Source organism: Lampetra planeri, chromosome 7, assembly GCF_965212315.1.
Source record: "Lampetra planeri chromosome 7, kcLamPlan1.2.h2, whole genome shotgun sequence".
NCBI lineage: Eukaryota > Metazoa > Chordata > Hyperoartia > Petromyzontiformes > Petromyzontidae > Lampetra > Lampetra planeri.
The window spans coordinates 3,286,476-3,415,860 of record NC_136113.1 but is presented as its reverse complement, the minus strand read 5'-3'; the positions used below and the strand labels follow the sequence as shown (position 1 = coordinate 3,415,860).

Sequence of the window (129,385 nt, the reverse complement as noted above, 5' to 3'; positions counted from 1 at the left end):
TGCATCTTTCTCAAGCAAATGTTTATCGGTGAGTAATGACTCCCTTGGGGTGGCTGAGGATTTTTACCGAGGATGGTATGGGATGCCGTTTAGATTTGTGTAAATTTTTTAAGCAGCTCTTGCCACGGAGAAGTGTTTTCAACTATGTCAACAAATGCATTGGTGGCTTTTTTATAGAATGTGTGCGTCTCCGTTTCGAAGTAGTTTGACACCTTTTTGAATTATTCCTTTTGGCGTTGTGTTAAATTGATTTTTAAATTGACCCGAAGTCTGTTCACTCTGATGCATGTCTCAACCTTTCCTCTCCACTACAGCCCCACTAATTGCAACTTCCTATTCCCAGGGGGCATGGGAACAGTTTTGAAGATGGAGCAAGCAGCTGAGAGAGAGAGGCCCTCCCTCCCCCAGAGGAATATTGATTTGGAGTCCGCCGAGGCGTGAGCCTCGTGCCCTCTTCCCATGCTTTGTGTGTATTTAATGTGGTGGATATGGCAAGTTGTGGTAGTAGATCTGGTGATTGTGGTTGTGGTTTTCACTGGTAGTGCTGCAGATGGAAGTAGCGGTAATTTGTGATAGTGGTGGTTGTGATGGTGGCGTTGTTTTGAATTTTGCAGATGAGTAATCCTAGAAACCCGTGTCTAATTGCCATTTGGGGCTCTAACAAGTAAACCCGTAAAAACAAAGTTTTTCACTATAAATCCTTTATATGCGTGGCGGCTAGAGTCCTCTCGTCCTCTGGCTTGAGATGGCTGCCACCTATGCGTCAGATGATTGTCTGCCACCATTAAGCAATTGGTAATTAAATATTTTATTTGTTTTCCCTAAACAGTGTAAAATTTTGGATTTTTTTTTCACGAAAATTAATTGTCACACAACACGTCTGTGTGGAAAATGTCAGCTCGATTGGATCACGGGAAGTGGGTTAAAAAACGACCGAAAGATTTGCACGGTCCTAAGCAAGCACGCAAGCAAGCAAGCACGCGAACTTAATATAAAGGATTTAAAAAGTACCTCGCTTTTAGGGGAGGGGAACTGTGGGTATTGTGCCCCGTTTGCATCCACGCTGATTAAGTCTACAATAATTTCCTGCCACATTGTATTTCAAACTTCCATGACTGCTATGAAGCCAAACATTGGCATGCTACCGTGATGTAATGGTTAGGACAATGGGCTTAGAATTTAGAGGTCGCTTGTGTTAATTACCGATAGTGCACTTGAAACCAAGGGCAGGTTTTTGTATTAATCCCACCGCTGGTGTCCATCCAACAGCAGTATAAATTGGGTAAAACACTTCATTCGCAGGTTCCGTGTGGTGGGGTAAGGTGTGGGTACGTCTCCCGCTTCCAATGTCTGTCCAATTTGGAAGAGCAGGCCACAGTAGCCTTGGAGGGCCTTCCTGAGCTCCCTCAAGTTGAAGCCCTTCTGTCAGCAGTGGCATGAGCAAGTCATTGCCAGGCTACACGTTTTTACGTTAGTATCCTCCACATGCATTTAAGGCTCAGGTTCTTCTAATTTCATTGTTAGCCCAACTGACCTAAAAGTAACCAACATTACTTTGACGCAGACCTCTCGATCCATTCAAAATGGCAAAATGCTGTCTTAAGCTGCACCTTGCGAATTCAATACATCCGTTGACCTCCAATTTGGGACGACATCCACATTCTCACGTTTTGTTTACTGCCACCTGTGGCAAAGCGCAAGAACCCCGTCCCGAAGCACTGCCATCAACTTGGTCTTTGGAAATCTCCCCTTCAGGCACCAGCGCCTTAATCTACCCAAATCTGCCAAGCCGCAACTCCGGTTTCTCGCTAAGAAGCCGACATCGTCCGTTTAATTCCCAAGCATCTCTTGCAAATCACCCATTGTTTAAATGCGAGTATTCTATCCTCTTCTGTTGTTTTAATGGATGTGTGCACAAGAACCCACTGCAAGGTTGGACCCGTCCTATAATTTCACGATGCAGGCTATAACAACCTCCAAGCATGCGAGATCGTCATTGAAACGGGAGCGAGCTGCAACTGTACAAATCAAGATGGGAGAGATGTGCTGTAATGCTCTGTCCACTTGAGTTGTGTGCAAGGTCTGCATGAGAGGAGAGTGTCGTAAGGCTCGTGCATTAAATCGTCCCCTGAACGACTACACTCGCAAGCTACGCATCCGAATTGTTACGTCTAGTATGGATGGGACTTATATCCTATTTGGGAAAGCCATCGCAACAAATCGAACCAGGATGCAAGCCAGAAATATCTGAACGCTCATCCATCAAAGTGATGGAAGAATCCAACACCAGAATTGACACGTACAGTTTTGAACCCAAAATTGGTTAATACGAGTAACAATAAGAACCAGCTATACTCTCAACCAATACAACTCGTACAATCGTGGGTTTTGGAGAGAGAAAAAAAACGTGCATGCAAGCATTGCCTCATCTGATTACGGCACGCATGACATGTTCCGGCGTTACGAGGCCATGCTACTTGGGAGATTCTAGGCTTTTCTCCTTCAGACCCCCAGGTGAAGGGTGCAGGACTCCGTGTCCTGGGCACACGAGAGAGTATCCATCGCCAAGGTAACACCCGTTGGGGAGTTTCGCGGGCCGCGTGCAGCAGGAATGAATGTTCAGAGTGTGGAGTGCGCCCGAGTGTTTGCGCGCATCTTGTACAGACGGCTCAGTTGCCCCACGTGCCTCTTGCCCATGTTTGTCGCGATTCCGTCTCCTTGGCCCTCCGTGCTCAAGGTCGGCAAACAACGCGACGAACACTATGATGATGGCTTTGCGGTTTGACGTGATCGGTGACATAGCCACGGTGAGGGCCACCCACACATTCCATCAACGAATCGACATTGGCAAACAATAAAACAAAAATTAAACGTACTGAGAGCTGGTCTACAGTCCCAATTTGTTTCAGAAGTTATTTCAGACGATGGGTGATTATTTTGCCGGTTTCCTGGCGTGGCAGTTGAATCGATGGGGAAAGTGAAATCTCCTTCTCACCGCCTCTGTCCACCCGACAGTATCAAATGGGTAACACGACCGTCGATTGCCAGTTTGCGTGTGGTGGGGTAAAGCGTGGGTCCTCTCACCTCTTCCCAAATGACAGGCAAGCGTCGAAGAGTAGGCCAAAATACCATATAGAGCTCCTCGTAGGCGCCCTTGGTTTTAGCAACGATGTTGGCAGGAAATTGCAGGGTTGCACCTTTACCTGTTACATCACAGCATAGTTAAGACATTGTTAGGAATAACAAAATGCCAATTCAGAAGGTTTTACACCAGGTGTGATCCAACAGGTATCCTTTTGCAAAGGAGACCGGGAAATCTGCAATCATTGAGCTTGGCTCCGCGCCTCTGAGTTGCGGCCACTACGTCTGCAAATTTGCGCGCGTTACAAATTGAACTATTATTATTATTGCCATCTAAAATTCTCATTCGCGCAGTGTTCATGTTTTTGTTTGTTGCGATTGCACCCGAGTCAAGAGCCACATGGCTCACAGGGCTCTACCTAATAAATGAAACTGAAAACTGAGTCTAACGAAGAGACAAACTAGCCCCTCGGTGTTTATTTGACAACGTTCTTGCAATCCTGCAAGTTACATGATCTCCCCTTACATGGAAAATCGCATTAAAGTAGAAATATGTATCATCTAAAATTACATGACCTACACAAGCAGTGACGTTAACAAGCACTAGAGTTCAGGTCCCCTGTGCGCATCTGGTGTTCAAGGCAATCACGTCGTGTTGGGGCAGATGCCCAAGCAGATGTGAACGTGGCAATATATCCATAGCCGGAGAGGGCCGTTTTAAAGATTAGGGGACCGTGACAGATCAGGTGGACCTGGGAGCAAACAGTGGCTCTTCGTCGTCAGCTATTTGCGCTCGTAAACTCAAGCAGACAACCTTCGGATGCTTCAACGAGCAACATCTATTGAAATAATTTCAACGAAATGGTACAGATGAACGATGCCTCACGCATACACAGCCTTGGGGGTGGTGTTGATAATGCACTCCCTTCATATTGTTGGCAATAAAACAGTTGTTTACTTCAAAGGCGCTCGTGCACGAGCCAGACTGTAACTGGGTTTTTTTTCTTCTTCTTCCGATATTTCTCCGCCTAAACATTTATTGGCAGCTCGTCGTCGCTGTGAATACTGGCGTGAGATTTCTGCGTTTCACGTCACTCAAAGCCACTTCCTCACGCCCAGGCCTGTTCCCAGGGTGTGGCTAGGATTACAATGACAATGCTGCAAAGTGACTTCATTGGGGACGAGCCTCACAAAAGGTGATCCGATGCAAAGGACACCGCACACCTCCCTGAGAACGTCGCGGAGTGAACCCCCCTTTCTAGCGAGGTAACCGGGTCTTTTCCCGCTTGAATATAAACGTCTGTCACAATTGCACCACCACGGCAAGCATTTGAAACCAATTACATATGAACACATTATGGGGTTTTCTTTTTCTCTCAAAAATATTCTACTGACAAGACGATTCAGGTACACAACACACATGATATGAAAGGGGGTTGACACCAGCACAACACACATTACGGATTAGAGTGCAATGGAAACCTGTCTAAACCGCAAGTTTCATTAAACTGTTTCAATAAATTCTACAACCTCCCCTGGTGTCTTCCGAAGCGTCGATACCCCTGTAGGAGAAACAAGGGGAGGGGGGAGGAAAGGGGGGGGCCTAAATGCCCGAATGAATGCTCTGAAGAAGCAATGCCCACTGGAGGAGAGGTTTCTTTTTTTTTTACATGTCAGCAAACTTATTTAGTGAACATTTTTATTTTCTTGATCCTTTCGGTAAAGTCACGTAGATAGAAAATAAAATAGAGATAGCAGATAATTGAATTTTTTAAAAATTCAAATAATACATTGAAAATAATAAAAGCAAAAAACCCACGACGTTTCGATCGCAACACAAGCGGTCTTCATCAGGCAGAGAGAAAAGATACAGGTAATGTCCACTCCTGAGTGGCCAATGGCAATGATGATTATGACGTTGTATCCTTTGCACATGTGTCATGTGATAATTTCAGTATTGACTGTGCAAACGTAGATTATTGATTCGTTTCTTGAGAAAAAGTGATGATGATGGTGGAACAAACAAAAGTGGAAAGATCACTGCAATGAGATATCGGTGAAGGAAACGGTCATGCCCCATTGGCCCAAGAGGCTAAGGGACCAGAAGGAGACCTTGATTGGAAACCCAGTAACGCAATCTCTTTTTCAAGAGGGACCTGGGAAACAGATGCGAGTGCAATAAACTGCATTCACAATAAAAATTCAAGTGCAAATATTCGATGCCTCACAAGCAAAAAACCCAAATATTTAAAAACAGACACGACAATAATAAAACAGGATACAAGTGAGAGTAAAATGAGGTAGGAACAATGATACCACAACGAAAAGCTATTTACTTTCTCAGCAAAATTTCCAATTTGTCGCAGAAGCACAAGGTGCAGGCGTGAACAACTGCAGAAGGGTTATTCTTGGAGCGAGCTTCCTTTTTCAGTTGGGCATTATCCTGCCTTTTCCGTCAATGATGTTCTTTCGCCTGTATGTCAATGGCCTGACACTGTTTTAAGAATACAGCAACAAAAAACACCACACACACACACGTGGGAAAAATGTGCACTCCTCTGCATTCCTTCGTAATGAGTGCGGCAGTAAGGGGAAATAAAGCTTTGTGACCGCTGCAGCAGAGGGAAGCACACCGAATTACCACAACCTCACGGGCACCATCGCCCACCCTGTCGCACCGTCACCCTCTCGCTTATGGGCAAAGAAGGCAGACCCCCGCAACTTGTGTCCAACCTGTAAATTAACAGGAAGAGACGACGGCCCCTGATATGAATGTGGGTCGATTAGTGTAAAGCAAAGCATTGGCCAAGAATACCACACGTTTATGGCAATCTAGGGCATAAAACGTGGTTGTAAAAATGTCATGCCGGCTTATTGGATTCATTACGGTGGATGTGGTACTGTCTTACCCTCCTCGGATACAAGGTTGAAAAAGCCCTTTTTTCCCCTGCTCTCTCTCTCACGGCTATTAGTGACCGCTGCTGTTTAAGCCTGGGAAAAATTCCTTTCTACTGAGCTGTGCCCGGTCCGCTGGATGCCCGCTCCCCCGGCTGGCGTGGCCCACGCGCTCGCTCCACCAGCCATGCAGCCTCGGCGTGCCAATCCCAACGTGCCAAACTCAACGTGCCACTCCCAAAAGTGACAATCTCGGCGTGCTAAACCCGAGCACAGCCAGCCACCGCATGCCCTGCCCATAGGAGCATTGCCACGGCCACCATAAACTTACTCTCACGCGGTACATTTGACACAAGACCACCTCGAAGCACTGTCCAGTAGATGGGTTTGGAAAATGTATCACCAATAATGTCAATTACATACACGCTATTAATGCAGTGATATACACCCATCATCAATAGCCATGTTCTATCCACTGTCGGAGGCCCCACAATGTATTTGCCATCCCTCACAGCCTTGTGATACCACAATTAATTTCACTCTTGTGCATGAACTCCTTGCTCCATCTCCACAGTGATGGTACACTTGACCAAATTTGCTCCTTTGGCTACATTTCTGTCACTGGTCTCATCTGTCTGCGACAGTAATCATAATATTTTCATCTAAATTGCAACCGTAATGTAACAAAATATCTCAGCGCAGCTTGTTTGTATTTAAACCTAGGGGAACCCCTGATGACAGCAGTCGCTGTGCATCACAATATGACTCAGCACTGGACTGCAATTAAGCATTCGTATGCTAATAGTTAAGTCAAGTTTACCGTATTTGTTTAATCAGGCAAGATAGCCTCAGTAGGGGTAGGGGGGGGCAATGATTGTGATGTTTAATCCAAAGTGGATAATTTTTGGGTGATTTTTCAACTTTGGCACATTTTGACCACAACACCAGCACACAGTGACCTATCATTTTAGAATGACAGCACAGGATCTTTAACATCTACTCCATAGCAGATGGCGCATTTGTATGGTTAACACCAGTCGTATTAACAATGGCGACCTGCAGGATTAGTAGTATTAACCAGAGCGACCTGCCGCATTAGTAGTATTAACCAGAGCGACCTGCCGGATTAACCCAGCTGGTGTTGTGTCCTCCCCAAGCCTTCTTACTTTTCTTGGTCAATTTAGAGGCCAGCTAACCATGAGAGATAGGACGGTTTAGAGTATGTCCTTCTACCAATGGCCACATTCTGTTAAACTGATTCTAGAAGATTTAAAGCTTTCGTGACTGCAGGGATTCATCTTCTTGGTTCTTTGGGTAAAGTCACGTAGAAGGTAAATAATAAAATAATAAAAATAAAACATTATTAAATAAAATTCTCACATGTTTACTTTTTATTATTTTATTATTTCCCTTCTACGTGACTTTACCGAAAGAACCAAGAAGATGATTCTAGAAGAGACAAATTCACGTTAAATGCCATAATGGTTGGCTTTTGTGAATTGGGAAATTACATTTTATTCAGACTCTAGCTTTTCTTGGGGAATTTCCAGGCTTTCCCAGGCCAGCTGAGCGACATCGTCCCGCCAGTAGCGTGGTCCTGGGCCGGCCCCGGGGTCTTCGCCCAGTACTGCCCGGTAGAGTTCCAGGGGGAGTCTACCTGGGGGCATCCTTACCAGGTGCCCGACACACCTCAACTGGCTACTCTCGGTCCGGAGGAGCATCGGCTCGACTCTGAGACTCGGAAATATAAAAGTACAACGATAACTTATGAAGGCATTAACCATCTCATATTTGTTGATGACATAACTACCATGATCGAGGGTAAATGATAGACAACTCAACAACCACGGCTTTGTGTCGCTGTGTGCTAACACACCACCACCTGCTGGTCGCTGCACAAAACTGCACACGCCACTGGGCTCAAGGCACACAACTCATTGTCTTTTCCTTGAAATCAGCACCTGCTCTCCAATAAAATAAAATGCTCCAAACTGTGCCCCTCTCTCCTACACAGAGGCAGCACGGCACGAAGGGAGTGTTCATTATGCAGGGTAGACATTACGAACCTAAAAGCAGCATGCAATTTGTGTGCCCTAAAGATAATTGGGTCCACAGGGCCCAATGCCGAAGCCAAGCCTTGTTACCCATTTTTCATGCGTCAGATGGGCGGCCCCATCATGCAATGTGCACTTCGATGCCAACAGCTGACTCATGGGGCTCCTGGGAAAGTACGAGCGAGAGCAACATTTCCCATTTTGCGGTGGCCTCTGTCTTGCCACAAGCCTCTAATTACTGCTCTGAATGCAAATAAAAAGATGAAGTCTCTTTTGGGTCATTGCAATCTCATATGTAATTTGTGTTGCAAAACGGGCATTAGGGGGGAGGAAAGCTGCGACGAAATATGCACACGTGAATTCTGTACAAAAATTCTACGCGACAATTATAAATGTTGCTAACTCATTCAATTTAATCAATCACACGATATCATTTTTACATCACGTATGCAACAACAAAAACTCCAGTGTTTTACCCAGGTGCGTAAACGTAATGCTCATCGTGCCCTTCAGTAAGAGGGCTGGTGCCACGAGTTTACTCTCGACTTAATGCATTTGCCTCCAGTGCGTGCGATCATTATTGCAGGTTAATTATGTGGGTGTGGGTTTGGCAGCTTACAGGAGAGACGTTAAAAGAGAAAGGAGCGCAACGACGTCACACAGCCCCAGCCCGGCTGACGAGCATCATTGGTAAGTCCGCTCCTTCCTGCGTTGTTTGTGAGTATCTCTCTAAAGCACTTTTGTTCCCTGAGGTCATCTCCAAACGCCACTCTACATGCAATGGAAAAGACAACTACTTAAACACAAGTAAGCTGCATGTGTCCTGGTAGATGTCACTCCCATCTTCTATCAGAATTACTTATACCTGAATCGGGTTCCACACATCAAAGGTGCAGGATGTCATCGTGCCTATAGCCATTTACGTCACCACGCCTCATTCCGCCTTCTGCCAGGTCCCGAATCTGCCTGAACAGCAGGCACACAACTTCCCAAGAACTATCCCACGATCTGGTCTTAGGTCTTTCCCCATGGTCGCCGGACTCGTGAAGACCACTGCTCTGTCTGTCTTGGAAACCGGCCTATGCTCCATCCTGCTCCCCCTAATCCGAGCTACATTAAGGTACTGTAAAAAAAAAGATATCTTTCAGACACATCATAGCACGAGTGAACTCCTCCTAGATGAGTTGGGAGGGGAAAAGCCCCGCACAATAAACGTGCCTGTGCTGCAGACAAATTGCCGATACTTTTTCCAAGGGTGGTGTGTGGAGCGGTCGATCCTTGTCCCGGAGGAAGCGGCGCGTCCCATGGGCTGCTGATCACAAGCGGCACAGAGCACACTGCTGCGACAGAGCCTGGCCCAGCAGGTGAGCCCATCAAAGCCTTCAAATAGAAAGCAGGCAAAGAGAGAATATAAAAAAGGCACGTCGCTCCTTCCCCTCCCTGTTATTATCCAGGAGCTCTAAAGAATGCATGGGAAGGACCCAGAAGCTTGACCCTTTTTTTCTCATCCCCTTTTGAAAACCACAGCACTCTGGAGTAACAGCTGATCCTAGCCCCAGGGCAGGGGAGTTGGGCGAGGTGAAGGAGGTGGGGGGATATGTATGTTACTGGCCTGAAACTTGAGAAAAGCCAAAATCCAACAGATTGGATACAAAAGGATGAGGATTGTGAGCAGCTGTCCTATGCTCCAGCCACTTCCGCAGATAAATTAAGAGGTTATTGTGTCAAAATGTCAACTATTTTTTCGTATGGTAATACACATAATTGTTTGTTAAACACTTATATTTCTGTAACTTTGCCAAGAAATTAGAAGCAACTGAATGTATGGAGTGATTGTAAAATATGTATTTGTTTTAACAAAGGGTCTGATTTGTAACTAAACTAATTTTCGTTAAAATAAGTTGGCTTAAACTAAGATTGTATTCATTGTAGCATAGCAATCTGTAATGCAATTCAACGGAAACGTGAATATTAAGTCTGCTAACGCAGAGCATGCCCTCGGCTTTTTTTACACTAGAATTTCAGCGGCCCGTGGCCGCCTCATTCTAACTCCTACCTACAAAATAAATCTGGACTTTATTGTATGTAGGGTGTGCAGGCATATATGCCTACAAAAGAAAAACAAATGGGGGGGGGTCAACAATTTTTGTATAGATTTGAAGCTTTCGTGACTGCAAGGATTCAAACTCTTAGGTTTTTTCGGTAAAGTCACGTAGGTAAAAAATTAAATTAAAATTAATAAAAGTAAAATAAAAAAATCACGACGTTTCGGAGGCAACACAAGCTTCCGTCTTCAGGTGGAATTTTAATTTTATTTTTTACCTACGTGACTTTACCGAAAAACCTAAGAGTATACTTCTGAAAGGTTGTCATAATTTAGTTAACGATAAATGGACAAACGGAACACCAGGCTTTTATAATAGATGACAGACGAATCAATTGCACGACTCCGTGCCCTATGGACATGCTCCAAATTAGACCCGACTGTTCCTCACGAGGAATGGGACACTTATATTTAAGGCTTTCTGAGTTCATATGAAGGGGTGGCGGCTGCTGAGATTGTAACGTAAGTGTTTATCACTCCCATACAGCAACCGAGGCAGTAAGGCAAGATTTAAAGCACATGCCCCCAGGGTGAGATTTAGGGGTAGCAGGGCTATAAAAAAAATGAAATCACAATCGCCAGGCTCTGCTCCCTGGGACAGGCGTGCTATCAGTTAACCGACCCAGTAAGATGTGCAACCCTATAACCCCTGAATAGCTGAGTTCTCAGGCTAGTTTTTTGTCATATTTCACAGTGTTGCGAAATGTGCATGTGTCCATCGTGTGTGGCATGCGATGAACGTTAAATACTTTACTTCGTTTGCATCTTTAAGGAAGCTGCACAATTTGGACTGGGCAAGCAGTGGGTAGCTGCAAGTTTCTTTTTTCCATAACTGTCCCCTCCTTCGGATTTCAGTACCATAGTACAGCTGAAGAGGTATCCATCCTCGTGTATCATTCCTCTCAAAGTAAATTGCTCATGCAGCACACTAAAGACGTTTTTTTTTACGAGAATATCCATTGGAACAATGCATGGACACTGCCGTTTTGCCTGACATACGGAGGAAAACCGATATGGTGGCTTGTGGTACATCCTAACGCCAGGTGACTTACGCAACTAAACAAAGAAAACGAATCGCTGTGACACCTGTGAAGGCGTTCTTAATGTGTTTGTCTATACCGTTTCCAGCAAGTTTAGCTCCCATTGTAAAGTTTATGTGAGCATCGAATGGTTGTTGCAACTGCACTGGAAGAATCTGTGCCTCTCGTTATATTTAGACAACTTACACGGTATTAAACCTTGACTTAAAGCTTTCGTGACTGCAGGAATTCATATTCTTTGGGTCTTTCGGTAAAGCCACGTAGATAGAACAAATAATAAAAATAATAAAAAATATCACGACGTTTCGATCGCAACACAAGCAAGATTATTACACGGTATTGTTTTATCTCTCAAATGCAGCGCATATCTTCCCCTGCCCATCTTATCTGGAACAGGACATGAGCCAAAGTCCAGTATAAATATAGAAATCATAAAAATCAGTGATAGGTATAAACGAGGACTATATGAGAGGAATATACAGTAAAAATAATCTAAGTCGGGAGGCTTTGAAGCCTGTTGGGCCACATTCTACCCAGCCCAAGGTTATACACCGTCATCATTCAACTTTTAATTTATTTTCAATGTACATGTGCACAGAAATTAAATATCTATACTGTACTCAGGATAGTATCAACTACAGTCCAATACATTTTCCAATGATGCCAAATGAATGAGGAACCAAGATGTATTGATTTTGTGTGATGGAGTTAAAAGCTGCGCCTGTTGCATTTGTGAATCTTTTGGACGATTTTAACATCCTCTGTTAGTCTTCGCTTCGAAATCGTGTTCGGTTTTTTCAAAGCCCTTTTAAACATTGCTCATGGGGTAATGGAGAAAGTGGTCAAATGATAAGCCCTGATTTCATTGCTATGACTGGTATGCACACCATTCTTAGAGGTCAGCATGCATGTGCTGTCACGGACAAACGCGTGCCACCACTTGCAACTGACAAGGCGACAGCACCACTTTCACCAACAATCTCCAGCGTCAAAAGAACAGGCTCAGCATTTCACCCCAAGCCCTTCCCACTCGACACTTATGCCAACACCTGCTGTGTGCAGCAACTCCTACGATTCAAGTCGCAAATGCTCTCCATTAAGCAAGAATAAAGTTGAAAATACATTTGTACCTAAAGCATATTTGCTAGAAACTTTACATCTTAGCTAGTAAATTTACCAAGGTATAATGGTGTTTTAGTGAAAAAGAGTATGTTACAGTTTGATGAGCTGTAGAATCTAGTTTTTTTTAAACGATAAGTATCAAGGTCGTCCGGAATGTACGAGTGGTAGATAGCATCACAGTAGTATCACACTACCCGGTATTTACGGGTACTGTGATGCATCGTTCAGTATCTTGATACTGGTGAAAAGGGTCCCAAAGTGAGAGAGCACAACCTTTTCCTTGTGAGAGCAAGTGCATCTGGCATGTGACAATCCTTCAGTAAAATGCAAAAAGACGTGACAGATGGGCGTATAAACCCTATTTTGTAGTATGACGCTGTGTAAATTGCTGGTGCGACCACTCCTGTACTTTTTACCCAACATAATACATTTGCATAGCCCTTTCATCTACCGCACATAATACATTTGGCTCATTTTATTTTATTTTTTTCATTACACCTCAGGCATGTGATTAAAAACAACGCATACTGATTAATATGAATGACTAATGACATATTTGAACTGAACAAGTATTACTACATTAATTGTCAGAGCACATTCCAACAAATTAACAGAGGATAATATTGCACGCACATAATTTGACAAGAACAACAAAAACTCACGGCTCCAAGGTAAAGCTATACCTTCCTTCCTGAACTCGAGCAAAAGATATGAACTTGCACCCGTGATTTCTGACTGCTGTTTGAAAGAGGCTCTCGTCAGAGCTGTATCACATCCGTGCACTGTCAAACTCTTCTTCTGCCTCCGTATGGCCGACGAGTTGAATCGCAATATCTATAGCTTCAGGTCCAAGTTGAGTATCCAATCGGTCGTTTTGACGGAAGCAATGGTCAAATTCCTCCTATAAACGCGCGTATGGGGGCAGTTGTTTACGACATGCTCATTCACTGCGTAGGTTTTCGCAATTGTGCTGCACAACTCTCCGATGTGTTTGCCGGCTGTACCACACCAGTTGTTCGGCATACGTCCGACGGTTCGCTCCGCGTGCTGAGCAGCTCACAGTGCGTGGATTTAAATGTTCGACGTCGTGACGAACCAACTCAAAGGACAATCCGAAAACACGTCATAAAGTGAGATTCAGCACCTTCATTGTATTGGAGCCTGGCAATCACAGTTGGAGTGGGAGATGACAACTCTCTTATTAACACACACCGAATGTCATCCACTGGCTTAAAGATTGTTAACCAACTGTGTTCACCGCACACAAGCGTACGCTTTGGTCACATCAGATCACAGGCGATGGTCGCAGTTGGAGTGGGAGATGACAACTCTCTTATTAACACACACCGAATGTCATCAACTGGCTTAAAGATTGATAACCAACTGTGTTCACCGCACACAAGCGTACTCTTTGGTCACATCAGATCACAGGTGATGATCGCAGCACATTGACGAAGGGCGAGCAGACCCCACATCTCATTTGAGCAGCACTTAACCCCACAGTACATGTGCTTATTGCCAATTCAATTGTGGTTAGTGTATAGCACTCATTATTGTAATGACCATACATCCCAATGCAGGATCCTCTTGAAATAGTTGTAAGACTGGGTGAAATTATACTAGACCACTACCAGGCACTATTACTATTGTTATCATCATATCATTATTAGTAGTTAGTCTAGTAATTGTTATACTAGACAGAAATTGAGTGGTTCAGTTAAACCCCATCTATTATGAAATAGTAAATTACCATGAGCTTTCACAGTATAAAATATATAGGAATTTTTAAAAGTCACTAAACATTGTAATTAATTCCCTACTGCAACGAGGCAGCAGAGTGTTCGGTCGTGTGTACATTGTGGAGGAAAGTTATTAACACGATGCTTTTTCAGGTCTATAGGCCTTTCTTGGGAGCCCCTGACCTCCTCCATCGCCTGCGGTGTGCATGATGAGCTTGGAGCTGCTTCCGTGATTTCACACCGGCACTCACCCGCTCGGTACCCGAGTCAATCACCAGTGATAGGATCTCCTGCCCGGGACACGGGCAGACGGTGGGGTTCTCTTACAGGAGGGCAGAGATAACAACAATAATATGAAAATGGCTCTCAAACAAACACAAGACCGGTTTTAGCAGATTATGTCTCCATTTTTTTTTTGTAAATAACACAATACTGTATATAGCAAAGTACATAATGTATGCACATTGCATACTGGGAAAACTCCTCAAATACATTTTATTTATATTATTTGTAATTATCTTCAAATTTTCCATTCCCTTAGAGGAAGAGCATCCGATTTTTCATGTTTTGAGAAAAAATTTGTTTATTGGAAAATTCATCAGATTTTTGATTATCCGCGATATTTTTCCATGGAGATAAGAGGAGTAAAATCATGGATATACCACTGCAGAAAATAGGATCTGTGAAATTTATCCGCCACATCACCATGGATAAGTCGACTTTTTTCTGTATGAATAAAAATTCACGGGTGTGCAGAACAGTGTAGTTGTCGTTGAGGTTCCAATCGTGTAGTTGCCATTCATTTAAAAGCATGCGATTATTTAACTCTTGTGAATCCATTTGTTTTATGAACATTTAAAAAAAAAATCATCAAAATTTGGCAATGGATTTCAAAAAAGCACTCTCACACTTGCATTGTATTATGTATGTTGAACTTATTTTGCATCGTACACAGCCAACCGCACAAATCGGAGGTATGGGATTAGTTTCGCATAATAATTATTCGAGTCACAATGTGCTCGATTAGAGTCCCACTGTGTTAGGAAACACACTTACATGGTGCTAAAAACAAAAAGGGTATGTGCATGAAACGAATGAAAATGCTTTAGAGCTACAATTTCCCATTTGAAAAAAGGTTTCTGGTTTAAAAAAAACTGCTAAGAAATAGACGCAAACGTACATTTTAGTTTGTAATATAAAACCTTATGAGTTAAGGTACACATACGAAGTTGCTTGTATTTTTTAAAGAAAGTTTCAAAACATAAATCAATCATTTTACTACAGTGATGCAGGTGAGTCAACAAAACCCCTTTCCATCAAGGAAGCTATTGCCAAATAACTTTCCAAGGAACACAATTCTAAAAACTCATCTTTCATCACACAACCTCCACCAATCATAAAAAAACCTACAAATACTTTCTAGAGCAAGTTTAAGATGTAGAGATTGCAGGCCCCTATTAAAACTGCTATTGCCAGCCCACGGCTGTGAAAACATTAGACACCTGATGATGCCATCCAAGTGGCTGCACGCCGCATGGGCTATCGCGCCCATCGGCCAGCTGTCATCACCCACGCTCACTGCTACCCGCTCCATCGCATGAGTAGCCAGGAATATGCATTTGAACTGCCGTTACGAAATGAGGAAGTCAAATAAAAACGATTTAGAACTTTGTAATTTTACCAAGTAAGGCCCACTGAGCTTACCAGCTCTTTTTCAGGAACGACCTGGCCACAAATTATCGCTCAACTAAGTGGCTTATCATGTGGACATGTATTGCAGCCAAATATTGTAAATGCATGATTCTACATGTGGAGAGAAAAACCGGAGGACCAGGAGAAAAATTCACATGACCACGAGAAGACCATGCAAAATCCAAATATACAGCAGGCGTCAGGGTCGGAATCGAACTCACGACTTCCTGTATACCAGGCGAGGTATTTAACATCTCGCCACCGTAGCCGCCACGATCTGCACAGAGACAAACAAAAAATGACGTTGAATAAAACATTACCTTTGATGACTTTAATTAATTTCACACTTTTCAACCTTGGCGTCACAGTGATGTCGGATATTAATTAACACAATGGGCCCAACTTGCGTTTTGGCGAATGTTCATCTTTGTTGATTTTGTTACAAAAACGTCAGATGATTTTTATCCCAACAATCGGGCAAATGTCCAAGGCAATGTGTTTCAGCCCTTTTATTCAGATGTGAAATCTGTAGCAATATGTAACTGCACAATCCAATTTAAGTCTTAAGTCTTGCAGTAAAGTTTGTGATTGCGGTTGATGTAATTTATGGAAATAATAACAAGTAGTGTAGTGTTGAGACCAATAAACTTACAAAAGTATAGTGATTCATGAACCAAAAAGGATTTGGGGTGCCACTTAAGTGTATTATTTTATGGGTTTATGTACAATGTTGAAGACGTGCCAGACCTGATCATTATAAATATTATATCCAAACGTACCACACCTATTATGATACATATAGTACTGTATCTGTAAAACAAAATCGGAAATTTTACCCGAGGCACAATTTCAGAAGACATTATTTAGCTATATATAGACCGAGTTGTAGTCTGGCCTAAACTGTATCTGCTTCAGCACATTCTAATAAATCCAGATTTAAAACGAATTTGTGCTGAAAGCAATGATCTGAAAGCCTCAAATAATGTTTACATTTAAATAATCCTTGAAAGACCCCTGTATGTGTTGTATGCTTACAAACTTCTCAATAACCATCTATAATGAGGTGGCCAGTTGGCTGAGTGGGAAACTGTATTTCTGCCACCCATTAACTAAAGAAGGTTCTCAAAGATAACTAATTGATGATTCAGCCTAATCACCAATGAATGTAAACCAAAAAATATATATCTTATGACATTCTGTTTCAGTTAATTTGGAATAATTATTTAATTATTCCAGCTCTTGACGCCCATTTTTTTATTTGCCATACCATGAACACACATATAGTAGGGCATTTGAGAAGGAATTTAAATGAGCTCAGAAGCAGTTTTGTGATAGCATCTTATTTAGAAGTGGTTCTCTAATATGGGGAGATGTCACAACACTCACTATGAAAGCTCCCAATATAAATCACATCACCTCATGACAACAGGACTTTACCAGCACAATCTAAATCGGGAAAAAAAATCGAGAAAATTTCATATTTAATGAGATTCCATGGGTTGCATAATCTGCGGTTTTGTCTTATTCCTGAGTAGGTATGTAATGGTGAATCAACGTGTTGCTTAGATATATGCTTCCACTGCCAAAACATGCATTGAATCGTGCTTGAAATAATCAATTATTAAAAATTCGTAAAGCCTCCAGATACTCGGGGAGCTACAATGGCAAACATCAATTGATTCCTGATTGAAATCACAAACCCGAATCCTGACGAATCCATCATCCACAAAGTGGGTGAATAGTTACACGCCCACCCATGATCTGCCCTTTCAAGACGTCTGCCCAGCATCGATGAATAGGTAAAAAACATTTCCGTGGATGCCTTCCTGTCAGCAGTGGTGTGAGTGACGAATTGCAGGTCTGCCACCACCTCTAACCCCTGATCTACCTACGCCACCTGGCGTTACATGTCGGAGGTGCAACCGTTTCCTCGGCAAATCAATCGGAACCTTAATCAGAATCTTTTATTTATACTGACTAGCTTTACTACCCGGCTTCGCCCTGGACTTGGATTCACCACACCCGGTTGCCTTTGTCTCCCCAGTGGCGATGTTCACACACCATACCAGTTACTCGTTTGAGGCTGAGTCGACCTAGGGGAGACCCAGGAGCGGTTAAAATAATCGTCATCGGTGGTGGCTGTGAGCGGGAATCGAATTCGATGAGTTGCTAATATCTTTGTTTTTTAACAGATGTCCAGTAAATGAGCAAATTGGCGAAGGCATAAGATCTGTATTACATTATTGCGTGTGATGGCAGAAATATGTTCACACACCTATCAACCCATACGGGTTACCCGTATTCTCGTACAAAGAAATTGAGTAAAAAAATTATTTGTTTGTGTTTCTTCCTTTTGATGGGACTTTGCAGGATGGACGTTGAGATTTATAAGGGCACGGGGTGACCAATAAGGTCTGAATTGGTCTGTAATACGGAAGGGCACTGATAAGGGGTTGACAGGTTTGTGTTCACGAGCTAAATGCCAAGAATGTCGTGGTCTGCAAGCCACGACGAGTCGGATTCAGGAGGCGTTCGTGTAGTATTTCTATTCCTCGTCCGTTGAAGAAGCGCAGACCACAGGGTGGTTCAGATGTCTTGTGACCCCCACTTAAGTCCCTAAAACTTAATGCATATTTTAAAGTAAGGGCTTTTAAAACAGAAACGAATATGCAAAGGATAAAAAGTGCTAGGGGTCAATTAATTGGAGGGGGGGTCACAAGACATCTGGACCACCATGTATAGTGGTTTACTACATGGCCCAGAGTTTGGGGTGTGCGTGGCCACAATCCCACTGCGTGTGAAGGGAGACAGGAACGAATATGCAAAGGATAAAAGGTCATAGGGGTCATACTCTTGGGTTTTTTCGGTAAAGTCACGTAGGTAAAAAATAAAATTAAAATTAATAAAAGTAAAATAAAAAATCACGACGTTTTGGAGGCAACACAAGCTTCCGTCTTCAGGTGGAACCGTCACAGCACGATTGCAGTATCAAGTAAAGAGAAATTCTAAGAGACCCGTCCTTGTATATATATACTGGTTGAGGGGGGGGTGGAGCCAAGGTAGGCACCTGGATCGGAGTTTTGTATTATTATTGTGAGGTTGGTGCGGCTGAGGCTGCTGCTAGGAATGAGCTTTTGTTGTGTACGACTGGTTGAACTGGGAGGTGCCAGAGTTGTTCAGCCTCAGCCGCACCAACATCACAATAATAATACAAAACTCCGATCCAGGTGCCTTACCTTGGCTCCCCCCCCCCCCCCCCCCTCAACCAGTATATATACAAGGACGGGTCTCTTAGAATGTCTCTTTACTTGATACAGAAATCGTGCTGTGACGGTTCCACCTGAAGACGGAAGCTTGTGTTGCCTCCGAAACGTCGTGATTTTTATTTTACTTTTATTAATTTTAATTTTATTTTTTACCTACGTGACTTTACCGAAAAAACCTAAGAGTATGAATCCTTGCAGTCAGGAAAGCTTCAAATCTAGAAGTCCTAGAGGTCAATTAATTGGAGGGAGGTCACAAGACATCTGGACCACCATGTATAGTGCCACGGCGATCCTACCTATCCGTGAATAAGTATAACCCGTAAAAACAAAGTTTTTCACTTTAAATCCTTTATATGCGTGGCAGCGAACTTAATATAAAGGATTTAAATATATATTCGCCTGTGGAAGACGCGGGGATCGATCCCGCGACCTTTGGCATGGGAAGCGAGGGCGCTACCAACTGCGCTACTCCGCCACGGCCTATGGAGGGGTTACGCTCTGGGCTCTTATACTGTGACGTTCAGCCAAAGCGATGAATTAATTCTATTTGAATATATGTAAAATATTTTTTTTCTGCCTAAAAAGTGTAAAATTTTGGGAATTTTTTTCACGAACATTAATTGTCTGTCACAACGAGTCTGTGTGGAAAATGTCAGCTCGATTGGATCACGGGAAGTTGGTTAAAAAACGAGCGAAAGATTTGCACGGTCCTAAGCAAGCAAGCAAGCACGCAAGCAAGCAAGCAAGCGAACTTAATATAAAGGATTTAAAAATAGCTTCGTAGCGCATCGGATTCATCCTACAGTCTACTTAACATCTCGCCACGGTGGCAAGGAGATGTTAACTACTTCGCCTGGAATGCAGGAGGTCGCGGGTTCGATCCCGAACCAGACGCCTGTTGTATATTTGGAGTTTGTGGCGACGTTCGTTTCGACTATTTGCCTGCGACACATTTCCACGCGATAAGGGGCCGTCCATAAATGACGTCACGCGATTTTGGACGATTTTTGACCCCCCCCGCCCCCTTCGTCACACGACGTCACAAAAAGTCAAACCCCCCCCCCCTCAAATATGACGTCACAAAGCTCTGCCCCCCCCCAAAAGTAAAACATACTTCAAATCGCTTTAAACTATTGTCATTGCAGTGTGTATTTAATGTGGCGCTGCACTCTGATGTTGAAGGAGAAAACGTTTATTTAAATGTCTATTTAATTAAGTAAAACGTTTACACTATGAGATCTCTTTTACCAGTGGCAAAATATGATAGTAGGTTTTTACCCTTTTAACTGGTACAAAACTGACACCTTTATTCAAGGCATCATGTTTGCAATGACCACAACACAAGTAGTCAAAAAAGCAAACAAAAAGAAGCAACTCTGATAAGGATGATAATATGCACTGTCCTTGAAGTTGATTGGCCCACACCCGAGACGGCTTTCTTTAGAGCCTAGTCCCCATTGGTGTAGGGCCAGATGACACCAGAAGGTGTACAACTCAAACACAGTGCAATATCAGAGTATTGAGAGCTCGGGGTAAGCATTTACACTATGAGATCTCTTTTACCAGTGGCAAAATATGATAGTAGGTTTTTACCCTTTTAACTGGTACAAAACTGACACCTTTATTCAAGGCATCATGTTTGCAATGACCACAACACAAGTAGTCAAAAAAGCAAACAAAAAGAAGCAACTCTGATAAGGATGATAATATGCACTGTCCTTGAAGTTGATTGGCCCACACCCGAGACGGCTTTCTTTAGAGCCTAGTCCCCATTGGTGTAGGGCCAGATGACACCAGAAGGTGTACAACTCAAACACAGTGCAATATCAGAGTATTGAGAGCTCGGGGTAAGCATTTACACTATGAGATCTCTTTTACCAGTGGCAAAATATGATAGTAGGTTTTTACCCTTTTAACTGGTACAAAACTGACACCTTTATTCAAGGCATCATGTTTGCAATGACCACAACACAAGTAGTCAAAAAAGCAAACAAAAAGAAGCAACTCTGATAAGGATGATAATATGCACTGTCCTTGAAGTTGATTGGCCCACACCCGAGACGGCTTTCTTTAGAGCCTAGTCCCCATTGGTGTAGGGCCAGATGACACCAGAAGGTGTACAACTCAAACACAGTGCAATATCAGAGTATTGAGAGCTCGGGGTAAGCATTTACACTATGAGATCTCTTTTACCAGTGGCAAAATATGATAGTAGGTTTTTACCCTTTTAACTGGTACAAAACTGACACCTTTATTCAAGGCATCATGTTTGCAATGACCACAACACAAGTAGTCAAAAAAGCAAACAAAAAGAAGCAACTCTGATAAGGATGATAATATGCACTGTCCTTGAAGTTGATTGGCCCACACCCGAGACGGCTTTCTTTAGAGCCTAGTCCCCATTGGTGTAGGGCCAGATGACACCAGAAGGTGTACAACTCAAACACAGTGCAATATCAGAGTATTGAGAGCTCGGGGTAAGCATTTACACTATGAGATCTCTTTTACCAGTGGCAAAATATGATAGTAGGTTTTTACCCTTTTAACTGGTACAAAACTGACACCTTTATTCAAGGCATCATGTTCAAGGACAGTGCATATTATCATCCTTATCAGAGTTGCTTCTTTTTGTTTGCTTTTTTGACTACTTGTGTTGTGGTCATTGCAAACATGATGCCTTGAATAAAGGTGTCAGTTTTGTACCAGTTAAAAGGGTAAAAACCTACTATCATATTTTGCCACTGGTAAAAGAGATCTCATAGTGTAAATGCTTACCCCGAGCTCTCAATACTCTGATATTGCACTGTGTTTGAGTTGTACACCTTCTGGTGTCATCTGGCCCTACACCAATGGGGACTAGGCTCTAAAGAAAGCCGTCTCGGGTGTGGGCCAATCAACTTCAAGGACAGTGCATATTATCATCCTTATCAGAGTTGCTTCTTTTTGTTTGCTTTTTTGACTACTTGTGTTGTGGTCATTGCAAACATGATGCCTTGAATAAAGGTGTCAGTTTTGTACCAGTTAAAAGGGTAAAAACCTACTATCATAAGTAAAACGTGTTGTCTATATTTATTGAATGTTGCGCATTTTGGTGTGACGTCACATTTCTCAAACCCCCCCCCCCTCGTCACACATCGTCACAAATGTCTGACCCCCCTCCCCCCCCCTAGGTGCGTGACGTCATTTATGGACGGCCCCAAAGCCACTCCGTTGAGTGATCATTCGTGGCCAGGTCGATTCCGAGAAAGAGCAGCAACAGCTCCAGAGTGGGGGAGCCCTCCCATCCCTTACCTGGTGTGTAGAACAAAAAAAAGTTCCAATTTGTTAAAGTATATATTCTTGGGTCTTCCGGTAAAGTAACGTAGATAGGTTAAAAGAAAATAACAAAAAAAATAACAACAAAAAACTACGACGTTTCAATCGCAACACAAGCGGCCGTCTTCAAGCGGTTGCGATCAAAACGTCGTTGTTTTTGTTGTTGTTTTTTTGTTATTTTCTTTGAACCTATCTACTATGTGACTGTACCGAAATACCCAAGGATATGAATTCCTGCAGTCACGAAAGCTTTAAGTCAAGATTTGTTAAAATAGTTTTTAAAATCTTGATTTGAAGCTTCCGTTATTGCAGGAATCCATACTCCTCGGCTCTTTCGGTAAAGTCACGTAGTTCGAAAAATAATCGATCACGACGTTTCGATCGCAACACAAGCAATCGTGGGACAACCTCAGCAAGCTGCCGTTTTTTCCCGGCTGTGGTTGTCCCACCTGATGACGATTGCTTCTGTTGCGATCTAAACATCGTGATCGATTATTTTTGTAGACAAATAATCGATCACGATGTTTAGATCGCAACAGAAGCAATCGTGGGACAACCTCAGCAAGCTGCCGTTTTTTCCCGGCTGTGGTTGTCCCACCTGATGACGATTGCTTCTGTTGCGATCTAAACATCGTGATCGATTATTTTTCTACCTACGTGACTTTACCGAAAGAACCAAGGAGTATAGTGTTTTTTAAAGATTCTTTTATTTTATACCGACTGACTTTTCCGAAAGAATCAAATAGTATGGATCACTGCAGTCACGAAAACTTCTAATATATTTTTTATAAAGATTCTCATTCTCGTCCGTTAGGCGGCGCTAATCGGCCCATCCACACGGGTCACCTTTGACCTCTGTCATCCGTAGTGGCTGGAGGGCCTCAATTGTGGTGAGTCTCAAGGCCACCGCCGCCCTCGCGTGTGTTGCTGTTGCTGTGCCGGACCTACAGGCGACGTGAGCCCCGTGTCTGGCGAGTGGTGGTTACGTGTGGAAAGTTGTGACGACTGTGTTGTGTGTTTGTGTGCACGGTACGGGTGAGTTTCGACAGACCCGGCCGCACCGAATGGCCACTGTGTGTGTATTAGAAGTGGCTGTGATGTGGTGTTCTGTGGTGTGCTGGCCTTTATACTATAGTGTACTGTCGTGTGTACGCTCATGTTGCCTGTATCGTGTTGTATTGCTTTCATTGTGTGTGTATCACACGTGTGTGTGTCACGTGTGACTTGTGTGTTGAGTGTATAGTATGAGCCCTAGTCTGGATGTGTTCCTTTCTGTACAGTAGTTCTGCCTGTAGCGTGTGGTTAATGTTGCCCGTGATTGTTGTATATGATGGTTACTGGAATATGTGCGGTGTGTACTGCAGTGGCTCGCTCATGGCTCTGGCTTTTAATGGACATCTGGACCAAAGTGAATAAAATTTGGAACGTTTAGAATAAATCACGGCAATTTTTAACACGTCCTCCCATTGTTCATCCCCATCTCTACAGTTGTTCACACCCGTAACTGAAATGTGTTTCATCAACACGCGCACATGCAAACTGTAACTTGGTTTCAGTGTAAATGTACATTTCAATAGCTATTTCTACGATATAACACACACAAAAACCCTGGACGTTTAGACGGATATTGGTTGGTTACGAAACACTCATTTACCCACCTTGCAAAGCGCCACAGTATTGTGTTTTTATTACAGTGCAATGCACGCAGTAATTGTGGCCATGCGATAAACACTTCGGTGTAAATGCACACATCTCTTTTGCCACTACAGTACGTAATACAGAGATTAGGTGACAATTGCCGAGGAAAGGCTCGGGGAATGTTTTCCGTGTGTTTTGACAGCAGATCCTGGAATTTTCTACAATGGCCCTGAATACATCCTGGCTGAGGCGAAACTGGCTCCTGGCAGCAGGAGTTGCCTTTGCGGGGTTGCATGGCACACTCTACGCCCTGCAGAAAATTGCAAAGAGCAGCACGAAATCCGTCCTTGCCTCACGAGACTAGGCCTGCACCTCCCAACTAACGAGGTGACACGAATGGATCTCCAGGAATTTGGTTCCTTTATTTTGTACCGTTAATTTGTGGAACAATAAAGTATCTGTAATGACATTCCGTAGATATACTGGACAGTAGTTATTGGGCAATAAGTAAAGGGGACATTTTGCTCTAATGTGATTGTTACATTTAAACGTCTAATATTTACAGCTCGTAATATTTTAGGTGCCGAGCAGTGGTGCCGCACGCCTGTAATCCCACCACTGTGGAGGCGAGAGTTGGTGGATCAGAAAAAATGTTGTGCAGCTCCATTCCCGTGGGCGTCGAGGTGCCATACCCAGGCTCACGAGGAGAAGATAACAGCAAGTTGACGCATTGCCATCTGTTTCCATCTCTACGGGGATTGAGTGTTACCCCCTCATGCACGTAGGCTTTTTCTGGGTGCTCTGGTTTTTTTTTTTCCACTTGTATAAACACTCATTAATTGGCTGAAAACATTTAAAAAACAAATCCAGGATCCTCCTGAAAATGAGTCCGACTTCCTGGATAAATAATTTGGCAAGTCAATAAAACCATGGTCACCCATACACGTGTCTTTCGCAGTACTTCTCAATTACAAGGTACAGCCGATAGAGAAGACATGTTTTAATTTACTAAGCTTGATATTGTTGAATTCTAAGAACAAATACATATTTTGCTGCGCTGAACTAAAATATGATTGTGTAACCGAACGACGTGTAATGTTATTAACCACCAGGTGGCAGTAGGTATACGGTTGATTTGAAGCTTTCGTGACTGCAGGAATCCATACCCCTTGGTTCTTTCGGTAAAGTCACGTGGGTAGAAAAATAATAGATCACGACGTTTCGCCTACTTCAGCAGTTTTTTTTCTTGCTGTGGTTGTCCCACCTGACGACGATTGCTTGTGTTGCGATCGAAACGTCGTGATCTATTGTTTTTCTACCTACGTGACTTTACCGAAAGAACCAAAGAGAATAGGTATAAGGTTGTATGATTCCACTTCTGAGCAATTGGATGGCTGTGTAGAGATAAAAGTCTGCCGGTATGTTTGTGTCATGCTAAAGGCAGCGATTACGCACTAATTTGTATGTAGGATGAAGGCCATATATGTGTCGGGTAGTGTAGACTCAAAGGTCAGGTCAGAATCGTCACAATAGTAGATATGTCTGTATTCTAATAACTGATGTACAATTCGTTCTTCATGAGCATACACTACAATATAGGTTACAGATAGGACTACATTTCTAATGTACAACATAAAATGCACTGACGGAATGAACACAGAGTTGTTCTGGGGTACATATCGATTCCTGCTTGCCAGGGTTGGTAATATTCATGCATGTGTACAGGTAATCTTGAGTCTGGAACGGCACGAGACTCCTGCAAGTGGGAATAACGGAGGCACACAGAAGCTGTGAGATCCTGAGTGGAACAGGGAGCAAGATCTTGGTGCTGGCTACTTTTTCTATCTTCCCTGATTTGCGCTCATCTCCACATACATGAACGTCCATCACATTGTCATGATAAGATCAATCCTCATCTCGTAACCGTCTATGCACTGCACTGTATTAGTGCACGTTATGCCAGTGGTATTTATGATATTGTGCTGATGAGTGATTGTTAAATTATCTATCATAAATACTTAACGATGCATTTATTTAAATGTGGAAGGTCCTGTTGCAGATTTAAACATGAATGTTGGAATACTTGAATCGCATAAATGTTTTGTTTTACTATTATTCAATGCCGTGGTGTACACATTGATGCATATTAAATAATTTCTGTACCAGTTTATGACATGAAATTATTTTGCTCATTTCGGAAGCTTGAATTGTGATGGCTTGTTCACGATTGCACTATTTGATGTAGGGTTTTACAAACGAAGCTTTTTTTTATCACATTAAATTGTAAATATTATAAATTGGAGGCTGCGTGTCAATGAAAAACACAACATGAATATATCTTTTGGCTTTCACTAGGTGGCAACATGTTCCAAATAAAATTACGACATTCTGCACAGGCATCTTGTACGCTCAAGGTTTTGCACGTAAACACATGGGTGGATTACAACTACAGTATTGATTATGAAAAATATGTTTAATCTCAAAAAGGATTTCTGAAGTGTAAAAGTAATGCTTTGGATATAATTCCTGAAAAGTAAAAAAAAATCCACTTTATAAGCACACAACAAATACATTTTAAATATGGTCATTTTACAATGGCATGTGTAGCGTGTGTACAATTGGACTGGCAGTTTGGGCTGCGCTGAGTTGGAGCCTGCTGTGTGCACGAGGTCTGGCAGATAATTGCCTGGTCTGCCTTGCATCCTGCTGAGAAAGAATGAGAAATCATATCAACATCTTGCACTCGCATTTCATCTTGTAAGGAGGCAAAAGTTAAAACTAGTTAACAGCAATGAATGTTGCTAAATATATTGTTGAGTAAAAGTGTTAGAGATACATAACTAAAGAAAGACATCGCCGATGAGTAACGTGTGAATGGTGGGAGTATTAAACTATGTTATTTAATAGGTGCGACGCTTTGTGTAACATTCCAGAATAATGGCGAATTCAATTGTGTATTTAAAGGCATATTTGTATAAATATTTATTTAACCAAAAGTTCAAAAAATTAATGTTCTGATTACACTTTCTGTTGCCACACTAAAACTACGGGTTGGATTTTGTAAAAGTTTTTAACACTAAATTTATTGCACTTTTAAAAAGAAAAGTATTTTCCCATTACAAAGGTAATGGAAAAAAAGATACAATTAAAGTTACGGGAGTGGTTGTGACAGATCAGAGAAGTTAGCGTGGTTAGGGTCAAGATCCCAACGACTTTACGAGCGCAGTCCTGCCAACACGCATAAAGCAACAGAAAAGGCTCTGCTCATGATAGAGCTGAGATTTCCACAATTTGAATTAATAATTTCTCCTTTAAAAAAATTATGTTAAAGTTTTGCCTGATTTTACAGTGAAAGTGCATTGTTCCTAAGCTCGAATTCAAATACATTAGATGTATAACACACTTTTTTGGGAAACGTTAGTTTATTCACTGCAACATTAAATGATTAAATGCATTACAAGCACAAGCAACCAAAATGTATAAATACAATTCAAAGTTAAATATTTAAAAATAAATGCAATGCAGTTGATATATGAGCCTGTTAACACGGTATTTGACATAAAAGGTTCCTTGCGCACATTGCTAGAAATGACCTTTCCACCCTTCAAGCATTTTGCATTCAACCCATCCCTTTGTGCTGCTGCTTCTCTTCCAAGATTTTTAATAGAAGATGCCACGCTTGTGGTAATTGGGAACCTTTGATACCACATATCCTTAACAAGACCCAAGTACACCCATTGATTGCAAGATATTCAAATGTGCTCGTGTACGATGACGTTTGACAAAAAAAGATAATTTGCTTATGTAATTGATAACGTAATATTGCTAAAATATCGATATGAATTCGAGGTTTTTTTCTGTTATAGCATTAGACAACTTAAACCCTGCATCAATGTTGCACGATAAAATGTTGTTTTTCCAAAAATGGTGTAATTCTAAGCATATTGGATGCAGAAATTGCTATGTAATACATCATTCGCAGACAGCACATTTTACGTGTAATCTTTGGCCAAGGTGAATTATGTTTTAGGTGGATGTCTGGGAAACGGTGAGCTAGGATTTTTTTAAATTCGTACCGCAACCCTCAAAGGGGCTTGAAAGGGTAATGTAGACTTTGCAGCTTCAGCATACACGTGTGTTACTGAACTTTATTTTAAAGCTGTGGGTTCAAAGACTGATGTTGCAGAAGGATTATGAATATAGGCTAATACAGTATTGTACTTTGAATGATAACACAAGGTCATGTCTGCGCCTGCTACATGGAATTTTTGGCAAGGGTGGACCATAATATTGCCATGACTAAATCCACGTTGAGCATTCTCAATAAAAATGTGCAGGATTTGTAGCAAATAAACACATTAAATTAGACCAGTTATTTAAAGAACATTTTTAGTAATCAACTGTATGGTAATTATATGTAATGTTCATAGTTTTAATTGTGTAACTGACGGCATGGACGTTACAAAAGTATAATTGATTGTAAACTTGAAATGATTATATGACTTATGGCAGGCTCATGTTGATTGTACTGCAGTTTACCTTAAAACAATATATGAATATTCTTTGGGTCTTTCGGTAAAGCCACGTAGATAGATCAAATAATACAACTATAATAACAATATCACGACGTTTCGATCGGAACACAATCAATCGTCATCAGGTGAGAAATATCGCGGGAGCGCTGCTGAGAATAAATGGTGGGAGCGCTGCTAAGATAAGGAGTTATAAAGGTTTTGGATGGGTGTAGCCCAAGGGTCAGTGGGAGGGGCTAGAGATGAAATTTGCATGTAAATGTAAGATTCGGTAAATCTTGACAAACGAAGCTGTGGGGTTGCCATTGTATTGTGAGAGATTAGCATGTCAATGTAAGAAATTTGCTTGTAAATGTAAGCTCGGAGAGAGATCGCCAGAGGTGTGGACTCGAGTCATGTGACTTGGACTCGAGTCAGACTAGAGTCATGAATTTGATGACTTGCGACTCGACTTGGACTTGCATAACAATGACTTTGTCCCACCTATGAGATGTGGACTCGAGTCATGTGACTTGGACTCGAGTCAGACTAGAGTCATGAATTTGATGACTTGCGACTCGACTTGGACTTGCATAACAATGACTTTGTCCCACCTCTGGAGATCGCCACATGGAGTTGGAAGAGGATGGCAAGCCGCCATTTACGAACACAGCTAACGGTGGCTGTGTTAGTGAATGTAACTAAGAGATTTGAAAATAACTGCTAACATAGGTAGGTAGGGAGGGAACATCACAGCCAGTTATGACCTAAACTGGTTAATAACGTCCTTCCAATGATTGTTCAGTTTGTACCCATCTCGGTTGAAATTGTGTCCGTGTTTATATATCTGGATGGCTTCATTTTCCACCTCCATGTGGCGATGCTTTTGCCGAGCTCTCTCCGAGCTTACATTTACATGCAAATCTCTTACATTGACATGCTAATCCCTCACAATACAATGGCCACCCCCACAACTTCGTTTGTTAAGATTTACCGGATCTTACATTTACATGCAAATTTCATCTCTAGCCCCTCCCACTGACCCTTGGACTACACCCATCCCAAACCTTTATAACTCCTTACCTTAGCAGCGCTCCCACTATTTATTCTCAGCAGCTTTCCCGCGATATTTCTCACCCGATGATGATTGCTTGTGTTGTGATCGAAACGTCGTGATATTGTTTTTTTTTATTATTTGATCTATCTACGCGGCTTTACCGAAATACCCAAAGAATATGAATTCCTGCAATCACGAAAGCTTTAAGTCAATAATATATTAATAATTGACAGCAAAGAAAAATTACGATAAACGTGAAACATTTACAAAGTTACGGTGATATTATAGCGACACTCCTATAATTACAACAGATTATTTTTTTTATCTGTTGCTGGGATGTCAAGGCTGCAATTGGGCTCCCATGAAAGTGCTCGCTTCCCAGGTCTCCCATGGCCAATCCTCACTTCTGCTCCTCATGGGGATTCCCAGGCCTGCTGGGAATAATTTGTCTGCATGCATTGAGGGTCTTCTCAATGGTTTGTTCTGCCGCAAGACCCATGGCTTATTTGCCCCACGAGGGTCACCACTTGCTCACAAATCCATTCTGATCAAAGCTCAGACGTAAACTGCTCACAAGAGGGGCCGCGTTGATGGAGGCAGGGTTTGAACTCGGGTCACCTGGTTACCCGAGGCTCGACATGAGTTACAAGGGTTCGCCCTAACGGGAGGCATAAGATGAACCTTCAGCCAGGGTTGTCATATTTTAAAATAGTGCTTAAACATCTGTACTGAAGAGCTGAAACGTGCTTAATTTTCTGGAGCAGGACACCAGAAGATGGCACCAACTTTTGAAAGCTGTTTGCTGAAACACATTTCATAACAGCTTAAAAAATACACCACAATCACGCAAACTGGACCCACAGAGCCTGAAAAAAAGCGTTAAATTAGGAAAACCCAATTAACATTAACTTGCAAAACATTACTAAACGTTACCTTATTTCATTTGAATGTACTTATACAAATGGGGAACATTTGAGCATGGGAAAACAGCTAATAGAATAGCATTGCATATAAACACCTTGAACAAACCATGTCAAGTTGAAGAAAGAGGCCTCCCAAGCTATGCTCGGAAAAAGGTCTCCCGACTCGATTGAGAGGTACCGGCTTGCCAAGAGGGCGGCAGCTGCAGCAGTGGCTGAAGCGAAGGCCCGGGGATGGGAGGATTTAGGAGAGGCCATGGAGAGGGTCTACCGGGCAGCTTCAAAGATGTTCTGGCAAACCATCCGATGCCTTAGGAGGGGTCGACGGGACGTGGCCCAGGCTGTTTTCAATAAGGGTGGCGTAACATTGACCTCGACTAAAGGAGATAGTCAAGAGGTGTAAGAAACACTTTGAGGAGCTCCTCAACCCGGTGGACATACCCTCCTTTCAGGAGGCAGCCCTGGAAACAGCTGGGGGGTCAGATCCATCACGGCTGCTGAAGTTGCTGCGGCGGTCGAGGGCCTTTGTAGAGACAAAGCTGCTTGGGTTGACGAGATTCAGTCAGAGTTGTTGAAAGCGCTGGACAGTGTGGGAAGGTGGGAACAGTACCTCTGGATTGGCAAACTTGGGTCGTGGTTCCCATTTTTAAAAAAGGGGGACCAGAAGGTGTGCTCCAACTACAAAGGAATCAAACTCCTCAGTGTCCCAGGTGAAGCTGATGCCAGAGTGCTGGAGAGGAGGCTCCGCCCGGTGGTCGATCCTCAGATTCACGAGGTACAACGCGGATTCAGTCGTGGAACAATGGACCAGCTCTTTTTCCCTCTCACAGATATTTGAGGGGTCATGGGAGTATGCTTCTCCAGTCTACCTCTGCTTTGTAGACTTGAAGAAAGCATATGACCGTGTTCCCCGCAATGTCTTGTCGGAGGTGCTGTGGAAATACGATGTACCGGTGCCGCTTTTGTGCACTATCCGGTCCCTCTATTCCCGGAGTGAGAGCTGTGTCCGTATTCTTGGTGTTAAATCAAAGTCGTTTACTGTGGGTTTTGGACTCTGCCAAGGGTGCGTCTTGTCCGTTTGTGATTTTCATGGACAATATATCAAGGTGCAGCCGAGGTATGGAGAGTATCGAGTACGGGGGCATGGAGGTGGCGTCGCTGCTTTTTTCAGATGACGTCCTCCTTGCCTCATCAGTCTGTGATCTGCAGCACTTGGACGGTTTGATGCCGAGTGTGAAGCGGCTGCGATGAGCATCAGCACCTCAACATCTGAGGTCATGGTTCACACCCGGGAGACGGTGGATTGCTCTCTCCAGGTGAGGGGGTAACAGCTGCCCTTAGTGGAGGAGTTTAAAGTACCTCGGGGTCTCTTTCGCGAGTGATGGTAAATGGGAGCAGGAGATCGGCCGGCGGATCGGTGCGGCGCCTGCAGTGTTGCGGGCACTGTACCGTTCCGTGGTAGTGGAGCAGGAGTTGAGTTCTCGAACAAAGCTCTCGGTTTACAGGTCGATCTACGTTCCCACCCTTACCTATGGTCATGAGCTTTGAGTAATGACCGAAAGGATGAGATCACGGTTACACGGAGCCGAAATTAGGTTTCTCTGCAGCGTTGCTGGGCTCACTCTCTGTGATCGGGTGAGGAGCTTGGTAATCCAGGAGAGTCTCAGAGTCGAGCCGCTGCTCCTCCGGATTGAGAGGAGCCAGTTGAGGTGGTTTGGGCACCTGGTAAGGATGCCCCCCTGGAACTGTACCGGGTAAATCCCACTAGGCGAAGACCCCGGGACCGGCCCAGGACACGCTGGAGAAACTATGTCACTCAGCTGACCTGGGAACATCTGGGAAGGTGCTGCAGGAGTCTGTCGCCACCTAAAGGGAGTCCTGGACCGTCCACCTTAAAATGCTGCCACCGTGACCCTCACCAGGACGAGCGGACTAAGAAACGAACGAATCAACACAACGCCCCTCGGCTCTGCGCGCTGGTGGAGAGACATCCCCCTGTCTGGCTCCAATCTCTATCCTCTGGCTCAAATCTCTCCCCTCAGGCTCCAATCTCTCCCCTCAGGCTCCAATATCTCCCCTTAGGCTCCAATCTCTCCCCTTTCTCTCTCTTTTGACACTGTGAATTATAGCGGCGCGCCTTCCTCACGCGGGTAGATATCCTCCTAGCCCTCAATAAAAAAAGCAAAAATTGAGAACCACAGCCTTTTCTTTCCCTTGCTCCCAAGGTACACAGCTGCCCACTTCGGCGCTCTGTGAATAAGTCCACCCTGTCGTTGAGGTCGCCCTCTAGTGATCCACGAGACACTAAGGCTTTCGGGACCAGGGCAGAGGAGTTGAATTCCAGACACAGCGCAAGAATCAACACTTAGGCACCGCGGTGAAATACAGCAGGTAGACATTTCACAGAAATTGCTTCATATATACAGTGTCTATATAACTATATTACGTCACACTCCCCGGGGTGAAATTACTTGGTGCACTGATCACACTATGTAACGTGATTTTTGTTCCTGGGTAGTGTTATTTTCTAATTGCTTATGCCTTAAAAGTACAGAAAATGGCTATTAATCCCCACAAACTTTGCTTTTGTGACCAGGACTTTATGTGAAGGAATGACACAAATGCACACGTTTTCTCATTGCAAATAGGTAAATTTCAAAATATCACTGTCCTGCTCACAAAAGCAAAGTTTGTGGGGAATAATAGCCATTTTATGTACCTTTGAGGCATAGGCAATTATAAAATAACACTTACTACCCAGGAACAATTCGTTTTGTGTTACACTGTGTATAATGGGTAGTAGTGCTTATCACGCCATGCTCACCTCAGAGTGCCCATCTCCAGGTGAATGGTCCTGGGTTGCCCAGGTGGGCCCAGGTGGGCCCAGAGGCCCCTCGCGTCCACCCCCCGCCCACCTTCCACCCAGCTGTGTGGGATTGGAGGCTGACGTGCCCTCGGGACGCTGAAACACGGAGTCCAACAGAATATGGGAGACTCCCCAGTTGCTTAGGAAACATTCACCGTGGCCTGGAGTCAAACCGATGTTTCACCTGTGGGGTCGTCCATAAATGACGTCACGCACCTAGGGGCGGGGGGGGTCAGACATTTGTGACGTTGTGTGACGAGGGGGGGGGGGGTTTGAGCAATGTGACGTCACATCAAAATGCGCAACTTTAAATAAATATAGTCAACACGTTCTACTTAATTAAATAGACTTTTTAATAAATGTTTTCTCCTACAACATCAGAAAACAGCGCCACATTAAATACGCACTACAATGACAATAGTTTAAAGCGATTTGAAGCATGTTTTATTGGGGGGGGCAGAGTTTTGTGACGTCATATTTGAGGGGGGGGTCTGACTTTTTGTGACGCCATGTGACGAGGGGGGGGGTCAAAAATCGTCCAAAATCGCGTGACGTCATTTATGGACGGCCCCTGTGTTGTGAGCGCCCTCAACTGGGTGGTTTGCGCCTGTTTCCGATGCGGTCGTGTATTTACGGAGGAGCCACGTGTCTCCTTGCACACCTATACATGACACACACAGCACGTACCTGTGTGCAATATCACATCCTTTGTTATAGGCAGCCTGTGAAGAAGAATAGGTTGTTAATGTGATCACCATCACGATAGCCCACTGCACATTTCGTCATTTGTGTCCACATTCCTCTTGTCTTGTGCCAATATTCTCGACCAGTGCCACATCCTTCTGATGTCGTGGTCGGGTTCCTTCAAATTTTTTCTGAACAACACACTTTTAACGTTCCCGTTTGTTGTCCATCCCACTAAATATGTGTCCAAATAGTGCCCCGATTCCTTCTCATCGCTGGCTGCATCGTCAGGTCTTCCTGAACGTGCAACCTTTTGTGCCGCCGAGTTTCATTTCACGTGTGTCACTTCGGTAAGAACCGAGGCTGCATTGTGGCTTCATTTAACTCAATTAGTCACGCATGGCTTGGACGATAATGCACATAAGCACAGACAACAATGCCTGTGGGGGGGGGGAGGGCTGCATTCGCACTCCGCCAATGGTGATGATGAGACTGAGCAAAGGTGACGAGGAGGAATTGCAGCCCAATCGTGCAGCCATAACTCCACACTAATCAAGGTGAGAACTCTGGAAACCCTGACAATTATTCTCAATTTATAATGGGTTAGATCGCGTTAATTATAAATGTGTCGTAACCCTCCACCACCCGACACGGCCAATCAGCAAAAAAGTGTCACGTTGACAAAAGACAAATAGTTCACTGCTATGGCCCACTGGTGTGTTGAAGCGTGAAACCACAACATTTACAATTTTTGAGTACGACGTTTCGCTGGTAATTGCATTCAGCGAAATGCTGGTGGAGGGTTACGACACATTTATAAATAACGCGATCTAACCCAAAAACGTTGATTATGAATGATATTGATCGCGAAAGCCTACGTGTTAAATTACTCTCAAACCCATACAGATTTCCTCACTCGTGCGATTACCATTTTGGATAGAATGCTCGCAAAGCGTTGAGTCTACAGTATATATAATGCATCTGAGTGCACTGGCAGTGTCCTTGTTAGTGGCTGTTTTTTTGCCGAGCTTGCATATTTGCACGGCTGGATGCGAATGGTGAAGCACTGCCATGAATTAAGCACTTTGCAGCAGTATCCCCTTTTCTCTTTGCCTGCCAGGAAGAAGTTAATGCACCACGACTTGGTAATAGGAGCGGACAAGTCCCAGTGGCGGTTTGCAGTGACCTTCACAACACTGCTTTTTTGTTCGCCACACAAATTAGTTTCTTTGTTTCTCGCAGGGGTTCTGTTAATGCGATTCATGTTGACATTGAACATTTTAAAATTCTGGTCCCGCTATTGTGGAGATCAAAGGATTATGAAATCAGTAGGTTTGCATCTCCCTCTCTGGGATATTTGACTAATTCAAGGCACTACCACTCGTGAATCGAACCACAGCAACGGCTCGCTAGTAACATACAGAACTAAAATACTATACCGCGGCTTGGCGTTTATTGCCAGTGGTCGATAACTATCAACAACTTTACGTATTCGTGACTAGGCGACGTTCCAGAGCAATGTCCTCTGTTGGCCTCCTCTCTGGAGAATGACGTTTTGGAAAAGCGTCTTTCTTTCTGCAATGAAGGCGTGGTGTTTTCCCGAAATGTCGCTTATTATGCGTGTTTATTTTAAGTCCAATATTATGAACGCATGTGTTGAGTGTTATCTACGGTAGTTTACATTTTCAGTGTGCAGAAATACTACCTACTACACAACACCATCTCATACACTCAGCCAGACGACAAAGACCCTCCTTGTAGCCTATACAGGCTGTTGGGGGCAAGTGCTATCTGTTAACGAGCACATACGAAGGTCAGCACGGCACACGAGGCTGCCGCCTTTGTATCCCTAGTGGTGGCGATGTTGAGAACACAGCACAACGCATGGGATACTCATCCATACAACAAAGGAAAAGATCTGCGTTTAGCCTCAACAGATTGTTGGGGCAAGTGCTGTTTAACACTCACTCATGCGCACAGCATTAGCAAAGCAGGGATATATAAATACATCTCCCTCTGATAATATGTCGACGAGGATGCCTGCCAATTTCCACACAACGTGATTTTGGGGACGGTGTGGTGATATGTTCTCTCCGCGGGGTCTCATAACACGAGCTGTTGGTTGTTTGGACGCTTCTCTCTCTCTCTCTGGCTCTTCGCCCACCAATCAGGCAACAAAAAAAACCCACAAAGCTCAGCTGACAGAGAGGGGAAGTCGACCGTTTCGCCGTCGCCTATCATCGGCGTTGCCAGAAAAGCAAAGAGTAATTACCGCTGTCGCAGCCATGCAGAGTGTAAACAAAATGCAAAGCCGCATCCAGCATTGGCAACTGGCGGCTTATTGGATGGAGCTGTTACTTTCTTTGGAGCTCCTCCGGTCAGTAGCTCTGGGTGTCATTTGCACCGTTGCTGTTGGGGGGCGGGGGGGGGAATAATAAAAAAGAATGGCTCACCGTTGGCTCGCCACCAAGGGTCAGGTGAACGTTCATGCACAGCGGCATTCTGGCAGGGACGTTGCCAATGAATGTCCACATCACCCAGAATGGTTGCGAGGTCGAGTGACAAAAAGGTTAAATGAAATAACACCCGATGATTTGTTGGGGCAATCGGTGGTATTTTTTGTTAAACAGTACAATGTTAGAAACAATGTTTCGATTTAAAGCTTTCGTGACTGCAGGGATTCATCTTCTTGGTTCTTTCGGTAAAGTCACGTAGAAGGGAAGTAATACAATAATAAAAATAAAACATAATAAAACAATTCTCACGACGTTTCGGCCACAACGCAAGTAGCCGTCCTCAGGCGAAGAATGAAACACCACCAAGCTCTAACCCAGCTTAAATATACGCTCCAAGCTTGGTGGTGTTTCATTCTTCGCCTGAGGACGGCTACTTGCGTTGTGGCCGAAACGTCGTGAGAATTGTTTTATTATGTTTTATTTTTATTATTTTATTACTTCCCTTCTACGTGACTTTACCGAAAGAACCAAGAAGATGAAACAATGTTGTTACCTTCCACCTCTCGTAGGAATGTGCCAGAATCCGTCGGAGCTCGGGGTCTAATCTGGTTTGAGTCTGTGTAATGCTTGGATGGGTGATGACCAAGCATCGACAACACGTGTAGCTGCCACTGTGTGCTGTAAAGGGCAGTCCAGCAAAAATCCATTCTTGCTCTGAACTTCTCACACCTTCACAAACATGCACCAACCAGCGTGGTGAAGTATGGTCCAGTTAACCTAACTACTTGCTTGCACAAATAGGCTGTACTGCACATGGTTATCCATGTGTTATGTTACACAGTATTTGTAGTCATTACATTTACTGCAGTGTACAAAGTCCTGTATATCGCCAAACGTTTTGAAATTGGGTTATATAAAGTAAGCAAGATTTGTTTTTGGATTATGCCACGTGGTTAATTTTACGTCTAAATTATTGTCATTAAAGTCTCCACGACCCGACCAAATTGCCACATTCACAAAGAAAAAAATGTATGTGCCAATAGAGCTCCTAGCTGGTGGATAAAGATTATTCATGACTGAATTTGATACCAGGTAGTGAAATCAAGATGTTGGCTCATTCTACAATTGATCAGGATGTGGTTCAAGATGTGCTTTTGTGGTTCTGTGGGGTCTTTCACTGGGAAACCTTTGAGCAGATGTTCCTCTGTCAGGAGGTAATTACTTTTCTAAGTGACTTGACTGACAACATAATTGGGATATAATTGGTGACAAATCTAAAATAGGGGCCTGACATGAGGTGAGTGAGATACGTTTTCAGTGTTGTACCCACCAAATAGATCCTTGTTGTTGGTTTCAGCGTGGAACTTCCCACTTCGGGTCCAGGCCTCCCCATTTACTTCCATTCCTTCTTTTAGTTGCTTCTGTCCAGTAGCAGCCTCCAAAATCTTTGATCTCATCTCACCATATTTTTCTCTGGCTTTCTCTGATTTTTTTCCCCTCTATTGGTATCCACTTTGTAGTCACTGTTGTCCATATCTCATCAGTTGTTATCATGGCATGGCCTGCTCATTACCACTTGATTTCTTTTGCAGTATCTATCCACAGGCCTTGAAACCTTAGTTGGGTAACTATATCGGTAGGTTAGGGATAATGAAGGGGGTCTGTAAAGTCACCATCACATGTCATTCACGTGGCTGAAGCACAGCTCCAAAATCACTGCGGTTTGTTTTTAAGCTGCAATAAAAGCAAAAGTTAAATATTGACAGAATTATAATTGTAGCGCGTTTCAAAAAGGTTTCCACAATTTAAGTGGTCGTTAAATAAATATTGTGGAAAAGGCACGTGTCAGGCTCACGCATGAATTATTAATGCAACTGAGGCGAGGTTCCAGTGACCATCTGAAATGGGAGTCTAGAGGTCAGGCAGGGGCCCCAGCTGATGTATAATTCCGGCTGCTGCACAGCTACGCAATAGAGGCACTGGGGTCGCGCACTGCTGCAGAGCAATCTGCCATGGAGGGACGAACCCTCTTCAACCCACGCTTCGGGATGGACCACCTGGCTCACCAGTCGGCCTGACTCAACACATCCTCTTCACGTGGATTTATTACCGAGCACCACAACCTGTTCCCGCCAAATGACATCGTTATGGGCTGTTTCATTTCCTTGCAAGATGTGCCAATGTAAGGCAATACATTTATTTTAGTGTGATAGCATTGGTGGTTATAACACATAGGCTCGAGCAAAATATATCATGCTGGGATGAACATGTCTAGTATTAATAAATGGTTTCAGCTTTTAGAAATAGCACCCACTTTTATGCTGGAGACTCAAAATACAAGATAAAGTAAAAAAAAAATCTCAAAATTCAAATATGAGGATATCGGCTTCAACAGCATTGTATCTACAATCCTCTACTACATGTCCAACGGGCTGAAATACCCTAAACATATATCTGCCTTGCCTGCATTCTATACAAGCTTGGATGTGGTTGAATATGGGTGATGCTCTCCTTCTTAGTTCTTTCGGTAAAGTCACGTAGAAGGGAAATAATGACGTTTCGGCCACAACGCAAGCAGCCGTCCTCAGGTGAAGAACAGCCTTGTCACTGCCGACAGACCTGTTCTTCACCTGTTCTTCACCTGAGGACGGCGGTTTGCATTGTGGCCGAAACGTCATTATTTCCTTTCTACGTGACTTTACCGAAAGAACCAAGAAGATGAATCTCTGCAGTCACGAAAACTTTAAATCGAAAAATGGGTGATGCTGTGCAGAGTCAATTGTGAAGCATGGCAGGTTGAGTGGAACACGGTAGGAAGCAGAGGTCTCTGACGGTGGTATCAGGAATATGGGGCATCTTGGCGCGATCTGCACGTACCTGTATATTGATTCTGCTGCAGCAGCGGTGAGTGCATGAGCCGAGCAGTACCGATGCTTTTACCTTTTGGTGGTGCCCCCACATTGAGGAATGTCCCCTGTGTGACCCATTTGCTAACTTTAATGGGCCCATGGCCTCAAACTCGGCCAGCTGCCTTTACGGCATTAATAATTTACAGTGGGGGATTTTATTATTTTATAAAGGCTGAGGTTTTTACTCTACATAGTTAGATTTTAAGATTATAAAATATCAGGAGAAGTGTGACCTCCTCAGGCTTGATGAGAAGCAATTCATTGATGGACATTTCAAGGAATATATTATATTTGCAGTTACTATAAGAAGTATATGAGGGATTAGGTTTCAGTCCTCAAACAATTCTAGCCTTGTCACTGCCTACCTCTAAATGATACATGTTAATTAAGTGAAAAATGTTCTATGGGACGGCTGGTCACAACATTGTAAATATTTAGCAAATCAGAACAAATTTCATTAAAATTTCCGGTTTAGTCAAAGACAATTTCCTGGCGGTGCAAGAGTAAGACAGTTTCAGACAGTTTCAAGGTTGCTAGGCTAAACCTGACAATGATACGTTGGCTGTGCATCCCGTGCACGATCATTGCAGATTGCTTAAGTGGCGACAACCTCTGCATGCCAGCGACCCCAGCGCTGCAGCGGAGAAGAGATACAGTAATCAGTCTGGCTTCAAATAGAGAGACTGTGGAAATATGGAAATGTGGAGCACTGAGGAGGTGAAAATTCACCAATCATAGCCACTTGCTCATTGCCGCAAGACCTGGCCCTGGCAGGGCATCGAGAAGCAATTACGCACTGCCTGTTCCGACTACCCTCACGACACGCGCCTGTTGAACATCTTCACATTTATCGCATAAAATCGACATTTTTTTCTGAACCACTTTCTGCAAAAGCATTCCCATTTAATGAAGGTGAGACGCTCTACTCTTTCACTTAAAGAAACAAAAACTTGCTGAAGTTTCCAGAATGGAAACCTCAGGAGCAAGACTTTAGTGTCCTTTAGAGTTGTGCTGAATACGCATTTTTTTCTTTCCTTATTCTATAAGGCCACAACCACTTTTGGAAATGACATGCGGCCTCCACAAGCTGATGAACAATGGAGGCTCAAGGACTGCTGTGCATTTCCCTTCCAAAATCTTCTGCAAGCCAGGCACTGTTCAATCAAATATATATATATAACTACCTTGAACCATTCAATGTCACGTGGAAAAACAACAAAGATATTTATATGGCATGCGGTTCGGCATGATGTCCGACGTTTTCCTCTCCGTGCTAGGAGCTTTTTCAGACTTCTTCAGGAACTAAAATTAACTTCCCGAGGAAGTTCCTAGCACGTGGACCGAAACTATAGACATCGTCTCAACGACTCGTGGCACAACACAGCAGAAAGCCTGGCTTATGATCAATGTTGTCTTTTTGCATCGCTCCTGTATATGTCACTGCACTGCGCATTGCTCCGTCGTTAAAAGCGCCTCAAGATGACCAGGTGGATTAGGGCACTTTGATGTGGTCTGTGATGTTTGCACGCACGACAAAACCTTGAGGAAACCGTTCACACATAGCACCGGCATGAATCACACATCATCAAGGTACACTAAACGCGTGCAAAAAACAACTCTCCCATAAATAGATGGAACCTTTGTTTAGACAATGGATCATTCAAACCCTTTATTGGTCCTCTGCATTCAAAAACGTGATCAAAGGATATGCTGTTTCATGTACAATTGTATATGTATGTAAATTCCATATGTTATAACTCTGCATATACTGTATATTTTGTATTTATAACAAATGTCTGTCCACGTTCCTTTGTTTTTGTTAATTATATTTTTGTCCATTTAAGTTCATGTGCTTGCTCGCTCTAAACGCTCATGGTCGCTCTCCTGCCTTGCTCCTCTTTCTATTGCCAAACTTGACCAAGCATCCTCACATCTCTGCTTCGCTTAGCGATGTGTGCACTGAAGTCTCCCGTTGTGGTGGTTTAGTGAGGGGAAAAGAAACGCTGCTAAACAAGACAAAGCTCAGCCAGGGCATTAAGGCCATTATCTCTGCTTCATGTCTCTTTCCATCTCACATTTGCCCTTTGCAGCAACGTTGAAACAGCCCTTAATTAATAATAGGTTAATAAAATGCCTCATCGGTATTCTTTAATTCATATTGCTGCTTAAAATAAGTAATATAAAAAAAATTTAAACACGCTTTTATGAAATTTACTAATAATTGCAGAACTCCACGACTCCAGGAAATGGCCCCGAAGCTTTCCATAACATAAAGGACCGTGGTCAATTACAGCCAACGTCAGTTTACCGTGGACAATTAGACCCAAGCAGAAACATAATATATAAAAAATTATGTTTAAAAATATATATTTTTATGATAGAATATAGTATTGTCATCAGTATGACATAAGTATACCAAGTTTACAGTCGATGCCACATTGGGAAGTGGATTAAAATTGAGTTACAATATTTGAGGATACTACGACGACAACTAACAGAGTGAGTTAATAAAAAGCATGTAATAAAAATCGGACACATTCGACCACTTTTGAGTCGTGACATAGTCAACACGGTGGCATATAGCATAGTATCGACAAGGCTCGAGTATTGCAACTCACTACTCTACGGAACGTCTGGCAAAAAAACCCATTACCAAGCTGCAGCGTGTACAACAACACTCTCTGGCACGTGTCGTGACGGGTATTGCAAGATCCGACCCATGTGCGTCCAGTGCTCGCTGAGCTGCGTTGGCTTCCGGTTGCCAAACGAACACGTTGTGAGGTCGCACTCGTTGCTACAAACGAAGCACAGTCACCTTGCTACTGGTAGGAACCTCCTGGTTACACCAGCCCACAGGGGATTATTGTGTCCCTCCGTCCGTCGTGCATCCAAAAATGGGAGGGGTGGGGCTGGGTGGAGAGGGGTGGGGAAGGGTGGGGAGGGGAGGGGCTGGTCACCCCGTGTTGCCCTTATAAAACTCAAAGTTTAACCTACTCACGCCGGCTTGTGCCCACCCTCACAGTCGGGCATATTTGCGGAATACACCACGCCGCCGTTGACCCTGGCCATTGACCGAGCAACCCAACGTTCCTACCAGCTTCCTTTTGCAGGAATGTGTTAATCTCGTCAAGGAACATCAACCATCCGGTCATCCTCGCAGCGGCTTTTGCTAGCCATCGAATGATGGTTCGCTGCATCGTGCGGTTTCAGATGCGCTTCTTTAGAACTGATTCGTGTGTTTATCCAGTTGTCCTTTCCCGCACCTCCCGGTTAGCACGGTTGGCTACGTACGGTGCGAAAGAAGACATACATGCAAGCAAAGCGTTTCACAATAAAATGTAGAAATTTGTTTTTTTGTACGATTCTAAAAACCATTATAACTAGCATCCAGGACATACCTCGCTTCACACACAAATAACCTGGGACGGGGACGTTAGTCTGTGAAAATAAGAACCCCAAGGTGACGACTGTGTATGTGTCATTACGTCTGTGTCCTCTGCACTATTGAATGACATTAATCCTCCGGTCAAACCTCAGCCAATAATCCTATGATGCTGTTCAAGCTTATCTGCCAGAAGTGCTTCCCATAACACATTGCAAGTCTCCAGCCTGGCTCCCCTGAACAATTAAATAAGTCCTTCTGGCTGCTCATTCTCAGTTGTCACGCCCAATTGTCAAGTCAAAGGACTGCTTGAGGCTAAGCCTAAACATCAACTACGTTGTTGTTACATCTTTTAAACATGTTGTTTTGTTTCTAAATGTGAATGATGTAGATTCAATGGTTATTAATTTCAATGACAATTTTTTCAAAAGCCAAATCACTAATCCATTTTGAAAGCGCATTATGCCACGTTTCTGCACCGAAAGCATTTGTTTACTTTGCAACTGCAGAGGCGGAAACGCGTTCACGAGGCTTACTTCGTGAGATGTTGGCACGCTACGTTGTTGTTTTTATTATTTTATACGCTTTTTTTAACTCACTCTGTCTGTTGTTGTCGTTGTTGTATCCTCAAATCTTGTATCTCAATTTTAACCCACTTCCCAATGTGGTATCGACTGTAAACTTGGTATACTTATGTCATACTGATGACAATACTATATTATATCATACAAAATAAAAACACATATTGTTTTAAACATAATTTTTTATATGCTATGTTTCGGCTTGGGTCTAATTGTCCACGGTCAACTGACGTTGGCTGTAATTGCCCACGGTCCCCAACGTTATGGCAAGCTTCGGGGTCACTTCCTGGAGTTCTGCCATTACTAGTACATTTCATAAAAGCGTGTTTTTTTTAAGTGTTTCTAAATATAACTTTTTTATTATAGGAAACAGTTGTGGACCAAACTCGACTGGAGAGGTGAATGATGTCTGCACAGTTTGAGCGCTCTATTACAGATGTGATTGACATCACCCAACAGCAGGGGCTGCAGATGAGGGATGGGACCTCAGCAAGTTCTAAGCAGCAAGTGAGCACACACCTCTCTGGGTTGACACACCATCCAGCCTTCAGTCACCCTCCAAGCCAAAAAAAATCCCATGACAATTCTGCAAGTCCTAAAGGTCAAGTATAAACACCTGCTTCGGATATAGACCCAATGCTTTCAGGGTCACTGATCAATTTGATTGCTTTCACCTCATTCAAGTTTTATGGTGCTGCACTGTTTGCTTGACTTTTGTCGGGTAAGGATATGGTGACGTGTTGCAATAAGCCCCCACTCTAAAGTACCGTCATGCACTGACCTGAAACATTGAGAAACAATCTGAAATAGTGGAGAAAAATATGTTTGGTGGTGTTATGCTCTTGGCAAATCTTTGAATCGGAGTGCCATTCGTTAGTGGCAGTGCGCCCAACTCATCTCCAAATGGGGCATCATTATGTTTGCTGTTTGAAATCACAAAAGTGAACTGTGGAACTCGCGGAAGGAGCTGACAGCAATTTCTGCTGGAATTCCAAAGTGGAATTTAAATGTGCTTTTTTTTTGTCTGTTTTCATTTGTGCGTCATGAATAATGGAAGGCGTTGGGCAGTGGTGGCCGGCAGGAGTTTGCAGCACGTGATTGGGTGCCGTGGCAGCTGTGGGGACGAGGCACCACCGCCTGCACCTCGGCTCGCAAAATTAAATTTCCCTTCACAGGCAAGACCGAAGAAAACGAATTCAGCTGCCACGGCAATCTGTCTCGTCACTTAATGTCAAGCACTTCAAAGCCTGCTAATGAGATGTAAGCCTCGTTTTTACATTAGATTTCAATTCTGCAATAAAATAATTTTCAGCATGAAACCCATCTCTGCAAAATATGAGAAATTTAACAAGGCTTGCATACAACCAATTATATTTTAGCTTTCAAAATGTTTCAGCAGCGCACACATGCACAGACATACGCCGCATACTGTACACAGAGGCAAGGCGTGCGATGTACTCACATCGCGGACATCACCTATGTGGCAGCATTGTGCATGTCACCGAGTAATAATGCCGGCTCTAGCAAGGCACGCGTGCGATGGCACCGTCATCGCGGACACCCTGTAGGTGGGTGTAGTACCAGCCCTAGTGAGGGCTTGGTGAGCGCTGGGATAGCGCTCAGTGGCACCACGCGTGGCGTGCAGTGCCGACTCCTACCAGAGGGAGAGTGTCAGCCCAGGGACAGGGTTACCCTGGCCCATGGCACTCTGGTTGACCCCGACGGCACGTGATCGGTAAAGTCTACAGGGGGGCCCCCAGATGGGGGCTTTGGGGTGGTCACGTGTTCGGGGAAAAAGTGGGCGGGGCCAAGGGCGGAGCCGGCCCTGACGCGGGAGCATATAAGCCGGGTCCACGCAGGGACCCCGGTCGTCGTTGCTACCGTCATCTGAAGATCTACGTTTTACGTCAAGCAAGGCCGTAGCCATGGAGTCATTGGGGGGGACCAAATCTTCCAGGGTGTCTGAGGGTTCCAAACCTGAAAAAAAAATCTAAATTTGTAAAATAATTTCCTGCCTAAAATATAAAAAAATTCACTAACACATTGGATGGACTTTTTATTTATTTACAATAATGTCGAATAGTACATTGTATTACATTGCTCTGTTTTTACTTTTTTCACCATTTTTTGTTTCATTGTAGGCAATAGCAGAGATTATGGATTAATCATATAAACAGAAATCTATGCATTGATTTATATGAAGACAAGTCCAGATATTGTGGCCAAGGTTTAGCAAATTGTTGTTTTTATTTACATAGCATAGCAATACATTTTTTTATCCCAAAATATTGGGGGGGACATTTTGAGCCTATTTGAATATTTACGGCCTTGATGTCAAGAAGAAGCCTCCAACACGTGGTTCAGGACCCGAGCCGGGGTCCGGTCCGTTGTAGCTATCTCCCAGTGTGTTAGTGTAGTTAGCCGCGTGGTCCAACACCCTATGCTGTTATCTGGTAAAGGGGCAACTACCCCTTTGTGCATTCGTGTTGGTGTAATAAATGTGTTGCCTCTAAGAAGTACGTCTGCGACTCTGTTGGGCCCTATACACTTGTGTGCGGAATGAAGAGAGTTACACTAAAGGCAACATTCAAAATAAAAGCATGAGATTGGACGTCAAAGCCTGTGATGTGGCATAAAGGATCAGGCATGTACAGAAGAAGAGGATCTGGTGAAAATAGCAGGGCAGGAGAAATGTGGTGTGGTAAATACCTCCGGGAAGCCAGAACATGTCTTTATTGATTACATTATAGAAGACGGAGAGCGGGTAGTAGACCGTATTGCCACCTTAGTCAAATATGGTGGATCCACGCACGGTGATCCAACCCCCAGATGTTCTGTTTGTCCAGGTGGCACAATCCCCTTGTCAATAAACATGTTTAATGTTTAAATTAATATTAATGTTAATGTTGACATGCAGGCAAAAATGGTATTGGTTGTGTCTGGTGAGGCTTGCATGTTACTTTTACGAGTTCTTCCATGATAATAGGTTTTTTTCCGGAAACAAAACAGGTGTTAAGATGTTTAAACACCAAACTTAAATATTTGACAAGGAATCATGTCTGCATTAACCACAATGAAACACCGTTTGAGACGAGGCTCAAAAGAAAGCTGGCTTTGGTGTGGACCAATCAGTTTCCAAGGACAATGCACATCTTATCAAAGTATGTTTTTTGTTTGCATTTTGACCACAATCATTGTGGTTAATGCAGACATGATTCCTTGCAAAAGGTTTAAGTTTGGTGTTTTAACATCCTATCACCTGTTTTGTTGCCGGAAAAAAGGGGGAAAACCTATTCTCATATTTTGGTACTAGCAAAGAAGATCTCATGATGAATTCTCCAATTGTAACATATCCAGTATTCTTTACTGCACTTCGATGATACATTTACGGTGCATGACTTACATGCGGGAAAGACACCGGAAAATAACATCTGTGTTCAGGCGACAAGCGTAGTGAATGTGAACAAATGTTCGCGTTGGGCCGTGATTAAAGTGATCGTTCTCGTGTGGGTTTTCAGTCACAGCCACGGCACCATCGTGATCAAAGAAGCTCATACAAAACGTGGCTGTAGCGTATCAATAGCCCGGTAAAGCGTGATGGAATCGTATATCATCATTGACCTTTATTCCTTTTTCATATATCGCGCACGAGAGTGACGGTTAACTTTGTTACCCATCACACAACACAAACCGCAACATACAATTTTACTAACGTCCAGATTACTATTTCACAATAACACATGACATGTCATTATTTGACGTTCTGGCAGTATTTTGGCGAGTCTAACAGGAACACTGGGAATCGGAGTCGAGATGTTATGTGTGGGTGCAGTGTGCAATTGTATCGGCTGCTGAGACCAAAGCCCTATTGATTTTTTGTTGTTGGTTAAGCACACACCCCCGGTGTCCTAAGAAGCAAGCCAGCTGACGTCAACCCACTAAGCATCGTCGTTATTAGGCAGTGACGGCAGAATCACGGAAACAGCATCCAGAGCGTTAACAACACAGCTTAGGTAATCCATGAAGCACGGACCTTAATAACGGGTGACGCGCTTCTTCGTCTGAGCCCTCCCTTGCTTTTAATGACGGTTGCTTCAGAAAAGGTCAGAATAGTTTTAACCCCAATCAGTACTCTTTTACACCACAATGCCCAGAGGAATCGTATCTCTTCATTAGAGATAGAGAGAGCGAAAGGAAACCCAGTACACATTTCATCCAATCCTCGATAACACAAAGAGTAATATGGGCATACTCGTCATGGAACCAGGACATACGTAGTGTTAATGGTGAACCTTTCCACGGAATTCATGCCCCATGTGAAATATGAACAAGAAAAAAAACACGGTCTCAACATAGGTTTCAACATTTCTTTGCAGTTATTTATAACTCCTTGGCTACTTGATTGGAGGACTGATTGGTGATGCACAGGAACAGCGCTGAAATCGCCTGCTAGGTCTGAAGAGCCTCTCAATGTCAGCACTATCCAGGAGGAATAAGTGTTTAGGTTTTGAAAGCCGCTGGGCCAATCTCATAGGATCAAAGCACACATCTCAGGCCTGAAGTAGTCCTATTCAAATGAAAAAACTTAACACGAAGATAATTTGGCATCAACTCAAAGCACACAGCAAAGATGCGTCTGTTGGGGACGCATGGAGTGGAGGCTGTGTTGATTTACAAACCCAGAGCAGAAGGCAATGCCATCAGTGGTTCGTTATCGATTAATTTGGTATTTGCTGAAAATGCAAAACACATCCTCACAAGTTGGCTCTCATCGAGCATTTTGTTACAGCTCATCAAAGTCCTCGAGATCAATTGCCTGTTTTCATAATACATGTGAAGCAGAGGAGTGTTTAGAAATCTACTCTGGCTTTGGGAAAATCACCCGGTCATTAAGTGAGTCCTCGGCTTAACACGCAACTCTGTACCAAGCCACGTTCGACTCTCGATGACGACCGTCTAAACACAAGAGCTCCCTTTCAAGATAACACAATGTGTTTCTACACAAACTGAAGTCTGTTAACTCTGCTCTCCCATAACCAATAGCAATTCTGTTTTAAATGGCCGGAAAGGTCTCTTTTCAATGCCCGCCTAGCGTACGGGTAGGTGGGTACAAAAGCCACGGTGTTTTTTTCTCAGCAACCATTAACGATGACAAACGTGAGGGAGGCTGGATCCATAAACAAACACGAGACGGAGGCTCTCTGGCGAGCGAGTGGCTGTACAGTGCTCGCAGCACTGCACGGTTTGTTGTTCGCTTGCAATCCCCCGAAGCAGTGCCACCGCTGCCGATCCCTCCGGAATGTGACTGACACCTTGTAATTGCTCCTTTATCATGCAGCAAGAGCAGCCTCATTATCACTTTCCGTGCCTTGTTCACAAGCGTTCGCCAGACGCCTTATTTCAGGCAAGAGCCATTTGGCGAGCTCTCTAAAGCCTCTAAGGGGTTGAACAAAATGACACTGGCAATAGCTGCTAGATCATTGGTGGCGTAAGAGGTGCACTTCCGTTAGGTGCCCCCTTCCACACATGCAGGGCCCTCAATGGTATTCGATGCACTCAGAATATGTAACTGCAAAAAAAGTAATTTTCGGAAACTTTCCAAAGTGATAAAATGTGTTCGCTGTGCATTCAGTACAGTTCTGAGATGTGTTCTCTTGTGCAAGAAGCAATTATTTTTTGTTCACGTATATATTTATTAGGTGCTAATTACGCACCCTACATGACTATATTGTCTTACTCTGTAAAAATGGCTGTGAAAACATGGCAATTGGATAAATTATCAGCTCTGAAGCAAAGCAGAACTTGGAGATATAATAAAGCATAAACTTCACACACATGCATTCAATGATCCTCATATAGCCATAACAATTGGTACAAAGAAATTACACCCCATTACATTTTCCACTTAAGATATTCAACGTACAGGATCCACTTAAAAATATAACGCCAAACTACTTGCGTCCATAATTTATGGAACATGTTCTACAATAAGCACATTCCACGACTAGATTCTACTGAATTTTTCAGTTATGGAAAATTAGCACGCATTACCAAATCAACCAAAACGTAACTCGTACTGACAAGGAGAGTTTGCCAGGAGATGCATCCTAAAATAAATCACATCTGGCACTGGCCATGCAGCCTATTAAGCACTGGAGGAGCGATGAGACGCCGAGGCTGTGCAGAGTGTTGATTAAACAAATGATGGCATCGCCCGCATGGCACTTGCCAATTCTTGGAACTCTTCTCCCGCCCGGCCACATCGCATGCCGAGAATGAAACGGTGACGGAGCCCGGATACGAATCGGATGGAGACCTCTCCCCCCCCGCCACCCCCGTCCAGAAATATAGTATCCGCAAGTGGGGATGGAATTGCTTTGGAAAATGATGTGCTCAAACAAACAAACCTACGTTTGTAAAAGGTAAATCAGAAGAATGAATACATAAAGCACAACGGTAACATTGAAAGCATTCACAGGACAGCAAGCCTCACTATGTCGCCTTGAGAATGGAGCAGGGAACTAGCGTTGGTTAATATCGAACAAAGACAAAGATCCAGCAGTGTAGCCTTCAAAGACTGTAGGGGCAAGTGCTGTTAGCGAGCACCTATGAAGGCTGCCACGACACGCGAGGGGGTGGGTGGCCAGCACAACGCCCGGCCGCATTTGTCTCCCCAGTGGCGATGTTTACACACCGCACCAGGGACTCATTTGAGGCTGAGTCGACCTAGGGGAGGCCCAGGGCCGGTTCAGATAATCGTCACTGGTGTTGACCGTGAGCAGAAATCGAACCCGGGTCGCCGGGATCGTAGCGCAGCGCGCTAACCGCTACTAACACTACCGCTCCCCACACACGCACTCAATGAATACACACGCTTCGTGCACACAATGTGTACAAACCCACATATACACGTACATCCGCACGCTGGGTTTGCAATCCATCAAAGCCCTGTTGGGTGGTGCCTGTACCGCGAGGACACAATTCGTCCGCCTCCTCCATCACCGGCAACGTCGCTTGCTGTGGCTTCTTTGGCAGCCTCTGGGGCAGGCTTCCCACACACGAAGGCATAATATACCAGCCCACCTTTTAAAACGTTAATGCGTGTCTACATCAACTGTGTCTCGTGCTTCGTTTACAAAGATTGCGAGAAGGGGGAGGGGGGGGGCAATTCTACTCTATTTAGGATTTATATAGCGTCCTTTCCAGGGCGCTCTAAGATGCAATCCGACGGCGTTCAGTGAGGAAGGTGATGGAATGGATGGAGGGACAGGGGATGGGAATGGAGCTGATGTTGCTGGGGTAGGAAAGGCAGAATAAGGTGGAATGTGATAGTGAGTGAGGGTGTCTGATGGGTGCAACGTGGATGAGAGGCAGTGGGGCACATGCGTCAAGTGGTGAAATGGGCATGGATGAGGATAGATGGAGGGTGGTAATGGGCAGAGGTCTGGTGGCCGGACAGTTGAGCCGATGTAGGAGCACAGTGTCGGGCTGGGGGAGAGATGTGGCCAGGTACACATACCTGGTCAGGAATTAGGGTCGGAGGAGGAGGAAGATGACAACGATGGCCTGTTTGATTCATTAGGTTTTGTCTTCTCCACGTTGTTTTTTGGGCGGTAGCTGGTACGCATATTTGATGGATGTACAAGGTTTAAGACTTGAGAAATACTGATCGAATCTTGTAGATTGTATTTATTACTTCATTTTAAAAAGCTGTAATGACTTCAGCAGAACTGAGTCCCTTAGCTTGACTGGTTTTGCTGTAAACTGAGAGCCCAACAGACTCCGAGGGTGAGAAACCTGCAACCTTTTTGCTTCAAGTTCGAGCCATTACTTGACCTCACGAGACATTTGGGGCCGTCCATAAATGACGTCACGCGATTTTGGACGATTTTTGACCCCCCCCGCCCGTCGTCACACGGCGTCACAAAAAGTCAGACCCCCCCCCCCCCCCTCAAATATGACGTCACAAAGCTTTGCCCCCCCCCCCCCCCCCCCCGTAGGTGCGTGACGTTATTTATGGACGGCCCCTTTACATCAATACGATGTGAAATCTGCCAGCACACGTGACCTCTTTAAACCTTCCAGTGAAATCTCTGCAAACGCAGTTGGTTCTCCAAGGATGCATTGTTCAATAAGCCTCACATGAACACCCATCAATATGAATGTAATCTTTGTTTAAGGAATTGCACAGTCCACCGAATTTATAAATAACGATTTACTTCCTTGATGGTTACAAGTTCACAAGAAAGTACATTGCTCAGTAAGACAGGTGGAGTAGCAGTTGTATTTAGATGCACTGAAACGGCATGATATTTCTTCCATGAGAAAAAAGATTCAGTCCAGTATGCCTATATCTAAACAAACAACATTCCCCCTATACAATGATCAAACATTTTAAAGGCCATGACAACAACACAGACTGTAAGATGCACTTCATCCCCTGTATTTTAAAGCAAACGTTGGTGCTGGCCACCCACCCACCCTTCACAGGTGCTCGCTAACAGCACCTCCGATTGGCATGTTTCGCTACGTACGGTGCGAGATAAGTTCAACATAAATACATACATACTGGCTCCTATAATTTGTTAAGGCTACACGGGAGCTCTTTGTCTTTGTGGAAGGCCAGACGCGTATTACTTCATTGACACGAGACATGTTTTGGCTGCGTATTACCTTACGGAGCATATTATAACCCAGAGAACACCGTACGGTTTTCCAATTTTATTAGCCTCCACTACACATTGGCTCACAACAGCCCAAGATCTCTCCATCCTTGACAACCAAAACATTATAACAGTCGCCGCATCACATTCCAACTCGTAATGTATAATTTTTCCCAGTTCCCCATGAGTGAAGATGGAATCCCATCGTGCCTTCTTCAAAATCAGAAAGCCCAATCAACTCAGTCCAATGTGAGTGGTTATGCTCTGGGAAAGCTCCATGTTATAACAGAGGCGAACAAGGCCCCAGCAAGCTGAAACTGAATGCATGTGTAGTTTCCTGCGAGAACAATAACATTTATAAATGCAAATACCAAATGTATTATTCTCTAGTGTACAAATGATTGCCCAGTACCGTAAGCTAGACCATTCGCCGTGTGTTAAAGTTTATTTTCGCTTAATTAAAATTATTGTTACATCATCATTTGTGCATGAATTAGCATTTAACGTGAACAAAATAATCTACAAACTTTACAGGCACACACTGCAAGTCTCTCCCCGGATAGCTCTTGTAAACGTTTTAACACAATCATTGCATTTTATGCGCTGTATATCCTCAGCGGACATAGGCGCATGCAAAATGGTAGCGTACGCAATGCTGCTTCACATGAATATATTAGCGCAGCTCATCCCAAATGCCTCGGCACATGGAGGTGCAAAGAGGCCGTTGGAGCCCCTGCAGAGCCTCGGTGCGGGCGGGCGTGCGCTGGGATGATCTTGGCTCACGTAGCGGCCATCCGCCGCCTCCCAAAGCCTTCAAACTTGCACAGCAATCTCTCTCGTCGCAACCTAGCTCACCCGGAGCACTCTTTCTTTATGATTATTAGTATGGATTTTTACAAGCAAACGCTGCCAATGACTGCTGCAAATATCCATTACCGTGGGTGAAATCTCCGAGTTGAAATAATGCCTCTCTGAAACCCGGCTAAAACTTTCGGTGGGAGCAAATTGCAATAGGAAGACACTTTGCGGGAGACTAAATTGATTGCACATAATTCAGTGTTTTTTTAATATGATTATGAAATGAATCTAAAATAAAATATACGTGAATAATTACGTGTTAATCATGACAATATTACTTCTGAGGCACAATGGTCTATGACTTATACGGGCCGTCTAAAGTTTATTTGGGGGGGGGGGGGCCTGCGGAGGAGGTACACAACTGATCGTGTCTTCTATACTTTCAGTGCTTCTCTGATGCCACGATTGTTGGCACTGGGTTAGACCTAAGAGTTTTGCATTCCCACGGAGAGTCCGGCCCCGCTGAACTTATTCCATCGAATTTCCAGATTCCAGCCCTTGGGCACACTTCTCAAACCGCGTCTGGCGTGTAGCGCTCGGCGGATGCAAGAAGCAGTCTTGAGGTCACAGGGTCAAGGTGAAAGCGAGACGCACGTGCTATGTGATGTCGCTCCCTTTGCATCTCGCTTGCAGCCACGCCTGTGTTAAACAAAATACGATGTTGATATCTAAACAATTATGGGTAAGGAAATAGTTTACCAAAGATGATGTTTGTTCAACCGTAGTAATTCCGTCTCGGGACGTTTCGGCAGCCAAACATTAAACCTAATTTCTGCCAGTGCACACGTTCGTTTTCTTGGGTTAACTGCTCAGTCAACATCATATTGGCAAGATCTTTCATTACACACCATTTCTTAGATATTAAGTCAACATATAAACCGCTGGAAATACTATTTTTAAACACACCCGGAGAACGTATAAATACTAGATTAAAAAAGCATATTTTAGCTTAAAGTCGTCTAATCTAACACATGTCTTTAATACACTCGTATCAGTAGCTTTTTCAATATAACTTCGTGCCTAAATCCTCCAGCCACATGCAGCAGGCCGGAGGAAAGTGAACGCACAGCTCCTTGGCTCGCGAGGCAGCGCACAGTATCTCAGTCCGTTCTGTTTTTCTTGCTGCTGTTCTCATGGAAACAAGACACCACCGTTTCCAAGCATCATGGAAATATCGCCGTAATAGGCTGGTTGAAAACATCCCTGCATATTAAGGGACACAATTACTGGGGGAGGGACGGCAATTAATCCCCGTCGCTCGTAAGAAGTCAAGGGGGCACCACGCAGAATGCATCTGACCCTCGCCAAGGTGCTCCTGTGCAGTGGGATGAAACGTGCACATTTATTTCAGTGCTTCTAATATGAAATGGGGAATGTTTCTTGCATTCTCACAATCGCAGGCCAGTCAAAGTGCCCATGAAGAGACCAGCTGAAACATTCGGTTGGGGTGTGTCGTAGCCCTGAAGCATTGTAATACTTCTAGATTTAAAGTTTTCGTGACTGCAAGGGTCCATACTCTTTGGTTCTTTCGGTAAAGTCACGTAGATGAAAAATAAAAGTAAGAATAAAAATAATAAAATAAGTAAATTCAATCACGACGTTTCGGAGGCAACACAAGCTTCTGTCATCAGGTGGAACAGTCACAGATGTTCCACCTGATGACGGAAGCTTGTGGCTGTTCCACCTGATGACGGAAGCTTGTGTTGCCTCCGAAACGTCGTGTTATAATTTAGTTATTTTCATTTTTTTTTCATTTACGTGACTTTACCGAAAGAACCCAAGAGTATTGTAATACTGTCACACAGACGCCACCAAATGTACACTCTCTGCATTCCCTTGTCGTTTTGAGAGATGAATATTCAAATATGGGCTGGCTTGAATTTTTTCTTACAGCTTTTCACATGGTAGATGAGTCCAATCCTGGACTTACAAATGCGGTTAGAGATCTTGCAAATGTTATTGTTGGGGGGGGGGGGGGTTAAAGCAACCAGCCTTTAAGATCTGCAGTCTTCTCCGTCAGAGGCCTCACACGCCACTCCTCAAAAGTGGACACAGCGTGATGGCACAGGTCTCTCTCCACGTGAGCCTGTCCAGTGCAGCGAGCCCCCAGGTTTGAATGTCTATATTGCATGCTTTGAGTTTATAGCCTTCAACGTGCCCTTATAACGGAGGAATAACGATATCTATTTCGCCGAGATGAAGGTACTGTGTTCGTTTGTATTTAAGAGAACATGGCAACACGTAACAGGTAGGCCACGGGAAAGACCACCATCTCCCATCCGGAGGATGGGTCGGGCCATGGAAACAGGTTTCTGTGCTTCGTTGGCTGTAGAGTACTGCCGTCAGAATACTAACTTCACATTACACGCGGTGTACAAAAATCACTCACACGACCGACTGGCTATACCATATTCAACAAAGGGCCCGATGGTTATATAAGCAACTGCAAAATCGTTGTGGCAGCGTTGACTTAGGTAATTAGTGAGCCGTAACCAACCCCAAGTACACCAGCCAAAAGGGAATTGACTTTATTATACTGTGAAAAATAAAGTGCAATAGTTTGAAAAGTAGACGCAGTATACATACATATATATTTGGGAAACACAAGGCAAATTAAATTGCACCACGTACATTTTTGTAAGTATAAAAATGCAGATAAAAAAAACCTCTCCTAATTGAGCAAAGTAGTATGGCTGAACAGCATGGCTGTTGGCTGACTAATGAGCATATTCCTCACAGATTTCATGTGACAGTATGAAGTGTTGTGTGGTGTTAACATAACGGATGTACAAAATGGTTTAGCACAACAAATTATAAATTTAAATCAACAGTGCACACGCTGGCGTAATATTTATTGAATGTTAGGCACGTGCTGCACTTTGGCTGGCACGGTGTATGTACGATATTCGAACATTATTTGCATTCCTTGAATAAGGGACTGCACCTATCACACTAAGTTGGAAAACATACGGCTCGTTTCATGATAGTTCCCATTGACAAGCGACATTGGAAGTGTCCGTTGATGCCACCATAATTAAACACGGCACAGAGATTAATGACTGCACGTTTGATCGGAAGATAAGGGTAATTATACTGCTGCCGCTTCTGCATGAAGCAGGTGCAATTATTTACTGCCCGGTCTCCGGTATTAATGCGTTCTTATCAGGGCGGAAAATGTATTAATCCTTAAAAAGGATTATACAAGTCATCGACACGTGGTGACACCGTTTACGGCTATGAGCACAATTGCTGCACTGGCATTATCCTTCCGTGCACAATGGGACCGTGGCTTGTTTTGTTTATAGCCCCAGATGTCTCGGAATATTTAATTCATGACCTCTTCTAATCAATGCTAACAGCTGTAAATCAATGTTCTTGAGAATCAGTTTGGAAAGTGATGTTGTTGGTGAGTGTAGTGAGAAAGTATTAAACGTTTTTGAAGAGTTATAAATTCTAATAACATCTACGATGTTTAAAATTGCCAATTTACATCTGATTGCATTTATTTTAATGGGTGTTATTTGGTCATGCATTTGCATAATTATTTGTGGGATGCTAATTATTGAACGCTTCAAATGGCCGAAAGCATCAGCCTAAGAGTAAGGATGCAACTGAAAATGTGCACTAATTAAGTCTGAAAATTACATTTGCAGACAGCATATATTCATTAAACTAGACATCAGTGATGTTCCATTGCTTTGCGTCAAAATAATTAATCCACAACAGAGCCAATGACAGTATGAGGTTTGGAAGTGCATTGTGTTTATATTTAAAAAACGAAGGGCGAACTACCATTCGTAAAATAATTCTAGATTTGAAGCTTTCGTGACTGCAAGGAATCATCTTCTTAGGTTCTTTCGGTAAAGCTGATTCGTAAAATAGCCTGCTTTGGAAGAGATTTGTTAAGATGAATAAGTCGTTTTTAAATAAAAAAAATACCAAGTAAATTCTCAACATTCAATTGTGAACACTAAATAAAACATGCTCCTGTATAAATACTTCACTTCCACAGCCTGAAAATCCATTCAACCGTCATTCACCACTAAGTGGCGGGTGACGTCACCACGGTTGCTTGTGCCAGACTAGGTACACATTGAGGCCAGGTGAACTGTCGAAGGCTCGCTGACAGGTCACGGGACAGACCCAGACTGACTGCAAAATCCATCCACAAACTTCCATCTTACGCAGCAGCACAACACGCAACCAAATCAGCCTCTACTCTACTCTGTCTCGTTAAGACTATTTTCTTTACATATTTAGAAACCATTTCTTCAAGCTGGAATGACACAATGCAATGTGTAACAGTGATATTATCATATGAATGTCTCCAATATGCCACTTCATGTATCATAAATATGCAGTGTCCTTTATAGACCACGATTTATCTTCTCTCCAAAGCCTTGAAACCCACTTCATGCACTCTCCCGTCTTCATGTTTTAACCCGGATCGCCCCCATTAGACACGGGACGATTCAACCCCTCTATTATTCGATTAATTTTCACCATTCGGTGTCACGTTTCAAGGACTCCTTTCATCTCGTTTGTGTTGTGCACTTGCATGGTATGTTTTCTGCACTGTAGTCCCTTTCATCAGCCTAGAATACATGTATTTTCAACGCAAGATGCAATTTTAATGGACACATAAATTAATCTTATCCTTTATATACATTTTTATATCGGATATTTCCATTGTACTCTGCAGTTTTTACAAGGTTTTAATAGTCACATTTCTGCAAGTACTTCAGTTGGCTATGGTACTAAATAACATGCCCTACATTTGTACGGGGCATATCATGACACTAACAAGGTTATGATGATGCTAGAAATTACAAATGCTGGTTTCACGTGCACCAAATTAACAAATATGATGAGTAGACGAAAATATAGAAATTTGTGGTGTTACAAGTAGCACAGTTTGGCATCACCGATTTATACCACCTTGCCTCCTTACAGTAGACACTCTCAAGAGTTAAATTTCGACTTAAAGCTTTCGTGACTGCAGGGATTCATATTATTGGTTCTTTCGGTAAAGTCACGTAGAAGGGAAATAATAAAGTAATAAAAATAAAACATAAGATTTTTTAAATTATTGCATTATTTTCCCTTCTACGTGACTTTACCGAAAAAACCAAGAATAGTCTCCGAGTTGTTGATGATGCAAACAATAGCAAACAACAAAATATAATTAATTTATTTTAAATTATGTATGTAAAGCATGTCTCTAAAATGTTTTATTAACACGTTGCTAAGCATTCGCAAACTCACACAATCTATAAACAGCAGATCTCCAGTCCACGCATGCGAAATCCACTGTGGCACTTATATCTCTCCTTCCTCACGAAGTCTGCATATTATATTTGTGTGCAATGGAGTGCTCTACACCAATTTACATTACAGAGCTGCCATTAAACTATAAGTGGCATTGAGCTTCATTGCGGAACAGCAGGCGTGATGACCGGTTCTCATCTTCAACCGCTTAATGCTGCGTTAGGCACGAAAGCATTACCATTGTACAAGGGATTTAAAAGCTGATGGCATTTAGCAAATCGTTTGCAACAGTCAGTAAACCCTTGCACAGTACCTGCCATCAACTGCATTAACAAAGTTGTTCATTTTGGATTTACGCTTTGCAGTAATGAAACAGAATTACATTTCAAATAAAGGACTCGCCTGCTCCTTCGGACTTGTTTTGGCCCTGCCATTATCAGAATCCTGCACATGTCAATATTCAACCGTACAAAGGACAGCACTTGGAAGTAATATTTAACTCAATGAACACAGAATCGTTATGGTGGCAAAGATTTTTTTAGATTGAGTACACGTTTGCATATAAAATATATTGGTGCGTCGCAGGTGTCCTTTAGAAACCAGTGCATTACAGCCTCGGCATCTCTGATTGTGCCACCCATCGCCTCTCAAAAGCAAGGCACAAATGTGCTAACCTAGTTAACGACTGAACTAGCTTGTTACGTGCGCGAGCCATGCACAAAGATACAGAAAATAGGCACCTGTTGGAGGCGTTCTATATTTATATTTATCTACAGAATTTGTGAAATGCAGCCATGTGTGGAGGGCCACGCACCTGTCCCCTGCTGCCCAGCATTCCACTCAAGCAGGAATGGGCAACTTGAGGCCTCCAGGGCTCTGAACATTCCCTCTGCACATCATCCAACCAACAAATGCATCTCCCGCATTCTTAAACTTTCAAACAGATGGCAAAGATTGGTTGACTAGGAGAGGTGGGCTGTGGTGGCCAAGAGGCTCTCATTGATTCATAATCATTTTCAAGGCTGGTTATTTCCATGCTCTGTAAAATTGCTCGATGTCTTAGAAAGACGCTTATTTTATTTGCCATTTTGTCCGACCATACTTAACCACACTGGTTAGTGTGGGCTGAAGGAGGTGCCCAAGACCATATCAAAATCATTAGTGTTAGCTGTGGCCGCCGTTCTACCCAAACATTTCTTAATTGCCTCAACATTTTTCTCAAAAATTCGTTGACGTTTTAAAACCAGTTAATAGTAGCTCTTGAGAAGACCGAATATAATGGTATTGGTTTGTTACATGTAATCGATGTTTAAAAAAACTCAAATGTACAATAAACACACCCATCAAAGGTGACATGTGTTTTATTTATTTAGTCAATGCGTGGCAAACAGAGCGATGGTGCACACGCTACAAGGCTACCACTCGGCGAGATACAACGGAAACGAATGGTGCACATTACACAACTGCACAATATGGGTAGACAGCCGCTTTCCGAAGGGGGGAGTCAACAACTGCAAATACTCACGTGTGCACGCAAGTTATTTTACATACTTGTTCTAACACTGCCAAATACAGTACTTCAAGCCAGCCATGTGGGCAGATATCTCCAGATTTACCACTCTTGCAAACAACCAGTTCACACATTCAGTACATGTAAACCATTTGTATTACACAAAATGCACCTACAATACAATAATATACAATCATTAAGCGTTCTACAAACAGGGTATGGATATATATACTGTATAGCTCTCTGATGAGTATACTCCAAATACATCAATGACTTTATACAGAAGCTTGATAGACTAAAGCCCTAACCACCAAGTGCTTAGAGATGTAACTGCCGAAGATGGTCACCCGCCGCATCAGGCGAAAAAGATCAGTTCTGGGATCTGGCCTCCCTGCACGCCAGTGCCGTTGGTGCTGTCCGACGAGCACTGGAAGAGGAAGGTGACCTTGCCGCACTGCACCTCCGTCATGCCCTCTTGCCCAAAGTAGCTCAGTTCGTTCCCGTCCAGCACGGCGCTTGCCGTGTAGAACGTGTCCGGCTCCACTTGCACAGGGTGCTCGAACCACACGGGGAATGTGTTACTGGAGCCATCTGACACGAACTTGGTCAGGTTCTGTCCCAGGATCACGCCCTGCCGCTTCAGCTCAATCTTGACGGCATACTCGGCTGAGCCACAGCTGGAGCCGTACAGGCCGAAGCCTGCGATGAACACGCGCTTGTCCACGGCAAACTGAATGGAGTCGCAGCGGCCACGGTAGCGCCACTGGTTGCTGCGGTACGCCGACGACTGGAAGCGATGGCACCGCTGGGGGACCAAGCCCTTCCTGGGTATCGTGGGGAACTCAAGCATGGGCTTGTTGCTGGCTGTGTACCACAGGAATATGCCATTGGTTTCCTCCAGCGTCAGGATGCCTGATTGGGCAGCACCATTAGCAAACTCTTCCACGGGCATGGCTGGGATACGGATGAGGTAGAGAGCTTTGTCCAGCACGCGCCGCCTGTTTTCCAGCGTGGACACTATTCCCCCGCGCTGGCACTCTGCCTCGGCCCAGCTGAGGGCAGCCTCGAACACGCTGGACTCCCTCACCTTCAGAGTCTCCCTCTTCAAGATGGTCTCCAGCGTGTTGAAGTCAATGTCACAGAAGCCATCCGACTTGAGCGCAAGCTCAGCCTGAGCGTCTATGACCTCCCAGCAGCGCTGCATCAGGTCCGGCTCCTCAAAGAGTCTGCTTTGTGACAGCAGCACGCAGGCATTCTTGGCGCTTAGACTCGTCTCCAAGAAGTTGACGCACGCGCGCGCCAGGTGAGGGACCATATACTTCTTTGCTGCGTAAAGGGTCGCCAGCACCGTATCCGCTTCCAGTTCAATCTCGTCACAGTAGATGTACCTATGCACAGGCAGCATGTAAAAGTTAAATCGCAAAAAAAAGTAAACCGTGTACATAGGACATAGTATGTATTAAACATTCAATAAATGTGAATCTCGCCAGTGTACAAAGTTGCGAAATAATGTAAATTACAAATTGTTTGACGTACCTCATCATTGTCAAGAATGCTGCAGGATCCACATCTGGGATATGTATTTCTTCTGTATTTTCAGCCAGCTCTCCAAAGAACATTGCATGAAAGACTGAGCTGCCAACAGCCAGCACATACTGTTGAAAATACACAGGAAAGCCAGGTTCTTAAGAGAAAGCAATAAGCAGACGCTTTGTGTTTATTTCAGATTTTCTACAGACTTGTTTTGCTCAATGCATCCCTCAGGAGGTGACGCATCAATCCCTGCATGACATTTTTACTAAGAGGCTGGGTGAAAAACAAATTGTCAAAAAATTTATTTTACTTTACGACTGGTATTTATCAACGCAATCTTCTGTCAGCAGTTCCTTTCACGGCGAAGTAAAAGTGCTAGACTGTATAGAAATGTTACACAATGTCTCAGAGCAAACGTTCTTCACGATTGGGCGTTCTTGTCAAATGTTTACCTTGTGTCCAGGTACTCTGCGGGTCTCCTCTTGAGAACCCACCACAAAGTGCACATCAGCCATCAGCTCATTGTTAAACATGACAGCATTTCTGCAATACCAGACACACACGTGGCACACAATCAACATTAATGTGTACAGGAAGGCCTGCATGTTGCTTTCTGTTAACTTGAAGTCGTTGTTTGGAAAAAATGAAACATTTAAATATGCATAAAGTAATAAAGCAAGAAAAATAATGCAAATGCATACATGTTTTTAAAAATAGTTTATCAAGTTTTATGGATGTGGGATACAGTAAAATCATAATGTAACATTTGCTATTAATGAACGTAAGTCTCCAACAATTATACTAACCTGAAAAATACAGTACTGTACTAAATACATTCAGCTCGTCAATCACACAGATAAATTAAAACAGTTTCAGAATATCAACACTGGTGCTTCCAGTTTTGATCACACATGCTGTTCCCATAGCCACAACCAGCATCCCACCCACCCCCATGATTATCAAAGCAACCTCGGTCACAAACTGGCAGGACATCACAATAGCATGACATCAAAAGACCAGGACATCAAAACATGAGAATATCAAGCCAGCAGTTCACCAGGCCACCAGTGGCTGATTGCACAGAACGCCCAAGTGACCCTTAGCCTACACCGATCTAAATAGGAAACTATTGGAAAATATCAATTTAAGCAATCCGTCAAAGAATATCACATCAGCACACATTAAAACCATGGGACACCAAAACGCAAGGGCCAACAGGGCATCAGGACACCAGATCATCAGGACATCGGGCCACCAGGACATGAGGACGCCAAGTAATAAACCCATTAACCAATGCAGAATCCAGGTGCAGCATTGGCACAGAGGTCAGTCACTGCTGTCCCCACACGTCTGGCCGAGACGACGCCCGCGTCTAGCCGTACCGTTCCCTGATGGTGGCGTAGAGGCCCTGCCAGTTGGAGCTCTGCACGTGGTTGTTGTTTACGTTGAGGTTGCTCTGCTGCTGCTGCTGCTGCCCCAAGCCCTGCACGCCCATGTCCTTGGTAGATGAGCCGTACAGCTCTGCTGCCATCCTCTTCTTCAGGCTCAGGGACACGAACTCATAGCACACGGGCGGCAGCTTCTTGGCCTTGCCGGTGACCTTTTTGGATTTCTTGAGCGCCTCTGGAAGCAAGAGGAAGAACGTGAGGCACTTCATGCTCTCCCCATTCATTCGGCCGGGCATGAGGGCCCCACCGGCTCCTCCCCGCGGCGCGGCGCTCGGGCACGTGGCTGCTGCTGCTGCTGCTGATGTTGCAGCGTCGGCGTCGGACGGGCGACTGCGCTTAACTCAATCATTCGCTCGCGCACTCGTTAGCTGACAGGGGCGACGAGGCGGCTGCGCTCTCCATCACCCCCCCTCCCGCCTGCCTGCCTGCCTGCCCTGCTCTACCTGCGTGTGCGTGCGGCTCTCGCGCTCACTGCTCTCTCTCCCCGCTCGGCTCGGTACCGCGGGCTCGAACGGAGCCGCTCCACAGGGAGGCGGGCCCACGGCGCGAGGCCCCGCCCACAATAAAACCTAGTCCTGCCCACAATTGGATCAACTCCGCCCACAACTGACCGAGTCACCGCCCACAATCGCCTAAGCCCCACCCATAACGGGACAAGCCCCGCCCATAACGGGACAAGCCCCGCCCACAAACGGCTCAAGTCCCGCCCATCGCGGGATAATCCCTGCCTACTGTGCGACAAAGCCTCGCTGCCCCCCCCCACTTTAAAATTCTATATAATCATTAGCGTAGTTGTGAATATAAAAAAAAATATTGTAGATAAGTAACATAAACAAAAAAAACTAAACTATGTTTTGTTTTACAGAGTGAGGCCACTGGAGCTATATAGCTCTTTCTCAGAAGTGACCTGGCCACAAATGATAGTTCAACGAAGTGGCTTATCATGTAGAAATGTATAGCAGCCCAATACTGTAAACGCACGTTTCTAAATGTAGAGGGAAACGCCGGAGGAACCCGGAGGAAAATCCACACAACCACGGGGAGAACATGCAAAGTTCAAATATACAGCAGGCGTCAGATTCGGCATCGAACCCACGACCTCCTGCGTACCAGGCGAGGTAGTTAACATCTCCTATCCACCGTGACGACCTGTCCTCCATATGTCTCTCTACAATAAAGTTGTTGTTGTTTTGTTTTTTAACAAAAATGTTATTCACACAACACATCAGCCCCAACGTCCTTCCGGGAATGCGTAATTTCAGCAGCAGTGATTCAATGCGAGCAACGTCTGGACCGGTTTCGACAATCAGTGTCTTCATCAGCAGTCAGGCTTACATGAATCAATGCCAGATGGCAAGGTTCCCTCTCTCGGTTCGATTCCCGCGGCTCTCCCCCTTATTAATACTGCGCGTGGATTGTATTTAAATATACATTGCACAGAGTAAGAGCCCTATGTTGCCGGCTTCATGGTCTAAATTTGGCAAAAATCATACCAAAAAAACCCATCCTTAAATGAATAAATTTGGATTACACACAGGCAGGAACCGTCGCCGCCCTGCTGCAAAAAAAAACTTGGCAGGACCCTCCTGAAAAAAAAGTCTTGAGACTCGGTGATGCTTTGCTGGAATAAAAAAGCGGAATAATACTGTGATAATAAACACATAGAAGGTAATCTTGAATTGAAATCGCGAGTAATCAGCTGGGTGGAGGAGGGTGGAGTTCGACTCCATGGGGAGCACCCCCCTCCCCAAGGCCCCCCCCCTCCCCAAGGCCCCCCCCCCCTCCCCAAGGCCCCCCCCCACTACTCAACAGTGGTGCAAACACTCAACACCTTTGTCAACAGCAGTTCCTTTCAATTGCTTAACATAAATAAGTAGTTTAACACGTAGGCCTTCGCGACTAAAGTCATCCATAATATAGGGGGTTTTTTGGGGTTAGATCGCATAAATATACAAATGTGTCGTTAAACCCGCCACCACCCGACACAGCCAACTAGTAAGGGTTGTCACGTAAACAGAACATGCCAATTCGTCACTAGTACAGCACTAACCGGTGTGTTGGAGAGCAAAGCCACAAACATTTACAATCCGAGTACGACGTTTCGCCAGTAATTACAACTAGCAAATCTGTCTGTCCGCCTGATGATGCTAGCTGTTTTAAATTCATATATTCATTCTATCTCTCTGGCCACACACTCTGTGGGTGCTATGAAGATGGGCAAAATCGTAATTGATTGATGTATTTTTGGCGACTCTGTCGCCTATTATAAATATTTAGTCTCTACATACTTGGTCTCTCCATTTAAGTCCATTGTTACCGACACAATGAGTTCAATTGTTGTTGTTAATCCAAGGACACTGGGACTCGAAACAAATCACCCCTCACGTGACCCCCCCCCCAAGCAACCCCCCCCCCCACGCAAAACCCCGCCCCGCACACTCCCCCAAAAACTCCGCCCCCCATCCCCCACACACAACCCCCCCCCACCCCCACAAAACCTTGCACTCCACCCCCACACAAAACCACGCCCCCCCCCACCCAAAACAACCCCCGCCCCTCCACCAGAACAAGCCCCCCCCCCCCCCGCGGTACGGATGCCATGCGGCAGGAGGATCCACAATTCCAGACGCACCAACAAATTAACCTCATGGCGAATAAACGAAAGTCAAAATCGTAATTGATTAATGTCTTTTTGGCGACTCCGTCCCACCGGGCACATGAACGCCGCGACCCGCCTTGGTGCGAATCATTATGTTGTCGTGTCATGTCCAAGCGCAGCAGCGAGGACGAATGTGCAGAAGAACCAAAACTTTGAAACTTTGATGAGCGCATCATGTAGAGCTCGTCGAGAGGAATAGATGACCGTATCGTTCACTTTCAACAGACATAAAACGACGTCGCAACGCAGTTTATGCGAGAGCCGGGGGCTTATGGGATCCTGGGGTCCCGCCATGAGGTTCAATTCTAGTTTATTCTAAATGCCAACTTCGAAATCTGCTCGCCAAGACCAGAGAGAGATGGCTTTAGAAGTGGAGAGTTGGGGTGGTGTTGCTATTCCTTCTTCCATCGACGCAGACTACTGTGGTTTAACGTAGTCCGTAGTTTGGCTTGCACGGCCACAATCAAACTTGTCGATTGTCTTCAATTGTCTATTCATGGAGGAGGTGTTGCGCATCGGCCTGTTGATGTTCTCATGCGGTCGATGGTTCCACCGGTGTCTTCCAGGAGGAGGAATGTCAAAGCCAATGGGGGAGTGGCGATGTTGGGTCTCGAATGAGGTGTTCAGTCTGAACGTCCACGGTTTTTCATCCATTCTGTTCGCCAGCGAATAATAACACCAGCACGTCTCGTGACAGCCTCAACATGCGTGTTGTAGTTACGAGTGTACACAAGGGCCACTACAAATACTATAGTATAGTACTGCATTGACCAAAGATACATAAAGACACTGACAGTTCAGTGTTCTGGTTATTATATTTTACTCTAATTCAACGGCACTGCAGTGGCTTCATTAAATGGCTAAATTGGTACACCACAGGTCTTGATTTTATATGGTTGTTTGGTCCTTCCCCGTAATGTAGCTTCAACCCCATGTCGGGCTCTGCGCGACACACACTTGACGTGGATATCTACAAGGCAAGGGATATGTATCAAATGAGTTGCATATTTAAAAGTCACACAAGTAATGCCGATACCAGCACCGAGTCTGAGAACCAGCATAGAGACCCTTGCAAATGACCCCTCTTGCAAGGTGAAGAGGACAACTCGCAGACCCTCAGTGTTCATATAGACGTGCCTAATGCGTTCCATGCACTTATTTGCATGAATTAAACGTGGATTTACATAATACGCCTACAGTATTAGGTCGTTGTGATGTGTTTTTTTCTTTTATTTTCAAAACACAGTACTGTATTCAATCACCCCTATGATGCTTCAGTGAACCATACTCTAAAAGTTGTTAAACGAAAATCCTGTTAATTGGTGCGGTCCTTTGTGTATCTCATCTGCCACTGGGCCCCCCAAGGGAAACAAGATAATTATGGGGAGGATGATGTCACCAATTTGGACATTCAGTTATCATACATATCATCATTACTCAATACGCTCTCCAAGTCCATGTGTTTCTTGAAGTATGGATTGTGTTCCATCTCATGTTGTTTCCCTTAGCTATATTCCAGCAATGTATAATATGAAATGAAGCGACCACTGTAGGTATTGTCTGAGCTCTAAATTCTTATGGTTATATTATTTGATCAGGACATCGATGCCAAAACCTTGGAACACGTGCAAGAATGCATGTTTGCATTTAAGTAGTATGCAGAAATATAAATCTGCAACAAGTATAGAAACTAGGAAACACAAGCAAAATGAACCAGCAGAAGCAAATGCCTCTATTTACTGCATTGCGTCAACAGACTACACAGTTGATTATTTGTTGGTTGCAAGCATCTGAGCTCAGCAAAAGCTGTGATGCTTTGTGCATTCGACCATCACAGCATGATCACAAGATTTCATCGCAGGCTGTAATCCCATCTGTTCATTCCACGTGCCGGAGAAGGCCAATATGAGAAGGTGAATTAACGTCATGCCCCATCAATCTCTATTCTGCCTCTGATCCAAATTTCACATATTGCAACAAACAAGCACATCGACCAATGCAGGGTAAACACAGACTCGAGCGTGCAATACAATACGTTTACGCCGGAATACGAGAAGGGCAAGCCGCACGAGCAAGAGGTGATTGAAGATGTCCAGAAACGCAAGCCCTAAAGCACTCTAAAGCTAGTCCCAATGCCTAGGCAGTGGCTGCTTTATCTATTGACTCGTGCCAATCAGCACATATGGACATTTCTGAAGATAAACACTGATGTATCCAGTGGGTATATTTAAGCAATATGCAGTAAGTAGTCAATTACATGAAGTATGTTAGCTCATGATTAGCATTGCTTAATACGCTTCTGTAAGCTATTTATTTCACAACAAGTGGAAATACACGTTTAGTCATGCATTTTACACACTTCATGCAGAAATGTTAGATGTGTGTATGTGTATGCATATACAGCAGTGCTGTAATTTCCTTCAGCAAATGCATTACATGTTCACTTATGAATTGCACGTACTGTTGAGAACCATTGCTGATAATATTAATTTGCCCCATTAAGTGCATTGGAAGATAAGAATGCACGTTATGTCTACATTTTTTGTAGCGATCTATTTTTTTCAAATATAATTTAAGCACCTAACAAAAGCAATTATAAAACCTACGTGGCATTAAAAAAAAACTACTCACATGTCAATAGAAAAGGCCTGAGGTGTGCGTGAGATCCAGTGTCTCTGCCACACAGCAGTAGTAGCAGCAAGTGAGAGCAGGTGCAACACAGGACCACCACCTAGAGCATGGACATTTTTATTTTACTCAATACATACGGCGAGAGCAGTGGCGCGCAGTGGTCAGCGCACTACGCGAAGAACCCATTAAAAACCTGAGTTTAATTCCCGACGAGAGCTACCTATAATCAGTGGCGAGTGATATCTGAAGTGGTCCTGGCACACTCAAAATTCACGAACCGACACAAGCCAGCGTGGTTTTCTTCTTCTTTCGTATGGCATTGTGAAAAGAAACAGTTTTTATTTTTTATCAATGGTCGTCATAAATGAATGCACAGGTTCCTCATCCAGTCCAATGATGTGGTAGATGCAGTGTGGATTTCAGCGATATCGCCAGGATGTGCATGGATGGAGCATTCATCGGCGATGTGCTTGATGGTTTGGACTTCTCCACAGTCGTAGTTGGGCAATTCTTTGATCTTCCATTCACGAAACATGTACGCGCATCTGCCGTGTTGTGTTTGAGGGCGGTTCACAGCGTGGTCCATAGTCGTGGAAGAGAGAATCCTGGTACTTCCACCGTCGGATCGTGAATGATGATTTTCGCCTTGGTCGTGGGGGTTCCTTTAGATCTTGATGGAGCGGCAGGGTGAAGTTTTTCATGATCTTGTTGTACTCCCGTGTCGTCGCATCATCGCAGCATGGTAAAGTATGATATTAAAAATCCCTATGAAAAACAGCACGCAAGGTGGTCTTCATCCAGCAAAAGATTGACAAACGGCTGTGCATTATTATCGAGCTCTTGTTGAAAATGATCGCATTTTGCCCTGTTTGGGTTATTTTTCATAAACGGACACTGATAAACTGCCATCATGGCATACGAAAGTATTACATTTGGAATGGGTTGTAACCCGGACCCAGGCAAAACCACAATAGCTAGATTTGCCCTCGAGAGTGACCCATGACTTCAGACTTATCTCCATAATTGTTGTGAACTCATGATCACACCAAGACTGGGCCAAGCTGAATCAAGTCTATCTAATGTGTTGTTTTTTTTCGGGGTTTGCCTCGTGTCCGTCGTTTAGCTCCACATGGTGGCTATGGGGTTCCTGAAAAAATTTCCGAGCACGTGGAGCTGGACATTAAATATCTCAAAGAAGCTTCAAGTATATAAAATCGGACAGAATTCCCAACACCATGCGGTACAACCTAGAAAAACACATCGGAGAAACTTGACAGTTACCTACGGACAGGCAGGGGGCGTTGGGGGGGGGAGCTCAACCAGCAAACGTAGGGGGCCTAAAAGTCTTGGCATAGAGCCCAGCGCAATTTTAATCCAATCCTGTCAGCACTTCTTCTGCTTGTACACTTTTTTGTTCATATCGACTTTGTTGAGGTCTGCAGGGAGCTCAGACTAGCATGTCTCTGGAGATGACATGCTACAATCATTGTCACTCTCAGGAGCTTAGATCCTGCACAGTACTTAATATACGCTGTAGACGTATAAAAATGTAAATCTGTTAAGCATCTGAATTATGGTGCAGCATAGGCATACCATTTGGCGAGTAAGATAGTCTGAAGCCATTCTGCAGAATTAATTGCACCAATCACCAACAGTACACTCTATACACAACGCGGGTCCTTTCAAGTGGCGTCATTTCCAAAATTGAGTTTTGATGAAGGCCCCCTCGACATAAAAAGACACGCGTTATGGAAAGTGCTTATAATTGTGCATTGAACAATCGCCGCGTCATTACCACGACTGCCATTTCTGATTCTTTCTGGTTCTGTTCCACGAGTGTAGGTTGTGACGGCACCGTTGTGCGGCTTTTAACAATAGTGAGGGCCAGGCAGGAAGGGCCAGGCTTTCCTCCGAGATTAGAGTTATCTGAAGGCAGCTTGCTGTCCTTGCATGCGTGCCCGCCCGCCCGCCCGCGCGCGTAGTCTTTGTTTTATTGCTGCTTGCACCACAGCATTCATTCTGAAGGCCCAGCGGGGCTCTGCGTGAGCTTGGAAGATGTTGTGGCCTTGCAGGGCCGATTGCAACGAAAGAGTGCCAACAGTAACCCCCCCCCCCCCACATTTGCATTCCTCACTTTGCTGATATTGCCCCACGTGCACACAGGGTGCGCAATTTAATAAATTTACCAACTGACAAGTGATGATTTGCACCTTAATAGTGTGTGCATTCCCATCTCATTACTTTAACATGTTCAAAGATAATGCATTATGCAAACAAACAAAAACAATTATACAAAAAATTAAATTGGTGTGCTGTCTGTGTGCATGTTTATCATATTTGTTTGATGGGATTGTTTGTATATCTTCTCGAGATTTACAGTAATTAAAGACTCTGCAACCTTTCTGTTGGGTAGTGCTCTGTGACAGTAGTATTTGTGCAAACAGTGCTTAAATGTCTGCGCATGAGACTGAGGCAAGGTCATTAAGGCCGAATGCTTTGTTGTGATTTTGGTTATTGTTTGATTCGTGCACTGCTGCGTCCTAGCTTTGGTCTCTACCTGTCCTCGCATTGGGCAAGATATTCATCTCCAAGGGAGAGCAGCAGTATGCTGCCCACCACTTTAGACGAAAGTGGCCAAATTATGCACACGCAAACCTCCACCAATTGGACAATGTCCATGCAATGGCTATTCAACATGTAAGGACACACGTGCACAAACTTTCTCGGTCAATATAAAAAAGCGCGATGTTATATATTTTTTACAGCCATTTCTTAAAACAGCACTGCATACTGGACTACTGGATGAAAGCCTCCCCACACCTTACAGTTATGCGTGGTTGTTTAATCATAATTCACGACGTTAGTCATCACAAGCTCGGGAAGAGAGGACCCAGGACCTGTCCAGATATCACTTGCAAATGTCTTATTATACATGTGGCTGGGACTCAAAACTCATGTAGCCAGGTTTATAGTGCAGTGTGCTTAACCACTGTGCCACAAACCATCAATCATTAATTATTGTAATGTGTAAAAATGTATGTTGCAATTATGTAGACTTTTGTATGGCTACTTTTGTGGCTCGATTTATATAAATTTGTGATCTAGAGATAATGTATCCCTTTTTCTCGGATATACAATTTTTTGTGAAAGATGTACAATGTGGACAAGCAGATTATATCCAAATTTGCTATTCGGGTACTAAATGTTGGTCCCTTAAATGCTATATGCTATGCGACAGCCAAGATCAAAATTCATTCACAATGCATCTAAGTTCTCTAATGTATAACAAAAACCCATGTTTTCTAATCTAAAAAAAACCCCATTTATTTGCAAACTAAGTGAGATTGCATATTCTATCGTGAGCACAGTAAAATAATCTTGAACGTTTGTGAGCAATGTAATTTAGTATTTTCCCATTCGTTCTCTACAAACTCCAAATAAATTTTCTGATAGAGTAGTAAGGAGTGTTATTAACAACAATAACGAGGCACGTCCGTAACATTCGCTTGCAATATAGAATCCATTTACTCTGCAGGGAAAAATTTAGTTAATACAGCACTGTATATGCTTACATGATGTTCGGCTTGTGACTCGGTGTAGTTGCTGCACATTTATCATTGGAAAGCTGTTGCTTTGCGTATAAATTAGTAAACTAGCACAAGGATCTTTTCAGCGCAAGCGCAGAGTTCACTATCTGCAGGGAACATGCAGGCTGCTGCAGTAATGTGTTGTAGACAGATAACATTCATAATGGACAAAGGATCCAAGCAGTGACGGCCAAGCCAGATGGGCACTTACTTGTCTGAGCTCAGATCTTCACAGTCTGATTTGAGTATCTATGGAAACTTTGCACAGGAGCAAGGCCACCACCACTGCTTGTTGATTGTGGCTAATGGAGCGCTGTCGAGAGCCACTGACGTGCTCATGTGCCTATTTTGGGCACTCACGCCAGACAAGATGAACCACGTAATCACGTGGCACTCAGGTAAATCCTTTCTGTCGAAAGCTAAACAAATCCTAGCACTACAAATGTATACGTACCGTACTCCGTACAACCTATCTGGACCCAAGACTCTCGAACAACCCTCAAAAAACATCTTTGTAAGGCCAAAATTACGTCCAAAAAAAGGTTTTTTCGGTAAAGTCACGTAGGTAAAACATCAAAATGAATGAAAATAAAATAAAATAAAATAAAAAATCACGACGTTTCGGAGGCAACACAAGTCTCCGTCCCACCTGATGACGGAGACTTGTGTTGCCTCCGAAACGTCGTGATTTTTTATTTTATTTTATTTTCATTCGGTAAAGTCACCTACGTGACTTTGACTTTACCGAAAAAACCTAAGAAGATGATTCCTTGCAGTCACGAAAGCTTCAAATCTAGAACCAAAAAAAGGTGTTTTATGAAAAACTGTATTTGCAAAAGTTCCATGGACCACTTCCCACAGCACAACACAGGCCGGGTAGCCCTGGTCTATAATATACTCCAGCGAAACACAATCGAGTACTCGACTGTATATTGAAATACGTTCCCAATCTACGTTTGTTTCATATTCTTTGTTCTTTCGGTAAAGTCACGTAGAAGGGACTTTACCGATAGAACCAAGAATATGAATCCCTGCAGTCACGAAAGCTTTAAATCTAAATTTACTTTTGTTTCATCTGCCTTGTTCCTTAGCATTTCGCACGCGAGTACCATTGTTGGGACTATTTCCACGCGCAACCAGAAGATAGCAGATTACTGTGCACGTTTTAAAACCACGCCGCCACGACTAAGGCTGGAAGTGCGGGTTTACATACGATTCATGTCACCAAGATGTTGCAAGTCAACTTGGCGAAAGATAATGTTTCAGGGCACTTTGGAGCTGGTTAGAAAGCAACACTTCCTTTGACAAGGCAAACCACTGCAGGTTCTCACCTGAAATGTAGTTGTTTTGCAAAATAGTGAGAGACTGGCCATTCACTCAAGAATGTTTTCGATGAAATGCAGAGACATGATTCAGCAGCCGCACAATGCACGCATGCCCATGTGTTTTGACTGCACACTTGTTTTTCTTCCATAAACTCCGATTTGTAATTACTCTCTTTGAAAGCATGTTCTTTTTCAAGATGTTTGTAAAGCACGTTAGCTCTCTTTCCATGTTTTCCTTTTCAAGTGCGTCAGAATGCGAGGCAGACAATGCCCTTTCAGGCTTTACCACGTGATAATAGCCTGACATTTTTAGCTTCATTGAAGTCCTTATGCAGCAAGAGGTTTGCTTTGTTCCTAGATTATGTTTCACCGAATTGGAGATGTGAGATTACACTGTTGTGGGTGCGCTCAGAAGGAACCATGTCGACAGCCTTTCTTTTTCCATCATTTTGTAAAAGCTTGCCAAACCATGCCATTTTAAAAATATATATTCATCACCTGAGAATAATTGGCTAATACTGATCCAATTTTGAAAAAAAATATTTGAATGTAGCTGTACATAACTTGTCCCTTTTGATGTGTACAGATTATTGTTCCTTTATTCATGCAATCTCAGTATCCATGTAAAGGGTTTTCATCATTGATAAATGGTTAATTTAGGCCTCGGATTGTGACAACTTGGATGATTGCATACATTTTTACGGATTCAATTGCCTTTTCAGAGTCTCCAAAACATTTGATATTCATTCGTCTTTTCAATAATCTGCTTTTATCGTACAGGTTGCATTTGGTAGATGATAAAACATTTTTTCTACATCCAGCTTGCTTACGTTGTTAGTTAGCCTCTAAATTGTCAATTACTCTGTTTATAATGATCTTACTTTAAAAAAACGTGTATACACGTCATCGGAGGCTAATGAGTTTATAACCATATAATTTGCCGACTGTGTTTTCAGGACATAAGCATACTATACTGAATTTATAATAAAATTATATAAATATTTAAATTATAGTACACAAACATATCTGTACATATTAAAACATGACTTTATGCATTCTACATTTAAAGTTAATTAAATTTTTTTGCCAGGATGACCCAATTTATTCAGTTTCCCGGCTATTTTACAGGGGAGATCTGTGGTGAATGAGCACAACAACAGCGAAACAAAGACGAAAATATCAAGGTTACAGAGAAAGAGTAGATGGTCCGCAAGGAATATTGGCAAACTAACAAACGATGTATTTAGCGGTCGTAAACGAAACACACGCAAATCCAAAACAATGACAATGTAATTTTTTAAGTTAGGTACATGTGCAAGTAAGCTCTATATTTTCGTGTATCAGTGACAAACACACACATAGAAAAAGAGAGTGCAAACAATGTGGGAGCAAGAGGCATCATAAAGAGTTAGGTACCTGTTCAAGTATGCTCCGTGTTGTGGTTCAATAGGGAAATAAAGAGGGGGAGTGGAAGGATGGAACCAAGCTGTAGATGAGTGGCAAGGGTATACCAGAAGCATGAAAGACTTTTTTTTTTACTAGAAAAGTTTGAGCAAATGTACTTTTTTTTATTGGAGTAAGGAAACACTTAGGAGGCTCTGGGAGGGAGTTAGAGGAACCAAATCGTCCTTTTGTTAATTGGTGGATTTGTTTAAGAGGTCCTACAGAATGAAGACAGCCCCGTCGTTGTTTCTCCGGATATACAGGGAGGAGAGATTCGAGTGAATATCCAGGTTGCAATGATGAGTTATGTGCGGTGGTGTCAAGTGCAAACCGGAGAGCAGACACAGGTATCATGGAATGAGACGTTTTCAGGAAGATTCAGAATCTAGGTCGTAGATGGTGTCACAATAATCAAATATGGGCATGATGGTGGCTTTAACTATACAATATTCAGAGTCGAGGTGGAATACAGCATTTGTTTCTGTAAAGCCATCCAATATTTTTCGATTTAAATTTCTATTTAAAGCTTTCGTGACTGCAGGGATTCATATGCTTGGTTCACGTAGAAGGGAAATAATAAAATAATAAAAATAAAACTATGAAATCCTCAATCCAATATTGATTTTTTATTGTATGTTGAACTTCTTTCACATTGTACGTAGCCAACCGCACTAATCGGAGGTGCCCGCGGGGGAAGGACAACAAACAACACAAAAACCAGATCTAAAGAAATGAGTTTTCAATCTAGATTTAAAAATACATAATATCGGAAGATCATTCCAGACGGCCACAGAAGCGCATCTGAAAGCACGCGAAGCAGCGACCATCTTTGTTCGATGGCAAGCCAAAATCCGCTGCGAGGATGACGAGTTCGCAAGATGGTTTATGTTCCTTAATGAGGTTAGCAAGGTATTGTGGTTTGTTTGTGGCAAGCACTTTGTGTGTAATGGATGCGGCCGTATAATGTATTCATTCAGCAATCGGAATCCAATGCAGCTCAGCGAGTACTGGACTGACAATGGCGGAGCCAGGATTTTCAGGTAGGGGGGCCATCCCTCCAGCAATGAAAAATTATCGGAGTTGTTAGTAATAAGTAAGGACTTGTCCCTTGCATTTTATTCGACGCGTGTGCGGCGATAGCGCAGCCATCGATCGAGGGTCGAATTCGAATCGCGTTGTGTGATCGGCATCGCGCTCGCTGAAGGTGTTTGCCTTCAGGGAAGTCGTGTGCTGTATAAATAACTGCGCACAATTCTGAGTCACTTATAACTGCTTTGCCGTTACTTATTGACAATTATGGACTCAGACTCTTGTCTGAGTATTGTCTGAGTCCATATCATATTTGTGAGTGTCGTCACAAATTACAAATCAAATGAAATGGAGAAGCATCTGCATCTGTGCGTGTCTTTAAATATCTTGCACACACAAGCCAACAACTTTAAGATTTTCAGAAAAGGCACCTGCTGAATCTCCACGATGCAGCAACATTGACATAATTGCATATTCTCCCCCCACACAGGCCAGAGAAAACCTTTTGAGTACCACAGGTGTATTTTCACTGCAGCCCTCTAACCTGGCGTAGCATTGTTGTTACGCTACACTCGTGTGCGCCTGCAAACTAGGGTGTGCAGCTCTCACTATGTACGAGTGCCATGGTGCACGTGCTATTATTAACGGGTATATTTTACTGGTAGGAACCACCTGGTTCCACCAGCCCACAGGGGATTATTGTGTCCGTCCGTCGTGCATACAAAAATGGGAGGGGTGGGGCTGGGTGGAGAAGGGAGGGTGGGGAGGGGCTGGGTGGGGAGGGCCTGGGTGGGGAGGGGAGGGTGGGGAGGGGCTGGGTGGGGAGGGCTGGGTGTGGAGGGGCTGGGTGGGGAGGGGCTGGGTGGGGCGGGTGGGGCTGGGGCTGGGTGGGGAGGGGCTTGTCACCCCGTGGTGCCCTTATAAAACTCAATGTTTAACCTACTCACGACGGCCTGTGCCCGCCCTCACAGTCGGCCATATTTGCGGAATACACCACGCCGCCGTTGACCCTGGCCATTGACCGAGCAACCCAACGTTCCTACCAGCTCCCTCTGCAGGAATGTGTTCCTTAGGACCATTATCTTACAGTTTCATCAAATGTCTTCATGGACAGAATGAGATGCCAATAATAAAGATAATTAGTGTCTATTACAGACAAAGTGGATTTGAGATGACGCTACTGCATTTTATTTTAAAAACTTTATTTAGTTTTTTTACTCCTGTGGAATTTGACCAAAAACGTATTCAAGACAACTCGCAACGCATAAAACCAGAATGTCTCAAGAGCTGCGACACGTTTGGCACTTGCAACATCACGTAAAAAATGTTTTCTCTCCTTTGTTCGGAGACACAATTTGATGTGAAAAGAACAACCGCAGAGCCCCTTTAGAGTTCTCAGTGTAAGACGTGACCTTAGGATGAAAGCTTGGCAGACAACCTGGGCCCACTGGAGGAAACCGGGGAGGCACGATTGATTTATGGGGCACGTGTATAATGCGCCTGCCACCGTGAGTGTGCCGAGAAGAGCCGCTTCAAGCAACCCTTGGCATCTCCGATAAAGTAGTGTGTCTCCTAAGTCCAGGTGGGCTCAGTGCTACCCTGCCGGGAACAAAAGATAATCGAGTTCCACGGGGCCCTCGATGTTATAGTTTTGAACGTAGTCAGAGATCAACGTGGACTACCTCGATAGGGATTTCATAGACTGGAGCGGATGGGAACCAGTGATGCTGTTACAGATCTGCGATCGGAAATGAGGAAAACAAGTATTAAGATTTCAACTATCCGCACAGAGCACTGCAGTTACCTTGCTGAGTGAAATCACACAGCTACATCTTACAAAACTGTACATTGTTGCTATAAAAGGGTCCATTCTGAAAGTGAAATGAAGGGAAATGCTAATAAGCTGACTCTTCCTAAGGTTCCTGTGTGGTTAACCCAAAATTAAAGTTTAATAGTGGACTGCAATTAATACAGCCCTGGGTAATTAGGCAACACTGGATACTGTGAGAAGAAATCAAACTGCAAACTTAAAATATGAACTCCGATCATGATCCCAACTTAGCAGATACTCCCTACAGGGAAAATTTAAATTTAAAACAGATGCCAGGTAAGCTTAAATTATATATTCGCTCAGCATCTACTTTAACATTACTAACCCTTTATAACCTCTGAAGACAACCACGGGAAACTTTCATTTCCATCCTGGTCAGTATAAAACAACGTTTGTCAGACACTCAAATACTGCTGGATTGCACTGAGCTATAAAGAAAATGTTAACAGATTTGACACTTCGTGAGCAATTATTGAACTGTGCTCTCCTTTTTTTCCCTCTTGCTTCCAAAACGTGTCTCGTGGCAAATGAAGGTCACCCTGTAACAGTGAAGACAAAAGCCTCCTTGCGGCCTTGAGGAGGGCTCCCATTTAACGGTCAAAGGCAATATCATTGCTCTTATTATTGATCAAACATCGCGTCCTTTTCTGCAGTAAAACGACCTCATCACTTTAGTTGCCAAATGTGTGATTGTATTGAAATGGTGTGGATTAGCTGAAGAGAATACATATAATTGCAGACATGGACTGTGTGAGCACATGTCACCACACTGCTCAGAGTGGGTCTGTGAAGGTGGCGCAACGGTTCTGGAGGACGTGGCCAGGAATCAAATTCACTGGATTCATCACACAGTGCGATAAACCACTGGGTCACTTTGCCACCCCTGACGAGAATATATGGAAGGAATTATACCGGACCGCCCACCACATGCTATTACCATGCAGGATAATAAGTAGCCAAGCTACTTCCAGCTGCACAAACGCCCTTTTATGTGGCTCACAAAGTGCCTCTATAGGTACAATTTGTGTATTGTTTACATTGGTCATTTGCTTAATAATAAAAGCATTTTGTGAAGGTAATGAGAACTGTATATCAAAAGCCACATTCACATTGGCACACTGTTATAAAACTGTAATGTAGACTGCTGGTATAATAATGTCGAATGAGCAGAAGAGGGCAACATGGATTTTTAAATGTACAGTATATTTTTGTTAATGGAGGAGATGGAATGGTGGAGCAGTGGTTGCGCATGAATAGCAACAGAGGTGAGTGGTAACTGAACCAGTCTCGGTCTCGCCAACCCAGGCTAACCAGCGTGGTAGAGTACGGTGCAAACAATCCCAATGACTGACAGTGTGGGGAAGCCTTAATCCAGCAGTGCGTTGACAAAGGGGTGGAAATTAAAAACGTTTAAACATTGAAAATGAATAAAAGTGAACGCTTAATGATGAAAGTGGCCTTTTGGTAACGTGTGACAATCATACTTTATATGTACGAAAGTATATTATGTGTATGCTGTACATGCACGTGTATTCACACGATAGATCTGTACACATACTTGACCTTTAATGTGGAAGTGAGCCTTTGCCAAGTACAGCAATGGCAAAGGGGATTTGGTTTGGATGCACTTGTGTGCTCCAGTAAAGGCAGTGACACTCGCACAACAAACGAGTGGTATGAGTGCTAAGTAGAGAAGCAACAAATCCCTATTCAAGTGAAGTACATTTCACCTTCTCATTTGGATTACACCTACATACCGATTACAATTCCACCCTCTGCCTACTCCACAAAGATGCTGTTCCCTGATCAGGCTAAGTGTTACAAGGGCTCTATTTATAGCGGCCATACTCAGCTGTGACAATGCACACTGTGTAAGCTTGGGACCCTGAGATGTCCAACGGCAGGGCAGGCGTATAAGCAGCTGAGACAGTCAAGCTGTGGCAGATGGAGCCCTCTTTCACAGCCCAGCAGTGGAGCTTGTCTTGCGCAGTGGGGCGTTCACAAGGCCAGGTCCACAATGGCCAACAACACAGGCGCCCTTCATTGAAGGGTCCCAAACCCTAGTGGTAAAAGTCTTAGATAATTGGGTTTCCCTTACGCATGGTCACACCTACAAAATGAAGTCATTTTTTTCTCCACTTTTTATTTGCAACCTATTCTTACTTTTCAGAGGTCTGCTTGCCCATTTTCTATGGCACGGAATGTAATTTATTAGTGGCTACAGTGGTGTAATGTAGCACAGTTTCATGTGGCAGGTTGCTGTAATAGGGACATCATTTTATCCCAGCAGCAATGAAAGTAATGGGCACTGTATAAGCTCAAGAGAGCTGGGAATTATTTTCTTTGGATTTATTTAAGTGCACGTATTTACACTTAAAAATGAAGAACACATTTTAAAACTAACTCTGTAACGCAATCACTATAATTAAGAACTCAGTACAAATGTCTTTGTTAACGAAAAGTTAATAAACTATCAAAAAGTACAAAGAGTAACGTTTTAAAACGTTTAAAATTTCACGCAAAATTACACTGGCTAAAAAAATCTTGCTGGCCGTATGCTGATCCTGGGGATTGAGAGAAACACCAAAGAGTTAGAAAACGAGGAGGCAGTGAGACGGAAAGGACATGGTGCAGAGATTCACCCGTCAGCAATGTCGAAAACACCACCACATGCGTCTTCAGCACGGAGGAAGGGGGTTCTGCCAGATCGTACTCCAGCGGGCTGCAAACGGCAGTCTACCGGGAGGGGAAAACCCATTATGTTAGCAATGGACAAACCAATATGTGCTCCGCACAAGATGGAGAATTGGATGTTTTCAAATGTAAGGCTGGAATATGTCGGGAGCAAAGGAGATCCTGGCTTGTGGTGTTGCAGCCCCAGTAACTGATTGAGTTACACCTCTGCAGTGCTTCTTAGGGCGACACCTAACAAACGTTGCACATCGGAGGCATACTCAATAGTTAATGCTCGTCTTCCCAGGGTACACAATCTAAAAATACCCCGAAGAGTTGGTCAATCTAAAAGCCAGCTGTGCTACGAGTGGAAATCTGGTATGAACCTGCAAATAGCTAATGCTGTACATGATTGAGGGTTTGGGTTTTCAGATAAGCCGAAATGTACCGAGGCTTGGTTAGGTAAGTTTAAAGGGAACAGTGCTGCAGCAAAATGGACCCTGGAGATCCCTAACATTGGTGGCCATTATCCCAGAGCCATTTGAAAATGACTCAACGGTCCATTTGAGTTTGTGCGTGATTGGCTGCAAAGAAGATTGGTTGATGAGGCAGTGTCATCAACTGCCAAGGTGCATGAGCTCAGGATGTTTAGAGAGTTTAATACGAGGTGAGGTTACGTAACAGTTCCTTGGGAAGCCTGCGAGAAGCTAGGCCAAGCACTGAATAAAGAGCTCTGGACAATAACACTTGGGGTGTCATTACTAAAATTACACGAAAATATCAAAGCTGAATTATTATTAACCCACACCACTGCACTTAGCATATTACATTTGACAATTAGTGTGATGTGCCTGTGTAAAATGTTTTGAGAATTAAACTGTAGTAGTCTTATCGCAATGACCATTTCACACAGGAAGACCAACTTAACGGAGCCGATGTGATGAGTATATTTCTTTAATGTGAGCCACACACCGCCACACGCTAATGACATAACCCACGACCAACAGCCATAAATTAAGCAACTGTGGCAGCTGCTAACCATATCACACTGTGAAATACGGAGCAAAAAAGCGCAATCTCCAACAAAACGCAAGCTCCCAATCTCCTTTCCATATAGTAGCAGCTAAACATAATGTAAGTCAGAGGCAAATTCTACAAACAATCAGCAATTTAAAATACAGTCCTGTACTTACATAATTAAAAGCAATAAATACGGAACAAAAATCTACAGTGGATTTCATCTCATTCATCCTCTCCGCCCCCCCAATAGTGACTTCCAGAACAAAATTAGATTCTGGAGGCCGAGTATGCTGACAGATGAGCAGGTGTTTGCTTGATTAATTGGCTGGGTGGTCACTGCAGGCAGGGCCGATTGCCGAATTGGGAATCCTGCGCGCAATCCACTCCGTTTTATGTCTCGGCGTGTGTGTGGCTCTGAGTGATGTCGCGAGTCGCCGCTCCCACAATGCCTCAAATGAATTCCAGCAAGCATCACAAACCCTGGTCATGTGGCGCTCAACGTGGTAGAATATTTAAATAAATCATTCCACATACCTGAATATAATTGATTCAGACTGGGATTGAACTCAAAATGAAGTGTGATTTTTTAAAATTTGCTTTGGTATAGGTTCAGGAAGACTGGATGCTTAAATAATGCTGTATTTAGCTGCTATTACAGTTTAGCTGTTGGCCTATGATATTTAGAATGTGTGTACTGTAAAACAAAGAAAACATACAGTTCGTTGCAGCTGTGAATAAAAGCACGATGCAATAATTCTCAGGAATCACATTTTTTAAATAAACTGCCACCTACTGTGTACATTCCTGCTGGGCATATCAGTCAACCGAGAACACCCGGCCATGGGCAGACAGCTGCTTTACCCCCCCCCCCGTCCCTGAACAGCACAGATACGTTTATTTTAGGTGATAAACTAAGGAAACATTTAAAACTAGGAACGTGGAGACACGTTGAGGGCATCCCATTGGAGGAGGCAGAGTTGTCTCATCATCCAGGTCAGGTGTGTCTCATTGAGTCTAGACGGAAGGAGGCGATTTACATTCACGTGGCCATCACCTCAACCCAGCACCCCCTGGTGTGGATGAAAATAAAACACGTGGCAGACAGCACTGTCTCCTGAAACGAGAATAATCAATGCCCCATTACCGATTGCAAGGTATTTAAAAGTGTGTTCGTTGCCACTGTGCTGTCTGTTTGCGTAAAGGAGGGAGTGCTGCGAGTATTACAGCACGCGAAATTGGGTTGGGAGGGGGGCATGCAGAGAAAGGGCCCCATGCCTGGGGAGAGGAGGCAAGGGGGACGTGATGTGGGGGCCCACAGGGGGCTCGTCCAAGCCACCAGATGCCAGGCCATTGTCTTGCAATTGGGCACAGGGCTCTCAGAGCACTCAGCAGGTCCCTCCTGTGGTCTTCCTACTCATTCTTTGGGGGCTTTAAAGACGGTCATTTTGTGAAGTGGACTGCATGTGGCTAAAGCTGGTCTCTAGCCACGTCCACCGGGCTGCTGTCCTTCGTTTAATGATGATGTGCCGCAGCTGGTTGTTTAAAACTCGCACTACGGAAGGGGAAAGTGCTGGATGCACACAGATGGCTGGAGGCAATTCCAAAAAAACCATTACTACACGCGTTCAAAATCACTGTTGAGGCATTGTTAGCCAGTTGCTTTCACCAACTAGAACAATAACGACTCATCAATTATCATAATCATCTTTAATTGACTATGTATAACCATGTAAGGAATGAATATACATTTTTTTAAAAAGAAACCTGTATCAAAATGTACGGCAATGCTATGGTTGGAAACATACTTGAGCAAATAGCAATACCGACAGTCCTCGACTTACGAACTCTTGACTTATGAACCAGCTTCCATGAAATATAAAAAAAACTACGTACATTGAATTAAAACGCGAACTCGCACTTGCAACCTGAACCGCAGAACTATTTGTTCAGCAGAGTAATCATCTGCAAGATGTAACGAGTCGGCCTTGCGCTGGCAGTGAGTGTTTGTGCATGCGTGAAAGTGAGTGGGGAGCAGTAGCGTGGTGGTTAGTGCACTGCGCTACGAACCCGGAGTTCGATTCCCGCTGATGAATGGGGGCTCTGGACGGGTGCGACTACATTTAATTAATAAGCTTGTGCCGGAGGCCCCGGGGGGACAGGCGTCTATGACGTCTCCTGGCCAAACCCCATTTGGTGGAGCCAGGAAACTGAATCCTTATCCTCGGGGCTCCTCCATAATCAACAAAAAACCACTACGTGTGGCAACGTGGAATGTTCGAATGCTCACTGCAGAGGAGAGGCTGCCACTCCTTTGTCGGGAGCTGGACCGGTACCGCCTGGATCTCTGTGGTATTCAGGAGGTCCGGTGGACCGGCTCTGGCTCCTGCGACCATGAGGGGTGGACAGTCCTCTTCTCGGGGCAGGAGACTGCCAAACAACAGGGAGTGGCTCTTCTTCTTAACAGAAGAATGAAGGGGGTGTGGGAGCGTGGCGGTGAGGTGTGGCAAGCTGTAAGCCCCAGGCTACTTTGGGCTCGCCTTCCTATCAACCAGAGGTGAAAAGTGGTGGCCGTGGTTACTTATGCCCCCACTGAAGACGAACATCCGTAGAGGGATCCAGGCAAGGCCGATGAGTCAGATGCCTTCTATGACCTCCTGTCATGATGCTGGCACCTGGTCTGGAGTGATTGGAAGGCATGGGCCAAATCAGCTCAATAACAACGGCAGGAGGCTGCTAGATTTTTGTGCAGCCCATGGGCTTGCAATTACCAACACACTGTTCCGGCATCGGCGCATCCACACAACATCATGGATGCATGCCGGGTCCAAGCAAGAACATCTGCCGGATTACATCATGACGGAACAGCGGATGCATGCCCATGTCCTTGACACCAGGACCTACCGTGGAGCTGATCTGCCCACTGACCATCGACTTGTCATCTGTAAGATGCGCCTGCCATTCTTCCACTCCGGTGGTGGGTGTACACCCAGGACCCCATTCAAACCCTTAGTGGCATGGTCTCAGCTAGCTGTTGAAAAGTTTCAAGCGAGAATTTCATCATCGCTTGTGGCTGGGGTTGGCATCGTCCCCCACTCCTCCTGATGTCGAGGGAAAATGGGCGAGGTTTAGGACTATGGCTCATGCAATGGCTGCTTTGGGTACAACGTCCAGACCTCCCCAGAGACCCTGGCTATCAGAGGAGGCGTTCAAGCTGATTGAGAAAAAGCGACAGGCCCACTCTCATCGGCTACAGCATCCCACGTCGGAGAATGAGGAGGCTTACCGCAGCCTTCGCTCGGAGATTTGGAGAGCCGTGAGGCGCTGCAGGGATGGGTGGTGGTCGCGGGTTGCTGGGGAGATGGAGTCTGCCTCAGTGGCCCACGATCACAAATTGCTCTTTAATTCCATCAAAAAAGTAACCTGCAGCGCCACACCTATTACCATCATTAGGGGAAGGAACGGTGATCCAATCTCTGACCCCCAGGAACAGGTTTGCAGATTTGCTGAGCATTTCTGTGAGGTCCTGGTGGAGGGGACATCCCTCAGCCTGGATAACACAACGTGGGACAGAGTGGGGACGACCCTGCCGAGGCTACGGTGCCTCAAATATTGGAAGAAGTCACCCCCTGTGAGTGGCTGGCTGAGGTGCCATCTGTTGAGGAAGTATTGAAGGCGATCCAGAGTCTGAGACCAGGAAAGGCACCGGGCAAAGATGATCTCCCAAGCGAAATTTTGAGGGAGGGTGGCGTTTGTGCACAGACTGCCCTACATGACATAACAACAGTCTAGACCACTGGACGGGTTCCGCAGGACTGGAAGGATGTCCTAGTGGTCCCCCTCTCTAAGAAGGGGGACCGCACAGACTGTAACAACTACAGAGGCATCTCACTCCTCAGTGTGCCGGGAAAGGTCCTGGCAAGGATTATTCAACATCGCCTTGCTAGGCACGCTGAGGAGAGGCTTACGGAGCCCCAATGCGGTTTCAGGAAAGGGCGGGCTGCATGGATGCCATATTTTATGTCCATCTGCTACAGCAGACGTGTAGAGAATTCCAACAAGACCTATATCTCTGCTTTATTGACCTGGTCAAGGCCTATGATACTATCAGTAGGCCTGGGCTCTGGATTGTTCTTTGTGCTTTCGGAGTCCCTGACCCTCTGCTCACGATCATTAAGGACCTTCATGATGGTGAGCGGGCCCGGGTAAAACTACGTGGCCGGGAGTCGGAGCTATTCGCTGTCCACCTTGGGGTGCGACAGGGATGTCCTCTGGCTCCCACATTATTTAACATCTATTTTGACCACGTAGTTCGTGAGACCTTCAATAGCTGTACCGGAGGAATTTGCATCTGGTACAGATACAATGGGAGGCTGATCGATGCCCGGGTGCGATCAAGGGATGGCTCCCTATTGCTCAACCATGTTATGTATGCCGATGATCTGGTAATCGCTGCTCATTCAGAGGATGAGTTGGAGACGCTGCTGCTGAACTTGGAGCGTGCCACTAAGAGGTGGGGCCGTACCATCAGCCCCACCAAAACGAAGCACCTGCCTGGGTATTTTGTACCATCGGACACTCCACCCCCACAACTCCCAATTGGTGACGGGGCGGTTGTGGAGAGAGTGGACAGTTTCCTATATCTGGGCAGTGTGCATATGACAGGCTCCGGTTTAACAGCGGAGGTCTCACTCCGAATCAGTCGAGTGGCATTATCTTTTCATCGGTTGCGTAACGCTGTGTGGCAGCTACCTGGTCTGTCGCTCCGCACGAAGCTTCAGGTCTTCTCGGCCACAGTCATTCCCTCCCTTCTCTACGCTTGCGAAATGTGGACCCCCCTAATGGAATATCTTCGCCGGTTAAAAACATTTAGGCTGGCCTGCCTACGATCCATCCTGGGTTTAACCAGGCTGGATTGTGTGAGCTCACAAATCCTTGAAAGATCTGGACAAAGTCCCATCGGTGAGCTCCTCCAGCAGGCAAGGCTGCGTTGGCTGGGCCATGTAGCCCGCATGCCTAGTCACCGCATGCCTAAACAGCTTTTGTTCGGCCGGATCGAGGGGGCTAAACGGGCGTGGCACGGGCTAGAGAAGAGATGGAGTGATGTGGTACAGGAGGATGTGGAGCTGAGTGGACTTGCCGATGACTGGAACCAGCGGTGTCAAGATCGGCCTCTGTGGAGGAGGCTCGTGAAGGACGCTACTGGGCAGTTGGAGGCAGTCGCACCTCCAACAACAACGGAGGGCGGAGGAGCGACGCTCACAACAACGAGTGGAGCGCCGGGTGGCTAAAGCACAGCAAGTTGGCACAGTAGGGGGCACAGGTGGTACATCAGCCAGTCATCTCTGTCAGTCGACCCGTGGCACCTGGGTCTGCCCCGTGACCTCCTGCCAGCGGACGTTCGAGACTTCACGTGGCCTCAAGGTGCACATAGCCTGGCACAAGCGCCACTTAGTGGCGAATAGTGGTTGTTGTTGTTGTGTGCATATGTGCGCGTCTGCCCCTGTGTGTGTGTGTGCGGGGAGGGGTCATACAATGTTTAGCGCACTGCCCTACCAACCCGGCTACCTGAGTTCGATTCCCACTCATGATCAATGGGTCCTGGGCCTCCCCTAGGTCGACTCAGCAGTGTATTTTCATCGGGTGCATAACGCTGCGTGGAAGCTTTTGGTATGTCACTCCACACGAAACTTCGAGTCTTCTCGGCCACGGTCATACCCTCTCCCTTCTCTATGCTTGCGAAACGTGGACTCCCCTAATGGAACATCTACGCCGGTTAGAAACATTCAGGCTGTTAGAAACATTCACACACTGTGTGTTAGCCGACTCTCTGCGTTTCATTACATTACACTCTCTAATTTGACAAAATTTGTTGTCAAACTCCCTACTTGTCTCCCTAAATTTCTCCTTGTCTGTTCCACACTTAACTTCTAATTTAGCAATCTTTGGAAGAACGTTAATCAACCAGGCTATGCGTTAAATGTGTGTTAACCGACCCTCTGTGTTGCATTACATTACTCTTCTTCATTTTACGAAATTTGCTTTCTCAAACTTTCGATTTTCTCCTCTCTGGAAAACAGCAGCAGTAACAACAAAAACACTCACAAGGCCCACCTGGTTTCACAACTCGGTAGGCTCATGACTGCATTTCCGAAAATGTAATTTTGCATTCATGCGGTTGAACTTCATAAAAATTCACACAACCTTTCAATGAACCCCCCCCCCCCCCCCATGCTTAATGATGTAGCATTTTATCCATGGAAAGCAATTACTCTAATAGCCCGCAGATACGTAATTGTGTTGCGGCAATTTTTAATTTGGTGACATTTTAAAACTCACAAAATAGATGTTCTTAAAGTTTTAATTCTAAGGATAAAAAGTGTGGCTCAAGAGAAAATTATGTGGCGTTAACTCCTTAGGGAACCAAACTTGTTTTTGGTGTTGATACGTGATATGATTCCTAATTTTTCTGCTCTCATTATTCATCTTTGCTGTCACTCTAAATGTGTTGCATTGCACTATGTCTGACCTCAGTTTGCTTTTGTTGACCTTTTCCAAAAGCATGTTCTACCAGGCAGCACTGTGGTAGTGTGCTCCACTCATAATCAGAAGGTCCCAAGGTCAAATCCAAATCGTTGGTTGACTCAGCCTGTAATCCTTCCTGGCTCGATAATATCAAGGCTACTGTGTGTGGGAAATCAACAGCGTCTGTGCTATGGAAAGGCTGCCCACCAATAGCGTTGAGCACCGCCCATTACTGATTTTAGAATGAAGACACCTTGACTTCAGCTTTTCAAAAATGACAGCCCAACATTACCAATGTACCAAGTCAGTTATTACTTCATAAATACAGTCCATGACTAAACACACAATTCTCAAGCATGCATCACTGAGGCACATGGGTAATTTATAGATTTCAAAATAATTATTCAAGTGACAAGCTGAATCGGACATGAATGAGAACGGCACACAGTATTGCCAAGCTCTCTATGTGTGGAATACGAATACTGGAGTTGTAGTATCAGACACGGCATGTGCAGATTTCCCACCGTACAAAAAAAGTTATTCCACTGGCGTGTGTGCACGATCTTCACACCGAGCTTGAAATGTCTCTCACAGAAAAGCATCTGAGCAAGGCCATTTGCCAACAGCAGTTCGTCCTGCATAGCCACAGCCATGCTACACTGATTGATTTCCATCCTAAGACAGAAGACACAGATGTATAAACTGCTTCAAGATCAATTAATTATCATCAACTGTGCTGCACGCTGTTGTCAGTGAAGCACTTGCAGCAACAAGACATCAGTCAGTCCACCACCGCCAGAGATATCGTTTGCAAGAGGCACACGGAAGGCTTCCTATTAAATCTTTAAATGTCACCGTTGTGACCAGATCACAGCTGTGTGCTTCAATTAAACCCTAGCCTGTCACAAGCCAAAGGGCAGCAGTCTGCAGGATACCTTCTAAGCGAACATAATTTTAATGGTGCCGGGTTTTTAAAGAAAAAAAAAGTCAATACATCGTTAATAAGCTAGCAAAAGAACGCGTCGATAACATTTGCATTATTTGAAAGAAACAAGCACAAATATGCATAATTTCACTTTGACTAATTAAAACACCACATTGCCATCACTTCTCATTATTTCACGCTGCTGTTAATAGACGGAGAATCTAATCAGCAAGTGCAGCCTGTGCTTCATTTAAATATTAAAAGTAGAAATTGGAAACAGATTGCAGAAGGTGAGGGTAGAGACATTGGACAAAAGGGATCTGGCAGCGCTGTGACAGCATCCCCTCCCTGGTGGCCGAGAGGCATCTGTCAGGGCTGACAGGGGGTACGCAGCAGGGACCGGCGCGGGGCTCTCGCCGTCATGACCGCCGTGGTGGAACTTTGGGCCAGCAGGCGCTCGCCCGCTCGCTCGCTCGCCCGCCCGCCCGCTCGCCCGCCCGCCCGCCCGCACTCAGCACAGCGCACAGCTTTCTCGTCGAGCCGGGACACGGGTGTCGTGTGCCAAGCAAGGATTTTGTTAAAGCCGCAAACTCACTGGCCGCTTCCATTATTAATCCCTAACAAATTTCAAAACAACCGCGGAATTTCAAGAGATACTGTTACCCAACGCACTCGTGCACGCTAAAACACAATAGGCTGACTTTTTTTTTTATAAAACGAGCCTCCCTGGAAATCCAGCAGCAGCAATTACAAGTGGCATTTTATTTTTATCACTTAAGTGTAATAATTTCCTCTTTCATGACAATACAATAACTTGTGTTATTACAATGCAGTGTGTATTTAAATTTCTATACAATGCTTGATAGAGCATTTTTTAAATTACAGTAATTTGTTAAAGTTGCAAATTAAACCCACAGAATGATGCCGTTTGTTATTCAAGCTGGAATTTTCCCTTATAAGGGAAAATTATCAAGATTTTTTATTCCAAGGACACAATTTTTTTAACGAAACTAACATCAGTGCAGCCACAGTAATTGTAGTTAAATCCTTATTTAACTCATCAGCTGTTTGATATGTGCAGCACGCTAATGGGTCCGAATGACTATTACAGCGATTGATGCATAAGATCTTTGTACTTTATTGGAAGACAGTCTTGTGGGTAGGTCTCAGATGTCTACCCCAGTCCTAATCCACATCATCATCATAAATAGATATGATCTAGCCACACCTCGATGAAGGTCCATATCGTCACCATCTCTCGTGGTCGTGGATGCCATAATCTATCTCGCCGTTGCACATAAGCTACGTAAACTCATTGCCCAATCTCCATGGTTCAAGTTCATTTATTAGGTATAGCCCTGTGAGCCATTCGGCTCTTGAATCAGGTGTAACCGCAACAAACAAAAAACAAAAACATGAACAAAAAACATCTTAAGGTGAATATCTGACTGGTGGTCATCCTCTTGGCCATTTCCTCATTTGGCTGCCATTCTGTGACCAGTTAAGTACATCAGCCATCCTTCCCCAGCAAAATAATTTTTCTTTGCAGTCAATATTACAGCATGTCTCTAATTTGCATTTTTCTCGAATCTATGTGTTAATATTTCGGTCCCTTGGTGTAATTCCCAGCATGCACCTCAACGCACTTATTTTTGTACTTGTCAGCTTTTGTTAAATTTTATTTGTGTCCATATATCCGATCCATTATGTGCTGCTATAACAATATGCCCTGGTTGAAAACTTTTTTTGAGGCCTATAGGTATGTTGCTCATGATCAAATTCAAGGCGGTACTCCAAAAGCACTTCATAATTTTTAAGTTTGCAAATCCAAAAAGGAGTCAGGAAATAAGATACACTCTCATCCATACTATTCATGGTGACATTATAAGTTTTCCTTACCTCTTACAGAGTGTTATGCACCGACAAGAAAAGGGATGTTTGCTCTGGCCAGCTTTCAATGCGTCAGGTATTTTGTTATTACATGTAACGGCACATGTATCTGGATTGGCACAGGATATTTTCCGAGACATAACTCAAAGGTACAATTCAAACTCTTTAGAAAATTAAGTGGCTTGGGCAGGACAGGTCACGAGAAGGGATGTTAGCCACTGGTCAAGAATAGTCACAGCCAATGAATGTAAAGCGTCCGAGAGAACATCCACCGTGGAGATGGAGCGCTGAAATCAGCTCGTGTGCTGGTAAATTGTTACATCACGCAGCAGTGAGATAGGGTAATGGCTTGGGAAGGCTTTCATCCAGCAGTGAATCGATCATGGCTGCTGATGATATTTGCAAAGACATGTCACCCAGCGTTTTGTCCACATGACCGACATGACCCCTGAGTGTGGTAAGGTGCTGACAGCACAATGTGCTTCATCAGGCACATTGTTTTGGAACTCTTTGAACCCCAGGAGAGCCTCCAGGCAGGCATGCGCAAAAAAAGCACATCTACAATATTACGTTCTATACACATGGCTCCCGAAACACAAAGGGCTGCTTGGCTTGGGTTTTTTTTTATAATCTGAAAGAAGCGAACTGAGCTTTAGCCTAACACCATCACATGTGTGTCTCAGAGGTTGATTTTCTATCTGCTTTAAACTCAAGAATCTGAACCCCATTTATATAATTCTCTTTCAACCAGATAAAAAAACACAATGACCAATAAGACCACATACACTAGCAATAGGATACATCCATCATAATATATTCTGTCTGATCAGAACTCTCTTCAAACCATCGTCCAATGCACTGCAACTAAAAATACAGGACAGCATTTTAATGAAAAATTATCAATAACTTATAGTGCTTTATCAAAGCACTGATTAAGGCCTCCCCAGAAACGTCAGTCCTGTGGGTTATTTCACTACACTGGTCAGCAAGGGTTGGCAGCCCATTATTGTATATATGTTCAATGCTCCAGAAAAAGGTAATACATTTTCTTTTGCATCACCGGAATATGTACACATTAAGATGTACATGGTATCTTATTATGAACAATATTGGTCGCGAAAGCCTACGTGTTAAAATGTACATGGTAGTCTGTTTCACAGCCAATTTAAGCACTGTGGGGCCTAGTATGCATCCGCAATATGATATTGCAATTATCTTTTGAAATATTGAGGGATGTCATGATAGCGATGAAAGAGAAATTTAATGAAATGTAGTTCATTCCCAATAGATTCATTTATTTAAACATTTAATCCCTCTACAATACCATGAGGAAAATCAACAAATTTAATAACGTGAGAATGTAATAAATTTCCTGTCCCATCTGCAGAACAATCGTAAAAAGCCAACAGCCACATACAGACGTAGTAATGTGTTGCAATCATTGATCCTTCAAACCAGAATTCAATTTGGGGCCACAGCAATGCCACAGAAGACAATGCTAGGGGTTTCGCGCTATGCTATGACTACGACATGAATATAAAACAGATTTGCCTTCAAGTAAAATATGTTAATAACTTCAAGAAGAATTTACCGTTGTTATTCCATGGCTGAATAACGGCCTCCCTAGTGCCATGTCAGTTGTGGGGGGGGGGGGGTTGATCATACTTCACCGTGCTGGTCAATGCAGGTTATTGAAGGATTAGGGGAGGAGAGTCAAGGACTGGGTCGGAGGTCACTCGCCATTGACATCTGCTATGGCCAGGAATCGAACTCGGGAATTTTTTTTCAAAGTGCAGTGCGCTTAACGCCACACTAACGCTACACCCCTAAATAATTTCAGAAAATGTTGCTTCTAAAACGAATATATTTTAAGGAAAAGCAAGCTTCATCAATACAGTATTGTATTACCTATTTCAACTACGCAATTTTAGTTTTTGCTCGAATATTAAAGTTCTATCAAACGTCGCAGACAGCTTTACTCTTAAATTGTGACTAGTTTTGAAAATTATAATCCTATAACAACTGCTTGTGAAATGCGCACCCAGTATTTTGCATCCTAATGGCTGAAGGTTGAAGAGCCCAGCAGGATTGGTGTGGTGCTGCGGCACTGGCAGATGTAGCGTTATGCGGGAAGCATCGTGCCGTCGGGGTTTTTACGAACTGCTAAATCTCTACTCAAACCGGGACAGCTGTGCTCGTGCAAGCGCACGACCGCCCGTGGGTAGAGCGAAATGTCACCTGCCATAGTTTGATTTTCACATGAAGTAGACTGCCTCAACTAACACTCACTTATTACTCCTCTAAACCCCAGATTATGGACGTTATCTCTGCCCTCTGCGCTGACTGTTTCAACGTTCGCCTGTGATTACTTTGCCAACAGCGATTCATTTCTCGGCTCACAACATCGCTGTTAGAACTTCTCTAACAGCCACGTAACACGAAAACGGTACTACACGAATTTTCCTTCACATGTAATATGCTGCTGACTTCATCCGTGCATATTTGAGCACGAGAAGACACGGAATACGAAAAAGTCAATCTAGGCAGAATGAGTATTTGCATGAGTCTGCCACGGGCGATTTGAGAGTGGGTACGTTGTGCTTCTCTAGTGCAGCGCTCTGTGCCGTGGAAGACCTGCACATGCTACGCTTGTTTTTAAGTCAGGTGCACCTCATTGCCTGGCGGGCCCTTTAGAGGCTAAACAAATGGCTTCTGTTCTGTGTTCGGCTACAAAGTGGTGTACAGTACATGTGGCATGCCAGCTTGAAAGCCCCTCCTGCGGTGTGTGTGAGGATGAAGCGGCACGGTCGATGCTCCAGCCCTGGGTCTGGCTGTGGGTGACGGCGTGCATCCAAGCTGCATTAATTAGCTCGGTGAACCCTAGGATGCAAGCTGTGCTGTTCTCTCCTGCTGCACCAATTAAAACTAACAGTTCTAACCTGGTTTAAAATGCACTGCCAATAGACGAAAAAAAAAGCTTTCGACTTCTAGTCGGCTATTAAGTTATTTACATTTCGCATACACTTGATAAAATTGCTATTTGAGGTCATATAAGGAGGCAGACTGCTCATCTCCTTATAATAAAATTGCTACTCTGCACAGGTACCGCTTACAAATTAGCGGGGGTATCCAGCAACGCTTGAGCCGCATCAGCAGCATCATCTTGTGCAGCGCCCACTGATTGGAACTAAAGCTGCGGGAAAATGCGATTACATTACAGCAGTAATTGCACGCTTGCTGAGAACTCTGGCGCGTGGCCGGAATAAGCAATGCGAGCGTGGGTTGGGCACTCGGGAGGAACGTGGACCCGTGGCACAGAAAGGGAAACCTAAATCAGGGCTCCAGAGAGATTAGCTTTGCTATACCTAAATAAACAGCAATTCTGCCCATGTAATAATGCTACAAAATTACCATTTGTGTTTATTTGCCCACATTGTGGTACCTAACATTTGTTTATGAAGTAGCTCCTCGTGAAATCGTTGCTGCATCATTGGAAAAAAAGTTGTTGCAGGAGATTGTCAAGAGCAATGACACGTGCTCTTCCAATCTCAAGTTATTCTTTGTTAGAATGGTCTACTTAGAGCTGTGAATATTGTTATATGCCACAAATTCATGGGTGTAAATTTTGTTAAAATATTCGTAATGTACTGTATTATATCTAACTTTCTTTATTCAAGGAATACAATCAATCTTTTACGTTTTATCAAGACTGCTGAAATTGTATTTGAGATTTTGTTCTTACTATATCAACACAGCCTCCACAATATATATCAATAGTGCAAAACTTTGAGCCCGCCTGCTAAATAAAATAATAATAAAAAAATAAACAGCCCAGACTTAAATCGGTAACTTTACGCGACATCACGTGCCATCACAAAGCGGGGCCGCAGCTGTCATTAAAATATTTCAATTTAAATTGTCTGTTGAAGAAATAAAATAGACAACGTTGCCCGTGTACAGGACTCATCTGTCAATGAATCACTGTTCAAAGGGGAGCTCACGCTGAGGGGGAAAAGCTGCCACTCTTTTTACGCCTGATGTTCATGCTTGGCATGCAGTGGCCTACACAGGTATTACGCAAACTGTTAAAAGACAGGGACGGAGATCTGGCAAGTAGTCTTATACTGGTAGGAACCTCCTGATTACACCAGCCCATAGGGGATTATTGTGTCCGTCCGTCATGCAGGGAGGGGCTGGGTGGGGAGGGGCTGGGTGGGGAGGGTGGGGCAGGGTGGGGAGGGGAGGGTGGGGAGGGGCTGGGTGGGGAGGGTGGGGAGGGGCTGGGTGGGGAGTCTGGGGAGGGGCTGGGTGGGGAAGGGCTGGGTGAGGAGAGTGGGGCTGGGTTGGGGGTGGGAGGGGTGGGGCTGGGTGGAGAGGGGAGGGTGGGGAGGGGCTGGGTGGGGAGGGTGGGGAGAGGCTGGGTGGGGAGGGGCTGGGTGGGGAGGGGCTGGGTGCTGGGTGGGGAGGGTGGGGCTGGGTGGGGGGTGGGAGGGGTGGGGCTGGGTGCGGAGGGGCTGGTCACCCCGTGGTGCCCTTATAAAACTCAACGTTTAACCTACTCACGATGGCTTGTGCCCGCTCTCACAGTCGGGCATATTTGCGGAATACACCACGCCGCCGTTGACCCTGGCCATTGACCGAGCAACCCAACGTTCCTACCAGCTCCCTCCGCAGGAATGCGTTTATAAACCGTCCATCCTGGTGTAGAGCCCTCCTCCTAGAGACATAGATCGCCCGTGTAACCTTAACAGACATTTGGGGCAAGTGCTGTTAGCGAGCACCTGTGAAGGCCAGAACGTTACACAGGGGGGTTGGGGTGGTGAGCACCACTGCTGACCGCCTTTGTCTCCCCAGTAGCGATGTTTGCACACCAGGTACTCATTTGAGGCCGAGTCGACAAAGGGGAGGCCCAGGACTGGTTCAGATAATAATCGTCACTGTGTTGGCCATGAGCGGGGGCCGCAGGGTTCGTCATGCAGCACGATAATCACTCCACTCCGAGAGACACACACACACTGATTGATTACCATTTGACAAAGAGAATACAGTTATCTTCTCCATCTCTCACTGAAGGGATATAAAGACTTATTTTTGTATCACACATCTTCTGAATAACCATAGTTTGTTATATTATTTTAGATATAAAAATTATCATCCAGAGGACACAAGTAAGCTATTTCTTTAGTTTTCATTATAGCTTAGATCACGTACTGTTACAGTTAATAACTGTAAATCAAACTACATTGCTGCAGAGTATTTGAATACTGGAATGACACTGTATATAACTATACAGCATTTAGTTTTTTCTTTCATGGTTGGTCTATTATAGTCCTATTATTTTCATTCGACTCTTAATATGCTACGGACACACACCAAAATACCTTTATACAGGTGGGTAGAACAATAATAATAATACATTCTAGACTTTGTGAGCACATCCAGGAGTCGTGATCTGCATTATCTGGGCAGAAATTCACAGTCCAAAAAAAGTCTACCAACAAAAATACTGTACACAAATTACTTTCTGTAAACCACAGCTTCTGGTAAATATTTAAAGAGAGCTGGGCCAATGTGATTCTCGAAAAGATGAAGGTGGTCTGTAAGGACAGGATGATAAAAAAAAACATTGTTGCTGGTTAAAAATTCTATTTAGTGTACACCTGTAAGCCTGCTCGAGACCCATGGTAATTTCCACTGCACACAGCTGTGACAACCAACGTTGTGGTAGCGACGATGTTAGATGTCATATTCTGCCAGGGCTGCATGCTGCTATGTAACTGGTCTGCCAAACAGTTCACCTCGATCACCGCAGATTTGATAGACTACCCTGCCAGTGACATAACTGTACACGGTGCTGCTCCAATGACGACATGATATATAAGCTGGGTGTGACATGCGCTGTTAGTATTTTTATTAAGAAATAAAAAAATACGACAGTACTGTGTGTCACCTTTACAATACATCACAAACTTAATTTACTACAAGCGATATAAATCAGGCCACTTATGTTCACTCATTTAACAGCACAAGCATTCCTGTAATTCCCCAAACGCAACGTTAATTACATTTAATTCTCCAGTGCGGATCTTCTTCTTGGGTTTGCCACACTCGGCGGGGGCAGTTCCTATAGGCGCACACTGCCTCGTGCTGTGTGATTAATGCGACCGCACTTACAAGAAAGTTAGATCTTTTTTTCCCCCCATTAAGAAAAGCGCTCGGCTTGCAGGTTTTGACTAAAGCGCAAAAAACAGAGGGTCGTTTATCTAAAATTGTGTGGGAATTCTATCCCAGCAGGACCTGCCGCCCCCACCATCACGTGAATTGTAAGTTGAGGCTTGAAGAGCAACCTCGGTGCCTTGCAGGGTGGCCGTGCAGTTGGGCTGAACGGGCGAGGATGAGGCCACCCGTGCAATTGCAGCCACAGTTAGAGAGTGAGTGGTGCGCGCACACACGAGCACCCACAAAGGTGGGTGGTTTTCTTGCTCAGCCTTTTCTATACAACCCCAATCACAGCAGAAAGAGGAGAAGGAAATAGGTCATTTATCATCAGAGGCCATTGCGAGGAAATTCATAAACACTACAGAAGTTTTCGGCAATATTTTCTGGGCCACGCCGATTTTTCCGGGCACCTGCAGCACTCATATCCGCGTTTTATCGCAATGTGTCTGCAATCAATTGCCATAGCACAAACAGCACATTGTAAATGTGACACACGAGGCGACATCAAAGCAAATACAATTGACCTTTCTGGGTTTGGACAAATGAACCTCTCACAAATTACAGCATCATGTTTTTAAATTTGCATATATCTAAATTTTTTGCCCATGATTTTCATATCTCATGACTTTTAAATAAAATGTTAACATTTTATACAGTACATGATGATGCAATTAATTGTCAGCATGTAATATTTTCTGATTTCATTACCAACCTTGATCGCCGAAATAACACAATTAATATTCTAGAATGCATAACGTATGCATCGGTGCTCATTACAAGACCTGCCATTCTCAATCAGTGTTTATCCCAGGAGGGAAAGTCACAGGAATGCGTGTTTCGCCTGGGAAAGCACTCGGCAATAACGGCATGCAAGTTTGAACAGAAATTGGCAAACTGAAACGTAAAAATAAAATCTTAACTAACAATTCACACATATATAATCACAATACACGTGTTAAAATTGACATAGTTAATTGATGTGGCAGAATATATCGTGCACAAAATCACGTGGTAATTGAATGTTTTAAAAATCCCTTCTCTGTCCTCTGTCAATTTCACCCCTACCGAAGCCTCACGTGAACTAAAAAAGGAACAGGCGTTGGCAATCCATCACATTGATCAGGTTAGCGTTGGTGCAAAGAAACAAATTACAGAATCTTCAGAATAAAATATCTCAATGTCACGTCGAATTTCCTAAAATAGGTGACGGATGACAATTACATTTAGTGACCTGTAAAAAAAAGTTACAATAAAATTCCAAACCTAAAAGTGCATGCACTCAAGACTTACATTTATCATTTGAATAACACTTATATACAGTACAGTGCTGTATATATTATAAGAGCAGTTATTCAATTCAACACTCCAAGTACGGTGCTGTTTGTTTTGTGTGCACTTTAATTAATACAAGGAAGTTACGGTACTAATTCCGTTTTAAATATGGTACACATAGAGTATAATTCATGTTCAAACAACACTTAATTATAGTACTGCAACTTGCATCTAAATAGGGGGATAAGCTCATTGTGGTTAACTCATAGAAAATTGGCTTGGCACATGCCAAAAGTGGCTCGCATTTGTTAAAAAATCATTCTCTTTTTTTTACTGCCTAAGAGCAAACCGACACAGTTCCAGTTTACATCACCATATTTACCTCCCAACATGGCATTACCTCCCAAGGTGATATACATTTCGATTGGATCATTAATCTGCTGTTCAATGTGCATGTGACAATTCACCTCCAGAGTGATCCGATGAATTTTCAAAATTCAGATTTACTATTCAATTTAATCATTCGTGTTTTTCCGTCTTGTTTTTACTGTCCGATTTGCAGTTTCTCTTATTGATTTCGTTTGTACAGTTTTACTCAAATAAATAATATATAAATGTTACTTAATTTGTATTAGCAATTTGCATATATTGTAGGTAATCAATGTGTATGTGCAATACAGCATTTGATGCACGCATAGGTGAGCCTAAGAATCAATTTCATGCCATGCATGTCACATGCCTGATGTTTGTGGTGTATTTTTAATAGACAAAAGCACAACACTTAATGTAATGGCTTGCCTAGAGCCTTCAATAATTAATCCTGACATTTTTTCCTACCCCTTGTGGAATTGCAGATGCAGTTCAAAATGCAATATATTCCATTAACGCCTTTCTCTTTTGTCTAGGTCATTTCAGTTGAGAAAACATTCCGGTGGAATGTAAGCTCAAAGGCATCAGTAATTGAGGCTTCGTGGTCTGGTGGACATTTAACCAAATTTGAAGCAAATGCAGCACCTCGAATGCCATCGCATACATACATAGCATACCCAGGCAGAGTATGTATAGAAACCTTCTTGAGCACATACACATACTATTTGCTGCTGTGGATTTCCACGTGATAAGCCACTTCGTTGAGCTATCATTTGTGGTCAGGTCGCTTCTGAAAAATAAGCTAATGGCTCAGTGGACCTTACCTGGTAAGAATGTTTTTTTATGAGTATATATATTTTCAGTGATTTGTTTATCTTTCTAATACTTATCATTCATATCATGGTTTTTGTATTGTTTGTTGTAACGTTCTGACATGCCCCTACTGGGCATCTGTGAAAAACAGCTTTATAGCTCATAGGATTCTCTAAACAGCACAACATGAAAACACATTCGAAGGTCTCTTAGGATTAAGCACAAACGCCTCTGGTTCTGCGTTAAACTGAGGCACTTGAACATCTCGCTACGGTGGCAAAATGTTAACTACCTCGCCTGGTATACAGGAGATTGTGGGTTCGATCCCAAACATGACGCCTGTATATTTGGAGTTTGTACATTCTCTGAGTGGCTGCGTGGATTTTTCTCCGGGTCCTTCGGTTTATCCCTCAAAATTTAAAATCAACATGCGTTTTGAGCATTTGGCTGCCATAAATGTCCACATTATAAGCCACTTCGTTGAGATATCATTTATGGCCAGGTTGCTTCTGAGAAAAAGAGCTAAATAGCTCAGTGGGCCTTACTTGGTAAAATTAAAAGTTTAGCTCAGTTTTAGAAATAGGGTTAGAAATAGCGTTTGAAACAGAAATGTGTGAAGAACATTGGAATATTTTGTAGTGTTCTTTAGGGAGGCAATGTGCAACTCACATGTCCTTACTATGGGAACCTCATTTGCCAGTAAAAATATGATAATTGGTTCTTTACCCTTCTATCTGGCAACAAAACTGACACCTTTTTACAAGGAGTCATGTTTGCATAGACCGCAATACCTGCAGTCATAATACAAACAAAAGAACATAACTCTGATAATGTGCACTGTCCTTAAAGTTGATTGATCCACACCCGAGACAGCTTTCCTTAGAGCCTAGTCTCATATGGGTTGGACCAGATGACGCCAAAAGGCGCACAACTCAAAGACAATGCACCATCAGAGTATGAGAGCTCGGGGCAAGCATCTACACTATGGGAACCTCATTTGCCAGTAAAAATATGATAATTGGTTCTTTACCATTCTATTGTCTTTGAGTTGTGCGCCTTTTGGCGTCATCTGGTCCAACCCATATGAGACTAGGCTCTAAGGAAAGCTGTCTCGGGTGTGGATCAATCAACTTTAAGGACAGTGCACATTATCAGAGTTATGTTCTTTTGTTTGTATTATGACTGCAGGTATTGCGGTCTATGCAAACATGACTCCTTGTAAAAAGGTGTCAGTTTTGTTGCCAGATAGAAGGGTAAAGAACCAATTATCATATTTTTACTGGCAAATGAGGTTCCCATAGTGTAGATGCTTGCCCCGAGCTCTCATACTCTGATGGTGCATTGTCTTTGAGTTGTGCGCCTTTTGGCGTCATCTGGTCCAACCCATATGAGACTAGGCTCTAAGGAAAGCTGTCTCGGGTGTGGATCAATCAACTTTAAGGACAGTGCACATTATCAGAGTTATGTTCTTTTGTTTGTATTATGACTGCAGGTATTGCGGTCTATGCAAACATGACTCCTTGTAAAAAGGTGTCAGTTTTGTTGCCAGATAGAAGGGTAAAGAACCAATTATCATATTTTTACTGGCAAATGAGGTTCCCATAGTGTAGATGCTTGCCCCGAGCTCTCATACTCTGATGGTGCATTGTCTTTGAGTTGTGCGCCTTTTGGCGTCATCTGGTCCAACCCATATGAGACTAGGCTCTAAGGAAAGCTGTCTCGGGTGTGGATCAATCAACTTTAAGGACAGTGCACATTATCAGAGTTATGTTCTTTTGTTTGTATTATGACTGTAGGTATTGCGGTCTATGCAAACATGACTCCTTGTAAAAAGGTGTCAGTTTTGTTGCCAGATAGAAGGGTAAAGAACCAATTATCACATGTCCTTGTTATACAAGAGTACAGCCAGGTCATACTGCAGCAGCAGACATGGTCCAGAATAAAAAGGTCTGAAGTAAAAATGTCGATCTGGGGTTAACTCAGCCCATCATCCCTGCTGTGTAAATACATTAATATATATTTTTAAAATTTTCTTGCTGTGGATTTCACACCTGGTGATGATTGCTTGTGTTGCAGTCGAAACGTCGTGAGAATTTGATTGTTTTATATTTTAATTATTTTATTATTTCCCTTCTACGTGACTTTACCGAAAGAACCAAGAATATACATTAATACCACTTTGTGAGAAGTGGTTGTACTTCTGGATAAACCTTCATCCATCGCCATCAACATCAGCCATGTTCTAGCCATTGCTCCTCATGTCATCACCATTCCTCATGGTCCTGTGATGAGCTGAGCCAATCTTATCACTTCATCTCCAAATTGCTTGCAGCTCTGCATTATGAAACATAATGTAACGTTTCGGCTACAACGCAAGCAGCCGGCTGCTTGCGTTGTAGCCGAAACGTCGTGAGAATTATTTTATTTTATTATGTTTTATTTTTATTATTTTATTACTTCCCTTCTACGTGACTTTACCGAAAGAACCAAGAAGATGAATCCCTGCAGTCACGAAAGCTTTAAATCGAAATATAATGTAACTGTATTCTTCACACAGCGTTTTACTACAACTCTAATGTTGCTGTTGTCAGCCTCTAACTTCCACTGTTGGGCTAAGGACTATCACATTTTTTTCCATTCATTCCTTTCCTCAGTTGTTCTTATCAAATAGTGGCCTACAAATGATTTGACACCACACACCACGCACTAAAAATGTGTAAATGAATGCAAATATTAAATAATTCAAAGTAATTTTCTTTGCGAGATAGAATTCTCAATCCGTGATTATAAACAAACACTGGAAAGTACATAAACTATGTATGTACTTTACAATAATATGAATTGATTGAGTCCATGATAATGCCTCCACTGCAATGAAGACATATCATACAATATATATTAAGAATTGGTAATTATGATCGTGATTTACCTTAATGATATATTTCTTAAAGCAAGAGGGCATGCAGGCAGGATAAGGAGCCATCAGTAATTGCCCTTGCAATCACAACCTGCATTTAAATCTTGGCACAACTAAACTTGGCTTTGGCCAGCCCATCAGCGGCTGGCCCCCCGTGGTTCTTCGTTTCACTGTGACACAGGAGCGCTGTGCCAGTTGGGAGGATGGCGATGATTTTGCAGTGGGTGGTAGCAAACAAAAAGAGGTCTCCAACCAAGGCACATCCCAATTCTACTAGATATCCATCAACACTTTTGCGCGCGACAAAAGATGGCACAATGGGAAGTAGTCACAACACTTTGAGAACGAGACAACAGAAAACCCCTAAATCAAATCGCGGTAATCTAACAAATAGATAGAGCCTTGGCTATTGTTTCATATTTAGAGTGCGCAAATGACTGTGAAGAGAAGCCGTTTCTTAGAAAGATGTCATGAGCAAGAACAATGAATGCTTCAGTATAAATACTAATCATTTACAGACCTTTGTCAGTCTACGGCTGGATGAAGGCCTCCCCATGCTGTGTCGTTCATGGGGGGTGTTTTTGGCCATACTTTACAACGGTGGTCAGTACCGATGGGTGAATGAGGGTTCCAGGATACGGTTCAAATATCATCTGCCACTGACGTTATTGATAGCCTGGAATCAAAGACAGTTTCATAAAAGCATAGTAACCACTGCACCACTACTCCACCACGGATTGATAAATGCATCAATAACAACATTACATTTCACCAATCTGAAATATAATTCCAGACGTCTGAAATTAGTTATTTTGGAGCAAAGCCACAATAATGACTTCAACAAAATGCGAACTGGTCTATTTCTGGCTCCCTGTGTAATATGAAATTTGGAATTTAGGTCTAAATGTTTTTGTGATCAAAGCAGACAAAAAGCAGTTTATCTTTAAAAGTAAATATACATCATGAGTGCCCCTTAGTCGAAACCTAGTGAGTCGAAAACAGTCAGCTGGCTTGGACAATTAAAACACGGTGCAAAGGAACCCAGACGTTAATAAGCATAGGGTACAGTCCTGTGGTTTGCTGCAATTCTTGAAGGCTAAGATCAACACACAATATACGTACCGATTCTGAATGCCAGCCTAGAAAAAAATATAACATAACGCAAAATCATAAAACCCTGTTGTTTGCTATGCAGTATTTGGTTACAAAATCTAGATAGCGTATTCTTCATAGAAACACGTCCATGGTTTTTATTCCAAGCCTCTGCATATTCTCCCACCCTTCTGTAAGAGTTTGCAGGCAGCTGTTGAAGTACTACCGTTCATTGCTTTAATTGGAAAGAGGCCAAGGCAAAGCCTGCAGTGCAGCATTTTCTCCAATGTGAATTATTCATCACATTCTCACAGCAGGTCGCCGTCAAACAGAAGAAAACACACAACAGTCCATAAACACATCAATCCACATTGTGCTGAAATACTGAAGCTTTATTTCTTGCATGCGGCTGTGAAATTGTTGGGTTACCCTGCTTCCTAAGAAAGCACGCACATTTACAGAGCCAAAAAAAGGTGACGTGGATAAGAACGACCTGTTGCTCATTAGAGTTGAGTTTTATATTTAATTGAATTTCTGGAACTTGGAGCGAGCTCTAAAATTACTGCCACATCACATGAGTTCAGTGTCCTGGACAGCTGAAGTTCTGCCCTTTGAAATGGTTTAATGTCATGCGCACTATAAACTATTAGCTGTGTAATTATTTTCTTGTAAATGTACACGGTACGTCCATTTATAGAATTGTAATAATCAAAATCTGCAATGGATTATGTGCTGTATTCATCACACCATGAATCCTTTCGGAATGAGCAAATGCATGTTCAGAAGAGCAATCCCGAATTATACAGATTTACAGTTGTACATTACCACATCACGAAATTACAATTTAGAAAATCAATGCTTTGAAAGCAGGAAATTATAAGGATTTGAACACTGCAATTACACTGCAATTTTACTTTGTAGTTTTCCCCCAAGATATGCTGGTGTAAAAGCACACCTGAGGTACAATACAGCACTCTATAGTGCTGTATTTTAACACAATGCTGTAATAACCAGCAAGTAATTAAATTGGCACCAGGGGCACCATTGGCTGCATTTCATTTATTGATTTATATTTCTTAATCTTGATTGCTAACATATAAAGAAATGCAAATGGCGCTGAAAGATTCAATTGAAAAAAAAACACATTATGATTATCTCTTTCATCATCAGTACATCAAACAGACATTAAATTAGCGAAGGCAATTGTTTTTTCCAGTGCTGCTACCACACATGAATCGACACGTTAATTGTTTAATGTGATATGGTACTGCAATCGTGGATGTGTAGTCATGGTAAACAAGTGTTGTACAAAATGTTTACAGGGGAGCTTTGACCCAGTGCCAGCCACCATGTGGCCAGGTCATTCTCAAAGACTCGTGATGCTCAATTACACCAACTCTCTGCAGCAGTCACCGTTGATAAGCGTGACTGGATTGAATGATGTATCCATGATAATACTAAACCGGATGAAGCAGTTGGTCTTAACCTTTACTGCAGCCTTGCATCCCCTTTGGTTATCAATCGTTAAACAAGTATGATGTTAATAGATATGTAGGTTTTATGAAACAATTAAGTTGTATTTACGTGCCCGTGCTAAATTTGTGTTTCGTTGATTTAGCTTCTAAAAAAATGTGGCATGTCTCGCACCCCCAGGGGATGTGTGCACCCCAGGTAAAGAACCACTGGTATTAAGTATCGTATCAAATTGGTAGTGGCTTACCAACGCCATCCACGCTTAACCCACTTCCAAAAATGCAATGAAATCAAATAATCTGCATCATTCCAATGAAAAGAAGGAGCGAGCCATTTCATCAGTGCAGCTAAGTGTTATTGCTCACCAACACAAGATCGTGCAGGGCGGGCACAGGATGGAATCTCAAGATTAGCAATTACCTCCCCGAAAGTGACTTGCCAGAATTCCACCTCATTGGTGTCCACGTGACTCCAAAAGGCATCTTCTAGACGGGGAAAAAAGTGACGTGTGGGCTCTGGGCTGTCATACCTACACATTCTGAAGGTTGTCCAATTCTTGCACCTAGAGCCCCCTACATATTGAGCTCACAAACTGCACCGTGAGCGTGTTCTCTCTCAGTACGCTTGACGGAATGCTCCAGAGGCACACACACCGACACTGGAAGCCGAAGAAGTACAACTGTGCTTCCCTCTCAGGCAACGAGAAATAATATCTCATCACCCAATCAAACAAAGGAGAAACACATTCCTGCGGAGGGAGCTGGTAGGAACGTTGGGTTGCTCGGTCAATGGCCAGGGTCCACGGCCAAGGTCAACGGCCTGGGTCAATGGCCAGGGTCAACAGCAAGGGTCAACGGCGGCGTGGTGTAATCCGCAAATATGGCCAACTGTAAGGACGGGCACAAGCCGGCGTGAGTAGGTTAAACGTTGAGTTTTATAAGGGCACCACGGGGTGACCAGCCCCTCCCCACCCAGCCCCACCCCCCACCCAGCCCCACCCAGCCCCTCCCCACCCTCCCCTCCCTCCCAGCCCCTCCCAACCCTCCCAACCCTCCCCTCTCCACCCAGCCCCACCCCTCCCATTTTTGGATGCACGACGGACGGACACAATAATCCCTTGTGGGCTGGTGTAACCAGGAGGTTACTACCAGTAAAAGTGATACTTAGCAGTACAACTAGAGGTATTGGGCCTATGTATTAATAGAGTAGCATAGTATGTTTAATACTGTAGTGACAGTACTAAACAATTATTTCCACTATTTCTGCAGCATTAGGGATTCATTCATTCATATAGTTGTGTACTCTCCTCCAATCAAAGTTACCCTTTTCTCAGATAAAGGGCAAGAACTGCCGAGGTGCATGACAGGGGGAACCAGGGTAGTGTCCCCACCACTCGCCCATGCATTTCACGTTAAAAAAAATCAGGCAGTTCACTGGAGGTCAATCTGAGACTGCATTACGTGATTAAGGTCACAAGGTCCAGTTTTTTTTGTTTTAATGGCACAAGCTTTTCGTGTAGAGATACACGTGCAAAGTGGGTAGTCGTACAAAGATATAGGGCAAACCGGATGCAGAATTTTTTATTTCATTACCAACATAGCATTACGCAAATGGTGAGATGTTCACTGTTTAGGCCATTCAGATTGTTATGAAAACTAAGAACTTTCAAGGTCATAGAAATCTGAAACAAGAGACTGCAATTGTGTGAACTGGACTCCCAAAGTGTCGTAATGCAGCTCATATCTGCTTGAGAAAGAAGCATTTTACTGTGTTTTGGTCTAAGCAACAACACATAGCATATATAGACAAATAATTTGCACGAGTATAATTTACAGTAGAGTATGCAATCCTTTACAATAGCACAAACCAAATGTAATCTGCCATACCGATGCAGCAGTTCCAGTGATGGTGGTTTGAGTAAGCGTGGTTATTATGGGCTATACTTTTGGGGGCTAAGGTTTAATTGAATGCTGCATGTTGCATTTAGATATTTTTTTAGATATTTTTCTTCATATGCAGTGCCATCTTTGCATATCGTAGTGCAGTATAGTAATGTACTTTGTAGTTTAACACCACGTTATGATTGCATCTCCACGGTACGTATACGTAGATTGCTATCCACTACCAAATGCAAAGGGGTAAATGGAGTTTGTAATTAAAACTGACTGTACGAGAGATGAGATACAGTTCTACATTTCAAGGTCTCCGGCATCAGAATCTCTCTCGGAGCAAACGGTGTAGATTCAGTGGGCAGTTATAGAAAAACAAACTAGACAGCGTTAAATTATTACTCCATTAAAAAAGTACTTGTCCATTGCTATGGGGATAATGAATGTGCTGCTTATAAGGCTGAGAGTTATGGATTTCAGTTTAGCAGCAGCAGCAGGATGAATTAGCATCGGGTTCAAGCTGCATGTGAACTGTGTTGCACTCTCCATAAGGAAACACAAATGTGGGAAGCATCACCCCGTAAATGCACACGTCATTGTTTTGTTGTGACGTAGTAGTTTCAGGTGTAACAGCAGTGCTCGCCTCGTTCCATTCATCAAGGTAAAATCACCTTGGGTTCAACCGATACCTGCTGTCTATTTCAGGACCCAACCAGCCAATTCTGTGTGTGACGTGGACACGTGGATGGATGCGTGGATGCCCACCAAATTTACTCCCTCGATCTAAGGCACCCTGCTTTGGTTAACACAACCCTTGTTGTTGACTTCACAGCAAAGAAATACTATAACCGGCAAAGCATTCTCATACTCTATTTGCGGTAAAGTCACGTAGGTAAAAAATAAAATTAATGAAAACAACTAAATTAAATCACGTCCTTTATTTTTTTACCCACGTGACTTTACCGAAAAAACCAAAGAGTATGAACCCTTGCAGTCACGAAAGCTTTAAATCTAGAAAGCATTCTCAGTTTAACACGTAGGCTTTCGCAACCAATATTCACCAAAAGGGTTTTTTGGGTTAGATCACGTAAATATGAATGTATCATTAAACCTGACGCAGCCAATTCTTTGCTAGCCTGATGATGCGAGTTGTAATTACTGGTGAAACATCGTCGAATTGTAAATGTTGTGAGTTTACTCTCCAACACACCGGTGTGCTGTACTAGTAACGAATTGGCATGTTTGGTTCACGTGACAAACCTTACTAATTAATACCCGTTACCCGTATTCTTGTACCGGGAATTTTAGTTTTCAGGTCCATACGGTGCACAGCCGTTTCAATACGGGCAAAAAACTAATTTTTTGCCGATTTGTTTGTGTTTCTCCTTTGTGATGGGACGTTGTAGGATGAACGTTGAGCTTTATAAGGGCACAGAGTGACCAATAAGGTCTTAATTGGTATGTAATAAGCTAGGCACTGATAAGGGGTTGACATGTATGCTAATTGGCTGTGTCGGGTGGTGACAGGTTTAACGACACATTTATATTTACGCGATCCAACCCAAAAGACCTCTTATGGAAAACATTCTCAATCTGCAGGAGCTGCCCTCTCTCTTGGGCAGGTAATTGTCACTAAATGGAAAAAAAAATTAAGTGAATTCATGTGCACGTACAAATTGAGATTGTTTTGTTGGGGTTTCCTTTGAACATCCTATGAAATATAATTTTTGTATGCAATATCACCCTTTGATGTTTAAATAATATGCAATTTTATCACACGGGAGGTGTGCTTGAAGAATTTGTGAACTTAAGCTGCAACGGGCTTGAAAGTGGAGATCAAGTTCTCGTTTGAATTTGTATTCATAAGAACCCAAAGTGACAAACGATGCCTCATTGCTCTAGATACAGGTTTGCAATACAGTACTGTATGTAGTAACCAACTTCACGACATGTTGATATTTCAATTGGATCCGTGTCCCCAATAAACATGCAACGCTAAGCCAAGGCTGGCATATTGTTGGAACCCTTGACCCCAACGTTCCATGTTTACCGAGGTCTCCATAGGAAAAATCCCATTCAACTGTGCAAATACAGTCGTCACATATTAATGTCTATACTTAGAGCATCAAAAGTGCTGTGCTGTACCGCATTTCTGCAATGTAGAAAGGCACAAAATCACGTTGCCTCTGGGCAGCATCGTTATGCGTGTTGCCGCTGCAGTAGTGTGCTGGAGTTAATATCATAATCCAGGCACATGTATCCTCATCAGCATAATTTAACAGGATTAGGCAGTATGAAGCCAAGTGCTGTAAATGCTGCATATTAATCCTCAACAGGCTTGGCGTGAAATCATCACATAAACAAGCAATTGCTCTGTTGAAAGTTAAGAGTGTTTTCCTAAATTATTAACACTACAAGTTTGGGTGACTTTGGTACATGGCTTTAAGCCAGGGACCAACCACGGTGGCTTCAAAAGAGTGTTTGTACGAGCTTGTTTTTAAAGGGATTAAAAGCCATTTAAAAACTCTGGCAAAAGAAAAACCCACGTGAGAAGCTACCTTGTGTGTGTGTGAGTTGTTGATGTTTGTTGAACTCAGCGAGGCATGCCTTAGGAAAAGGGTGGCACGTGGTCGTTGCAATGTATTTACCAAGCGAAGCTGTGAAGGATGCAAACACCGTATTTAAGTTTCACTAAAAACTCGAAGCATTTCGTAAATAGCACCGCCTTCAATGAAAATATAACCAGTCAACGTTTCAGGCAATGCCCCTTCTTCATAGCAATTGCCCAAAATGTCGTCTGTTATATATGTTACCGTTTACGGCTGTGTTATTTACGAATGTGTTGATGTTTTCTTGGATATTGTGTGCGTGTGCACCACTGTCACTCGCAGCACCATCACCCAAACAATGTTTTCGTTCATTTTCACAATGCTGAATCGAGTACAGCACTACACAATGCAATTCTAACTACCGTGCAGTAACAATTTGCAGCCGCTTGTCAATCCACTGCTGGATGAAGGCCTCCCCACGCAGATATTGAATCACACTTGAACCACAGTGGCCATCTGCGGATTTGGCAGGTCACCGGTCCACAACCAGACATAGCATGAAATATGTACCACACTTGTAATGTATAGGTACCGTGCTGTGTTTAAAAATGTGGAAATGCCAAAACAATCGCATTCTGCAGGGCTCCCAGCGGGTTTCCGAATGTAATTTCGTTCATATGCATGATTAACACGCACGCTGTCTGCTATTTCAAAGGGTGTGCTGTTGGAATATCTTTAATGTCCAAACAGCGGATTTCACATGCCCTCCACCCTGGAAGAGGGCTCAAGCTGCTGACCGCTCAACAAAACCAACATTTGCCCCCCCAACTTTGATTGAGCAACCCGGGTAGCAACCTTTGGAAGTGACAGCCATCACCCCAGAGCCAAGCCAACAATCACTCGAGGTCACGAAACACACACGCCACTCGTTCTCTTGTACCAGCCGACCCGTGGTATATAGACAGAAGTAACCCCGTCACATTAGCAAGAGTGGCACAAGTGGGAAAAGCGTTGGGGGGAGGGGGGGCAGAGCACAGGCATCAATGATGATGCATTATCACAATAATGCCCCCTAAAATATCCCAACAGCTGCACCAGCAATAGGTGTCTTCTAACGTGGCTCTGGGGTCTGGCACAGCTGTCGCTTGTCCACGCCTCCCCTCCGCCCGGTGGGCACAACTGGGCACGCACGGGCAGCTGAGGAGGCTATTTCAGGCCACACGTGGCCACAACGGGTGGAGTGGGTGGCCACCGTGGGGGCCACAACGGGCGGAGTGGGTGGCCACCGTGGTGGCCACAACGGGCGGAGTGGGTGGCCACACATGGCCACAACGGGCGGAATGGGTGCCCACCGTGGTGGCCACAACGGGCAGTGGGTGCCCACCGTGTTGGCCACAACGGGCCGGAGTGGGTGCCGACCGTGGTGGCCACAACGGGCCCGAGTGGGTGGCCACCGTGGTGGCCACAACGGGCCCGAGTGGGTGGCCACCGTGGTGGCCACAACGGGCCCGAGTGGGTGCCCACCGTGGGGGCCACAACGGGCGGAGTGGGTGCCGACCGTGGTGGCCACAACGGGCCCGAGTAGGTGGCCACCGTGGTGGCCACAACGGGCCCGAGTGGGTGGCCACCGTGGTGGCCACAACGGGCCCGAGTGGGTGCCCACCGTGGGGGCCACAACGGGCGGAGTGGGTGCCGACCGTGGTGGCCACAACGGGCCCGAGTGGGTGGCCACCGTGGTGGCCACAACGGGCCCGAGTGGGTGGCCACCGTGGTGGCCACAACGGGCCCGAGTGGGTGCCCACCGTGGGGGCCACAACGGGCGGAGTAGGTGGCCACACGTGGTGGCCACCACAACATTCGTCGAGGCAAAACAAGCCACGGGGATGGGTGCCACGTCGTGGCCCAAAGCTGCCCACGGTTAAACTGCCTCTTCGCAGTCGTTGGGGAGGGGGGCATGGCTCTGGTTCACCGTAAATTAACTGTGATGATGATGATGACGGTGGTGGTAATTATTGTGACAAATAAAAGTGGTCAGTCAGAACTTCTGTAGTGACGTCTCGTTGCACGCTTATGGTCAAACCAAGGGAGAGATGGTTTCGTGGCCTAGTTGAGGCCGGGCTCGGGATGACAACACAAACAAAACGTCTACAGCCAGCGTCGTCAGAATCCCCACATCACACCACCCCTGCCACTTCTGCAGGGCGCTTACCTGCTGGAAGGGTTAGTGACACAGGGAGAGTGTCTTGAGGGTGTTTCCGCAGGTACAGTACTTAAAAAGAGGACCGAATGTCCTCCGCTCAACAAACGGTACGGGGATTTATTTCGCCTCGTCTCTTGCTCTTCCACCATTTCCTCTTGAAACGAGAGCTGCTACTGCACCCCAGTGCTCCGAGTGTGAAATGCAGGGATATCCGGCGCCCCGAAGTGTTATAAGGGGCCTGCACTGCCCCCTAGTGGAAACACTCGTGATATTCATAACATTGATGTCCTTTAACACGTAGGCTTTCGCGACCAATATTCATAATACAGTACATGGGTTTTTTTTTGGGTTAAGATTCGACACCGTCTGGTATTTCCAGACAGTCTTCCATTCAAGTACTTACCTCGTTCAACCCTAAGCTTCCAATATTGGAGATCGAGTATAGTCGTGGTGATTTGGAGATTTCTCCCTGCAGTGTGTGAAACATCCCCAATACACCTGCCCATTAAAAAACTAATAAAATGTGATTTGTATGCATATTACCGTTATTGGTAATTTATTCTTTGACATTTTCAATTTTTTTCTCCATGACAGAAATTGGTTTTCATTCGGCCTAATCCCAGTGAATGGCACCCTTTAACTAATTCATCAATCCATTAGAAAGAGGTGACACTTCGTATCTGGAGTGTAGCCTTAGAGATGGGGCAGGCTTATGAGAAGTTGCATACAGGATGCGGTGCACTTTCATAATTTAACACCATAAAATGTATTTCGCAATTTTACCAAGGTGCAACATCACATCGAAATACGAGAATGGTGGAAGAATACCATATCGTACGATTATTATTTGGTATATAACACAATGGCATTAAAAAGATGTGTAAGCTATGCCAATTACTGTAATGAGTAAAATTATGTAGCATTATTAATGCGCAATGTACACTGGTAATCTGGCCTGGTGGCTCAGCGGTAGATTAACAAGCTTACTAACACAAGCTTACTAACACAAGCTTACTAACCACAAGACTGTGAGTTCAAATCCTGGTTGAGTGTTACATTAACACATCATATCTCTGATGATAAATGACTTCCGCTTTGTGGGGAAGCCAACAGTTACATGTTTAGCTTCATAATTAGAATGCTTACTGTTTGAGATACACAGGGGGAAGTGCTGTTGTTTTTATCCAAAATAACCAATTGATTGGCACCCCTCACAAACATTTACGGCCTTCGGCCAGGAAAGTCACAAAAAAATTTCACACGAACGACGCATTCATGCAAGTACCCGATGCTCCGTTTTGATGTTTTCAAATGAAACATCTAAGAATTGTATTATGTTTTGAATTCTATAATTGTATTTCTTAATTAAAAGCTTATATCATTTTACATCTGGAAGACTTCATTGAAAAGGACATTTCGTGTGGATTTTCTTTCGTGTTTAAGTAGATGGCCTTGCTGGGGGTTCGGTTCGATGCGAACTTTCACCTGTTTGGGATTGCGGGATCGAGATAAGGCGACACAGAGCTGGCTGTGCGAGAAGACCGCCGTCTGCAGATCGATTCCAACATAATCAAACGTCTGTCCCTGCGCCTCCGTCGTTCATGCAGGGGGCGCGTAGGTTTGCAGCGCCCCCTGCATGAAAACGACGGAAAGTGCAGCGTTCATCACAGATAAAGTTGTGCGCTTATATAAGAGTATTAGGGGAGTGACCTTTGAGAACATGTATTATGCAATAACAACCTCTGGGCAATAATTAGAAAAAATCTGGAATTTGTTATATAACCTATTGCCTAAAATACATTTGTAAATAATTAAATCACAGGTCATTTTAATGCAAAGTTTTCAGCCTGTCATTGTGCCTTCTTAAACCCACAGGCATCACTTGGTGGTGTAGGAGTCAAATTGTCCAACTTTATACGAAATATGTTTGTGACAAGGATGATGCCCAAATGCCTGAATTATGATGCTGACAGTTCAGGCTAGATCTGAATCCCCTCCACTGGGTCCTGCAGTTTCCTTAGGCACCATCTCCAGCTCCTCCTCCTTTCCCCACTCCTGCTCTGGCTCCAGTGGCATCAGCGTGCTCACAACAAACAGGCTTAGTGGTTCCCCAATGATGCCCACCCTGCAGGCACAGAAGATGAAAGGAACCAAAATATTGCATCATGGATAAGTAGCTGAATAAACATGACAGAGAAACCGTGCATTACACGAGTCTATTTGTGTTTACCCTAAAAAATGATAATGAGTGACTCAAGTCTGAGTCCTGAGCTGGCACTTCACCTGTGATAAAAGCAGGATCTCAAGTGTCACTAATAGCTCTACATAAAAAAATACATTCACAATAGAGGTGCTTATTCACTTAATCTTACAAAACTCCTACTCTGAGATTATATATACATATAAACATATAAACCATACTCTCTAGTAGGGCATGTGAGAAAGTGTGCTGCTCGCGTGACAATAAAAATGTAATTTAAAAGGATCTCAAAAGTACTGTAGTTTGATTAACTCTTCTTTTGCGGGCAATTCTCTTAACACATGGGGTGTGCACTGCTCTGCAAGAGCTCCAACTGCATAATTTATGCCACTTGGAATAAATTTGGGAAAAAGATAATGAAAAAGAATGTCATCACACTTAACCAGAGAAGACTCATGCATAGGGTTTATCACTTAAAAGGTTTAGCACTAGAGCTTACTGACATCCATGCAGTTGAGACTCATTATGAGGGATGTAAATATAGGAAATGGTCCAACTATAATACTATGAACTATGATATAAGCATTGTGAAATAATAACATACTTAATTTCTGGGCATTCCTCTGCAGTGGGTATTGTGCTGATCCCTGGAGCTGTTGCAGGGAATGTAGAGGTATGGACAGGCAAGCGGAGTGGCTTGAATAGGTAGAGGGACTCCTCTTTGGGTGTCGGTAGGAGAGAAACCAATGCGGGAGATCGCTGGGTTACAACGCTCATTATGGCCGGACGTTTTGGGTACATTTTTCTGAAAGAACAAGACGAACAATGGTAAAAGGTCAATTATGTTTGCATATGCTTAACCTATTTTTAATACATTCATTCTAATGCTGCACGTACTGTATACAAAGTAAAAAATATTCACCTGTAATATTCTGTGGTTACTGTGATATCATATACTGTATGCATAATACTTAATCTTAAAACAGGAATCAATTAAGACAACTTAAAATATACGTACAGATTATAAATAATGTAAACTGTCTTTTCTTGAACAATCAGGGGACCACTTTTCATATATAATAGCTACCCATATTATTACATCAAAGCTGATTGGTTGGAAGCCAGAAGATGTGCACCTGAATTCTGCCTGTGTAATTCTTCTCCTGCCCTCAGGCCCTGCATTGCAAACTTCCTCTTCCTCCTCCAGGTCATCCTCACGTGCCCTCGGGGCTAAGTTGAAGGCATCTGAGCGAAGCAGCCGGCTCAGCTCCTGCTCAATGAGTTCTAGGTCTTGCCGTCGAAAGGTCACCCAGGATGCCAAGATGCACAACTCGTACAGGTACTGTGTGGTGGTCACAAGCATGCACACATTTTAGGAAATCCAGCTTTAAATATTGTCATTATAAACACAGTTTTTTTTAGCTGCCTGACATATAATGTATATGTTAGACAAGCCTAAACCCAGCAAATAAAAATAATTCATAAATGTTCAGTGCTTATCATAAGTGTGCAGTGCTTATAGGCAACTTCTGTAGATATTTCTTTACATTGCTACTTGTTTTACATTACATGCTAACTTCACAGGTAGTTATTTTGAAGTTACAGCAACGTGCCACTGGCAGTGTAATAAAAAAATGGTAATCCTGACCTCATACATGTTTCTGTCACTATGTGTTGAAGAAGTCTTTTTCCTGCAAAATATTTAATAGACAAAGGAAGTTTTTTTGATATATATACATTCATGCAACGATTGCTTCAACTATTGTATATCTCGAACATTTACATTCAGTCTGATTTAATTTTGCCACTCCATAATTTTCAGCTGGCAACTCTTCAGGTTTATTATCTTAGGGTAATATCAAAAGTAATATTGCTTAAGTGCTATATTCAATTATTAAATTTACAGTATGAATGTGGCACGCATCCTATGAGGTAGTTTAAAAAGTGCATGTGAAGCTCATACAAATAGATCCAAATGATGTTTTATCCTTCCCTTTGAAATCAATATATAACTCTATATCATGTCTCATCCTCAGGTTGGATCGCTTGTGTGGCCATCGAAACGTCGTGATCTATTATTATTTTTCTACGTGACTTTTCCTGAAAGAACCAAAGGGTATGGATTCCTGCAGTCACGAAAGCTTCAAATTAAGATTCAATATCATTGGTTAAAGCAGATAGAAAGCGGGCGCCAAGATGGCAGGGCGCGGAAGGGCAGTCATGCTTATGGCAGAAACATTTCCCCAGCATTCCCCCTTTGTACCATGAAGGGTCATAGGGGAACTAATTCCCCCATACTTGAATCACTGCTCAATGGCACTGATAAGAAGAACATATTTTTTAGAATGCCCCGATGATTTTCTTTCACAAGGAGCAGAGCACAATGTCTTATTTTTTTTACAATTTGAGTCAATTATGAAAAATAAGTCTTGTTTTATAATTAAGCGGACTCATTCAGAATATCAAGCTTCTACATAGATACAATCACAGGCTTGGTGCGAGGCTCACGAGCCACAGGCCATGTGGTGGTGCCGCTGGAGGCCGATGCCCAGCAGCAGCACGCAGTAGGTGCACGCCACGTGTTGGTGAGCACACGCCACAGCCTCCAGCACCTCCGCCAGCTCTCGCTGCTCCGACGCACTTGGCTCTCTGTGGCACACACCAACAGCGTAAACAAAGACACCAGACACAGTGAAATGTCATTTACACGTGGAGTTCAGACATAGTGTACACACACACGCACACAACAATGCAGATTTACACATATATAATTATGTATTGTGAAAGTGAAAATCATTAGTCAGATATCTAATGTACGTATGTGGGTTGATAGTACATTATATTTACGGCACCATTGATGACATTGCAAATACACTGAGCAGTTTATTGAATGGGTCTGGAATAAATACGAGCAGACAGCCCAATGTACATGTTCTGTCTCATGCAGTTAGCATTCCTGAAATTCGTTATGTTTGAATTATACGTGACTTATGCATGCTAATACACATTATATGCCACTCAACGAATGAAATGCAATTTATCTGAGTGTTTATCGAGATTCAGTGTAATGTCATGAGCTACGTACGCCATCAGGGGTTTTGGTCGTTTTTCAAGTGCAATTTTGACAAAGAAACATGACATGTAGCTTAGAAGAGATTTCAAAAAATCATCAAACTGCTGGGTCCTGCAACAACAACAAAAAATCAACAAATTATATATTAAAAAAAACTGTGCTGTATAATTTATTGAATATAAAAGTTTGAAAGTTATCTAGTTTTTCATAAATATGTAATGACTATAGAGCCTGCATGCGGTGTGAGGGATTAGTGGCCACGGGAGGTAATGACAGCTTACAGTACGATTGCACTAGTGGCCACAGGAGGTAATGACAGGGGAGTCAGTTGGGAATTCGAAGGGACTGGTGGCTATGGGAATGTTCGAGAAGGGAGCGTGGTCACGTGACGGAAGAGGACTGTTCTGCCTCACGGCAGGGGTTTTGCCTCACGGCAGATGGGGGGGGGGCGTATGTACACAGGAATTTCCTGTTTTTTATGCTAATTTTGGTCACGTGACCAGGAAGTTGCGATTTAAGATTCCCCTTCAACCACGTGGGCGTCGGCCATTACACACATAATTCAAGATGGCGGCACACATCGAGTCCCAATGAAGCCAGCCACAATTTTCCATTGTGGGACTTTAAGAAACATTGTCTGTAAGTTCGTTGATGTTCTTATATTGGCAATGCTGTTATAATGTTAGAATGACCGTTATAATGATGCAAATGCCTTTATAATGCTGTTAAATTGTTATGAAAAATACGAGGCCTAGTTAATAACGAAGCCTGCTACTTTCCTTATTGTGAATGCTACTTGTAATGTAATAAGTCGAGTCAAACTTGTACCCAAGTAACTATATTGCGATCCTGAGAGCAAGGATCACGAAATATCTCATCCACAATTTAGTGTTATGTGTAATACTGTACATTTGGGGTGCAGTGTGATGAATACACGATGTGCCTTTATGTAACAGCAGCTAATGCTCTTGTATAGTTATTCAGTGGTAATGTAGGGGCCTGGTCCATCCAGGATCTATTGTTTAGAAACATGTTATCTAAGACAATGTTATATTGCTGTGGTGTTCATTCATTGTTGGTGTTTCCGGGTATTAACAGATGCTGTATCTGTGCTGTTTTCTTACCAGTTTTACCTCGTTAAAATCAATAAATGACGTTTGGAGTTGGATGTTCACCCTGGCTCCGAGGGTTTATTGGATGCGAGGTTAACTACTCAGCTAGCGGTGCAACACAGTGCACAGCGAGGCCGAGACAAGGACGGTCGAGTCTGCCGGTGGAGCGAGCATCCAGAGTCAGCGAGAATGATCGAGAAGGGGGGCGTGGCCTCGTGTTGATTTAAAAGGGAGATGCGCGGGAGACTTCCGGCTATTGCAGTGGGGGTCTCCGCCTGATGTCAAGTGAACGTGTCTTCAATAAAGTGCCATCTCAAGAGAAGTGTGTCAAGTCGTCATTACAAATGTATAAAATAATACTTTTAACACTTACAATGGTATTCATACTTACATTATCATATCCACAAACGAAGGTGACAACTGGGCTTCAATAGTTTCTTCCAAAGTGCTGAGTGCAACATCTAGGAGCAGAGAATTGATTTATAGATAATTTACAAATCCCTCAAAAGTAATGTAGAGTATCGCGGTGCACATCGTCAAGAACCATGGTGCAACAAATCAAATAATCTAAGCTGGCGTGTAATCCCCACATTTCACATGGTGCACTGTAACAGTGTCAGACTCCTGCTGGGACGCAGGCTGCAGGGAGCCACCACCAGGGCGCCACCCAGTCGAGCTGCTCACACTTCCTTCATCCGTCGATGCTCTGTGGAGACATGACAACATGACAGTGACATCATGTTTCACCAAGAATCTTTATAAGTTAATCCACCCACAATCGTTTATAACTTTAAAAAAAATAGCATTATGAAAATAGGTTGTCCTATGCAAAGACTGGTGCTTGCCAGAGGAATGTTGAATTAACATCATCAGCTCAGGGTTGCCAATGGACACTGGCGGAGCCAGTGGGGGGGGAGGGACGTGCCCCTCCCCCCCCCAATGATCCGATCGAAATCCCTAATTTCGATCGGATCATTGGGGTTTATTAGTAATAAATCGGCATTTTGCGACCCCCACTGCCACTGTGTAGCATATTATTATGTGCCAGGGACTCTATGAGATGATAGGACAATAGTCTGAGTTCATAATTGGCAATAAGTAACGGAAAAGCAGTTATAAGTGACTCCCAGAATTGTGTGTAGTTGCGTATACAGTACACGACTTCCCTGAAGGCAAACACCTTCAGCGAGCGCGATGCCGATCACACAACGCGGTTCGAATTCGACCCTCGATCGATGGCTGCGCCATCGCCGCACACACGTCGAATAAAAAGCAAGGGACAAGTCCTTACTTACTAACAACTCCTATAATTTTTCATTGCTGGAGGGGATGCCCCCCCTACCTGAAAATCCTGGCTCCGCCATTGCCAATGAAGATGTATGTTTAACTTCTTTCGCACCGTACATAGCCAACCGTGCTAATCGGAGGTGCGGATGTGAACTTCTCAGTATTCTTCTATAGAAGACATAAACTTCTTCTCTTGAGAGCTCTGCTACAGATCTGCCCCTTGACCCTGAGCATCTTCTATGGATTTAAATTAAAACAATTAAAACATACATCCTGATATAATTCCACTGCTGGATGAGGGCCTCCCCATGATATTAATAGTTCAATGCACTAAACACTAGGCAGCTGCTTTAATCCTCTCTATGGATATGCGTCTCTAACATGGACAGAAGTGACCCTTAAATCTTGACTTAAAGCTTTCGTGACTGCAGGAATTACTATTCTTTAGAGCTATAGAAGACATAAACCAAATAATAAGAAGTGACCCTTCTCACCTGTCGCTGTGCCTCACCCCAACCTCTCGCAGCAGAAGCCCCTTGTGCCTCTTTTTCCTCTCTTTCCCGTCTGGTGATGCGAAAGCACTGCCAGCACAAACCTCAAGTAAGCAATGGGAACATCTCAAACTTGACTTAAAGCTTTCGTGACTGCAGGAATTCATATTCTTGGGTCTTTCGGTAAAGCCACGTAGACAGAAAAAAATTAAAAAATATATCGATGTTTCGATCGCAACACAAGCGGTCGTCTTCAGGAAAAGGGGGATTATCTTCTAAAGACAACTGCTTATAAAGGTTTGAAATGGACATAGCCCAAATGCCAGCAGCCAATGCCAATGAAAGTGGTGGGCAGCATCCGCGGCGGTGGTGGGCTTTCCACCAATCAGAGGGCTGCCAGGCAAAAATTAGCATGTCAATGCAAGATCGCCGAGCCTTCTACACGGCGAGTGCACCAAGGTGCCTATGTTAATGTGAGAGATTAGCATGTTAATGGGAGATCGCCGAGCATCCTCCATAGCGAGCGTGCCAAAGTGACTATATTAATGTAAGAGAATAGCATGCGGGATCGTGAAGCAGCCGCCTCGAGGATGGCGCGCGAGGTAGCTGTGTTAGTGAGAACTTTAATCTGTTAATGTAAAAAATCAGAGGGCCGAAAATAACAACTAACATTGGAAGGTGGTAGGCTGAGAACATCACAGCCAGTTATGACTTAAACTGGTTAAATAATAACGTCCTTCCAATGATTGTTCAGTTTGTACCCATCTTCTCGGTTGAAAACGTGCCTGTGTTTAGATATCTGGATAGCTTCATGAACGAATCTTTGATAGCCAGTGGGTTTACAAAGTATCTTCGTCTTGGAAAAATCTATTTCGTGTGTGCCCACAGCATTAAAACAATGATCAGCCAGGGCTGAGGTATTGGTCCTTATAAACATTTAAAGTGAAGAGAAGTTGGCCATAAGTGACACAGGGTATAGAGAAGACACGATTACAGGTAAGACCACGCTGCCAGATACCTCACGAACTCCAGAGACTTTGTCTCATCCCTCCAGCACCAGCGTCCAGGAGCACACATTGGGGGCTGGAAACACAGTCCAATAAATCCATGAATCAACACATTTACACATCTACACTCACACTATTGGGCCACACATGGAATGTACGTGTACCATCTCGTTGTCAATCCACTGCTGAATGTTTTGGGCCTGTGCTCAGCAACAGTTTAAAAAAAACTAGAATTTCGGTGGCCTATGGCCACCTTGTTCTAGCTCGTGCAGAGGGCTTCTCAGCGCTTTCGCACCTCTACAGTCGCCCCCACTAATGTCCTCTTCCCCAACCCCCCATGTGTAGTAGATACTACTGACTCTATTGTGTGTAGGGTGTGTAGTAGACACTACTGACTCTATTGTGTGTAGGGTGTGTAGCAGGGGCGGTTTCTTCATTAGGGCGATTGGGCGACGCACCACCAATGTCATTCAACCACAGAGTCACGCTAGCCGTCACTGTCAGCCTCTGGATATAGTCAAATCAGCGTCATGTCACGTTCTGTGGAGTACCGCCTCTTTTTGGGCGATTTCACTACGGCTGAGAATCGCCCCGAGTGGCCCCATAGACTTACATTCAAAGATGTTTTTTTTCGAACGGGGGCGCTGCAATGCATTCTCTATGGCTTCCGGGAGGGCTCGCCCTAACGTGCTTACGTCATCATACGTGTTAACGTCATCATACGTAAGCACGTTTCATCCAACAATATAATTTATCGCCACCTAGTGGAATCTTTAATAAAATAAACGTGAGTGGTTTGTTTTAATAGTGAGTATAGAAACAAACAAGATGTATTGTTAGAGTCACTTTATTTTTCATTAATATTAAAGAAGTGAAGTTGCCTTTACATGCTTAAGCTGTTAATTTATTCATTGCATGGGTGGACCTTATCCTTATCAATCATCCAGACATTTGCCCCCCCCTGAGAGATTTTGCAGGAGCCGCCACTGGTGTGTAGTAGACACTACTGACTCTATTGTGTGTAGGGTGTGTAGTAGATACTACTGACTATTGTATGTAGGGTGTGTAGTAGATACTACTGACTATTGTATGTAGGGTGTGTAGTAGATACTACTGACTATTGTATGTAGGGTGTGTAGTAGATACTACTGACTATTGTATGTAGGGTGTGTAGTAGATACTACTGACTCTATAGTATGTAGGGTGTGTAGTAGACACTACTGACTCTATTGTGTGTAGGGTGTGTAGTAGACACTACTGACTCTATTGTGTGTAGGGTGTGTAGTAGACACTACTGACTCTATAGTATGTAGGGTGTGTAGTAGACACTACTGACTCTATAGTATGTAGGGTGTGTAGTAGACACTACTGACTCTATAGTATGTAGGGTGTGTAGTAGACACTACTGACTCTATAGTATGTAGGGTGTGTAGTAGACACTACTGACTCTATTGTGTGTAGGGTGTGTAGTAGATACTACTGACTCTATTGTGTGTAGGGTGTGTAGTAGACACTACTGACTCTACTGTATGTAGGGTGTGTAGTAGACACTACTGACTCTACTGTATGTAGGGTGTGTAGTAGATACTACTGACTCTACTGTATGTAGGGTGTGTAGTAGACACTACTGACTCTACTGTATGTAGGGTGTGTAGTAGACACTACTGACTCTACTGTATGTAGGGTGTGTAGTAGACACTACTGACTCTACTGTATGTAGGGTGTGTAGTAGACACTACTGACTCTATTGTATGTAGGGTGTGTAGTAGATACTACTGACTCTATTGTGTGTAGGGTGTGTAGTAGACACTACTGACTCTACTGTATGTAGGGTGTGTAGTAGATACTACTGACTCTATTGTGTGCAGGGTGTGTAGTAGATACTACTGACTCTATTGTGTGTAGGGTGTGTAGTAGACACTACTGACTCTATTGTGTGTAGGGTGTGTAGTAGACACTACTGACTCTATTGTGTGTAGGGTGTGTAGTAGATACTACTGACTCTATTGTGTGTAGGGTGTGTAGTAGATACTACTGACTCTATTGTGTGTAGGGTGTGTAGTAGATACTACTGACTCTATTGTGTGTAGGGTGTGTAGTAGACACTACTGACTCTGACTCTATTGTGTGTAGGGTGTGTAGTAGACACTACTGACTCTACTGTGTGTAGGGTGTGTAGTAGACACTACTGCCTCTATTGTGTGTAGGGTGTGTAGTAGATACTACTCACTCTATTGTGTGTAGTGTGTAGTAGATACTACTGACTCTAGTGTATGTAGGGTGTGTAGTAGATACTACTGACTCTATTGTATGTAGGGTGTGTAGTAGATACTACTGACTCTATTGTGTGTAGGGTGTGTAGTAGATACTACTGACTCTATTGTGTGTAGGGTGTGTAGTAGATACTACTTACTCTATTGTGTGTAGAGTGTGTAGTAGACACTACTGACTATTGTATGTAGGGTGTGTAGTAGATACTACTGACTCTATTGTATGTAGGGTGTGTAGTAGATACTACTAACTATATTGTGTGTAGGGTGTGTAGTAGATACTACTGACTCTATTGTATGTAGGGTGTGTAGTATCTACTGACTCTATTGTATGTAGGCATATGCCTTCAAAAGACATTTGTTTTTTGGGAGGTCAGCAATTTTTGGAAGCCTGTTGAATCAACTTTTTACATACCACAACTGGGGAGAGCACTTTCTATAACCTTTTCATTCAGGCCTCCTGAAAGGATCTCATAATTTAGGTGACAAACGAAACGCTGGGCTTTCATAATAGATGTAAAAAAAGGTCACCGGACCAGATCCTGCACCAATAACAACTCCGACACGTTTGTAAATAACTCTGCATTTTAGAAAGAACGATTATATAAGAGGCGACGTTTCGGGTGAATGACCCTTCCAGGAAGCAACAAAAGTTGGGACTGTTACTCACCTTCTTCACCTGCTCCATCACGCTGCCTCGATCCCAACCAAACTCGCTCCGACTGCAATCCCTTTAATCCGTTCGCTCACATTTGCGGGCGAAACATCTCTGCCTATCTCTCTCGCATCCCACGAAGCCTCGACAGCCAACAATCCCGTGTTGTCCACTCAACAATAGCAACAACGAACAACAATAAAACACAACCGTGAGCGTCGAATGTATATAACTAAAAAATATATATATCCGACTCTTGTTGACACGGTCGTTCCCGGGCAACCGAGTAGCCTTGCGTCATTGCGGAGGGCATCTCACTCCGATGCCCCAACCCCCTTCCCATTGTGACCGCTGCCACGTGAATTCCCAGATAGAAACTTGATAGTAGGTTTTTACCCTTTTAACTGGTACAAAACTGACACCTTTATTCAAGGCATCATGTTTGCAATGACCACAACACAAGTAGTCAAAAAAAAAGAAGCAACTCTGATAAGGATGATAATATGCACTGTCCTTGAAGTTGATTGGCCCACACAGTGCATATTATCATCCTTATCAGAGTTGCTTCTTTTTGTTTGCTTTTTTGACTACTTGTGTTGTGGTCATTGCAAACATGATGCCTTGAATAAAGGTGTCAGTTTTGTACCAGTTAAAAGGGTAAAAACCTACTATCATATTTTGCCACTGGTAAAAGAGATCAGATAGAAACTTGTTAAAGTTCGCTCCTATCAGCTGTAGAGGGCATTTATCTGATTTTAAGCACGTATCAGCGGGCTTGTATTTACCTTGGTTTACGACTGTTGTTCCAATCTCAGTTTTGTTAATTGTGCAAGACGTTAGCCATTAAAGATCCTGTGCTCGTCTGCAATTTCGATGCCGTCTTTGTGTTTGTTGTGCTCCAGCACCACGGGACCTCCCTTGTAAAATAGTCGGGCAACTTGGCTGATCGGGATTGTCGGTAACAACTCAAATAAACCCAAGTCTGGTACGTACTACAAGATACACTGGAGTGATGAAAACAATAAAAACACAACTGTTTATCAACAAGTAATATAATGCAATGTGTATATAGTGTTTTAGCATTGCTCCTTTTCTGTTAGTCTTAAAATGTTATCATTAAATAATGCTATACTGTACATTACACTATTGAACGTCATCACCAACTGGTGGACTAGCTGGGGGCGAATTCGTAGAAGTTGAACAGATTATGGAGAGTGTATCGAAGTGACAAATGCTCGTTGTATGGAAGTAGGTTTTGCAAAAACAATTCTATAGCATCCACTATTTCACACAATACACGAGTTATTCCTGTTTAGGTACGTGGAGATATTTGTACAACGGAGCACTGCACATCTCCATGGTATCATCTCTAGGAAATGTTTCCAATAAACACAACTTTCACTACTCATTATACACACCACACATTGCCATTGCAGACATCACACGCGCCTGTGTTTATCACACCCCTCCACCTACGATTAGCACCCACGCACCTCTAATTATCACGGTTGGCTGCGTTCAACATGCTGTACATACAAATGCAAGTAGCATTATACGTCAACATCAATCCCAGTGATATGTCCACAATCACGATGAATGATCACACTTCACAATTGGATAGTGTAACTTGTATAAATTTAATCTGACAACCATTCCAGTTTCAAAACAACGTGCATCACATTTTGCATGTCAAATATTGACAATCGTGTGACAGAAATCATAAAAGTGCATCGATCCTAATACTGTAATGGATCACAGATTGAAATGAATACCCATTTTGGCTGGAATAAAATCTACAGTATTCCACAATCCATCTACTCAAGTGGTTTTTCTTTAAAGACATATCTCAAAATGTGCAAGAGATTGATTGAAAAACTTTGCTCAGTGTAATGATATGCAAATTGACCATGAGATATGTAAATCAAATACTTCATTCAAAAATAGGAACATATTTGCCACTATTCTCATAAACTTAGAAGCTTCACTATTCACGCAATTATACAATTACAGATGGTATTCTATGGCTATAACTGAAATTCAGTTAATTTCGTAAACATGCACTGCTAGGTTTAAAGGCAGATCACACACCATTGATAAGTCATTAGTTTAGTGGTAACCTTTGGATGACGTCATAGCCCATAGATTTATTGCTCAAATTTAAATCATAAATGAAGCGTGAACATTTGGTTTGTAACTTTGCACAAAAAAAATCACTGCTTTGCATCAGAGAACTGTATTACAGCATATTCTCCTGACACCATCCAGTCAGGGTCTGCAGCAGTGAGCGTTTCAGCCATCCCAGGCTGCAGCCCAACCTGCAAGTCTGCCTTCAGTGCACGCAGACTGCAAAGCGCTGATGGATGGAACCCCTGCAAAGCCGTCTCAAATGCTGTTGTGTGATCCCATTGCCGATCCCCTGTTAGTTTGCGATAGTTGAGGTCGCCTTTGAAAAGGATGAGGTTGGATCGCTGTAGCTCCGCGTACAAGTCTGGTGCGATGGCCTCCATGCTGCAGTACTCGTGCGGCAATGTCCAAAACATGTGGTCATGGTATACCCAAGAGCCATCCTTCAGATGACTACGCCATGCAGCTCCTAGCTTGGAAGACCAACGGTGATTGCTTGCCATCAAGAGGTGGACAGTAAAATTTACGTCTTCTTTGGTGACATCAGAAATGAACCATGGCATACACTTCCCATGAAAGTGTATTTGATCCACAAGTTTGGAAGCTAGCAAGAATTCTGCCAATACTAAATCAGTGAAAAGCTCAAAGCCTGCATTATCCAAAACAATGTCTAGCCTAAAGCATTGTGTGCTGCTTGGGTTCTTTTTGAGTTTATCTTCTAGTGTGGCCCACACAGCTTCTGTGTCATCAATAAGGATTTTGGCCTTCAGATCATTTAAGCCAGTCAGTGGGCTTGCTTTTTGGGGGTTGTCTCTTCCAGCCGATATTGAGAGGTCACACTTGTTGCCCCACAAGCAAACCTAGCAATACAACATTCAAATGTATTAACACATGTTTACAAATTTACACATGGACTCAACTGTCAATATGTACTGCTATATATCAAACGTATACATTAATAATTACGCTCAGATTACGCAGTTTTGTTTTTAAAATAAAAATTGCAACAGACCTGCAGTAGTTGTTGAAATTCTTTCTTCACTTCATCCTTATTCAATCCAGATATTTTATTTAGAACTTCACCAAGATGATCACATAATGAAATGATTGCTTTCTGAGAATCAAAAAAGCTCTTCTCTTTGAGCTCACTGAATACATCATGATCATTGAGCGGTGGGCTGTGAAGAAAATATATTTTCACGTTTACAAATCACATGAAATGTCATGCTAATGCACTTTTTAAAAATCAGAATCATGCTTAAGATTTTGCTCAAGTTAAAATCCTTACCAAAGTGCCACGGCTTCTTGAACTCTGCGGTACATGTAGCACTCCACGTAAAGCCATGCCGAGGTAAACCAGCTAGGCATTGCTGTGAGGGACCGTTGTGCCTCTAGGTATGCATTCCACTCGCCCACATCAGGTCGCCCATCGGTCAAGGGTGTAATAGGCTTGTCTGTAAGAAGCTCGTTACGTAGTTTGGAAAGAAGTGATATGATCTTCTTGTCAGCCTCGCTTCCTTCCTACCAGAGAAAACATTATACCAATGATGCATAGAGGGCATTTGATTAAAAAGATTAACCATGTCTAATATGCCAATGTATACATGGCATTTGTAAAACCAAGGTATACTTCTAAAATGTGTGGAAATACACCAGAGTAAAACTGTTTTGGTACATTTTATATGTTATTCAGTTATAAGTTTTATATAAAATGTCAAATTATTTGAAAATTATAACAGGTTTAACCTCCGGTCGCTTCTTTAATCTGTTTAAAAAATGTCAACGTTCGTGCATTATTGCCTAATATGCAGTTTACAGCGAATTACCCATATTGTTGCGTAAAGCAGACTTTGACCTCGGTCACCATGTGATGCCCTCGTGACTCAATATAATGACATGGAATTGCTGTTTTAGAATGTAGATTAATTAAAAACTATTCACCGTGGCAATACCAAGAAACACTAGTGGCAACACATGGACAAAAAAACACACTGCTCATACAACACCTCGCCATGCTTCTCATGGAACTTCGCGCGGCTCCGATGGAGTCTGTCGATAATTTGCGTGAGGATTTTGGGCAGGCGGTCCTTCACAGTGAGATACGCGAAGGATCTGCGAGAGCCGGCACAATTCACACACATACGATCACTTAACAACGCTGCTCGTTATCGTTGTCTAAACGCGCCAAAATAAAAGTTAACGCGTTGAGTCATGGCCAGTGAGGAAGGCACTGGGAGTCTCCCGTGTGACGTGGGCCCCCTGCATCTTAGCAGTGAAGCTTCAAGGCCCAGAGGCCATGTCAGGACCACCTCCCCCGCCCACCGCCACCTCACTACCAGCGCACGGGCAGCACAAGAAGCAAACCTGTTTAAAAAAATCACGGCGATCCTTGCTCCAATGAGCTGTGGAGGTATTACAAACATGTAGTGGCAAGTGTGGCACCACCACGCCCAGTGTCAGTGCAATCCATCGTTGGGAGTGGAACCATCGTGGCTGGGATCATTATCACTGCACACGAATAGTTTTCGCACATACACAGCAACGCACAAATACACACACACAAAAGACACAGCCAAAGACCGCGATACTAAAATGATCCGCTGTACAGCCTTAATAGGGTTGTGGCGAGTGTTGTGAGCGATAACTTATAGACCACACACACGTTTAAAAACACACGCGTGTATAGACACGTCCACACAGGCTACACACATACACGTGTAGACAGACATGAGTACAGTATACACACAAACGCTTGCGTACACATACGTGCGCGCACGGGCGTATACACAAGTACGCGCACACACACACACGAGTAGACAGACATACACGCGTGCACACATACGTGCGCGCACACTATTGCAGTGTACACACACAAGTGCACGCACGATGAAGCCACTGGAAGCAATGCACTTTTAAATCTACAGTGTGGCCTATAATTCTAAAATCATGATGGGAAAATAACTTATTCATATTTTTTTGTTTCTGCAGGTCCAATATGCCTATGAGTAAGGAATAACGAGTCCAGATCATTATTCTCTGTTGAATTTTAACAGACTGCATGCACCACAGCTGTCTTTTTTCCTATGATTCCAGACTTATGGGACATCCTGTCGGTCGTAGACTCATCTCTTTAGAACTGCTGTTTAGTGTTTAGTTCGTCGTCCTTCTCACGCGCCTCCCGATTAGCAACGGGTGGCTCTTTCGTACGGCGCGAAAGACGATCAACACACGGCAGCATATACAGTACAACAAATATAAAGACAAAGATCCCCCGTATAGCCTTAACAGACTGTCGGTGCAAGTGCTGTTAGCGAGCACCTATGAAGGCCGGAACGGCACACGAGGGGGTGTGTGGCCAGCACCACACCCGACCGCCTTTGTTTCTCCCAGTGCACAATGCACCAGGTTACTAATTTGAGGCCGAGTCGACCTAAGGGGATGCCCAGGACCGGTTGCAAATAATCGTCACCGGTGTTCGCCGTGAGCGGGGAATCGCGGGTTCGTAGTGCAGCACGCTGACCGCGACACTACCGCTCCCTACAATGTACACAACACCAACAACAACCGCCATTCGCGACTAAGTGGCGGTGACGTCACCACGACGCTTGTGCCAGGCCATGTGCACCTTGAGGCCACGTGAAGTGTCGAACGCCCGCTGGCAGGAGGTCACAGGTCAGACCCAGGTGGTGCCACGGGTCGACTGACTGAGATGCCCGAGATGACTGGCTGATGCACCACCTGTGCCCCCTACTGTGCCAACACAACATCTACAACACAAACACGCGAGAGAGTGTTCGCAAACCAGGTGCACGCGTTGTGGGTGGCGAGGGGGGAGCACACGAACCCGACGCGCGTAGCAGAGAGCGGATCGGGAAGCGCCTCCATGGTCCCAGCTGGATGTGTGGAGAGGGGAGGGGTTGGCGGGGGATTTCCGCTTCCGGGTCACGCGCGCGAGCCCACGTGACCGCGCCAGCTTCCCCTGTCTCGCCCCGCCCCCACGCTCGCGTGCGCGCCACGTGACCCAGCAGCTTTGTTCAGAATGTTGAGGCTGCAGGAGGAAATCCGATGAGCTATGAAGCTTTTTTTGTTTTTACAGATGTCCGGTCGGGGCGGGTCCGAACGTTATGATAAACAATACAAAAACACTATAGGAGTGTAAAGTATAGGAAAGGTAAACTAATTATTAAAACATATAAACAAATAAAACTATACAATGTTTTTACTTACCAGCTCTTATCATAACTAG

The 129,385-nt window shown here is 43.8% G+C and overlaps 3 protein-coding genes across 8 annotated transcripts; all 3 read right to left on the bottom strand.

Annotated features, from left to right (window-relative positions):
* Positions 1-59,446: 59,446 nt before the first annotated feature.
* On the bottom strand, positions 59,447-111,137 carry LOC144719782 (BTB/POZ domain-containing protein 3-like). Of its 5 annotated transcripts, none has more exons than XM_078595968.1 (5): positions 110,930-111,123; positions 62,527-62,767; positions 61,597-61,687; positions 61,148-61,266; positions 59,447-60,999 (listed from the first exon to the last, which is right to left on the bottom strand). In XM_078595968.1, the coding sequence occupies exons 2-5, from the start codon at positions 62,673-62,675 to the stop codon at positions 59,967-59,969; spliced, it is 1,392 nt and encodes a 463-aa protein (XP_078452094.1). In that variant the 5' UTR covers positions 62,676-62,767; positions 110,930-111,123; the 3' UTR covers positions 59,447-59,966. The 5 variants fall into 5 exon arrangements, with proteins under 5 accessions (XP_078452094.1, XP_078452097.1, XP_078452095.1 ...); XM_078595971.1 differs by having other exon boundaries at positions 62,589-62,767; positions 110,930-111,073; XM_078595969.1 differs by lacking the exon at positions 62,527-62,767 and having other exon boundaries at positions 110,930-111,137.
* A 1,120-nt stretch (positions 111,138-112,257) lies between these two features.
* Positions 112,258-123,288, bottom strand: PPP1R36 (protein phosphatase 1 regulatory subunit 36). Its single transcript, XM_078595972.1, has 11 exons — positions 123,031-123,288; positions 120,102-120,166; positions 119,087-119,173; positions 117,896-118,011; positions 117,697-117,766; positions 116,206-116,304; positions 115,629-115,769; positions 114,769-114,811; positions 114,257-114,462; positions 113,725-113,925; positions 112,258-113,045 (listed from the first exon to the last, which is right to left on the bottom strand). Exons 1-11 carry the CDS (start codon positions 123,046-123,048, stop codon positions 112,895-112,897), a joined length of 1,197 nt encoding a protein of 398 aa, XP_078452098.1. The 5' UTR covers positions 123,049-123,288; the 3' UTR covers positions 112,258-112,894.
* Positions 123,289-124,633: 1,345 nt separating this feature from the next.
* On the bottom strand, positions 124,634-129,092 carry DCPH1 (damage control phosphatase 1). 2 transcript variants are annotated; one of them, XM_078595965.1, is made up of 5 exons: positions 128,984-129,092; positions 127,146-127,251; positions 126,428-126,660; positions 126,152-126,317; positions 124,634-125,999 (listed from the first exon to the last, which is right to left on the bottom strand). In XM_078595965.1, exons 1-5 carry the CDS (start codon positions 129,022-129,024, stop codon positions 125,226-125,228), a joined length of 1,320 nt encoding a protein of 439 aa, XP_078452091.1. In that variant the 5' UTR covers positions 129,025-129,092; the 3' UTR covers positions 124,634-125,225. The 2 variants fall into 2 exon arrangements, with proteins under 2 accessions (XP_078452091.1, XP_078452092.1); XM_078595966.1 differs by lacking the exon at positions 128,984-129,092 and adding an exon at positions 128,765-128,954.
* Positions 129,093-129,385: the final 293 nt, after the last annotated feature.

What these genes read in the sequence shown, in the direction of transcription:
- LOC144719782 (XM_078595967.1), bottom strand. Translation starts at nt 62,828, where the DNA reads ATGCCCGGCCGAATGAATGGGGAGAGCATGAAGTGCCTCACGTTCTTC. An exon ending in TACGCCACCATCAGGGAACG is followed by an intron (nt 61,688 to 62,526) that starts GTACGGCTAGAC and finishes CTGGTATTGCAG; the next exon opens with AAATGCTGTCATGTTTAACA. An exon ending in GCATTCTTGACAATGATGAG is followed by an intron (nt 61,000 to 61,147) that starts GTACGTCAAACA and finishes GCCTGTGCATAG; the next exon opens with GTACATCTACTGTGACGAGA.
- PPP1R36 (XM_078595972.1), bottom strand. An exon ending in TACAGTGCACCATGTGAAAT is followed by an intron (nt 117,767 to 117,895) that starts GTGGGGATTACA and finishes CTCTGCTCCTAG; the next exon opens with ATGTTGCACTCAGCACTTTG. An exon ending in GAGGAATGCCCAGAAATTAA is followed by an intron (nt 113,046 to 113,724) that starts GTATGTTATTAT and finishes CTGTGCCTGCAG; the next exon opens with GGTGGGCATCATTGGGGAAC.
- DCPH1 (XM_078595965.1), bottom strand. Translation starts at nt 129,024, where the DNA reads ATGGAGGCGCTTCCCGATCCGCTCTCTGCTACGCGCGTCGG. An exon ending in TCCATGAGAAGCATGGCGAG is followed by an intron (nt 126,661 to 127,145) that starts GTGTTGTATGAG and finishes TTTCTCTGGTAG; the next exon opens with GAAGGAAGCGAGGCTGACAA. An exon ending in AATTTCAACAACTACTGCAG is followed by an intron (nt 126,000 to 126,151) that starts GTCTGTTGCAAT and finishes TTGTATTGCTAG; the next exon opens with GTTTGCTTGTGGGGCAACAA.